This window comes from Lepus europaeus, chromosome 2, assembly GCF_033115175.1.
Source record: "Lepus europaeus isolate LE1 chromosome 2, mLepTim1.pri, whole genome shotgun sequence".
NCBI classification, from domain to species: Eukaryota; Metazoa; Chordata; class Mammalia; order Lagomorpha; family Leporidae; genus Lepus; species Lepus europaeus.
Window position 1 is genome coordinate 93,923,841 of NC_084828.1, and position 134,987 is coordinate 94,058,827.

Below are 134,987 nucleotides of genomic sequence, written 5' to 3' on the forward strand. Positions count from 1 at the left end.
CACCTGTATCCTGTACTGGAGTACTGGCTGAGTCCTGGCTACTCTGCTCCCAGCCCAGCATTCCTGCTGATACCTTCTGGGAGGCAACAGATGATGGCCTAGGTGCCTGCACTCCCGGCATCCACTTGGAAGACCGGGGCCCAGCCATACTTGTAACTGGCATTTGGGGAGTCGCCAGCAGACAGATCTCTGTCTCTTCTCTGTCACTCTACCTTTCAAGCAGATGAAAAACATTTATTTTTAAAAGGCATGATGGTTAAAAGGCCAGACTTGCTTCAGATCTTTACGTTTACAACAGGTTACTAAGGTAGGGAGGAAGCAGGCAGTCATCAGTATGTTTAGATTACAATCCAAAGCACTGGTAGGGGTTGGCTCTAGGACGGCCCCTTAGGGCCTCCAAGATGTGACTGTCTCGGGGCTGTTCATTCTGCCATCATCCTGTGTTTTCATGAGTGATTTTGCCCCTCCCTGAGAGCGACTGATCTGGTCAACACACCTACCCTTAAGTACTTCCCTCGTTAGAATGTTTCAATCCTTTCAGTAACAATCAGTTTCCTTTGTTAAAAATGTCTTTCACTATCTACTCAAAAGGCTGCAAAATTCAAAATGCACGATCCACTCAGGCCCGAGTTTAATGTCAACGTTCTCAGCCCTCGGCTAGCATTTCCCCTGGCACTTAGTATGCGCTCAATAAATGCTTGCCCAAAGTATGAATGAACGAAAGAACTGCCGAACAGAGCCGCCAAGGGGTGTCGGCATGGGAGTTCCAAAGTTCGGGAGGGGACAAGGGGGCGGGCAGAGGCGGTCACGTGACGGGGTGGGGCAAACCCCATGTGCTCCGCTGCGCCGGCGCCCGGCGCGGCTCCGCCCTCCGCGCTGGTCACGTGGTGGCGCCGGCTGCGCCTGCGGAGAAGCGGTGGCCGCCGAGCGGGATCTGTGCGGGGAGCCGGAAATGGTTGTGGACTACGTCTGTGCGGCTGCGTGGGGCTCGGCCGCGCGGACTGAAGGAGACTGAAGGTAAAGCCGCCATGTCCGGGCCCGACCCGGCCCCCCCACCCCCTCCCCCCGCATCCGCCGCCATCCGGGCCGGGACCGGCCACCCTGCACCGCCGCCCCGGCGCCCCGGCCCCGCGGCCCGAGCTCGGGCCCCTGCCCGCCAGGGCTCGATCCCCGGCCCACGTGTGTCCGGCCTGGCTGGGCCTGGCTGCTGGGTGGGGGTGGGGGAGCGCGGGGCCGAACTATGTGGGCCCCGCGGGCTGGGAGGGCGCCGGGTTCGCCGGTCGCGAAATGCCACTCGGGCCCGACCCGGGGAGGCCCGGCGGCCCGCGGGAGCAGCACCGCGGCCCCAGGCCCGCCGCCCCCCCTTCGCGGCCAGGCCGCCGGGAAGTGACACGTTGTTCTTTGGCACTGGCCGGCGCTGCGCAGGGAGGGCGCAGGGGAGGGAGGCGGCGGCGGCGGGCAGGGAGGAGCCCCCGGCCCCGCCCGCCCTCCAGGCCGACCCTCACTTGCTTGAAACCGGCTCGCCGCCGGCCGCCAGCCGCCGCCCGCCTGGCCTTTTAAAGCCCGCCTCCCGCCCTTCCCGGCCTACACTCCTGGGGCGGCGGCAGGCCTCGCCTCTGGCCCTGCCCGGGTTGCCCCCGCGGCAGGCATATCTTCTGCGCCCCTGGGCCAGGCACCGAACCCGGTGTCCCCGGGTGGGGGGGTGGGGACACCACGGCCGAAGCAGCTAGCTCCGTGTGTGATCCGGGAGCCTGGTGCCAGCTTGACCTGGAATTTCCGGTCTGGTTGGTCTCGGGTCCCGCGGAGCCAGGTTGATACCCCTCACCTCCCAACCCCAGGCCCTCGGATGCTCAGAACCTGTAGGCCGCACCGTGGACTTATTCTTAACCGAAGGGGTGAGTGAGGGGGCTCTTTTCAGCAGATCAGGGTGGGTGGATGGAGGTAGTGTGGATTTGACACCGTGTTGGTGGGGTGGGGACACAGCCTGAGTTTTTTCTGCTCCTTCCTCCCCTGGCACCTCCGGCGCTTCGTGTTGGACCCAGCTTCAACCCTTCCCCCACTCTGTTTGCCTTAAGCTTGGGTCCGTTCCCCTTTCCAACCCTCACTCTTTCCCAACAGGTGCTGGGGGGACCCTGATGTGGCACCAAATGAAATGAACAAAGCTCCACAGCCCACAGGCCCCCCGCCCGCCCCATCCCCTGGACTCCCACAGGTAATTAGGGAGGAATTAGCTAGGGTGGGGGTGGGGGAGACCAGGCCGCCGTCAGGAACAGGTTCTAGCCTCTGGATTTTCCCACCCCCATCTGTGTCAGGGCAAAGTGCAGCTGCCTGCTGCCAAATTGAGACAGGTCCCCTGGCTGTCCCCAGGGGCTGTCATGGGGAGGGGGTGTGTGGACTGCCGAGGCTCTTGCTGCAGACCTGCCCCCCTCCCCCCCTGTTTCACCAGCGTGGGTTTCAGCCCCACCCGGGCTTCCCCTCTTGCTGAACTCTGGTCTCCCCCCTTCAGCCAGCGTTTCCCCCGGGGCAGACAGCACCGGTGGTGTTCAGTACGCCACAAGCAACACAAATGAACACGCCTTCTCAGCCCCGCCAGGTGAGGGGCTGTGGGGAGGGGAGTAGGGGGCCTGGGTGGGAGCTGTGGACGGCTTAGGGCAGTGTGGACCTGGGGTGGAAACTGGAGGCTGTGTGCTGGCCTCAGTTTCCTGGCAGTCGGTCTGTGTCCTCTCTTGTGGCTCTGCACTGTGCGCTGTTGGTTACTTATGGTGGCTGGCCCCTGGGGAAGTATGTCGTCGGTGAGGGGGGCTTAACTGGGGTCCTGACGCCTCTGAAAACTGGGGGCAGTGCTTTAGCCCCTGCTGCCCACTTTGCCTCTCCTGGTTCTTTCGCTGAGAGGTTGCCATTGCTCCAGTCCCCTTTCTTGCCTTCTTTTTGGACTATGGCAAGATAAACGCTCTGGCTGGTTTCTTGCCTTCTTCTGTTACCTGAGTTCTCCCTTACTAAGTGGGAGGATTCTTGTCCCACTACTGAGATTTTTTTTTTAACCCCTCATCACCTTGGGGATAATTCTCTTCTTTCCTGTCCCCATGTGCTCTCAGGGAGGATTCAGGTCTCTGCAGGTAATACCCTTTTCCTAATCCTGGACTGTGTCCTGGTCTCACTTTCCCCTCTGCCTTAGGGTCTACAAACAGGGAGTGGGAGGTCTTCAGGGTGGGGACTTTGTGCTGATTGGGTCCTTAGTTTGAGGCTGAGTAGTGCATGTTAGGGGCTAAATCCTGAAGAGTGTATCTGGGAACTAGGAGACTTGCATGTTAGTGGTGAGTTCCTCAGGACCTTAAGTGGAGCAGTGCATGCTGGGGAGGGAGGATGTCCCTGAGAGGGCCTTAGGCATGATACATCTGGGTGTTAGGGAGCCCCTCCAGAGGGCCAGTGTGGTGGAGGTGACATATGTATGCATGGCAGTGAGAATCGGTACACACAAACGCCAAATGTTCGCCTGAGTTTGGAGGCTGTGTGTGAGTCTAAGAGGCCACTTAACCATCAGTTGGTCAAGTGTGTCTTGGAAGGATTGGTCTTTATGCTCTGAACCCCACAGTACTTTCCAGACCATAGAGGCATTGTGGAGGGACTAGTTTGCTGCCCGCTTTCTCTCTCTCAGTGCCGACCTCTTTCCTCCCTCCTGACAGCACTTCTACCCTAGCCGGGCCCAGCCCCCGAGCAGTGCAGCCTCCCGAGTGCAGAGTGCAGCCCCTGCCCGCCCTGGCCCAGCTGCCCATGTCTACCCTGCTGGATCCCAAGTAATGATGATCCCTTCCCAGATCTCATACCCAGCCTCCCAGGGGGCCTACTACATCCCTGGACAGGTGAGGCTGGAGGCTTGGGAGCCATGCACCTTGTGCTGTAACCCTCGCCCCTTCCTGCCCCAACCCTCTTGCCCTGTCTCTTCGTCAGAGATGGGACTTCTGGTCATTGCCCAGAGTTGGCTTGTCCTATCTTGCCCTGCATTCTGTTTGTAGTCTGGTATGGTACTCGTAGCTTCCTCAACTCCTTCTCTTCCCTCTTCTCCCCCCCTCCCCCACCAGGGGCGTTCCACATATGTTGTCCCGACACAGCAGTACCCTGTGCAGCCAGGAGCCCCAGGCTTCTATACGGGTGCAAGCCCTACAGAGTTTGGGACCTATGGTAAGCAAGAGAGGGAGTCAGAGGTGAGAGTGCTTCCCAGGGAACTTCAAAAGTGATCTACTGATTTCTAAAGCCTAAGACCCTTCCCAGGCATGGCTTTGGGGTTAAAAATAATAGGGTTAATAGTTAGTAGGGATTGGTGCTTAATGTTTAACTGGTGTTGGTGGGGGATAAAGACTTGATTTCTGTTGCCAAGGGAGTTGGAGTCCTGCCTGTGTCAGGAACGCAGGCCCAGGCTCCAGCTTGAGGGCCTGGTGGGCTTTCCCGCGACGCTGTTTCTATGGTGGTGGGGAGGTGGGGGCCATGTGACATGGATTTGTGGCTAGCTTTCGTTTGTATTCTAGGAAAGTACTAGTCTGTTCTTTATGGCAGTGGTTTCCAAAACTTTGATCATTGACTATGTACTTTTAAAATGTATATATGTGTGTGTTTGTATATATGTGTGTATAACTTAAACATATAACACTACCCTTGGGGGAAATCAAGTGTAAATCATGTATGAGGTTAAAGAATGCTCCCACTTTGGAGACCATTGCTTTAAGGAATTACTTTTTCTTTCTCTTGGGCCTAGTTCATAATGTTACTTTTTGTTTCCTTGCCCCTCTGCGAAGGGCTGGATACTGGAAGGAGACTAAGGTTGAGTGGAACAGGCTTAGCACATCTTTTTCTCATTCCTAGCCAGAGACTTGAGTTTCTTTCAGATTCAGAGTGACATGTGTGTTGCTGTGGGTGGGGTGTATGCACAGGAGTAGCTTAGAGAGTAGAACAGACCTGCGCCCTCCTGCTAGCAAGCATGTGGTGGGGAAGGAGTGCCTGCTTACAAGGCGTGTGTGTGTCAGTGTCAGGAATTCTTGTAAACGCAGTGTAGACTGGTTCCCCAGCTTCCACAGACACCTAATTCCCTGGGGGAGGAGGGCGGGGCAGGGCAGTGGGCTGGCTGGGAGTGATGAGAGGTTCTGGGGGTGGGAGGTGTTCAAGCATTAGTATATGGTTGGGCCCTGACGCTGCCACCATTCTTCTTTTCTGTCCCCTCCCCCAAGCTGGCGCCTACTACCCAGCCCAAGGTGTGCAGCAGTTTCCCGCTGGTGTGGCCCCTGCGCCGGTTTTGATGAACCAGCCACCCCAGATTGCTCCCAAGAGGGAGCGAAAGACGGTGAGTGGCAGCAGAGGGCTTTGGGGAGGGTCTGGGAAGGGGCGAGTGAAGCTCAGGCACTACTGGGGCATTGTGCTTGAGGGAGCAGGAGGTTGAGGAAGGAGGTCTTTGGCCGGGAACAGGCAGACTTGGGTAGGGTGGAGAGTGGTTTCTGTGGAACACTCGGGTCCTCTTTTTTGCAACGCACTAGCTTTTGGTTTAGAGCATCTCCTAGGAAGACCGACGTGGCTGAGGGTGCAGTTCCTGGGGGTCCTGGGGTGCTGGATATTCTGGTGGCTTGCCTTGGAAGTGGTTTGTTTTCTGTGGCCCCACCCCCCACTCCCAGTCCTGGAAGCTCTTGAGGCCTCCGCCTCTGCTCAGTCCTCAGCCCTGGGCGTGGTGCCCAGAATAGGGTGCCAGGGCTGGGGAAGCCGCTGAGTCACCCTGGCTCCACCCACTGGATCTGGGCCCTGCCCCCAGAGATCAGGCAGACTAGCTACAAGTGAGCCTGGATGGGTGCTTGATGGGGGTTCTGGGGCCCAGGGTGTGCAGGCACTAACTTGGGGATTGCCGGTGGGGCAGGGGTGAGAGAGGGAGGGGCATTGTGATGTACAGGCTGCTCTGTGAGGTCAAAGGTCTCTTGGGGGTGGGGGCTAGGGCAGGGACTACAAGAGCAGCTAGATGGGTTGACAGTAGAACTCATGGGGTTTCTGGCACCCACCCACCTGCTTCCCAGTGGGGGGTGGAGGGTTGACCCAGAGTCTTAGGAGTGGGGCAGGGTGGAGAGGGGGCTCCTCCTGCTTCCCACTCATCCCATAGCTTTCTTTCCTCAGATCCGAATTCGAGATCCAAATCAAGGAGGGAAGGATATCACGGAAGAGATTATGTCAGGGGCCCGCACTGCCTCCACACCCACCCCTCCCCAGGTATTGTCTGCTCTTTGAGTTACACCTTGGCTGGAATGGCTGTGCTTCCCTGCACTCCCAAGTCCCTTCATCTTTTCCTCAACTAAGGGATTGATTTCCCTGCTTTCCTGGCCTTGGCAGAGCTAGAGTAGAAATTGTTCTAGTAAAGAAGGGTTGTGGGAGTCTTCAGTGCAAATTTGGTAACCCTTTGTGTCCTGCAGACTGGAGGTGGTGTGGAGCCTCAGGCTAACGGGGAGACGCCCCAGGTTGCTGTCATCGTCCGGCCAGGTAAGTAGGCAGGGTGAGGCGGAGCTTTCCTGGGGAAATGGAATGTGACAGTTTAGAGTGCCGAGGTGGTGGGGGTGACTTGAGCTGGGTGCTAGATGGTGAGTTAGGCTTCCAGGCAGTGGGATTGTCAGGGTCAGTTGCATTTTAGATGAGAATGGGAAAATAGCCTGGGTGGGGGAAGATTGGGACAAGGGTGTTAAGTGAGGAATACTTTGGCTGAGAGGAGGAATAGTAGTAGCACTGGAGGATTTACCTTTTAGTTACTAATTTTTCCTTTCCGTGGCGTAGATGACCGGTCGCAAGGAGCAATCATCGGGGGCCGACCAGGGCTGCCTGGCCCAGAGCACAGCCCTTCAGAATCCCAGCCTTCATCACCTTCTCCGACCCCATCACCACCCCCGATCTTGGAACCGGGGTCTGAGCCTAATCTTGCGGTCCTCTCTCTTCCTGGGGACACTGTGACATCGGGGATGATACAGATGCCCGTGGAAGAACCACCCCCCATCTCCCGTGAAGCTGGAGAGCCATATTGCCTCTCTCCAGAGCCCACTCCTCTTGCTGAACCCATACTGGAAGTTGAAGTGACACTCAGCAAACCAGTTCCAGTGTCTGAGTTCTCTTCCAGTCCTATCCAGGTTCTCACCCCACTGGCATCTCACAAGATGGAAATTCATGAGCCTAATGGCGTGGTCCCGTCTGAGGATCTGGAACCAGAGGTGGAGTCAAGCCCAGAGCTTGCTCCTCCCCCTCCTCCAGCTTGCCCCTCTGAATCCCCTGTGCCTATCGCTCCAACCGCCCAACCAGAGGAACTGCTCAATGGAGCCCCCTCGCCACCAGCTGTGGACTTAAGCCCAGTCTGTGAGCCTGAGGACCAGGCCAAGGAGGATACAGCGTCTGCAACTCCCCCTGCCGTTCCATCTGCCACTCCAGCTACAGCTCCCCCAGCTACTTCCCCTGCTCAGGAGGAAGAAGGGGAGGAAGAGGAAGAAGAGGAAGAGGGAGAAGCAGGAGAAGCTGAAAGTGAGAAGGGAGGAGAGGACCTACATCCCACAGAGAGCACCCCTGTCCCTGCCCACTTACCCCAGAATGTGGAGGCAGTAGCAGCCACCCAAGGTAAAGTGGATGGTGGAGGTGGGGCTGGCCTGGAGGCGTGGTTGCTCCTCTTGGCTGGTCATCTCCCCCTGTGTGCCATTGTGTCTGGTCATAGAAGCCTGTGATGGAACCTAAGAGCTCCAGGAAGGACTTTGTAAAGCCTGGACAGAGTGATGGAAGGAGGAAATCATGTACTGGGCTGCTTTTTATTTTTCCCTGGGGTTAACAGTAATCCTTAAAAATTATTCCCACCCCTCCTTTTCTTTTTTTCAATTAGTGGCAGTATCTGTGCCAAAGAGGAGACGGAAAATTAAGGAGCTCAACAAAAAGGAGGCTGTGGGAGACCTTCTAGATGCCTTCAAAGAGGTAAGGAAGCAGAAGGTAGGAGAGCGAGCACAGTCTGGGTATGAAACTGGTCATTCTGTGATCCAAACTGGGCTGTGCCCTTGTTCCAGGTGAACCCGGCAGTGCCAGAGGTGGAGAATCAGCCTCCTGCTGGCAGCAATCCAACACCAGAGTCGGAGGGCAGCAGTGGGCCCTCCCGGCCCGAGGAAGCAGATGAGACCTGGGACGCAAAGGAAGACAAAATTCACAATGCTGAGAACATCCAGCCTGGGGAACAGAAGTATGAGTACAAGTCAGGTAGGCTGGAGCGGGAGGGTTGGAAAGGGCTGCAGGTGCTTCCAGGGCATCAGGAGACAAGCATATCAGTGGTTCATCCTCTCTTCTTGCAGATCAGTGGAGGCCTCTAAACCTTGAGGAGAAAAAGCGTTATGACCGTGAGTTCCTGCTTGGCTTTCAGTTCATCTTTGCCAGTATGAAGAAGCCGGAGGGGTTGCCCCATATCAGTGATGTGGTGTTGGACAAGGTTGGTGGTTTGAGGGGGAGGAGGGCAAGTGTGGGTTGGATGGAGTGGGGAGGTGCCTGAGATCCTTAGAAGTAATCAGAAGCCTTAGCCAGCTCTTGAGGCCTTCTGTCTTCTCTTCACAGGCCAATAAGACGCCACTACGGCCGCTGGATCCCTCCAGACTATCAGGCATAAATTGCGGCCCAGACTTCACCCCATCTTTTGCCAACCTTGGCCGACCAGCCCTGAGCAGCCGCGGGCCCCCAAGGGGTGGGCCAGGTGGGGAGCTGCCCCGAGGGCCGGTGAGTGGGGGCTGGCTGAAGACACAGGTGGGCAAGGGGGCAGGATGGGGACACGTCAGCCTTGGTGTCACATGTGCTGAGCAGTTCTGTGTTTTTCCCTTGTCTTCCTCCCTTGCTTAGCAGGCTGGCCTGGGTCCCCGGCGCTCTCAGCCAGGCCCCCGAAAGGAGCCCCGCAAGATCATTGCCTCAGTGATAATGACTGAAGATATAAAACTGAACAAAGCAGAGAAGGCCTGGAAACCCAGCAGCAAGCGGACAGCGGCTGATAAGGATCGAGGGGAAGAGGATGCTGATGGCAGCAAAACCCAGGTACTGGCAAGTCCTGTGTCTGTCTGGTCTCCATTTCTGCTCCACAGAGTACCGTCTGAGCTGACTTTGACCTCTATGGCTGTCTGACCTTATCACTAGCATCTGCCAAAGTCCCTACCCCCCTCTTTTCCTCTCAGCTACCCTACCCCTATTCTTCTGAGGACCTCTCTGGACCCTTTGTGTTTGTCCCCTCTCCCCGCCAGGACCTGTTCCGCAGGGTGCGCTCCATCTTGAATAAGCTGACACCCCAGATGTTCCAGCAGCTGATGAAGCAGGTGACGCAGCTGGCCATCGACACCGAGGAGCGCCTCAAAGGGGTCATTGACCTCATCTTTGAGAAGGCCATTTCGGAACCCAACTTCTCAGTGGCCTATGCCAACATGTGCCGCTGCCTCATGGCGGTTAGTTCCCAGTTTTCTCAGTTTCATGGTCCAGCTTCCCAGCTTTTTGGTTCTCCAGCCTGTGCTGTGGATGGCAGCTTGGGGGTGGGGGCGGCAAAGCTGAGGTCAGAGGTCTTCTTGGGGGAATCTCCTTGCCCTGGGCTAGTTTGAGTGTGACATTCTCTTTGACATACAGCTGAAAGTGCCCACTACAGAAAAGCCAACAGTGACTGTGAACTTCCGAAAACTGTTGTTGAATCGGTGTCAGAAGGAATTTGAGAAGGACAAGGATGATGATGAGGTTTTTGAAAAAAAGCAAAAGGAGATGGATGAAGCTGCTACGGTGAGAAAGCCCACCTGAAGTTTGTAGTCCACTCACTGCCTTCCCTTCCCCCAGCTGCTCCTCGGCTGTAGAACTGCTGAGGCCAAGTCGGGTGGGGACAGTGGTGTGTTGGGAGTTTCTCTGCCTCAGGACATCAGTGCTTACTGCTAGATGGCTATTGAGATAGCAGAGGAGAAAAGTTCTAGTTGAGTAACTGGGCATCTTTGACGCGATCCCTGTCCCATGACTGGCAGGCAGAGGAGCGGGGACGCCTGAAGGAAGAGCTGGAAGAGGCTCGGGACATAGCCCGGCGGCGCTCCTTAGGAAATATCAAGTTTATTGGAGAATTGTTCAAGCTGAAGATGTTAACAGAGGCAATAATGCACGACTGTGTGGTCAAACTACTTAAGAACCATGATGAAGAGTCTCTGGAATGCCTGTGCCGTCTGCTCACCACCATTGGCAAAGACCTGGATTTTGAAAAAGCCAAGGTAAGGATTCGGGGCTGTGGGCAGGGTGGGGCTGAAGCCTACTGTTCCCTGGTGATGGCCTTGTTTGGCTGTTGAGTCTGGGCTGCTGAGGCTCAGTGATGGAGCTAAGGGCCTATAGCTAGGTGTGAGATGTTGAAAGTTCCTGACCTGATTGGTTTTGCTTCTTCCTAGCCCCGAATGGATCAGTATTTCAACCAGATGGAAAAAATCATTAAAGAAAAGAAGACTTCATCCCGCATCCGCTTTATGCTGCAGGATGTACTAGATCTCCGACAGGTGTGTGTCCCCTCCTCCACTTCCCGACGCTGCCTTGTCTGCCCACTTCACCTCCCTCCCCCCGACGATTACAACTGGCTTCCTGTCCCCGCAGAGCAATTGGGTGCCACGGCGAGGGGATCAGGGTCCCAAGACCATTGACCAGATCCACAAGGAGGCTGAAATGGAGGAGCATAGGGAACACATCAAAGTGCAGCAGCTCATGGCCAAGGGCAGTGACAAGCGTCGGGGTGGCCCTCCCGGCCCACCCATCAGTGAGTTTGAGGCTGGGGTTGAGGAGGGGGCAGTGAAGGAACCAAATCGTGCTTTCCTCTGATGACTTCCTGATAGTGCCACGTGTCTGGGCCACTGAGTCCTCATGATGGAACTGAGGATCTGAGGAAGAGAAGTTGGGGATTCCTGAGGGGGTGGGGCTGTTGGAATTTACTTGTGATTCCAATATGCCCCTCTTTGTCCCAGGCCGTGGCCTTCCACTTGTGGACGATGGTGGCTGGAATACAGTCCCCATCAGCAAAGGCAGCCGTCCCATCGACACCTCACGACTCACCAAGATCACGAAGGTAGGGGTGTGCTGGATGGGTGATGCGAGTGAGGCAGAGTATGAAGAGGGATTGAGCAGGTGTTAAGCTTGGGTTTGGATCTTGGTCCCCTTTTCTAAAGTTAGGAAGGTGACAACGTAGTCTTCCCTGTTAAAATAACTGGTTAGAATGCTGGAGCCAGGACTGCGAGCTCTGGGAGATGTATTCCCATTGGTCTGGCCAGGTGCCAGCAAAGTGACAAGCATGCCAGATCTAGCTTATTGCCTGCTTCTGTGCATCCCGTGAGCTGAGAATGGTTTTTATGTTTTAAATGTTGGGGGAAAATCAGAAGATGGCGTGATAATGTGAAAGTAACATAAATCTTAAAATTTTACTGTCTGTAGACACAGTGTATTGGAATGCAGTTATATTCATTCCTTTAAGTATCATCTGTAGCTACAAGCATGCTACAGTGGCAGAAGTGGGTGGTTGCAGTAGGGACTTGGAAGCCTAAATCTTTACTGGCTGGCCTTTTCACAGAAAAGGTTTGCCTAATCATCAGTCTGGGACATTTACTACCTGTGTGACCGTGTGTGGTAGTGCTGATCAGAGGCTTTGGCCAGGCCAGACCCATGGCTCTCTACTCCCTTTCTTTCCTCAGCCTGGCTCTATTGATTCTAACAACCAGCTCTTTGCACCTGGAGGGCGCCTGAGCTGGGGCAAAGGCAGCAGTGGAGGCTCAGGAGCCAAGCCCTCAGACGCAGGTATGGAGGCTGCTGTGTGGAACCGGGTGGTTGCAGGCTGTGCTCCCTTGAAGGCAGAGCCTTACCTAGAGTTTCAAGATCATCCAGAAGATGATGTATGTGATTCCAAAGGTGGCTCCTTTGTCTTGGCCCTGGGACCACATGTCCTAAAAGACAAGTAGGGGAGATAAAGGAAGAATCGGGAAGAGAGCTTAATTAGGGTTTTTGGTCTCCCTAGCATCGGAGGTTTCTCGTCCAGCTACCAGTACCTTGAATCGCTTTTCAGCCCTTCAACAAGCAGTGCCCACAGAAAGCACGGATAACAGACGAGTGGTACAGAGGTGAGATTTCGTACGTGTCATCTTCACACAGAGTGTGGCAGCTGGGTTTCACTTGTTGCTGTAGGATGGGAACTTCTACTTGCAGTACCTGGGTCCCCTGGCTGAGATTGAGGCATATTCCTGATACCACGAATGCATGTTGTCAGTGAGTGCCTGGGCAATATGGGTGAGGAATGGCTTGCCTGTCTTTCTTCCAGGAGTAGCTTGAGTCGGGAACGAGGTGAGAAAGCTGGGGACCGAGGAGACCGCCTAGAGCGGAGTGAACGGGGAGGTGACCGAGGGGACCGGCTGGACCGCGCACGGGCACCGGCCACGAAGCGGAGCTTCAGCAAGGAAGTGGAGGAACGGAGTAGAGAACGGCCCTCCCAGCCCGAGGGACTACGCAAGGCAGCTAGCCTCACAGAGGATCGGGACCGAGGGCGGGACGCTGGTGAGAGGCCAGGAGAGGAGTGGTGGGGGAGGCTGTGGGCTGGTTTGGGACGAGCCGGCCTGCAGATCTCTTGAGAGCTCCAGACTGTGCTAGAGAGCCTGGAAGTGAAGAGTATCTTTGATCTGTGTTTTCAGCAAAGCGGGAAGCCACCCTGCCCCCTGTGAGCTCGCCGAAGGCTGCACTCTCTGAAGAGGAGCTGGAGAAGAAATCTAAGGCCATCATTGAGGAATACCTCCATCTCAACGACATGAAGGTAGGCAGTACAGGGTGGGGAGAGGTCTGCGGGGTTGCTGATTGAGCGGGTAGCCACGTTAGGCATGGAGGTGCTGCCTCCTGACCAGACGGTGACCATGTTCTCTCTCGTGCCCTGTGCTCCTCAGGAGGCAGTGCAGTGTGTCCAGGAACTGGCCTCACCCTCTCTGCTCTTCATCTTTGTGCGACATGGCATAGAGTCCACACTGGAGCGCAGTGCCATTGCTCGTGAGCGTATGGGACAGCTGCTGCACCAGCTGCTCTCTGCTGGCCACCTCTCCACTGCTCAGTACTACCAAGGGTATGGCTGATTTCCATGGCCCTCCTCCATTCACATACCTACAACTTTCCTGTCTCCTATGGGGATCCGACGAACCCTGTATCAGAGTGGAAGCTCCCCAGCATCTTGGTGAACAGTAATTTAGGAGTGGTAAGGGGCAATGAGCCATCTAAGACAAGAAGGTGGTCTTAGCTTGAGATAATTGCCCCATGTCTAAAAAGTGTTCTTGGGGGGCTCTGCAGTTGGTTCTTGGCTATGTTGTTCCTGGCTTGTCTCCCTAGAATGCTGACTTGGAATTACCTTTGCAGGCTGTATGAGATCCTAGAATTGGCTGAGGACATGGAAATTGACATACCCCATGTGTGGCTCTACCTAGCGGAACTAGTAACACCCATTATGCAGGAAGGTGGTGTGCCCATGGGGGAGCTGTTCAGGTAAGATACTGGTAGATACTGGTAGAAAGGGGTTGGGAGAAGGAGCAGCTGGGGATGTCTGGATGTGGAAGCTGGCAACATTGGGTTTTTCTGTTTTCCTAGGGAGATTACGAAGCATTTGAGACCTTTGGGCAAAGCTGCTTCCCTGTTGCTGGAGATCCTGCGACTCCTATGCAAAAGCATGGTGAGTGAGGCCTTTCGGAGGCTGTGTTCAGGACTCCTCAGATGTGGTTCGGCTGCTTGTGGTGGTCATGAAGCCTCCATGTTCCTTTGATGGGATGGAGTAATGGTGACAGCAGGACCATGCTCATACCTGAAAGAGGAAATGTTGGGTGGGCAGTGACCTCAGACACTTCTGCCATGAGTTCTGGCCAAAGCTAGAGAAAGAGTGGCCTGTGACTGACTGATTGATTGTTCTCACGCATTCAGTTAGCATTTCTTTGAATATTTGCCATGTACTAAACACTGGGATACAGCAGGGGATAGGAAACAAGTTGGTAGAGAAAATAAGAAATGGTAGCCTAGGAGTGGGGTAGCCATTTGGCCTAGTGGTTAAAAATGCTTACGTCCCATCCTGAGTGTCTGGACTTGATTCCCAGCTCTATCTCCCGGTTCTAGTTTGTTGCTAATGCAGGCCCCAAGTGGTACTGGTGATGGCTCAGTTAATTCGGTTTACGCCATCCGCTTGGGAAACATGGGTTGTGGTCTCAGCTCTTGATTGGCCTATATCTGGCTCCCGCTGTTTGGGGCATTTGGGGAGTGAACCAGTGGAAGGGAGCGTTCTCTATTTTTCAAGTAAATTTTGTTTTAAAACACCAGTGTGAAGTAAGTTGAAACGGAATGTCTCAAGTACTGTGAGGTTGCTCACCAGCATTTGCAGTGTTCATGCAAGAAGGCTTTCTTTGAAGGGCACTGAAGTTGCTTTATGAAAGTTGATTGGTGAGTGTAAAGGTGGCACTGAAGTTGCTTTATGATAGTTGATTGGTGAGTGTAAAGGTAGCAAGATGGGGAAAGGCTTTTTGGGTGTGGTTGTGAGAAACTGGAACATGCAGTTTCAAAACAGTATACCTCTCTGGTACCTGCAGGAAAGAGACTGGGTTAAAAGGACTTATTCTCTCAGTGTCAGATGGTCCTTTTAGGTAAACATATGTACCAGGGCAGTTTCTGTTCAGAAAATAAGCATATTGTACTCTGTCTGTACCTGTGGTCCTTAATGTATGAGGGTTTCAATTTAGGATTTTTCAACTTTGTGATAGGTTTTTCAAGGTATCGAGTGCATTTTCAGCTTAGGGTATTTTTGACTTAGAATGTTTTTTGTTTTTTCTTTTTTTAAAATGTACTTATTTGAAAGGCAGAGTTACGAGAGGCAGGGAGAGAGAGAAAGGTCTTCCATCCAATGGTTCACTCCCCAGATGGCCACAGTGGCCGGAGCTGGGACGAGCTGAAGCCAGGAGCTTCCTCTGGGTCTCCTACGCAGGTGCAGGGTTCCAAGTACTTGGGCCATCTTCTGCTGCTTTCTCAGGCCATAGCAGAGAGCTGGATTGGAAGTGGAGCAGCCGGGACTCAAACCGGCACCCATATGGGAAACCAGCACTGCAGGCAGTGGCTTTACCTGCTACGCCACAGCGCTGACCCCAGGTTTGTTTTTTTTTTTTTTTTTTTTTTTGAAATGTAGCCCCATTGTAAGTCAAAAAGCATATGTCATTGATCTAAGGTGCTGTGGATTGGAAGATTTATTACCTATGCATCGCTAAGAAAAAAGATTCACAGTCTTATTTTTAAAATGTGGTAGTGTATCAGCTGTGATGTGTCTTTCTTACAGTGTTTAAAATATGAAGAAGTCGGCCGGTGCCGCGGCTCACTAGGCTAATCCTCCGCCTAGCGGCGCTGGCACACCAGGTTCTAGTCCTGGTCGGGGCACCGGATTCTGTCCCAGTTGCCCCTCTTCCAGGCCAGCTCTCTGCTGTGGCCAGGGAGTGCAGTGGAGGATGGCCCAAGTCCTTGGGCCCTGCACCCCATGGGAGACCAGGATAAGCATCTGGCTCCTGCCATCGGATCAGCGCGGTGCACTGGCTGCAGCGCGCCGCCGCGGCGGCCATTGGAGGGTGAACCAACGGCAAAGGAAGACCTTTCTCTCTCTCACTGTCCACTCTGCCTGTCCAAAAAAAAAAAAAAAAAGAAGAAATCATTTAAAATAGAATCATGAAATTTTGTTTTAAATATTTTACTTAATTATTTTAGAGGTAGAGTTACAGACAGTGAGAGGGAGAGACAGAGAGAAAGGTTTTCCTTTCGTTGGTTCACTCCCCAAATGGCCAAAACGGCTGGAGCTGCACCGATCCGAAACCAGGAGCCAGGTGCTTCTTCCCAGTCTCCCATGTGGGTGCAGGGGCCCAAGCACTTGGGCCATCTTATACTGCTTTACCAGGCCACAGCAGAGAGCTAGATTGGAAGAGGAGCAGCTGGGACTAGAATGGGCGCCCATATGGGATGCTGCCGCAACAGGCGGAGGATTAACCTACTGTGCCATGGCGCTGGCTCCATGAAATTGTTAACAGCTGATGTCATCACTCTGCATATTTTTTGTTATAAAAGTGATAGCTGTGGGGTCTCTTGCTGCTTAAAGAAAATGGGCTCAGACTGCTATTTAAGATTTACTTATTTATTTTATTTATTTATTTATTTTTGACATGCAGAGTGGATAGTGAGAGAGAGAGACAGAGAGAAAGGTCTTCCTTTTTGCCGTTGGTTCACCCTCCAATGGCCGCTGCGGCTAGCGCATCGCGCTGATCCGAAGGCAGGAGCCAGGTGCTTCTCCTGGTCTCCCATGCGGGTGCAGGGCCCAAGGACTTGGGCCATCCTCCACTGCCTTCCCGGGCCACAGCAGAGAGCTGGCCTGGAAGAGGGGCAACCGGGATAGAATCCGGCGCCCTGACCGGGACTAGAACCTGGTGTGCCGGCGCCGCAAGGCGGAGGATTAGCCTGTTAAGCCACGGCGCCGGCCCATTTACTTATTTATTTTAAAGAGTTACACACGCACACACGCACATGGAGAGAGAGGGAGGAAAGGAAGGAGGAAGGGAAGGGATCTCTTCATCTGCTGGTTCACTCCCCAAATAGCCACGATAGCCAGGCTAAAGCCGGGAGCCCGTACCTCCATCCTGGTTTCTCACGTGGGTGGCAGAGTCCCAGGTACTTAGACCATCATTCGCTGCTTTTCTAGCCTCATTTGTAGGGAATTGGAAGGGAAGCTGAGTGGCCAGAACTTGAACCAGCGCTCCGGGATGGGATGCCATCATTACAAGCACGGCTTAACCCACAGTGTCACAGGGCCAGCCCTGCATTACTGTTTTTGTGGGAATTTCTGGTTTGTGTTGTGGGGGTGAGGGTGTATCTGCTTTTGAGACTTTCTGGTGACGTTGGAAGACTAGGAGGGAGGAGGGTATTTGCATTTGCTTGTTCACGGTTTTGAGGGCCTTTCCCTCACCCTACTGGCAGTACTGTGGTAGACGAGTTCCTGTTTATCTGTGTGGGTATCTGATGTCTGCCCTGCAGTGGACTTAAAGGCGTGGAAGGATTGTGTCTATGGGGTACCTCTGCCATCCTTAGCTTCTAGCAGGTACCTAGTGGGCTTTCAGTGAGTACCTGCTGGATGATTGTTGTGGAGCTGTTTGGTTCTTGGAGAGACGGGGTGGCTGAACTGGTCTTGTATTTTTCCAGGGCCCCAAAAAAGTGGGCATATTGTGGCGTGAGGCTGGGCTCAGCTGGAAAGAATTTCTGCCTGAAGGCCAGGATGTCGGTGCATTCATCACTGAACAGGTTTGAGGCTGGGGTTAGGTTAATTTTAGCATCTGGGCCTGGCCAGTCTTCTCCCTCTGCCTTCATCTCTCAGGTGGGACCTGTTCATCTCTCAACATGGGACCTGTTGACTGGTTCTTTTTGATTGCAGAAGGTGGAGTATACCCTGGGAGAGGAGTCCGAAGCCCCTGGCCAGAGGGCACTGTCCTCTGAGGAGCTGAGCAGGCAGCTGGAGAAGCTGCTGAAGGAGGGCAGCAGTAACCAGCGGGTGTTCGACTGGATAGAGGTGCGAGATTGGGGGATGAGCGGGAGGGTTTTCTTAGAGTGAAGTTTGGGGGTACAGGAGTGGACCTTGGGCCTAATTTTCAACCTGTGGACCATGTGTCTCTTGTATAGGCCAACCTGAGTGAGCAGCAGATGGCATCCAACACGTTAGTTCGAGCCCTCATGACTGCTGTCTGCTATTCGGCAATTATCTGTAAGAGGAGCCAGGGAGGTGGTGGGAGCAGGGGTGAGGGGTTCAGCCTTTGCCTCCTAGGTCTGAAACAGCTTATGAACTTATTTCACTTGCCCCTGTCTTCTTTCCTGCAGTTGAGACTCCCCTCCGCGTGGATGTTGCAGTGCTGAAAGCACGAGCGAAACTGCTACAGAAATACCTGTGTGATGAGCAGAAGGAGCTGCAAGCACTCTATGCCCTCCAGGCCCTTGTAGTGACCTTAGAACAGCCCGCCAGTAAGAGCCAGGCCTCGGGGATGGGGGTGGGCTGGAGGGACCGCCAGAGAGTAGTCATGGAAGGGTTTCAGTCCGCGAAAGGCTGATAGTCATTGGCACAGTGCCTTGATGCTTTGGTGCCTTCTCCCTAACTTTATTTCTCTGTCTACAAATGGAGGAAGTTGGACTCAACCTTGAAGGTTAATGGACTGACTGCTTTGTGCTTAGTATCTGTTAGATAGCAGCAGTAGAGGTGAGAACATGATAGCATCTGTCAGGGGCTGCCATGTGTCCCAGCTGTCTGGCACAGCGCCGGAGGCTCAGCTTGCCTGCCTCATTTAGTTGTCACCATGGTTGTTTAGGGTAGATGGTGTTACCCCCGTTTTCTGTATTGAGAGGCTGAGTCTTGGTTACATGGGTGAGGTTATGCACTTGAGTAATAGCTGTGTGTTATCAGGGCATTGGGGTGCTCACAGCGACTAGGCCAGCTGCAGGTCTCGTGCTGACGGGGAGTGATGAGGTGGGGGTGCTGTCTGCAAGCACACTATAGTCTCAGGAGTGGTGACTGGGAAATTAGCCAAATGACCAGTGGGAAGCGGGGAGGGAGCTTTTAAGCAAAGGCTCTGTGTGTGAAAGGCCCCAAAGTTGGGTGAATTCAACACAAGGGAAGAGGGCTGTGGCAGGAAGGCAGGCCTGTTGAGGGGGAGCTCAGCGGCCTGTGGTGAGTGAGAGGCAAGATGGGGCTGGAGAGACAGGGCCCGTGTTGTGTAGGACTGGTATGTTGATCATCCTGCCACAGTGAGAAGAAGGGTTTGGGGTGGTGTGAGTGAATGTGGCAGGCTGGTGGCTCAGTAGAGGTGAGGGAGGAGTGGTGAGCAGAGTTAAGTAACTCTGGAAGTGAGGTGAGCAGCTCTTGGTCACACCAACCTGGGGATGGGGCTGTGAGAGACTGGAAGTCATGGAGGACTCTCGGGATGGTTTCAGCAGGGAGACGATGGTGTGGTGCTGGGATCGGGAACACTGGAACAAGTTGTCAGCGGTCTCTGTGTGAGAAGAGCCAAGTGTCAGGTAGCTGGGTGTCAGTCCGTTTGGGAAGAGGAAGAGGTCAGGGCAGGCGGCAGGTCTGAGTTGCTCTTAGAGGAAGGTATGGGGTTGTCTGAGGGAGTGGTGAGGCCTGGGGATAGGATCCTGTGGAGGTGGCACACAAACAGGTAGAGATCAGAGGAAGGCTGAGCCCTGTGAACAAAGTGGCAGTCCCAGATGCTGCCTAGAGTTCATAGGGACATGACTGAAAATTAAGGGGTTCTGGGATCTAAAATCGTGACCACCACAGCAGAAACTATTTGGTGGGGTTGGGGGAGGGCTCTGGATTGGAAAGGATTGAGAAATACTCGAGTAAGACAAGAAGAAAGGAAAACAGCAAGTATAGACAATCTTCTTGAGTGTTACGAGACAGAGTCCTTGTTTGGTTAGAGGGCTGGGTGGACTTTGATTGTATAGGATCCACAAGGTGGTGTGCCTGGGATTGGGAGTGCCACTGTGGGGCAAGTGGAAGATGAGCCATTCTAGTGGGATGAGAGTCTGGGCCGGGGTGGGGCTGGGGGTGAGTTGCGGGGGCCCAGCTGTGTCAGTTCCCTCGTGGAGTGCTGCCTCGGTCAGGGACTTGGCAGGTCTGACTGCAGTTCTGTGCTGTTTCACTTCGCTTACTCTACTGCCCTCTGGTTTTAGGAATGTGCAGTTTGGTTTAGGAAGACTGATGGTTCATAGTGGGACTAGGATAGGTTGTGTTCAGGGGTTATAAGACAGGTGCTTGGGAAAGGCTACCTCGCAGCCAGAGATGGTGAACAGTGAGGCAGAGTGTTCTGGTTGAGTCTTGAAGAATTCCAGGAAGGTGACGAGAGAGGTTGGTCCTGGCAAGGGGGTGTAGCAGCTACAGATGCATCCAGGGCTAGAGAAGGGTATATGGGAACAAAGAATTGGGACCAAGAGTTTTTGTTGAGATGTTTGGGGCTCAGTGAATGTTCTAGATAGATTATACCCTCAACATTTATGACTTGGATTCCCCAAAATCAGGAGCATCAATTCTGCGTATTTTTTCCCCATTAAAGATATTTTGAGTGGAGAAATTAGAAGCTGCCAAGGTGAGGCTAGGCGAGTTCATGTTTTTTTTTCCAATGGCTGAGTGACTCATTCCTGCACACCAGTCTCTTCGACCATGAGATTAACGTCCTGTCAGACCCAGTCACTCTGGACTGGTCAGACACAAATGACAGGCTGGTGGGTGAGGGTCTTGTTTTAACCCTGGAGCTTGGGAGGGACCCTGGGGGCAGGCTGGCGTGGCTGTGACCACGTGACTAACTGCTGTCCTGCCTGCTTTCAGACCTGCTTCGGATGTTCTTTGATGCCCTGTATGACGAAGACGTGGTGAAGGAGGAAGCGTTCTACAGCTGGGAGAGTAGCAAGGACCCTGCTGAGCAGCAGGGCAAGGGCGTGGCCCTTAAATCTGTCACAGCCTTCTTCAAGTGGCTTCGTGAGGCGGAGGAGGAGGAATCCGACCACAACTGAGGGCGGGTGGGGCCGGGGACTTGGAGCCCCATGGACACGCGGATGGCTCTGCCCGCTGCCTGGACTGCAGGGGGGCGGCAGCGGCGGCAGCGGTGGCAGTGGGTACCTGTAGTGCGATGTGTCTGAGCTAATAAAGTGGCTGAAGAGGCAGGATGGCTTGGGGCTGCCTGGGGCCCCCCTCCAGGATGCTGCCAGGTGTCCCTCTCCTCCCCCTGGGGCACAGAGATATATTATATATAAAGTCTTGAAATTTGGTGTGTCTTGGGGGGGGGCCACCACCGCCTGCCCCCTGGGGTCCTTTTTTATTTTCTGAAAATCACTCTTGGGACTGCCGTCCTCGCTGCTGGGGGCATATGCCCCAGCCCCTGCACCACCCCTGCTGCTGCCTGGGCAGGGGGAGGGGGGGCACGGTGCCTGTAATTATTAAACATGAATTCAATTAAGCTCACTGCCTCTCTGCTTTATGGCCTTCTCCCTCTGGAGAAGGGGTATGGATACGTGGGCATCCCCCCCTTTCCAGAGCTGGCACAGTAGCACTGTTCCCTCTAACCTGGCACCCCTCCTCTTCCCCTGTCCATGATTGTGGGGATTTTGGGAGCCACTTTTCTGGAAGGTGGGAACTTGAGGTATGCACCATGGGGTGGCTCCTTGGTGAGGAGCGGAGTTGGCAGACAGCTGTGAAGTAATTGACATTCTTGGAGATGCTTGCCGTCCTACCAGAAGGGCTGATCCAGGACCTTAAGTATCGAAACGGCTCTAGGCTTCAGGCTGGTTCTAGCCAAGAGAAGTCCTTTATGGCTTCGAGATGTCACCTGTGAAATGAGGGGGCTGGATGGAGTTCATTGTCCCGTCCCTGTGTAGAGTGGGCACAAGCCCATTTGAGTTTCCACCTGCTCTGCCTCCCAGATGGCTCCTCAGTGGCCAGGGAGCAGACAGGCATTTTCCAAACTCGGCCCTAGACTTCCTCTGCGTGGCCGTGACGTTAGCCTGGCCCCGCCTGTTCTGGGGTGGTGACGCGGGGCGGCCACGCCCCCGCACTTACGTCACCGGCCCGGTTCCCTCTCCCGGGAGCGGCGGCGGACGCGCGGCTCCCACCCCCTCCCCTCTCAAGGGCTGTCCCCTCCCTGGTGTCGGCCGCGGCCCGACCCTGCAAGGCGATGGCCCGGGCCCCAAGCGCGGGTTAGCGTGTCTGGTTGCCCGGCCATGGGCTGTATCGGCTCTCGGAGCCCCGCGGGTCAGGGTAAGAGGCGGAGGCTGGGCACAGTTGGGGAGTCGCGCTGCGGTCGCCTGGTGCGCGGGCCTTGGGTGGGTGGGGGCCTTGGGGAAGGGGCCGGTGTCGCGAGAGGGAGGAGCCAGTACCGGGGAGGCGGGCCAGGCAACGGGATGGAGTGGGAATGAGAGGGGAGGGGGCTAAGCCGACTCGGGTTCGCTCCCATGGCCTGCCTGCTTCTGGGCTTTGCAGGGCGGTCCCGTGGTCTCACCGCCGTGTTCCTGCTGCTGAGGGTGGCGGGAGACGCACAGCCTGGGGAGGGGCTAGTCAAACTGATGCCGTCCCCCTCCCCCCCAAACCCATGGTGAGCGGCCTTGCATGCCCACATACTCACTCCCCTTTGCCTTGGCTTCTCTTCTCCCGACCTGGGAGTGGCCCTGTGCCGGCAGCCTACCTCTTCACAACTGTGACTCCGTCCTCGTCAGGAGGAGGCCCACAGACACTGGCCAAAGCGCCCAATCCCCATGTCCTCCCAACACTTGGTCCCTCCTCAAGAGCCAGCTGGTTACCAGGGTACTGAGGCCCCATGCAGAGCACCTGTGAGCACCTGCTCACCTCTTCCCTAGCCCTGGCAAGAACAAACCACCCTACCCTGTGGATGGAAGGAGGAGTCCAGAGCGAGGCCAATCAGGGCTTCCTTCCCACAGCTGCTGACCCCTGCTTGGGCCTTGGTTCCCTTGGACGGTGATGCTGGCTGGGGCCTGCACTCAGTCCCAGATTCCTCGGCTCACAGATTTCTCTCAGCCTAAGGCCACGGAGGGATTTGTGATGTCAAAGACTGGGTTTGGAGTGGGTCCTGGACTCTCAGGGCAGGTGGTCAGTCTCAGGCCTTGCTGTGGTTGCTACCTGAGGTTCTTTGGAGCTAAGACTGGTTGAGATTTGTACTTCCTTTGAGGAATTCTGGGATTTGTAGTCCTAAGTAAACCTCGTGGCTTTTGAAGTTGAGAAGCAGCAGGCTGCTCTGATCCCTCTAGCCTGCCAAGGCTTGGAGTTCAGGAAGTCATGCCCTCCTGTAGTCAGGGGAGAGGTTGGTTGACCCCAGGACTGGCCTAAGCAGCTCTGATTACATGGCCTGTAACCTCCTGTGTTCCTTCCGGTTGGTAGCATTTCTGGGGACCACCAGCTGGCTGAGGCTCAGGGACAGAGACGGCCGCTCCAGCTAAAGGTCAGTCTTTTTTTTTTTTTTTTGACAGGGTGGACAGTGAGAGAGACAGAGAGAAAGGTCTTCCTTTGCCGTTGGTTCACCCTCCAATGGCTGCCGCGGCCGGCGTGCTGCGCTGGTCTGAAGGCAGGAGCCAGGTACTTATCCTGGTCTCCCATGGGGTGCAGGGCCCAAGCACTTGGGCCATCCTCCACTGCACTCCCAGGCCACAGCAGAGAGCTGGCCTGGAAGAGGGGCAACCGGGACAGGATCTAGTCCCGACTGGGACTAGAACCCGGTGTGCCGGCACCGCAAGGTGGAGGCTAGCCTATTGAGCCACAGCGCCGGCCCTAAAGGTCAGTCTTGATGTACATTGCCTGTTGGCACTGTCTAGGGGACGGGCCTCAGTTCGCCAAGCTCCAGAGAGCTCTGCTGGGCCCCTGGCACTCCCACCTCCTCAAAGCCATGAGGCAGGAGTGTTCTCCTTATGTGACTAGGCACAAGTTCCAAGTGGGGAGGGGACTGGCTCAGCATCCGGAGCCAAAACAGGAATAGAACTGGGAGCTGAGCCTGGAGCAGTTCTGGGCTTTCGGTTCTCCGCATCAACACAGCCAGCATGCCTATGATTTCTGTGCTGGGCAAAATGTTTCTGTGGCAGCGCGAAGGGCCCGGAGGACGATGGACTTGTCAGACAAGTCGCAGAGGTGAGACCAGGGACCGCAGATGTGATCTGGGAGGTGGCGGGCAGCTGAGAAGTAGGGTGCTCAGGTGGCAAGAGGAAAATTACTCTGGTTCAGATACTAGCCCGCGACAGAGGGGACCAGGCTGGGGCCAGAGAGGGCATCAGGAGAAGACTTTCGGGGACAGGGGTGAAGATCAGAAAGAAGAGTAAGGAACTAGGGACCAGCTAAGGCTGGCAAGAGGGAAGAAGCAACGCCGCAAGCTTGTGAGGGGTCAGGATGGCTGCGGGGGGGGGGGGGGGCAGTCGGTGATGGAAAAATTCAGTGTGCTGTCCACGAGCAACGGGTAGGCTGAAAAGCTAAAGAAGAGTCAGAATTTCATCAACATTGGGGTTTCACCTAGCGTCCTGACGGCAAAATCTTTGTGGCGAAGGAAGATGGCCATTGAGTGGGCTGCCACAAAACGGTCCCCCGCGGTGGCCAGCCCTGGCCAGGGTCGACCTGCCGCAAAGGGGCTTTCGGAGTTGAGGGGCAACAACCAGGTGGTTGCTGTGTTCTGGGAGGTTGGGGAGGAGTGAGGAGAAGCAACCGGGCAGCACTGGATGGAAGCGAGGACCTTGGGCACAGGGGCCCAGCTGAACAGTCTCTCCCCCTACCCCTCAGTGGCCTCGGACCCTGCGTGGGCTGTGGAGTGGATCGAACTTCCTCGGGGCCTCTCTCTCTCCTCCTTGGGATCTGCTCGGACCCTCCGAGGCTGGAGTCGGTCCTCCCGCCCTTCCTCCGTGGACAGCCAGGACTTGCCAGAGGTGCTGGGCCCCCACCCCCACCATGTTGGCGGGGGGGGGGGGGAGGCCACATCTATATGAAGGGGAGCTGTGTCCCCCGCCCCCGCCTTGCCAGCCTGCTCCGGGCTCCCTGTTCCTGCGAGCGGAGGCGCTATCCGGCTGGCGGGGCCACAAGGCCGCCCCCGCGCCGGTCTGCTTCACTCGGCACTGTGCCAGCGGGCGGGCTCGCTCACGCCTTCGGCGCTGACGTCAGCGCATCCCGGGCCGTATCCCGGGAGACCCTGTTGCATGGTGATGGGTTGCCAGGGAGACATACACTTTTTCTCTGGGCCAGAGCCACAGCTGCGCGGAGCTGCTTGGGCACGGATGGCGGCGTCTGGGGGGAGTGTAGGGGGGGAGAGGCAGGGCGAGTCAGGAAACACCCAGCAGGGGCTCCTCCCCCCGGCCTGGCTGGCAGCTACCGGCGCCACCCCGGGGGGGCCTCTGTGGCCAGGTACTGAAGGGGCGGGGCAGAGGGTGGGCCTGGGGTCCCGGGCAGGTGGAGGCTGGCTTTTGAGGGGTGGGGACAGGACAGAGGAAAGCTAGGCAGTGCCTCGGCTTCATTGAGGGAGGGCAGCCTTGGCTGGAGCTGGTCAAGAGGCACTGAGCCAGGTGCAGGGTGGAGCTTTGGGCGGTCCACTGGATCCTGCCATCCTGAGCTCCCTCAGGAGGAATAGATACAAGGGTGATGCCAGGGAGGAGGTGCTAGGGAAGAGAGGGCGACGGTGATCTGAGAGTGAGGATCCCCGGAGCCGGAGCCTGGGGCAGGCCTTGCACGCAGGCAGCGTTTTGGCAGGCAGGGTGGCATTCTTGGCCCAGAGGGAGGCTGAGGGAAGGGAGGTGCAGAGGTGGGGGCAGAGCCAATCAAGAGGGTCCAAGGGAGGCCCGAAGGAGGCAGGGCCCTCACCGAGGGGGGCCTTCCGTGCCTGGGTCAGAAGCCTGTGCCAACCTCAGAGGACAGTGGGGGAGCCCAGGAAAGCTATCTGAAAGCCACGCTGTGGTCAGCTGCACTTCAGGAGAGTTATTGCCGCTGCTTTGCCTCATTTGGCTTATGCATCCGGGGAAATTTCCTCTGTATGAGATGCTGTGCTAAACGCTGGGGTGCAGCAGTGACCACAACACACCAGATGCCTCGGAGAGCTCGAGACCAGTGTGGGATACCAGGCAGGAGCAGGAAACACACAAAAGTGACCGTAGTTGCACACTGAGATTCAGGGCCAGAACGGGGTCCATTCACAGAGACAGAGGGTGGAGCACTGATGGGGCCCCAGAAGCCTCCTCTGAGGGGGAGATGCCTCACCCTTCATTGGAGTGATACGGAAGAGCTAGCCAGCCATGCTGAGAGAGGAAATGCATAGTTGGGGGAGGTTGAGTGCCCACCCCCTGCTGCTCTGGGCAGGGGCACCGAGGGCTGGAGCACTGGCAGTGGTGGTGGGAGCAGTAGCAGAGGCAGTGTGGGGATCACTAAGTGTAGCCACAGATTTGGGCAAGGACAGCTTAGGGGAGAGTGGATGGCGATGCTGAGGCTTGGGGCTGAGCTGGATGTGAGAAGGGTGGGCGATACAAAGTAGGAAGTGGGGAAGCAAGCAGGAGTGGAGTGGGGGGGTTGGGTTTGAGCTTGGTCATGCTCAGTTTGTGGCTCCTGTGGGTGCTCTAGGAACAGCTAGAATGTGGGGCTGGAGACTGAGAGGGGGAGAGAAGCAGATGGAAGGGGCCTTAGGAAATCCTCGGTGGCATGCGTTTCTCCCTTCCTCTGCTCTGCCTTGCCCTCGGGGAGGGGGCTGCTGGAGGCTTGACCGCACTTCTGCCCCTTTGGGCCTTCCTCAGTTTCCCTTGCTCCCTGGTTTGGTGGTTCTAGCTTCTTGCCCTCTTACTGGTTCTAGCAGTCTCTCTAGGACATCTCTGCTGTCCCGGCATCTCTTCCCAGCTCTCATCTGCCCCGACACCCTGGGTGGATTTTGGATGTGGGGGTGGGGGCGCTGTAGAGAAGCGCTGACCTTCTCTCACGGCGTCACCTAAGGTGAATGTTGGAGACACAGTCGCGATGCTGCCCAAGTCCCGGAGAGCCCTCACGATCCAGGAGATTGCTGCGCTGGCCAGATCTTCCCTGCATGGTATGCACCTGCCTCCCGTGCCCCCTGAGGCTGTGCTGGGAGTGCTTGCTGGAGTCTCCCCTTCCCGCCCCTTGTCCCCCACAACTGCCACCCTTTCACTCCCCTGCCCAGGCACGCTCTGGCCCGGGCCCTCACCAGGCTTCTCCTCTCTCACCGCACCTCCAGGCATTTCCCAGGTGGTGAAGGATCACGTGACCAAGCCTACCGCCATGGCCCAGGGCCGAGTGGCTCACCTCATCGAGTGGAAGGGCTGGAGCAAGCCGAGTGACTCACCTGCTGCCCTGGAATCGGCCTTTTCCTCTTACTCGGACCTCAGTGAGGGCGAACAAGAGGCTCGCTTCGCAGCAGGTAGGTGGTGGGAGAAGGGGGCCGACCATACACTCATCCTAGGGCTGCTCTCGCTCGTCTCCTTGGGTCCTGCATGGGGCCCGGAGTCTCCTAGCTCACCCTCTCTGCTCGGGAATCCTGTGTCCCCTGACAGGAGTGGCTGAGCAATTTGCCATCGCAGAAGCCAAGCTCCGGGCATGGTCTTCGGTGGATGGCGAGGACTCCACTGATGACTCCTATGATGAGGATTTTGCTGGGGGAACTGACACAGGTAAGAGACAGCGCATGCTCATGCCGCCACGTAGGCCTTGTGAATCATTCAGAGCCATACCCAGAATGCCTGAAGTCCGTGTCCAGGCCATCTTGGCATCGCCGGGGCTTAGGAGGGCTGTCCACGCTCATGGCCGAGAGCTCAGCAGTTGGCAGTAGAGTGGCTCCTGTGCTACAGTGCTGAGCCTTCTCTGTGTGTGTGGACTTCACAGTCCTCAAGGGGGAAAAAGAAAGCCACCCTGAGATTTCAGCCATCCGTTCTGGGCGGCCACGTCCTTGGAAGGGTCTGCCCTGGCCCTCTCCTCCGAGGGGCGGCCTTCTGGCTGGCTGTGGCGGGACAGATGAGCCGCTGTGCAGCCGCACAGCACCGCGCAGGGCTGCGGCCCCAAGCAAACAGGAAGACATGCTGGGCCTGGAACCACCCACAGGGCCCGGCTGGCTCCAGCTCAGCATCCTTGCATTCCAGTCTGTGGGCCTTTCTGTGGGCCAGCGTTTGCAGAGAGGGCCCCCGCAGGGGCTGTGCGGCTGGGCTCGGCCTCCTTTCATCTCCAAGGCCCTGGACTGCAGGTCCGACTTCCTCTGTCGCTTCTGGGCTCCACCCCTCCCCCTTGAAGATGGCCCCCCAGCAGCTTCCATTCCTCCAGCTAAATAGCCATTTCTCTAACGTGGGGAATACGCGGGGACAGGCCAGAGACTGCTGCTGTGGTCCCGAGGCCAAGATGGAACCCTATACTATGAGCGCTTTTGTTTGATGGAGTTCCAGGCCTGCTCTGACCCCCTGGGAGAAGGAGAATAGCTAACATTTATCCAAGGCCGCTACTAGTGCATGTGGAATCTCTGTGTAAATTCTAAGCAGGCACCTCTCTCCCTGGCCGTGCTGCTTGGTGAGCAGGGAGTGGGCTGGGTTTCAGCCCTCACTCCCTGCTTTGGACAAGGCTCCCCTTGGGGAGTGCAGTGGCCTTGCGGTTGTTGACCGTGGACTGCAGGCCTGCCTTGTTTGCCAAGCAGCTCCATGAGATTATTAGAATCCCCGCTTCACCATTAGGGAAACTAAGCATCAGACAGCTGTGACTTGCCCAGGGCTAACTTGCTCCTGTTCACTGCCCCCAGCGCTCTGGCAGGGATGGAGGGCAGTGGGCTCCAAGGAGGCTGATTGGAGTGGCAGCAGCAGGGCTGTCTTCTTTTCTCTCCCCTTCGCAGACTTGGCTGGGCAGCTGCCCTTCGGGCCCCACCTCCAGGACCTCTTCACCGGCCGCCGATTCTCCCGGCCTGTGCGGCAGGGCTCTGTGGAGCCCGAGAGCGACTGCTCGCAGACCGTGTCCCCAGACACGCTGTGCTCTAGTCTGTGCAGCCTGGAGGACGGCTTGCTGGGCTCCCCGGCCCGGCTGGCCTCCCAGCTGCTGGGCGACGAGCTGCTCCTTGCCAAACTGCCCCCCAGCCGGGAAAGTGCCTTCCGCAGCCTGGGCCCGTTGGAGGCCCAGGACTCGCTCTACAACTCGCCCCTCACGGAGTCCTGCCTTTCTCCCGCCGAGGAGCCAGACCCCTACAAGGACTGCCAGCCGCTCTGCCCCCCGCCGGCGGGCAGCTGGGACCGGCAGCGGCAAGCCTCTGATGTGGCCTCCTCCGGGGTGGTGTCCTTAGAGGAGGACGAGGCAGAGCCGGAGGAACAGTGACCCAAATCGTGCCGGGTGGTGGCCCGGGGCCCCTGGCCACTGCTAGGGGCAGAGCCTCCATGTCCAGCTGTGGGCTCCGGGCTCTCAGCGGCTCTGCAGCCCAGAGAGCTCCTGGGAGCACTCACTTCTCCGTTGTGTGTCTTGCATGAAAGTGTTTGGAGAGGCGGCAAGGGCCAGGCTGGGGGCGCATGTCCTGCCCCCACTACTGGGGTTTGCCGGGGGTTGCCCGGGGCCCCTGGGGCATGGCTACAGCTGTGGCACACAGTGATGTACATGTCCTTAAGTCAAAAACGCCACACACACATTTCCTCCTCGGATGATGTGAACCCCTAAGGGGCTTATTGTGACTGGGCTGTGTGGGGGTGGAGTGGGAGGGAGCCTGGCCACCTCCGCCACTGTCCCTGTGCCTCTCTCTTCTCTGCTTCTCACCTCCGAGTCCATGTGCAGTGCTTGATAGAATCACCCCACCCGGGGGGCTGGCTTCCGCCCTGCCGGAGCAGGGAGCAGGGGCTGAGCCGTCCCCCAGGGCCCCTCGTCCAGCTGGGCTCCCGCCGTGTTTCCCCTCTCCGTCGGCTCTAAACCGTTTTTCCCAGAAGACAGGGTTGTGGGTCTGTTCTTTCCGTGGGATCTTCTCGGGGAGGCGTTGGATTAGGAACGAATGCATGTATCCTCCGCCCTTCTCCCGGCTTCCCCGGTGGGCCTGGGCCCTCTCCCAGTTGCTCCTGGGATGTGTGAGCAGCAGTGTTATCTACAGGGTGGAGCTGGAGGCAGGGGTGGTTCTGGTTGATGCAGAGCTGTGGCTTCCGTGTCCTTCCAGGGAGGGCCACAAGGAGGCCTCAGGGGTGGCCAGGTCATCATTGGCGGATGCCCGTGGGGCTAGAATTGTGCCAGCTGAGTGACTCTCCTCGGGGAGGGAAGGGGGTAGTGCCTTCCTTGGCTTTGGCAAAGGCCAAAGCTACGGTCCTGGGGGCCCCCTCCCCAGCCAAGGTGTTCATGACCAAGCAGTGGCAGATTTGGCCTCCCAAGGACACCGGACTCTGGATTCTTATGGCTGTGGGGAGGGGGCCAGCTGCAGAATTGGGAGCCTTGTAGACACTGGCAGGTAAGAGGGCCCATGGTAAGAACAAGAGCCAGCGGGCACAAGCATTCTCTATATAAGTGGCTCATTAGGTGTTTATTTTGTTCTATTTAAGAATTTGTTTTATTAAATTAATATAAAAATCTTTGTAAATCTCTATATACATCTGGTCATTGGAGGTTCCAGTATAAACCCATCTTAGTTCTATCCCTTTCCCCTCAACGGGGTCGTGGGGGTCAAGTGACCCCATGCTACCAGGGCAGTGCTGATCTTGCCCTTGGGACACCTGCTGCAGGAGGTGCTGGGTGTTTCCAGGTGGGATGAGCTCTGGGAGACATTGGCAGGCTGGGTCTGGACGTGGAGGTGGGGCTGTGGCTGTGGCTGTGTTCTGCTTTCCCAGGGCAGGAGGAGGCGTGGGAGAGCTATACAACCTGGCCTGACAGCCACAGCCCACGCGGGGGCTCACTGGCACTTGTCGTCGCTGTCGGAAGGACTGCCCTCCCGGGGGAGGCCATGGCGGGAGCGGGGTCCCCAAAGCGCGTGCACCTCGGTGGTCTCTGTGTCACTGCTGCTGGTAGCACTGTCTCGGAAGCTGGCGAGGGGCGGCCGGACCTTCACGCCCTGTGCTGTGACAGAGCCCTCAATGGCCTTCCGGAGCTGGAAAGGTGAGAGGGGCAGGTGTCTGGACTCAGGACTCCCAGCTTCCTCCCTGGCACTCTCCTTAGGTGAGCTGAGCATAAGCTCCCCTGCCTTTTTTTGGAAGTGGCTTCTAAGGCCACTGTCCTCTTACCTCCTTTAGTGTAACGATTCCAATGAGCCTGCCGATGCTGGTGACGTACGCGTGGTCCACTCCCAGCAGCGAGAAGATGGTGTGAGTCTGTGGAGGAGGGAGAAAGCACAATGGGCTTGATGTGGCCGGGCAGCGATCCGTCCCAGGGGGCCCAGGACTAGGGGCGCCACAGATGGCAGAGGAGGGGACAGGACTGCTAGAGGGAAAATAATAAAGAATCCTTCTGTGTCCCCAGGCCTCAGAAACTTGATAGAATCCTTATGTTGATGAGACAGAGGAATCTTCCTGGCATGTTAGAAGGATGCAGTTGAGAGCGCTTGCTCAAATATGAAATCTAATGCCTGGCTGGGCTCCGTGCTGTCTCACATTATTCAGTTTCAGCACTGTCTTGAATAGGTACACCATTCTGTATGAACAGCAGCAATAGGTACAGCCATTCTGTATGAACAGCAGCATGAGGCTCAGTGGTGGCTTGCTCTGGGGTTCTGGGTGGGTCGTCAGCTCTGCCCAGGCCTCTCCTGCAGGTGCCCCCTTAGTCATGGAGCAAGTTTCTACCCCCCACCCCCTACCAATGGCCCTCGTGGATGACGCCTGCTTCCATCTGCCCTCTAGCTGGCCACTTCCGCGATCTCCTCTCCTTGGTTGTATGTAACACTGGGCTTGGCTGGCCTGAAGTGCGCTCTCGCTTGCTCTCACTGTTTGCCTCTTCTGGAGTCCCAGCAGCACCCTAGGGCCTGGGTGTGTGTGTGTGTGTGTGTGCACACAGGGCTATAGCATGCAGGCCAGTCAGCCCCCTCGCCCATGTTTTTCTTGCTGTGGGCCCTCTAGCTTTCCAGTGTAATCACCAAAGGTTCAGAAGTTGTCAGCCAGTTCCCCTTGCTCTCAAAGTAGATTTTCTCGGGCCAGATGTCTTGAAAAATACTGTCCTGACTCAGCAGTTCCTGGAATTTTCGGCTGATCATGATCACTCTGCTCTGAGTTTGCTTGTAAGCCTCTCAGCTTAATACGTGAATCAAGATGAGCAGTAATAATCCTGGTTCTTGAGTACCAGTTACTCAAAACTCATTTTAATACTTTGGAATTCTTAGGAAGGGATTTCTAGAACTTTCCTAAGGTTCTCCATCCAAGGCATGAAAGTATTTATAAGAAGGAACAAGAAGTTCAGTTTGAGAATAAGCTGTGTTCCTTCAATATCTGTAACAGCATGACCACGTGGTTAGCCAAGTTGCTCCTCATATGCAGCTTGAATCCTACACGCTACAGCTTAACGTTCATTCCTAGTTTGTCCAACTTCAGGGAGAAATGTCTTTATTATGAGGTTTCCCATTTAAAAAAATCCCTTAGCCTTGCCTCCTGGCAGTCAAATAATCCCTTCCATCTTCTCCCAAGTAGTTCCCTTGGAAATTCTGTTTCTCCACAATCTTAATCATGGTGAGTTTCTGGCAGGCAATTTGCCTTTTAGGTAGTAAACCCCTTGTCCCTAGCAGTCACCGAGCCGTCTCAGGCTATTTCGGAACGTGCGGGCTGTTTTCCTACACTTGCAGCCTCACGGTTCCCCCAGGACAGGGGCTTCAGCCTGTTCTGGAAAACCCCCATCACGTCACCCGTCAGCTGTTCATTATGCCGCCTCCGCGAGTGGCCCTTGGTCCTCTCTCAGGACGCGGGGTGGCCGTCACTCCTGACACCGGCTGGGGGCTGACTGCGTGCCAGGCATGACTCTAAGTGCTTCACGTGTTTCAGGTTCCCTAATCCTCAGAAAATCCCGAGGTGTGATCCCACTGTTGAGATACAGCAGAGGCTAGGACATGTGCCAAGGTTACCTAGCCAGCTGGCATGTGGCAGAGGCAGGGTTTGGGTTCAGCTGCTGTAGCCGTGGCCTCTGCGTGGGTAGCCGCTGGATGGACGAGGCATGGGCTGGTGCACGGGTCCCTGAATGGCGCCCGTACAGCCCGTCTCCTCTCTGAATGGGCTGCTGCTTGGTGATGGCTCAGGCCAGCAAGGACGTTCTGAATTCTAATCTTTCATGTTCTCATCACTTCCAGTTCTCGGTGCTTTCCTTGGTGGGTTCCTTAAAGGCTTCGTCTCCTCCTCTGATTTTTAGGCTTGTAACAAACAGCGACTTTTTTCTTTCTCATCTTAATTTAATTAGACACCAGATTACCCCATTGGAAGGCCAGGGCCTGGGCTTGGGAACAGTGAGCTGACCGGGAAAGGGACAACATGGCTTTCTCAAAGCATCCTGGGAGCGGAGCCAGGAACTCGGGGTTCTGGGCCTGACCGCTATCCTGACTCGGGCAAACGGCGTCCTCACTGCACGCCTCAGTTTCCCCATATGTAAAGTGGTTAAGACCTTTCTGTCTCTCTCTCTCTCTCACTGGCTAACTCTGCCTGTCAAAAAAAAAAAAAGCCCATCATGTGTCGGGGCAGATCATCCAGGCTCCCAGGCCCAGTTTTGCTGGTTACTAGTGGTGTGATCTGGCGCAGCTTCTTAACTTCTTTATCCATTTCCTCATCACCAAGAGCTGGAATATCACAATGTCCATCTTCTCCTCATGCGCTTGTGAGCCTTAAGTCAAACACGTGAGGAGCTTAGCAAAGTGCCCGACACCTCACGAGCATGCACTGCTGCCTTGCGCATCGCCCCGGGGGAGGCTGCAGGATGAAGTGAGACGGTGTGGTGGAAATGCATTTAGCAGTCCTGGGAAGAAGGACTCTAAATACCAGCCCAGCGTGTGCGTCTCCATTTTTCCTGCACCTGCACTGTGGTTCCCTGAGGTCTCCATCTTTGACCTGAGGTCTCCATTGAAGGCCTAGAAAGTCCTTGTCACCTCCTGCTTTTTTATTTCATTTTTGTCCTTCCTGTCTGGGCTTCTGCCTGACTTCACTCTGCCGGCTTGGGCACAGCTCGTGTCAACCCGACGGCTCAGCACCTGGCTTTCAGAGTGTTCACCTGCCTCCTGCCTCCTGGTGCAGGCTTGCACCTTGAGATTGCCCAACATTGAGCTAAGCCCCCCCCCCCCCCCCGGCTTTGCCGGTCCCAGGAGCCATCCTGCCAGCTTGCCGGGCTGTCCCGCATTTGCCGCCTTCCCCTGGAAGCTTGCCTGTGCCTCTGCCCTGGAAGCAGCCCTCCACAGAGAACCCGGCTTCCCTGGTGCCTGCCTCACCACCGCTGGCCTGGCTGGCCTCACTTCCTCTCCCTTCCTGGAGCCCGTTTTGCCCTTCTGCTGAGCTATCTGCCTTTGTTCCTATCAGTTTTTCTTGGGCCCACATGAAGTTGAAACTTTCTGGGGTCTGACATTCCAACCCCCTACTGGGTGTTTCTCATCTTTGTTTATCTCTTCCCTGCAGTCTCCCCACCCTGCCTGCATGTTGGTTAGCTTGTTTATTGGATTTTCCTATCCTGCCCATTTCTCACCCATTTCTTTCAGCGTGGGCAACTCGGACTGGCTGGGCGCTGGCAGCCTCCCGCCTCGCTCTGACCCTGGCCGGGCCTTCTGGCATGCACCCAGCTCCAGCCCTGGCTTTGTTGCTGCTTTGGTCCAGAGTTCCCAGGGGGGCCAGGCTGAGCAGGGGGAAAAAAAAGATGCCTGGCTCCAGCACAGAGCAGGATGAGGCTAAGGGGTCCTGGCTCGCAGCCTCCTAGCCTTCAAAGTACTGTGTCTGAAAAACATCTCTGCAAAGGCAAAGGGCCATTCTCTCGATCTCCTTCCTCCCTTCCCTACTGGCCCGAGTCCAAGCTTGTTGGGGGACCCGGATCCCCGCCCTGTCCTCCTGAGAGCCCAGGCCAGCCACCAGCCACGCTGCTGGCCCTACCTTGTGCAAAGAGGTCCTCTCCACCAGCTGGAAGGGGGCAGGGTCAATCTTGCAGTCACTGAAGTTCACAGGTTCATCTAGCTGCTGCTCCTCCCACTCCAGAATCTGGGGGAAGAGACCACACGTGGGAAGGAGCAGGTGCCCACGGCTGCTACCTTATCCGAAAGCTGGCCTGCCCTTTTTCCTACTCCTGGTCCCTCCCATGGGGACAGCAGCCAAGGTGATGACTGAACACACCCAGGGAGAAGGAGGGTCCAGAGTCCAGCTGTGCCTTACCTCCTCCGGGCTCATTTCACCTTCCAGGTCCGAGTCACTCTAGGACAGAGGGAAGCAAGTGAGCACGCCCCTGACCTGGGGACCCCAGCCTGGACCCTGGGCCTCCCTGTCCACTGCTCCTGAGAGGCAGGAAGGGGCGTGCTTACTGCCAGGGAGATTCGGACCCGCTTCGATTTGCGCTTCTCACTGGATTCTGACTTCTCCGACTTGGGTAGGCCAAAGCGGGGGGTGGGGTGAGGGGTGGGGTGGAGAGAAAGAGAGAGGAGTTGAGGTTGTAGGGAAGGGGTTGGGGGGAAGTGTGGGTGCCGGGGGAGGGCAGAAGGAGGCGGGCGCGAGGAATGGCAGGCCGGGAGGGGGCTCACTCACTTCTGACGTGGCCTCTGGAGGGGGACTGCCACAGAAGAGGCTCCTGAGCGCGATGCCGGCCGACTCCACGTGCCCTGTGTTCCCAAACGCAGGTGGCCCTGGCAGTGACTCCCGGCTGGGAGAGCCACCGCCCCACTTCCACCCCGGGATCTGGCAAGGAGGGGCGAGTGCTCACCTGTGGGACTCTCCCCGAGGTTCATGGGGTTGCTGCACCCCCTTTTGAGAGCAGGCTTTAGGGGCTTGTGAGGCTCCCCCTGGGCGTCCTCGGCCTTCACCTGTGTGCGGGGAGAGGGGCTGGTGAGGCTGCAGGGGCCCCCAGCCACCCTCTGTACGGCCCTCCCCAGGAAGCCCGTGTGGCCCTGGGGCTTCTCCCTCACCTGGAAGCAGACGGAAGTCTCAGGGCTAGGGGGACTCTCCTGACAGGATGGTGGAGAAGTGTGGGCTACCCTGCGCTTCTGCTTGGACTGCCGCCGGCGGGCTGGGCTCAGCTGGGCGGCCAGCAGCGCCACCACCTGCGTGCGCTCAATGGAACCCAGGAGGATCATAGACTCTGCACAGAGCAGGTGGGGAGGACTCAGGGGCTGCGGAGAGGCGCCCACCCCCAAGGGGAACCCTGCCCCGCGAGTGCTGGCCCGTTCCCTTACGGGCCCCGAGCTCCCTGCCCCTTCCTGAGCAGCGATGCTGGGAGATGCCCCTAGCACCTGGGCCCCCTCCTGGCCTCACCAGGAGACTCCACCAGGGCCAGCGTGCGGCCCTTGGTCCTGTGCAGTGCCAGCCGCAGGTCCCGGAAGGTGCAGCTGAGCGCCACATGGGGAACATCCCGCACCATGATGTCTTCCACTCGCACGCGGTACTGCCTGCAGGCAGAGAAGGGCACAGGATCTGTGGTCAGCAAAATGAGAGTGGCCCTGAATACTCCCATCCCAGCACTATAGAAGATCCCAGGACCCAGGGGGGCTGATGCTAAGGGCCGGGGTCAGGGAGTGCTCCCACTCTTTTTCCTGATCGGCTGCAGGCGGTACAAGGAGGCTGCTCGCTCAGCTGCCTTGGCTTGGTGGGGATAGGGGACCCCAGCACGCCTTCTGCCCCTCACTCACACCCCCTCCCCGGCACCCAGCCCTGCATACTGGTGGCGGCCCCAGCCCAGCTCAGGCAGATAGGGGAGCTTCTTGATTCGGATGATGCTGTCGTAGAGGGAGGGCTGCAGGCTCTGTGCAACGGCGTTAGCCAGGATGACAGCGATCATGACGGGCAGGATGTGGGCGATTTGGCCCGTGAGCTCAAACACGATCACGGCCGTGGACACTGTGTGTGTCACTGCTCCCGCCAGTGCAGCCGCCCCTGCGGACAGCCACCTTCAATTACCTCAAGGTGCCCAGGAGGCCCCAAAAGACCCTCCCCACCACAGGCAGACCTAGGGGTGGGGGTGTGGGTCCCTGAGGGCTAGCTAGTACCCTCCTGGGGATGGCGTGGCAGCATCTGCGGTAAGTCTGGCTTTGGCCAGCAGGGGGCACCAGAGGCCCAGCCCTGGTGGCCCAGCCAGGTTGTGCAAGGCAGCGGCAGTTCCAGGCACTCACCCACCACAGCATAGCCCCCGGGCACGATCCTGTAAGTACTGCTGTCTGTGTGAATCCCATCAGGGAACCAGGCAGCCATGCTCTCTCCCACCAGTCGCCCGAATGCTGCTCCTTCAAGGAGGGGGGTGGGAAGAGAAAGAGGTGGTGGAGGGGGAGGGCGGGGGCACTAGGAAGAGAGAGGGTCAGAGGGTGGGGGAGGGGCCGGTGGGTCATTCAGTGCAGGGGACAACCCTAGGGGATGGGGGTTTGGGCTAGGGCTGGACCAAAACCCGCTCCTGGGCAGAGAGGGGGCAGTGGGGGCTGCAAAGTGGGAGTGCAGGCAGCCAAAAACTCACCAATGACGAACACAGGCATGAAGGCCCCACAGGGCACTGGGATGGTGGTGGCCAGCGCAGACATCCAGAACTGCAGGGCAGCACAGGGTCAGCAGGACGCCTCCCGGGGCGCGACCTCGCTGTTGAGGTCCGCACATGCTTCTCAGCTAGCCCAGGACCCTCCCCAGGTGCAGGGTGGTAAGGGACTCGAATCGCATGGCTTGGGTTCAAGTTCTCACTCTGCTGACTAGCTGCGCAATGTTTTTGTGTTTTTATAGATTGTGACATTGTATGCCTTTTTAAAAACAGTGTTAGTTGAGAGGTAAAGAGAGACAGACCTTTAAAATTTTTACTGATTGATTGATAGAGGACAGAGAGAGTTGCCAAATGCCGTCAGGGCCCCTGGCTAGGGCCAAAGCCAGTAACAGGGGCTCAGTCCAGCCACTAAGGCCATCACCCCTGCTTCCCAGGGGGGCTGCATTAGTGGGGACTGGAGGCAGGGGTGGAATCCAGGCACCCTGACATGGGAGGCGGGCATCTGGACCCTAGGCTAAATGCCTGCCCCCAGCCGTGTGATGCTGGGCCAACGACTTAACCTCTACTTGCTTCTGCTTCCCATTTGTTAAAATGGGGATCATAACAGCACCATCCTCACAGCATGGCTGGGAGGCCCGGAGGAGTTAACACAGGGCAAGTGCTGGGAGCAGTGCCTGGCAGCTTACAAGCCTCCGTGGACGCCAGCAACATCAGCGGGGACCTCACCTTCATGAGGATGAAGATGACCAGGGTGAGGAAGACGTTGGCGCGAGGCGGGCTCCAGGCCTGTGAGGTGCTGGGCGGTTCGAGCTCCTCCACCAGGCCCTGGCGGACCCAGGTCCGGTTGTCAAACAGGGTGACCAGTGTTTCCTTCTGTGAGAGCTAAGGTGAGCAGGGTACCTTAGGCTGGGAACAGAGTCGATGTAGAGAAGGGACCCAAAGGAACCCACAGGGAACCAAGCACCCCGCAGTCATGCTGCGGCAGTGTGCGGGCTTTCGAAGGAGAGTGACCCAGGGAACGGGCAAATCCCGTCTCTGCCCGGGGTTACCTGTCCAGCCATGAACTGTCCAAAGCCAGGAGGGAAGGTCAGAGTGGAGATGAGCAGGGTGACCAGGGCTGGGAAGAGCAGGCGTCTGCAGAAGTGGGTGTCACAGCGTCACCCCTGGGTGGCGTGCCTCCCAGGGATGAGCCAGGGGCCCACGCGCGCCTCAGGCCCAGGGTGGGAGCAAGGCCTCGGCACTCACAGGCAAGCACTGGGGCACTGGCAGACGCACAGGCCTTTCTGTGGCCAGCGATCCCGTTAGTGGGCAGTGAGAGCAGAGCTCTGCGTGGCCAGGCCCTGTCCTGCACACCTCTGAGCTGAGACTGCGTCATGGCTCTCAGAAGGCCCAGCTGAGGGGCGCTGTCTGCCTCTCTGTGTGACGCAGGGTGGGGGGAAGCTGGGGTCCCGCATGAAGGTGACCAGAGGTTCGGTTGGCCGCGATGGAAATCAGGTCTCCTAGGGCTGCCAGGTCTCGGCTGTCACTCACTGTCTGCCAGCCTACCGAGGCCCTCGCCTGGACACCAAGCCACCCGGACCCCAAGCCGCCCGGCCTAGAGCCTGGGACCGACTCACTTTCGCATGAGGAAGCGATTGATGGTCTTCTGCTTCCTCATCACCTGCACGATCTTCCGGTTCAGGTAGACAAAGAGGGCTCCTCCGAAGCCACTAGCGATTCTGGGGACAGAAGAAGTGCCAGGGCAAAAGGGGGTCTTCTCACGGGGAGCGCCCTTCTCTGAGGCACCCCCAGCCCCTCGCGGCCCTCACCCAATCACCGCAAAGGCCGGCAGCTCTTGCAGGTCGAAGGGGAAGTCGAGCCGGAATCGGGTTTTGAAGAGTGCGGTGATGGTCTCTGAAGGGGAGAGAAGCAGCGAGGTGTGGGCCGAGCCCCGGGGGCACCGCGTTGGAGCCGTCTTGAGCTCCCATGCTCCCTCAGGAGTTCCCACCTTCGTCCCGGTTCCAGACGGCCAAGACCCTGAAGATGAAGGCGCTGAAGGTGGCGGCGAAAAAGCCGCGCCAGTAGTTGCGCACGGCGAAGAAGGTGGAGGTGACCTCAATGCTGAACAGGACGCCTGCGAGGGGGCCAGGGGACAGTGCCGCTGGAACCCCGGACCAGGAGGCAGGGGCCCAGGGTGGCTGGGGCGGCGCTGCGGGGAGCGCGGGGAGCCCCGCCTACCTCCGATGGGGGCGGCGAAGCAGCAGCCCACGCCCACGGCACAGGCGGCAGCCAGCATCTCTGTGTTCCGCGACTCGTTCTGGCAGGAGCGGGGGCAGCAGGCGGGAGTCAGCCAGAGGCTCAGCAGCGCCCCCCCCCCCCCCGCCCCGCGCCAAACCCCAGTCCCCAGGGGCCTCCCTCACCTCATAGATGCCCCCAAAGAGGGAGAGGAACTTGCTGAGAAGGGCAGCGCACATGCTGGCAATATGCACAAAAGGGCCCTGGGGGTGGGGTGGGGTCGGTGGTGAGTTGGAAAGGGGCCTGCCTTGACCTTGGCCCAGCAGCTTCCTCCTCCCTAACCCACTGGGCAGTCACCTCTTTGCCCAGCGGCATCCCACTGCCCAAGGCACAGGTCAGCCCGATGACCTTGGCTACGAAGGTCTTGAGGGTGAGGTATTCTTTCAGCACCACTCCCCGTAAGATGGTTTTCATCTCGGGGATGCCGGACCCTGAAGAGGGCACAGCCCTGGAAGTCATCTGCTGTGTCCGTGTTGGGAGACCCTGCCTCCGTCCTCCCTGTCTGTCCACCCCTCCTGTCGTACCCACAGCCTGAGGGGCCAGGATCTGTGTGAATCCGGCGGAGAAAGTGATGAGGACGACGGGGTAGGTGACCCAGGCCAGGTACTGGAGCAGGAGGTTGGTGTTCAGGCCCCGGGACATCCACTGCTGAGCTGCGGGAAGAGGACGTGCTGCTGGACCCCCAGTGCACACACCCACCCCTTGCCCGGCCACCAGGACACGCTGATGGGATGACTTGTGCCCAGGGAAGCTGCACAGAGCCTGTGCACAAGGGGCAGGGACGAGGCCTTCATGGGGACAGAGCCCGGGCCAGGGAAGAGGGTCTGTGGGAGAGGGGAGACAGGAGGTTGTGGTCTAGGGGAAGGGGGCGGCGGTGATCATGCCTGAAGATTGGCAGCCAGGCTGGCGGGACAGATTGGATGAGTGCGACCCGGAAGGGGCAGGCGAGTTGTTCCCAGTCCTTTGGCCTCACCCTGCAGACAGGCAGCGATGGCGTAATCCATGGCCCAGCTGACCAGCGCCATGAGGAGCCCCAGCAGGACCAGGAAGATCCAGTCTTCACCAACCCTGGACACCAGGAACTTGTGGCAGCGCACAGAGCACACTGGCAGCAGGAAGGGAAGAGCAATGAGGAGGCTGCACCGCCTCCTCTCTCCCCCGCGGGAGCTCTGAGGGTCTCCGGCCCCCTCAGCGCTGCACAGCCAGGCCCTCTACCCAGCCCTCAGCACTGCACAGCCAGACCCCCTACCCAACCCAGCGCTCACTGCGGCATCGGGCACAGCGGCTCTGTCCATACTCCAGGAGCTCTGGGGGAGTCCGAGGGGAGGGCGGGCTCCTCCAGGGCTCAGGCCCTCCCAGGCGAATGCGAGCGGCTTCCTCTTTGGCAAAGGCCCCGAGGTCCTGGGTGTAACGGCCGTACATCTAGAGCATGGTGGGGGGAGATGGGGGCGTCGGTGGTACAGGCCGAGTGGGGGGGTGCCCTTTCCCCAGGCCACCACGAGATGCCCTCTCCTGAACCCCCAGTTCCCATTCTGGCTTGGGGTGTGGGAACAATGCACATTGCAGTCTGTGGGGGTTGTCCTGGCTGGAGGGATGGGGACAGCCAAGGTACAGGGACACAGCTCTGGGGGTGGCAGAATAATCAGTCTTCTGCTTACAGGCCCAGGGCAGAAGGCCTGGGGAGGAGTGGGAGGGAAGGCCCCAGAGGAGGAAAAGACAGAAAAACCCGGGGCCTGGCGTCCAAGTGGGAGGAGGGAAGGTCAGGGAATAAGGGATGGTCAAGGGCACACAGGCAACAATGAGCCTCGTGCAGCTGGGGGCAGCTGAGCTGGGCCCAGGAGCAGGCACGGCCCCAATCCTTATCACGTTCCCGCTGGGCCTCTGGCCTGCGACCAACTCGGCTGCACCCCTCCTTCCCCCCCAACCCCCCCTCCCTAATCCCCTTGTCCCCATTTTCCACCCCACCCCCATGAGCCTTCCAGCCCAGCCTGGAGTGGAAAGCCTCTCTGGGTGGGTGAAGAGGGCCTGGTGGCCTCAGCTCCTGAGTGCGGCGGCACATTGTGGGACAGCAGAGGCTGCGGATGCTGGGGTGATGGGATGGCTGGCCATGGCCAGACCTGCCAAGCTGGGCGTGTTGGGGGGTGGGGAGGAGTAGATTCCGGCTGCCACCCGCAGAGCTTGGAGACACAAAGGGCTCCTGTTGGGGCTGGGGATGGGGGGGGGGTGAGGGAGGGAAAGATAGAGACAGAGAAAGGGGGTGAGAGATAGAGTGAGGAGAGGGAAGAGCAAAGAGCATAGAGGGAATGAGAGGGAGAAAGGGACAGAGAAGAGAGAGGAGACAGAGGGGAAGAAGTGGGGAGGAGGAAGAGAACCGAGGGCACAGGCAGCTGCAGAGGGAGGGGTGGGAGTAGAGGACAAAGGGATAGGAGAGGCTGGAGCAGAGCACCAGGGAGAGAGGCTGACCCTTCCAAGCCAGGTGCCGGGCTGCCTTCTCCCACCCAAGAGCTTCCTTTGACCCTCACTATCCCCACCCTGCCACCTCTCCCAGGCATTCTGTCCCATCACAAAACTGGGCAACTCCCAGACTCAAGTTACAGCCCAGGCCCTCTCTTCCTTGGGAGGTCCCCTCCCAGCCACCTTCCTGGGCAAATTCCAGCTCAAGCTGCTAAAAAGGAGCCATTAGAGCCTATTCCCTTCCCTAAGGCTTGGGTCCCCCACCCCACTGCCACAAAAAGGGCCAAGTGACTTCTCAAACACCTGGTGGCTGTGAGTCAGCTCACAGCCCAGGACCCCTGCCTTTAATGAGGTCAAGGGACACCCCGGGGCTGGGTGGGGGCTGGATACCCAGAGTCAGCATGGACAAAGGTCCCAATTTCCACACCCATTCCTACTTGCCCTATTCTCCCTAAAGTTCCTGTTCCTCGGGGCCAGGAGCGGGGTAGGAGGTGGCAGGCCACCTGTCCCCACTGCAGTGACCAAAAGCTTCACGTCTGAGTTCGGGTCTGCTCATCTTTCTGCACACTTGATTTCTGTGCCTAGCACCATGCACATGGCAGGGACACAGGCGGGGTCTTGGATGGTGGAGACAGGAGTGCTGAGAAAGTTCAAGGGTGTGAATGGCACTGGGGAGAGAGAACGGGGTGCTGAGGCGCGGGTGCTCAGGGGGTGAGGGGGGACGCAGCAGAGAAGAAGCGTGTGGGAGGGTGAAGGGAAGGACGCCTGGGGCAAGCACCTGGTGTCCTTGTCCTCCGCCAGGAACCAGCATGCAGCCCCCCCCCCCCGGCCTCAGTTTCCCCAGCTCACAAGGCCAGCACAGAGTTTGGGTAGGCCCCCTGGCCCTCACGCTTCCAGGAGCAGCGGCTTCCCAGCGCTCTGCTCAGGGCTGTGCTTGGCTTCACTCACCAGGGTCTGCTCATACTGCAGCGCCCGCGGCTCCATCCCTTCCTCCACCGCCGCGGCCGCTGGGGCCGCCATCTCGGCGCGCTGCCCTCTCGCCTCCCTCTGCGGCTCCGGCTCCGGCCTGGACTCGGCTCTCCGCCCGCGCAGCCAGCGCCGGTCCCCGTCCGGTCCCTGCAGCCCGGGCGGCGGAGAGCAGAGTGCGGCGGGCCCCGGGCGGCCGCCGCTGGCACGGCCTCGCGCTCCCGTCCCCTCCTCGGCGGGCGGGCCGAGGGCGGTGCCCTCTGCGCTGCTCCGCCCGCCAGCCCATCCGGAGGGGCCGGCCTAGCCCGGCTAGGGTCTGCGACGGGGCCGCCTCCCAGGCTCCGGAGAGGCGGCAGGGGGCGCCTGGAACGCACCTGCAGGCAGAGACTGGGGCTGAGAGGGGCGCCCGCGGCCGAGGCGGGGCAGGGCCACTGGCACGTGGAGCCGGTCCACAGCTCTCCGTGCACGGCGGAGAGGGACCGGAGCCGCCGGGCGCTTAGGACTTCGGGCTCGGGGCTGCAGGGCTGCTAATTCGTGAAAGCAGCTGCCTTCTCAACTGAGGACTGGAGGCCCAGGCGGGCCTGGAAAGGCCCCTCTGCGGGGGATTCGGAGGGCCATTCTGGGCTCCTGCCCGTGCTCGGGGCTAGCCTTAGGAGGTGCACCTGCAATACCGGACCCGCCGGATTTTGCGGGCGAGGAGGCTGAGAGGGGACTGGGAAAGAAAGGCCCGAGGGAAGGGAGTTCTAGTGCCTGGAAGGCAGGCGTCGGGGAGCAGAGGTCGCTTCTCCTGGCAGGGCCCAAGGAAAACCCCAGCTGCTGACGTCTCGCCGCCTTGGGGAAACGGCCTGCTGGGGTTTGGCTTTCTCTATCAGGGTCCGGGGAAGGAGAGAACAGAGGGTGGGGTGAGCACTGGGTGCACGGGCAGCGTTCGAGATAGCGAGCGCAGAGCGCGGTGTGCAGGAGGGCGGCAGGAGGCCAAGGAAGGGAGGTTGTGGGAGAAGGGGGCCAGCACCTGGGAGGAAGAGACAGGAAAGTGATCCAAGAGGAGGGCAGTGCTGGGGGAACACGCAGCACACGCTGAGGGGGCACTGCTAACGGGCAGGTCAGTGTGAGGGGGTTCGTGGCAGGCGGAAGGAGCGAGCAAGGCCCAGGGGAAGAGGGCAGTGCTGGGGGGAGGGTGCAGCGCCAGAGGAGGGCAGTGCCAACTTTCCTTTCCCCCGGAGTGATATCGTGGACGGCCCCGGCTCAGGTGACGTCCATCAGGGCCGAGCCAGCCCTCGGGGGCCCTCGGTGCCAGTTGAGGGACTGGGCACTACGTCCTGCTGGGCTAGCGCTCTGGGGGCGGAGTTCTGTTGCACCCGTCCCCGGCACGGACTGTGCCCCCGGGGGACACGAGGACCGGCAGGGTAGGGCTAGGCCCCGGCTTCTCTGGGGCAAAGATCAAGGTCTCGGCCTGGGTTAAGTCTCCAAGCATTCCAGGCTTCAGGGCCCGGACTCTGGAGAGGGCGCAGCGGAGCGCCAGCCGAGCGCGATAACCCGAGCCACCTCCGCTAGAGGTGGTGCCTGGGGCGTTCCCGCCCAGGGCGGAGTCACCTGGCTCGGAGACACGCCCTCAACGCGTGTTCCCTCGCCCCAATCTATCGGGGCGGAAGTTGAGACGCCCCGAGGTGGAGGCGGCGGAAGTGGCTGCCGTACTGCAAGCTGGTGCGCATGCGCTTTCCTGCTGCTCTGCCGCCAGCGCTCAGGCGCTTTTTGCTCTAGTGTCTTCTTTTTCCACGCAAGAGTGGGCTAACTCGTAGTTGTGGTCTCGCTCCTCGCGTTTCCGCTGCTCTCGTGGTCCCCTCACGATGGCGGGCATCCTGTTTGAGGACATTTTCGATGTGAAAGACATTGACCCGGAAGGCAAGAAGTTTGACCGAGGTAGGTAAGGTGTGTGGGGTTTGGCCCAAGAAACTAACTTCCTCGGGACACACCCCTGGGCTCCCGCTCACATGGCCTGCAGGCCCTTACGGCAGGTCCTGATGTGGGGGCCTCTCCCAGGAAACCTTTTATGGATGAGAAAGCCGAGACGCCGAGCTCTCCGTGGCTGCGCACACGCGGTGCCCAGTGCCATGGTGGTGGCAGGCTCCTCGACGTCCCTGCCATCGCCTCTCACACACATTTTGCCTTATTTAGTGTTCTTGAGAGTTCCCAGGAGGTAGGTGGTCCTTCCTCTCGCTGCTCCTGGAGGGTAAGTTTGCCACCCAAGGCTGCACCGTGGGCAGTCTGACTTCTGAGCCTGAATTCTTGTGTGGACTCGAGTCTCCAGCTGATGTCAGACCCTCTGAGTAGAGTTAACTGCGCGGTGCAGGCCTGGCTCCCGAGGTGTTTTTTAGGACAGTCGAGTTATTCAGTGAGATAATCCCCTTAGCATGGGAGAGGGCACCTTTGGTTGAAGAAGTCACTTGCCCAGACCCAGGTTCTAAATCACCCAGGTAGTGCCTAGAACTCTGTCTTTTGCTGCTAGAGGATTTTGATTTTGGGGGAGGATTCCATTCATTTGCCATCGTTTTAAAAAAAAATATTATTATAATTTAAAGATGTATTTTATTTATTTGAAAGAGTTACAGAGAGAGGTAGAGACAGAGAGAGAGAGGTCTTCCATCCACTGATTCACTCCCCAGATGGCCACAACTGCCGGAGCTGCTCTGATCAGAAGGCAGGAGCCAGGAGTCTCCCAGATGGTCTCCCACATGGGTGCAGGGGCCCAAGGACTTCGCCGTCCTCTACTGCTTTTCCAGGCCATAGCAGACAGCTGGATCGGAAGAAGAGCAGCCGGGACTAGAACCGGCGCCCATATGGGATATGCTGGTGCTTCAGGCCAGGGCGTTAACCCACTGCGCTACAGCGCCAGCCCCAATTATTAATTTTTAAAGATTTATTTATTTATATGAAAGGCAGAGAGAGAGAGAGAGAGAGAGAGGTCTTTCATCCGTTGGTTCACTCCCCAGATGGCCACAGTGGCCAGAGCTGCGCTGATCTGAAACCAGGCTCCTGGAGCTTCTTTCAGATCTCCCCCGTGGGTGCAGGGGCCCAAGGACCTGAGCCATCCTCTCTGCTTTCCCAGGCACATTAGCAGAGAGCTGGATAGAAAGTGAAACAGCCGGGACTCGAACCGGTGCCCATGTGGGATGCTGGCACTGCAGGTGACAGCTTTGCCCACTAAGCCACAGCGCTGGCCCATGCCATGGTTTTTGTCCTCCATGCATATCTGGTTCTGAGTGAGCCTGCATCTATCTATCTACCTACCTACTTTCCTTCCTTCCTTCCTCTCTCTCTATTTCTCTCTCTCTTTCTCTCTCCTTTTTTTTTAAAGATTATTTTATTTATTTGAAAGGCAGAGATAGGGAGAGACAGAGAAAGAGGTCTTCCAGGCCAGCGCTGTGGCTCACTAGGCTAATCCTCCACCTGCAGCACCAGTACTCTGGGTTCTAGTCTCGGTTGAGGCGCCAGTTCTGTCCCGGTTGCTCCTCTTCAGTCCAGCTCTCTGTTGTGGCCCGGGAAGGCAGTGGAGGATGGCCCAAGTGCTCCCTGCACCTGCATGGGAGACCAGGAGGAAGCACCTGGCTCCTGGTTTCAGATCAGCGCAGCATGCTGGCCGTAGCGGCCACTTGGGGGTTGAACCAACGGAAGGAAGGCCTTTCTCTCTGTTTTTCTCTGTCTCACTATCTAACTCTGCCTGTTAAAAAAAAAGAAAGAGGTCTTCCATATACTGCTTCACTCCCCAGATGGCCTCAGTGCCTGGGGCTGGGTGAAGCCAAGTGGAGCTGGATCAGAAGCAAAGCAGCCTCCTCCAACTGGTGCTCAAATACAGGATGCCCACATTGCAAACAGCAGCTCTGCCCACTGCACTGCAGTGCTCGTGGTGCCTGCATTTTTTTTTTTTTTTTTTTTAAGATTTACTTTATTATTTGAAAGGCAGAGTTACAGAGAGGCAGAGGCAGAGAGAGAGAGGTCTTCCGTCTGCTGATACACTACCCAAATGGCTGCAATGGCAGGGGCTGGGCTAATCTGAAACCAGGAGCTTCTTGCAGGTCTCCCACATGGGTGCAGGGACCCGAGGACTTGGGCCATCTTCTGCTTTCCCAGGCCATAGCAGCGAGCAGGATCAGAAGTAGAGCAGCTGGGACTCGAACCAGCACCCATGTGGGATGCCAGTGCTGCAGGTGGCGGCTTTACCCAATATGCCCCATGCCTGCACTTCTGTGAGCACAGAAGAGGCCAGTGGATGTAGATCAGGTTAAATTAAATATTCTATTGCATGTAATTCTCAAACTGGGATCTGTCAGATCTGCCTTTGTCCTGGTAGTTACATCGTCCGTCTCTCTGCTTCTCCCCAGTGTCTCGACTGCATTGTGAGAGCGAATCTTTCAAGATGGACCTCATCTTAGATGTAAACATTCAGATTTACCCTGTGGACCTGGGTAAGTATTGAACCTAGAGAATCAGCAAAGGCTTCTTGCCGATTCAGCTATTCTTGACGCCCAGATATTGCTGTTGTTTTCAGGTGACAAGTTCCGGTTGGTCATAGCTAGTACCTTGTATGAAGACGGGACCCTGGATGATGGGGAATACAACCCTACAGATGACAGGCCTTCCCGGTAAGGAGTGGGGATGGGAGTGCCCGGAATACACGCTGAGAACTAAGATCAGTGGTAGAGAAAGACTGTTTAATTCTTGGAATAAGTGATTATCAGCAGAATTGGAGTAATCTTAAATAAATTACTGCACTTTAGAATTCGAACAACTGATGGAGCTGGCATTGTGGTGTAGCAGGTTAAGCTGGCCATATCAGAGTGTTCAGCCCTGATTGCTCTGTTTTTGATCCAGCTTCCTGCTAATGTACCTGGGAAGGCAGCAGGAGGATGACCCAAGTACTTGGGCCCCTGCCACTGGTATAGGAGACTTGGATGGAGTTCCAGGTTCCTAGTTTGGCCTGGCACAGACTTGGCTGTTACGGCCATTTGAGGAGAGACCGGTGGATAAATGATCTCTGTCTCTGTTGCTCTGCCTTTCATATAAATAGATAAATTAAAATGAAAAAACAAGCATTCAAACAAGTGAATATTTGTCAAGAATGTGACGATTAAGGCCTGTGAGTAACAGCTTTTCGTAGGCTGAGGAAGTGACTCCTGAGTCTGTGGCCCCTGTGACTTGGGAGGAAGGTTGCTGTGATGGAAGGCTTGAGAGCCGCACTGAGTTCACATTTCAGCCCCACCGATTGTTTGTGGAATAGCTCTAACCTGTTTCAGCGTCTGTGTCCTCAGTGACAAAATGAAGCTGGTCATGCGTCCCTCACAGGTTGCTGTGAAGACTGAGCAACTTGTCTGTAAGGTGCTTGTTACTGCAGTGCTGGCGTTCGCTTTCCTGTTACCAGCCTTTTTTTTTTTTTTTTTTTTTTTTAGAGATTTATTTATTTATTTGAAAGCACAGTTACAGAGAGGCAGAGAGAGAGAGAGAGAGAGAGAGAGAGAGAGAGAGGTCTTCCATCTGCTGGTTCACTCCCCAGATGGCTGTAATGGCCGGAGCTGGGCTGATCTGAAGCCAGGAGCCAGGAAATTCCTCTGGGTCTCCCTTGCAGATGCAGGGGCCAAGGACTTGGGCCACCTTCTACTGCTTTCCCAGGCCACAACAGAGAGCTGGATCGGAAGTGGAGCAGCCAGGACTCGAACTGGTACCCATATGGGTTGCTGGCACTGCAGGTGGAGGCTTTACTCACTATGCCATAGCACTGGGACCCCTTGTTACCATTCTTAAGGGGTCTGTTATAATGTTTGTTTTTAAAAAAATATTTATTTACTTATTTGAAAGGCAAAGTTAGAGAGAGAGGGGAGAGAGACAGAGAAAGAGCTATCTTCCATCCACTGATTCACTCCCCAAATGACTAAAATGGCCAGGCTGGGCTAGGCTGAAGCCAGGAGCCTAGAACTCCATCTGGGATTCCCACATTGGTGGCAGGGGCCCAGCCATTTGAGTCGTCGTCCACTGCTTTCTTGGGTGCATTAATAGGAAGCTGGATTGGAAGTAAAGCAGCTGGGACTCAAACTGTGAGGTTGGCTTAATCTGCTGCTTAACCACAATGCTGGCCCCAAGATTTTATTATCATTATTAACATATTTATTTAAAAGGCGGAGTTACAGAGAGAGAGGGAGAGAAAGGGTTCTTCCATCTGCTGGTTTACTTTCCCCTTGGCAACAGCCAAGGCTGAGTCAGGCTGAAGCCAAAAGCCTGGAACTCCATTCAGGTCTTCTGTGTGGGTGGATGGGGGCCCAAGTTCCCAGGTGCATTAGCAGAGAGCTGGATTGGAAGTGGAGCAGCCAGGACTAGAACCAGCACTCATATGGGATGCCAGCATTGCCGGCAGCAGTTTAACCTGCTGTGCCACAATGCTGGCCTCTTTTGTTACTAATAAGAATAGCTTTGTATATTATTCTTACAGACAGTAAGTTACTCTTAATAATTTGGCCACTCTCATTCCACAGGGCTGACCAGTTTGAGTATGTAATGTATGGGAAGGTATACAGGATCGAGGGAGACGAAACATCTACAGAAGCAGCCACACGCCTGTAAGTTGATGGTCATGTGAGAGTCCTTTCCCCCCTCACTGATCTGAGAATTTGGGCCACACTCTGCAAGCACTTCAGACCTAAGTGGGACCTGGTCTGCAACAGGGCTGCTCTCCTTGTCCTCTCTTGGGACCTCAAGGCCCAGGGGGCCACAGGAGAAATTGGCTGTGTGAAGAGGTGTAAAGGAGAGTTGCTTCTCCCCGAACCCAGCACAGCATTAAGTGATTAAACAGGCAGCCTTTCTTGTTTTTGTTTATTTGTGTGTGCATGTGTGTTTTGCTGCTCTGTAACCCAATCCCTGGTTCTTGGGTTTCCCTGCCCAAGTATTTTCTCTTTTCTTTAAAATCTTATTAAAACAATATGTGCTCTTTGTAAGAAATTTGAAAAGCAGAGATGTAATATGAAGAAGGAGAAAAAGTCACCTATAATTCTCTACCCAGAGAGAATCTTTCATGTAAACATTTTTGGGTATTCTAGTTTAAAAAAAAAGTCTACTTTTTTTTCCTTTAAGATCATTTTGTATATTTCAGTGTTCTGTTTTTTTTTTTTTTTTTTTGCTTAATGTTTTATAAGAGTTGTTTCCCCCATGTCCGTTTAAAGCTTTTCCTAAACATTTTAATAACCACATAACGTTCCAGTAAACGGTCTGTCTTAATTCATTTTACCATTCCCCTAGTCTGGGGCTTGTAGGTGTTTTCCTCCTTCACTAATACAGAGAAGGTGGCCTTGCACACATGTGGACATCCAGCCGTGTCTGAACTTTGGCTCCTAATGACAAAACAGAAGAGGCTGCCTCTTCTCTTTCCTAGGCTGGGCTGGAGAGCTGCTGAGTGCTGGCTGCTCCAGACCTCAGCCTCACGGGCCTGGGACCTTCTGTTTCAGCTCTGCCTATGTGTCCTATGGGGGCCTTCTCATGAGGCTGCAGGGGGATGCCAACAACCTGCATGGATTCGAAGTGGATTCCAGAGTGTATCTGCTGATGAAGAAGCTGGCCTTCTGAACCTCGTGGGAAGCCAGGCTTGCTGCTCACTCCTGAGGTCGTGGACGGTGTGGACGGTGTGCAAGCCTGCGCAGCCGTGGCTGCTGTCCGCCCGTTCGGGAAGGGCTGGCCCTGTCTACTCTGGGTGCATCTTTAGCTGCTCTGGACTCACTGAGAAACAGCCTTGCCTGTGAAGGACCCGGGGGACAGTGTAACATGAATCAGAAGTTGCTTTGTGTATATTTTTTAATTAAACTACTTTTTCAGAATCTCCCCTCCCCTTTGTTTAAAACAAAATTTCCACTGACTTTAAAATCATTCTTTCAAGTATGTCAGTGTGTATTGTTTCTGCCTCACATCCAGGTGAGCGAGCATTGTCAATATGGGATCCCAGAAGTTGTGACATTTTCACCAGCTAGCTTTTGGCGTCTGGGTTCAGGGTTTTCCCAGTCTTCGGGCTGACTGGTTCCAACAACTGTCTTCCGGTGTGGTTTTCTCTCTTGGGGGGAGGCTGTTGTGCTTTGGCTCCTGAGAGGAGTACCCCAGGCCCAGACGATACCATCTGCTTGGCATAGAAGTTTCAGTTGGCAAGATGGCCTGCTCATTTCCTTCCATCACTGCTAGTCTCTTGGGAAGTCAGCTCACCTTGATGTGGCTGAGTCACTGCGTAGCCTGGAAGTGTTGGTCATTTTTATGGAAGCTTTGGGTTGAGGCTTTTAGACACAGGCACGGGCACAGCTACTGTGATGAGAGTATGAAGAGAGGACTTGGTTATGGCAGCAGGTGGAGGAGCTGGCTCCCTGCTCTCCGGTCTAACGGTGAGCTGGGAGGAGGGTAAGTGCTAGTGATTCTCAGCAGTGATGCCAAGCAGGGATGGCTCACGGGCCAGCGGGTGGATAGAGCAGCAGTACCAATGACGTTGGCTGTCCTGTGCTGCTGCCCAGGACAGTGTGGTAGCTGGACCTCAGTCACTAACTTACAAGTGGGAGGAGAAAGAGTTAAGGAAATAGTGATGACTACAAGGACTCCAGCACCTGAGCTGGCTCTTCACTTTGTCATTAGAGGCCCCCTAGAAAGGACATGGGATTTGGTTTTTGCCCTGGAAATTCAGGGTAACAATCCAGAAAGATCGTCTGTGTATGCAGCAGAGGTCTCTTGATCTGGTTTTGCCACCTGGGTTTGTCCCCTGCTGGGACGCCTGGGACAGTTCCTTCCCCATCATTTTCAGGTCTTTACATGAGGTGTTAGCAATAGTATTTAGGGAAATGGGTTGAAAATGGATGGCCTCAGCAGGGAGGCGGACAAGGGGTGCTGCTTTTACCTTGAGGTGGGTGAGGGTAGGGGTGGGGAATAGGAGATGTATTGGGGGTCAGAATGTGTCTCCATGGAATTCTAGAGCCTTTCCATGAAGTCAGGTTTTTGTTGGGGGATTGGAGAAGGATGGCTTTAGGTTAGAGTGGGAAAACTGAATTGCCAGTAGTGGTTTGGAGGCTATCATATAGAGTGTCCTGGCTGCCCTAGGGGGAAGAGAGAACTTGTGTCAAGTTGAAGAAGGACAGGTGTTCTTTTGTGGTTTTTTTGTGTGTGTGTCACAGGGAAAGGGGATGGAATCAGTCAAACAGTGATTTGGGGATGGGTGAGTCTGAGTAGAGGCAGATTAGATTAGTTTGCGCTGGCAAATCTGGCGTTCGCCTTCTGACATTCCTTCAGTCAGATGCCAGTATCACATCAGATACCCGGAACTCGCTGCACTTGCTTCTTCCCCAGCCTTATCTCATTTGTGCCGAAAACAGAATTCTTTGGTCCCTTTGGCATGTCTTGTCCTGGCTGCTGGCTTTGTCATGTGCCACATGTAGCCTACTTCAGTGTCTCAGTAAATTTCAGTTTTCACTTACCATTCCCTTGACTGCATCCTGGAATTTGTGGCACGGATGAACTAATTCTCTCCCCTGCAGAAACCGACACCGTCTGAGATTTGGACAACATTTTTGAACTTTGTGCATTTGTTGATTCCTTCTCCATGGTAACCGTTCTGTCCCTGAGGGGTGAGGGGGACACCTGGAGATGTCTAAAGTGGTCACCCCCTCCAAGAGCTTCGGCTTTGTACTCAGAAGCTCTCCACTGTTGATGTATTTACTCCCTAAGGACTGGGAAGTCCTCCGCAGTACATGGAAGTACTGAGTGATGCCTTGGACAGCACCGCTCTGGGGAGAGTGGAGTGCAGAGTGAGTCAGATCGGGCTGATTCTTCTTTTCCTGCTCACAGGCTGTGGGACCACTGGGGGTTCACCTAGCTGCTCTGAGCCTCAGTTTTCTCATCTGCAGAACAGAGGTGATAATACCCACCGTAGAGTTGTGGGAGTGTAAAAGAGGTGATGGACTCAAGGTTCCTGGCACATTGGCTCTCCATCCAGTTTTATTACCTGTGGTGACGCTGGGGTTATTTGAAGCAGGGTTTGGAACTCTGGCTCCCTGCCTTCTCTCTCTACAGAGGAGCCTCTCCTCCTTTCCTTTGGTGGGGGAGGGAAAGAGGCGCCACCAGTTTTCATGGCCTGTGCAGGTAGCAGGTTGACCTTTGCAGTGGAGTCTTTGTGCAACGTAAGCCTCGTCCTGCTGAGCACCACGGCAGCACTCACTCACACAGCCCCAGAAGCCTTTGTAGCCTCCCTTTCAGAGTTTACGGTGGTCACACAGGGCTGCCTCCTAGAAGTACTGGCGGGAATTGGGAAATGAGCTTGTACTTGCACTTGTCCCTCCTGCTGTGTGAGCGGCTAGGAGCCTGACTCCTGCCACTTCCTGCATTTCCCCCTGACCTCCACAGGAGGGAGGCAGGAGCCCAGGCCTGGCGAAGCCTCCCGCTGGGTTGCTGAAGCTGTAGCTGTTTGCTCAGCTGTCACATCCAAGGCTCCTCTTTAAGGAACTGTCTGCTCTGCCTACCTGGGGTGTGAGGCTCCCCGGGCTTCCTGCGAGTGTGTGTATGAGAGCAGCCTCTCTCCTTGCCTTTTAGTTAGCTTTTGGGTGCTCTACACGCTCGGTTTTGTCTGCTGCATAGGGACGGCCTTTTGGTCCCTGAAGAGTAAGGATCTCCAGAACAGAGGCTTAAACAATCTCCTGAGGATGCTAATGAAGGAGATGGGGCACCAGAGGGCCTTCATCTTGAAGCCAAGGAAATACCTTTCTCTTTCTTCTGACATAGCATCAGTCTGTACCTCTGTCCAAAGGCCAGAGCCAGTTCAGGCCTTTCCAGAACTGCCGTATGGAAAAGCACATAGAGCGTTGGTGAGGCGCAAATGTGTGCAGAAAACAGACCAAAGATAACTGGCTGCTCTGATGAATATTGTTGATAGCTTAAAAAAATAGAAGCTTCTGAAGTTTTATAACATACAGTGAAAAATGGTTTGCGCCGTGTCCCTCGTTACCAGGGCTTTGGGTTTCAGGTGAAGGCAGGGCACGCGGCCCGGCCTCTCCTGGGGAGGGAATGGGCTGTGTCACCAGTTGAGCACCTCACCCTCCCGGCGACAGATTCTGAGGGTGGGTTGCAACCGGCACAGGACTACCAGGGTTGGCTGTGGTAGCTGGACGGTCAGGACGCAGGGGCTGGAGCTGGACCATGTGGCTGGGCGGGGCTGGGGCAGGAGAGAAGAGTGTGTACCATGGAGGAGGAGGATGGGTTGGGGAAGGAGAGAATCCCGGCTGGAAGCTGGGTGGCAGGGAACCTGCGTCCGAAGTCTCTGGGGGAATGACCGAGGCTCCCAGGGTGCTGGCTGAGGGCCCAGGAGAGAGTCCGTGAGTTCCACCCAGGGGTCCGTGTGTCCTGTTCGGATGTCCAGGGACTCGGTCCAGGGTTTGGTTTAGCAGACCAGGAATCTTGGCCCTGAGTCCCCGCAGCCTGTTCAGAAGTCCAGCGCCAGTAGTTCTGGCTGTGACCCTGGAGCTGGTCTCCAGCGATCCAGAAGTCCTGTTTGGGAGCTTGTTTGGTGTGAGGAATAGAGGGGTGCTGCCTGGGACAGCGGCAGTGGGTGGGGCCCGCCTGACACACAGCGTGGGCCCTGCTACGAGCAGCAGGAAACGCACCTTTCCTCGGAGCAGTTGCTGGAAGCTCACGAAGATGGCATTGGGATCCTTGTGAGCTGTGGTCCTGCTCTGTGGAGGAAGCTGGGCAGAAGATGGGCCTGAGGCCAGAGGCCAGGGCCAGCCCTCAGGTCTCCCTCGTCTACACGGGAAGGAGGGTAGCAGCACCCCGGTGTCCTGTCTGGGAGGGAACGTTCCTTGGTGGATCAACTCTTCTACCCTCAAGGTCTCTGGAGTGCCCTGCTTTCCCTCAGGTCCTCTACGTGAACCGAGTCAAAGGACAGTGTCTATGGGTTCTTCGACTGTGGACTTACCTGGGTTCCAAGTAGGCCCTGCAGGGCCCCAAGGAGGAGGCGGACCTGTCCCGAAAGCTGTCCCAGCAGGGAGGAGAGGCAGGTGGGTTCCAGCTGTCGCCGTGCTGCCATCACTGCCTCCAGCAGAAGGGTCACTGCTCCCAGAATGTCCTGGGCCTTGGTCTGCTCCTGGGAAAGCGACAGATAGAGAAACGTGGACTGCTTCAAAGGGCATTCTAACAGCGGGCGGGGAGCCTGTAGGAGTAGCCAGCAGGATGAGTCATAGGAGCTGAGAACCGGACAGGACCAAGGTCCCACCCAGCGCAGGAATTCCTCAGTCTCCCGACAATTGGCCATCAGCCTTTGCCTCAGTAACTCCAGTGTCCGCTAACCCGGTCTTGTCTTACACTTCCAGTGTACTGAAAAAAGTTCTCTCTTACTTAGCTGAAATCTGCCCCATGACAGCTTTTACCTCTTGGTTCTGGTGCTGCAAATCTACCTGCTATAAAATCGTAGGATCATGGGGTTTGTCACGTAAAGGTGGAGATGAGACTCTATGGCAATGATCCTCAGAACAAAGGGAAGGGGCTTACTAACGAATGGCAGAGCTGGAACCCAAGGGATGCATAGGCACTGCCTTCTTCTCTGGCCCAGCTGCCCAGGAAGAGCTGAGGCAAGGACGGATTCTAGGTACCTTGAGGGTGGAAGAGCTGACTTACCCACAAGGGCTCCGCCTCAGAGGTGTCCTAGTCCCAGGCCGAAGCACTTCCTGCTGGCCCATGAGACTACCACTTTTCTCCAAGCTAATCAGACAGATTTTTGATTTTTTTTTAAAACCACTCCTCCTAACATTTCTCCAACCTCTATCTAACTTGTTCCCTTCTGTACACACATTAGTTTAATGTGGCTCTTCTTTTTTTTCCCCCCAAAGAAATTGTCTATTTAATGAGTACAAATTTCATAAGTACAATGAGAACAAATTTCATAAGTATATAGTGATTCTTGCCATCATACCTGCTCTTCCACACCCACTCCCACCTCACCTCCTCCCCCCTCTCCCATTCCCAGTCCCATTCTCCATTAAGAAAAAACAAACTGTTCCTTGACAGTCAAGACAAGGGCTGTTCAAGTCATTACTTCTCAAAGTGTCAATTTCTATGGTATTTGTCCCTTTGGGACTGGCTAATTTCACTAAGTATGATGTTTTCCAGATTCAATAATTTTGTTGAAAATGGTCAGATTTCATTTTTTTTTAAACTGCTATGTAGTATTCCATAGAGTACATATCCCATAATTTCTTTATCCAGTCTTCAGTTGATGGGCATTTAGGTTGATTCAATGTGGCTCCTCTTAATAAATTAGCATGTGTCTTGAGGGGGACATCTAGTACTTTGGCCAGTACTTATAAGTGCAATCACTTAGGACAGGGCTCTCTAGGAATATGTCCACCATATGGATATTAACAAAATCTACAGCAGGGGCTGGTGTTAAGCTGCTGCCTGTTACATTGGCATCAATGTGTCCCAGATGCTCCCCTTCCAATCCAATTCCCTGCTAGTGCCCCTGGGAAAACAGCAGAGAATGGCTTAGGCTCCTGGCACCCACATAGGAGACCTGGATGAAACTGCTAGCTTGTGACTTGGACCTGGCCCAGCCCTGGCAATTACAGCCTTTTTGGGGAGTAAACCAGCAGATGGAAGATCTATGTCTCTCTCTTTCTGTGTAACTCTGCCTTTCAAATAAATTAATTCTTTAAGAATAAAAATCTACAGCAATCTAGAATTGCTAGCTTCTATTTTTTAAAACCATATTTTAAAATTTTACTTGTTTATTTGGAAGGCAGAGACAGAGACAGACAGAGAGCCTACATCCACTGGATTACTCCCCAGCAGGTCATAACAGCCAGGGTTGGGCCAGGCTGAATGGAGGAGTCAGGAATTCGACCTGGGTTTCCCATGTGGGTGGCAGGGACCCAAGTACTTGAGCCATCACCTGCTGCCTCCTAAGGTGTGCATAAGCAGGAAGGTGGAATTGCAAGAGGAGGTGGGACCTGAACACAGACATCTGATATGGGATGCAGTGCCTCAGAGGCAGCTTAAACACTGTATCAAGTGCTGGCTTCTAGCACTGCTAGCTTTTAAAACAGCTGCGTTATTACTGTGACATGCTGGGCCAGCATTGTGGCATAGCAGGTTAAGCCTCTGCCTGTGACACTGGCATCCCATATGGGCACCGATTTGAGTCCTGACTACTCCACTTCCCATCCAGCTCCCTGATAATGCACCTGGGAAAACAGCAGCAGATGGTCCAGGTCCTTGGGCCCCTGTACCCACATGGGAGACTTGGAAGAAGCTCCTTGCTCCTGGCTTCAGCCTGGCCCAACCCTGGATGTTAACCAGCAGATGGAAGATTCTCTCTCTCTCTCTCTCCTCTCTAATTCTGCCTTTCAAAAAATAATTTTTTTAAAAAAGGTAATTTTTAATTTTTTAAGGAATTATTTTATTTATTTTAAAGACAGAGTTACAGAGAGAAGTAGAGCTAGAGAGAGAGGTCTTCCATTATGCTGGTTCACTCCCCAAATGACCTCAACGGCCAGAGCTGAGCTGCTCCAAAGCCAGGAGCCAGGAGCTTCTTTTGGGTCTCCCATGCGGGTGCAGGGGCCCAAGAACTTGGCCATCTTCTGCTTTCCCAGGCCATAGCAGAGAGCTGGATCGGAAGTCGAGCAGCTGGGACTCGAACTGGTGCCCATATGGGATGCTGGCGTTGCAGGCTGGGGCTTTAACCTGCTGCACCACAGCACTGGCCCCAATTTTTATTTTTAAAGAAACTTATTTGAGAAGCAGAGCCAAATACTTGGAGACAGCTCCCATCACCTGGTTTGCTCCTTAAATGCCAAATGTCGTCAATGGCTGGAGGTAGGCTGGGGCAGAAGCTGGGAGCTGGGAACTCAACCCAGGTCTCCCTAGCCATCTGAACATCACTGCTGCCTCCCAGGGTCTGCACTGGTGGGAAGCTGAGTCAGGAGGCAGAGGAAGGCATTGAAGCCAGGCATTCCAGTGGGGAACATGGACATCTTATGTTAGGCAAAATGCCAGTCCATTTAGCTTGTTTCTCCTTTCAGCCATTCAAATTTTGATTCCTTTTTTGTTGTTGTTGTTATTTTAGTGGTATTTTTCAGCCTTGTATCAATTGTGAAATGACAGATCACTCTTATTTCTTGATGGCAACCTAAGAAGACTGATTGGGAATGGATCAAAAGCCATGAGAGACTTCTGTTGGCTTTTCATGGTGTTCAGCTTTGAATCTATTTAACACTGGGCTCGTAAGCCATCATCTTGTCCATGGACTGTCATCATAGCTGAATGAATGTAGATGGGATTAGGGTGGCCAAGCTGAAGATAAGATATTTTTAGGGAGCTCAAGAATTTTGAAGACTCTAGGAAGGAGCAGGGATGGATAGGACTTAAGGAAGCCAAAGTGAGGGATGCCTTAATTCTTACCGTCTGGGTCTTCCATTCTCCCAAGCTAAAGTCTACAGCAGGCAGCAGGACAGGTGTGGACAAAGGGTTAACGTCTGGGCACTGGCTCTGTTGAGAAAGATTGGTGGGGGGAGAGGGGAGCTGAGATGGGGGGTACGGTGACCCAATGACCAGATGATCACGATAGTCTTCCATGAATCATAAGTCCAGACTAGAATTTTTACAAGAGGGCTCTATGGCAAATCAGGATCCTCAGCAGGGAGCGATGATCTTACCAAAGACAGTACTGGAAGTGGAGCCAGGTAAGGGAGTGAGAGGGAGCCACGGGAGGGAGCAATCTTACCGGTGAAGTAGATAGAGGGGCTAGTGCTTGGGAGTTCTCACCAGTCTGCCGTGGAGGACATGGGCGTCACGAAGCAGTTTATTTAGGAGTCGGGGGTCACAGGCAGGAGGAGCTGGGCTGGACAGAGTGAGTCTTGCAGTTAGCAGAAGCATGACCACGAGGAGCAACTCTTAGATGAGGAGAGGTGAGATTGAAAGGGGTGGATAAGGAAGAAATCATTGTCGGGTGGTGGCTCAGGAATTCCCAGTTAGGACCCAGACCTCTCAGCCCCTCATCCCACTCCCTCTGCAATATGTCTGCTCTCTGTCCACCCGCCCCCCCCCCCCGACCATGCTCTGACCCGACCCCAGCCCCCGACGTGGGCTCTTACCAGTCACCACCATTCTGGCCAGCGGGTCTGGCTGGAGTGGCTCCCTGAGTGGGGCCTCTCCGCTGAGTCCTTCCTGGGGCCATGGAGCCGGCTGGAGCTCTTGCACTTGGGGGCTGAGTGGGGCGGGGCACAGGTAGGCCAGCGGAGAGGATCTGGAATCTATGCTGAAAGTGGCAGGAACCATGATAATTCAATCAAGTTTCCAGGGGAAGTCTGCCAGGCAGGGGCGGGGGAACAGGTGCTGGGCAGGTAGCACTGAACTGTCCAGAACTGGAGCCTAGATTGCTAACACTCTGACGGTTCCCACGTTTGCTGTGGCCTCCTCTTTGTCAGCTCCTCAGTGAGTTTGCCTCTCCCCTAGCTGAGAACAGCAGGACAGGATGTACACACACACACACATCTCTTCATCAACCTCAAGTTCTGAGCAACCTGGGTTGTTAGGTGGGAGAAAATGTGGGGCAGGGAGAGAGCCTGGAAGTCCTGTGGCGCCAGCCTGGAGAAGAGAGTGGCCAGCAGGCTGAAGGGCCAGGAAGGGGACTCAAAAACATGGACAGACGTGACAGAAGCTTCAGCTTTGCGCAGTGGAGTTGAGGAGGGGAACTGGGTGAAAATGTAACTGGGACTGCTAGAGGTCAGGAATTAGGAGGTAGTGTGGGAGAAATTCACCTCTCATTCTTTCCCCTAGTGATCCCCACACGTAGGGCTCCTGGAGTGTCTCTTTGCACACCAGATTCTGAAATACCCCGTTATCTGTGGCCCAGAGATGGGCTAACAGTCCTGGGACTTCCTTCTCGAGGCAAGCAGCCCAGGGACAGGCACCCGCTGAGCAAGGCTATGCCCACCTTCCATGGTCACCTTACACACCTGCCAACATATCTGTCCCATAGCCTGCACCTGCCTCCCCGCCCCCTCTGCAGACCCTTTCTGGTTTCTCTATAGGACCCCCCACAAGGCTTCCTCCTCCTTTCACAAGTTGTGCAAAGAGGCCAGCACCTGATTCAATATTGGGATTTCCTGTAGGTCTGTCAACATGCACCAGCCCTCCTCCCATTCCTCTCTTCTTGTGCCCTGGCTGGCCCGACTCAGCTTCCCTGGCTCCAGGATTCAAAACCTTAAGCCAGTAAGGAATGCCGGGAAGGAAGGGAGACTGGGGCTGTGTCCATCTTGGTACCATGCTCCCCAAGCCCTAAATGCACTTCCTGTCTTACATTCTCCCCAGGCCCAGGTCCCTGTTCTCTAGGGTCAGCCAGGACTGTGTTGTGTTCTACTATGTCTGTGACTAGTCCCTCGGAACCCAGCACCCCACCCCCTACCCCTGCTCTGTCCTGCTCCTCCCATTCTGGGAAGGCTCCACTCTTCTCGACAAAGGTCAGTGCCTGTAGGTTCCAGTTTGCCTGCCCCTCCCCCAGTTGCAAGCCCAGTTCCTCTTTCCTGTCCTTCCTACGCTCACCTAACCCCAAACCCTGCTTGTCACTCACCAGGTGGAGAAGGGCTCAAGGACCCAGGTGCACAGCAGGCAGCGCTCTGGGGAGCCGATGGGTAGGAAGACTTGTGGCACTGGGGCACAGCCTCTCCACGGCAGTGGGGTCACACGCCTGCCCTGGCCACTTCTGCCCAATCAGAGAGCAGGGAGCCACTGGACACTGGCAAAGGCCCCCGGAAGTGACGCCTTCTCCTCCCACCCGCGCTGGACCCGGAGCCCCTGCCTGGCTCATGGTCCACTAGTGGAGCCCAGCTCCTCCACCCACACACACCACGGGAGGATTTGGATAGGGGATTCTGTCTTCTGCTAGCAGATGGGAAGTCTGGGACCTGACAACAGGCAGAGGTGGGAAAGGAGCAGAGGGTTTTTTGTTGTTGTTGGGGGTGGGGGGTGGAGGGAGGAGGATCTGGCAGGACACCTGTGTCCTGGAGGAAGCAGCACAGAGGTCTTGCTTCAGACTGGTGGGTTTTCAGCTCCTGGCTATCTACATTTCTTTTCCCTGGACACCATACCTGCTGCTGAAATCCAATCGGCTCTTGCCTTCTCACTTTCCTATAACCCCCTAGGGAGTCCCGTCTTGTCACTCTCCCTTTCCAGGTGGGGATCTGGGTACGGCCTGTGCTACAGGGGTCCTCTTAGGGGTCATTTGCTGGCAGAGGGCTTTGGCCAGCTGAGGGGATGGGAACGTGAGGAGTGAGTGCTGGGTTGAGCCCAGCCCAGGTCCACTTATCTCGGTGCCCGTGCCCTGCCTTTCTCCCTCTTCCATCTCCTGTCATTCCACATGTGACAAGAGGAATAACCAGGCCCATGTGTCCCTGTCTTAGAAAGACAGCTGCTGGGCCTCCCCCGCAAATACCTCCCTGCTGGCCCCTCTGCCTTTGGCCCTGGCTCTGTTCCTTTGCTTTCCCCTCAGCCCTGGTCTCCCCACAGCCCCTGTCCTCAGGGGCCTCCTGGCCTGACCTTGTTCCCGGCACACCCCCTGCCCGCACCGGTTCCTCCTCAGGCTTTCTCCTGTCTTCCTCCCCAGGATGGGGCTGCCTGCGAGGGAGCATGGCCTAGATCCCGGAATTCTCCAGTTCAGCCAGGAGAGATGCCTCCTGAGATTAGGAAGGAGGGTGCTGGGATGGCTGGGGGGATGGTGGGTGTGTGGGGGTGGGAGGGCATGGGGGGGCAGCCACTACCAGGAAAGGGCGTTTGGGGAGTAGGCTGGAGAGGCAGAGGGGCCCGCGGGAGAGGGCAAGAGATGATGGCTGGGTCCGCCTGGGAGACTGGACAGAAGGAGCACCCTGCCTGTCCTGGGAGCACTGCAATGAGGAGACACCTGGGGGCAGTGAGAGAGAGGGTGGTGCTGTGGGCCTGGGCTCCAGGGGACATCCGCGGATGGACCTCTTCCGCTCCTTGTCATCCTGAAAGGAAAGTCTTCATCCTTAGGGTAGGAGCACGGTCCTCACCCTGGGAACCCCTGAGCCTCAGGCCCAGCGCCCGCCCCTCCCTAGCCGGAGACTCCCGACCTGGGCCTGACACTGACACCTCGGGGGTCCGGCCATCCTGTGGCCGCCAGCAGCGGGGGGCTGCAGGCCCGCCTCTCCTCCCCCTCTACGCGCCCCCTGGTCCTTCCCCTCCCCCTCCCCCCTCCGCTCCCCCTTCCCCTCCAGCCCCTCCCTCCTCCCCTGCCCGGTCCCAGCCCCTCCCTCCCCTCCCCCACTCGCGATCCGGGCCGCTGCCGCTGGGCCGGACCCCCCGGGCTCAGCCCGGCCCCTCGCCGAGCCGCCGCCGCCGCCCCGTTTGCTGAGGAGGAGGCCCCCGGCCGGGGCGTCGGGCGCGGGGCATAAAACGGGCCGGAGCCGGCGCCCGGGGCACTCGAAGCCACATACGGCCCGGGTCAGCGCCCGCCCGGCCGCGCTCTTCCCGGCCGCTCCGCCCGCCCCTCCCGGCCCGGCGCCGACTCCGCGGCCGCCCGACGAGCCCCTCGCCGCACTGCCCCGGCCCTGGCCCCGGCCCCCTCCCGCCGCACCGCCCCCGGCCCGGCCCTCCTCCCTCCTCCCGCGCCCGCGCCCTCCTCCCTCCCGCCTCCCCAGCTGTCCCGTTCGCGTCATGCCGAGCCTCCCGGCCCCGCCGGCCCCGCTGCTGCTCCTCGGGCTGCTGCTGCTCGGCCCCCAGCCGGCCCGCGGCGCCGGCCCCGAGCCCCCCGCGCTGCCCATCCGTCCCGAGAAGGAGCCGCTGCCCGTTCGGGGAGCGGCAGGTAGGTGGGCGCCAGGAGGTGGGGGGGGGGGGGTAGGCGCGGGCGGGGAGTCGGCTCCGGGCAAGTCCGCGCCCGCCCGGAGGGGCCGGCGGGGCGCAGGTGGCTCGCGCGGCGGGCGGCCCGGAGGGGCGGGCGGGGGCTGCAGGGCGCGCGGTGCCAGGGGCCCCCCGGGGCCCGGCGGGCAGCGCCCGGGGCGGGCACCCGGCACGAGCTGGGCAGCGGCCGCCAGCCAAGCCCGTCCCTGCAGGCTGCTCGTTCGGCGGGAAGGTCTATGCCTTGGACGAGACGTGGCACCCGGACCTGGGGGAGCCCTTCGGGGTGATGCGCTGCGTGCTGTGCGCCTGCGAGGCGGTGAGTGGACGCGGCGGCCGCGGCCCGGGCCCTCACGGGTTGGGAAGCGCTGGGCTCCCGAGCCGGCGGCGTGGATTCGGAGCTGGTCCGCACACCCGAGCGTTTGGGGGTGTTGTCCTGGCTGCCCGCCCTGCGGGTCTCAGGTGTTGACTCATTGATCACCCGCCATGCGCGCGGCTCTGCGCCGGCCGCGTCTCCCCTGTCACTCACTTAACTTACAACTCTGCTAGAGGGATCCAGTTCTTTTCCCAGATGGGGAAGGCAAGGCCCAGAGAGGTTAGGTAACTTCGGCAGGGCCACGCAGCCTGGAAGTGCGCGCCGTCCTTGCCGCGCTGCGCCGGCTCGCTCCCCTTGGTCATCAAGAACTGACTTGCTTGTCCCGTTTTCTCGCCGAGCAGCCCCAGTGGGCTCGCCGTGCCAGGGGCCCTGGCAGAGTCAGCTGCAAGAACATCAAGCCCGAGTGCCCAGCCCTGGCCTGCGGGCAGCCGAGGCAGCTGCCGGGACACTGCTGCCAGACCTGCCCCCAGGGTAAGGCCTGCTCCGCAGGGGGCAGCGATCCCAGGTCCTGGGCCACTTGTTTCGGGGCAGCTCGCCCAGCGTCGCGCTGAAGGCGGTGTCCCTTACCCCGGCACAGAACGCAGCGGTCCTGAGCGGCAGCCGCCGGGCCTGTCCTTTGAGTATCCGCGGGACCCCGAACACCGCAGTTACAGCGACCGCGGGGAACCGGGCGCGGAGGATCGGGCGCGCGGTGAAGGCCACACTGGTAGGCGGGGCCCGGGGTGGGGTCGTGAGGAGGCCGTATCGCCAGCGGCAGCTGACAGTGCTCAGGCCATCTTTCCTCCCGGTGCAGACTTTGTGGCGCTGCTGACAGGGACGAGGTCGCAGGCGGTGGCACGTGCCCGGGTCTCACTGCTGCGCTCCAGCCTGCGTTTCTCCATCTCCTACCGGCGGTGAGGGGAGAGGGTGGGGAGGAGGAGGAAGGAGAACCGGAGGGAGGGGGGCTGGGCGACCGGGCTCACCTGCCCTCTCCTCTCCAGACTGGACCGGCCCACCAGGGTGCGCTTCTCGGACCCCACTGGCAGCGTCCTGTTTGAACACCCTGCAGCCCCCACTCAGGACGGCCTGGTGAGATGATGCCACTCATGAGTGCTTGCCTGGTCTGGGTGCTGTGCTGAGAGCAGTGCCCTGCTGCCTCCTCTGGTCCCCACGAGAGCCCAGAGCGGGGAAGATGCCCATTTTATAGACAAGGGATTTGTTCAAGGTCACGCAGTTAGGGAGTGGTAGAGCCAGGACCTGAACCCCAGCGTCGGGTTCCTGGGCCCCTTCCTAAGCTTCTTAGGGGGGCTCTGGGGGCTCCTCTCCACAGACCTTCCTCTCCAGGCTGGGGCCTTGGGGCTGGCCTGCCTGCGTCCTGAGAGTAGGGCCTCTTGTCTCGCTGCTCCAGGTCTGTGGGGTGTGGCGGGCAGTGCCTCGGTTGTCTCTGCGGCTCCTCAGGGCAGAACAGTTGCATGTGGCGCTCGTGACACCCACTCACCCTTCAGGGGAGGTCTGGGGGCCTCTGATCCGGCACCGGGCCCTGGCTGCAGGTAAGGGGAGCCAATGGCCCCTGGGTGTGCAAGTCTGAGTCCCAAGGGGGGGTTGGCCGAGGGGAGGATTTTCTGGTGGCCTCTCATGGCCCTCGCTCCCGCAGAGACCTTCAGCGCCATCCTGACTTTGGAGGGCCTCCAGCAGCCAGGTGTAGGGGGAGTCACTCTGCTCACGCTCAGCGACACAGAAGACTCCTTGCATTTTTTGCTGCTCTTCAGGGGGCTGCTGGACCCCAGGAATGGGGGTAAGCGGGCTGGGGAGGGGAGGGGGAGCAGAGGAGGGGAGCACCTTTCCCAGAGGAAGGGCCACACGTGCGGCTGTTGCAGGGCTGTCCCAGGTTCCCTTGAGGCTCCAGATTCTACACCAGGGGCAGCTGCTGCGAGAGCTCCAGGCCAATGGCTCAGCCCAGGTATGAGAGGTTGTGCCTCGGCTGCCACCAGCTCTGGCTTCTTGCTGGTGCCCACCGTGCCCTGCTCTGTCCCCAGGAGCCGGGCTTCGCCGAGGTGCTGCCCGACCTGACAGCTCAGGAGATGGACTGGCTAGTGCAGGGAGAGCTGCAGATGGCTCTGGCGAGGACAGCTGGGCCGGAGCTGCGCATCAGTGGGCACATTGCTGCCAGGCAGAGCTGCGATGGTGAGGCAGGGTGGGGCTAGCACCCGCAGACATGCCAGGGAAGGGGCCGGGATGGATGTGGGAAAGATCCTGGGGGCCAGGGCTATGAGTGATGGTGCAGCAGCCCTGCCACAACCTGTCTTGCAGTCCTGCAAAGTGTCCTTTGTGGAGCTGATGCCCTGACTCCGGTCCAGACCGGGGCTGCTGGCTCAGCCAGCCTCACACTGCTAGGAAATGGCTCTCTGATCTATCAGGTAACAGTCAGGGGCTGTAGGGGGAGAGGAGGGCAGCAGGGCAGGGCCTGGACCCGCGATGGTTCAGGCCCCAGGCTTTCAGTGCCACTCTACTTAATTTGCCCTCCTCCAACCCTGCCCATCAGGTGCAGGTTGTAGGTACAAGCAGTGAGGTGATGGCCATGACACTGGAGACCAAGCCTCAGCGGAGGAACCAGCGCACTGTGCTGTGCCACATGGCTGTGCTCCGCACGGGGGGACATACGGTGAGGGCCCCAGGGCCCATGTGCAGGGATGCCAGTGTGGGCTGGGGGTGGCAAGGTTGCATGAGCAGGGATGTTCAGTCTCCTTCACTCGCTCAGGGCTTCTCTCCCTGATTCATTTATCCATCTGACACATTTTTGGTGAGCTCTAGACTAGGGGCTGGAGTGCATGGAAAATCAGATGTGGCCCTGTCCTCAGTGAGCTCACCCTCGAGTGGGAGAAAGTAGACAGGAGAGTAGTGCCGTCGCCCAGGTCATGCTAAGTGTGAGGGCACTGGCTGCTTCCGCCTGGGCCTTTCCACATGCCAGCTGCTGTCCTGGTGGCCTGTCCTATGTTTCTGGCCTTCACAGCACCCGTTTAATAGCTGAGGGAGGAAAGGCTCAGAGAGCTGAAACTCTTCAAGGCTGTTACATAGCTAGCAGGTGGCAGAGGAGGCGCTGGAAGGCGGGCCTTGCGAGGTTCTGGTCCCGCGTTCCTGGGGTGTGAAAGCGTGCATGGGTGTAGCGAAGGCTGCAGAACCTTGGGCTGATGGAAAAGCTGAGCGGCCTCATCCTTCCCCATCCCCCAACCTCCCAGACTGCAGGTGTCTGCCCTGGGCTGGGTGCCCGAGGGGCGCACATGCTGCTGCAGAACGAGCTGTTCCTGAACGTGGGCACCAAGGACTTCCCGGACGGCGAGCTGCGGGGGCACGTGGCTACCTTGCCCTACAGTGGGCACAGCGCCCGCCATGAGAGTGAGTGCCCTGGGAGGTCTGCCTGCTCTTTGATGTCCTCTGACCTGTGACTCAAGCATGTGAGAGATGGTGGCAGAGGTCAGACCTGGTGCGTGTTTCTTTGTGCCTGAGCTATCTGGCTTGGCATCTGGAGAAGGTGGGGACTCCGGAAGACTGCCTGTTGCCTGGTGCAGGGTCTAAGGCTTGCTGCTTCCCAGGCCCTGGGCCTGTGGATGGCACCTTCCATCTCATGGAGTCTGTGTTGGGGAAGATGGGGTGTGCTGGGACCAAGGGGCTTCTCTGGGCCGCCTTCTCATCTGTCACTTCTCTGTCTGGACCCAGCACTGCCTGTGCCCCTGGCAGGAGCCCTGGTGTTGCCCCCTGTGCAGAGCCAGGCAGCTGGGCATGCCTGGCTCTCCCTGGATGCTCACTGTCACCTGCACTATGAAGTGCTGCTGGCTGGGCTTGGTGGCTCAGAGCAGGGCACCGTCACTGCCCACCTCCTCGGGCCTCCTGGGATGCCAGGACCCCGGCGGCTGCTGAAGGGATTCTACGGCCCAGAGGTGAGGACGTGATGGTAGCATGAGGCTTGGAAAATTTCTGATTTTGAGCTTGAAGGGCCTGTGGTGGGGGAAGCAGAGAGCGGGGCAGCCTGGGATTGCGGAGCTGGCATGGGCTCAGCACTCAGACAGACCTGGGTATGGACCTGCCTCTGCCTCTGCTTATCCACTCTCCTTTCTATGCCCTCCTCCTGGGGCTCCCTTGGGTACTACGTGCTATTCTGTGGGAGGCTTGCTCTGGACTTGGACCTCAGAGCCCCACACAGTGTGGAGGGGCTGGGCCACCCTAGGGAGAGCTCATTTAATCTCCCTGGGCTGTTTCTTCACTTGCTAATGGTGGTGGTAGGGAGGGAACAGGAGGCGGGCCCTGCCGTATCTTGTTCCATCCCTCCCTCTGCAGGCCCAGGGCGTGGTAAAGGACCTGGAGCCTGAGCTGCTGCGCCACCTGGCTCAGGGCACTGCCTCCCTGCTGATCTCCACCAAGGGGAGTCCCAGAGGGGAGCTTCGGGGGCAGGTAGGTGGGCCGCGTGGGCTGTGGGGATGGCATGTGCCTGGGTCCTGGCAGTGGTGGCTTGCTGCCTCTGAACCCTGGGGGTGGGGGTACCAGCCTCCCTGGCTGCGGGAAGGAACATGCCAGAGAAGGTCCACGGGCGGGCTGCAGCCCACAGCCCTGTCCCTGGTGGCTGGATAGATCTCTGTGGCTAAATACACCCTCCCGGGGCACCATGGGGTTTGGGGGCGGAGCTATGGCCTGGGGGCTGTCTGGCCGCCACTGGTGGAGACTCAAGGGGCGGGGGCCCTGCGCTGCCTCAGTAGACCTCTCCTCCCAGGTGCACATCGCCAATCACTGCGAGGTGGGCGGCCTGCGTCTGGCTGCGGCCGGGGCCGAGGGTGCGCAGACACCTGGGGCTCTGGATGCAGCGGCAGTGGCAGCTGCGTTGCCAGCACCGCCCCCTGTGCCTGGTCCTGAGGTCCCAGCACCCGCCAAACCCGGTGGTCCCGTGCGGCCCCGAGACCCCAACATGTGCTTCTTTGAGGGGCAGCAGCGTCCTCATGGGGCGCGCTGGGCGCCCAACTATGACCCGCTCTGCTCCCTCTGCACCTGCCAGGTAGGAGGCCCTACAAGGTAAACTGGGTCCCAGTGTCTAGGGCAGGGGACCCCCTCAAGCCCCTGCCTCTCTGTGCAGAGACGGACAGTGATCTGTGACCCTGTAGTGTGCCCACCACCCAGCTGCCCCCAGCCGGTACAAGTGCTGGACCAGTGCTGCCCCGTGTGCCCGGGTGAGTTTCCTGCAGGAAAGAAGAGGGTAGTGGAGGGACCAGCCTGGTGGGGGATGGGCCTTCAAGGGAGGACTGGACCGGTGGGGTCACTCTCTGCCTTCACCATTTCTGTGGCTCCACAGAGAAACAAGATGTCAGAGAGCTGCCAGGGCTGCCTAGGAGCCGGGACCCAGGAGAGGGTGAGCTGGAAGGGTGCGTGCAGGAGCGGGAGGAGCCAGAGGAGCCATTAGATTGGAGCAGGAGGGGGACAGTAAGGGGTGGGGCTGACACCTGCAAGCCTCATCAGTGTTACTGATCCATGGGTAGGGTAGGCCCTGGGGTTAGGCTGGCGTGGGTGCCTGAGACTCAAGTCTTGCTTGTGGGCCCAGCTGATGAGCTCAGGACTAATGGCATCTGGGCACTGTCCCCCTCCCAACCTTCCAGGCTGCTATTTTGATGGTGACCGGAGCTGGCGGGCAGCGGGTACCCGGTGGCACCCTGTCGTGCCCCCCTTTGGCTTAATTAAGTGTGCTGTCTGCACCTGCAAGGTATGGCTGCCCAAGCTTTTCTGGTGCCGTAACCCAGCCGGCTCGGCAGAGATGGGGAGGGGGCTGACAGGAGAGGAGAGCCCATGCTTGGCCTGGAAAAAATATGGGCAAAGTCCCCTAGGCTCTGAGAATTGGCTTCCTGTTGGGACAGGGAAACGTTGGCGCTGGGTGTGAGTCCTGCTCTGCCAGCGGAGCAGCCCCATGTGACCCCAGGCATCTTCCGTTCCTCCCCAGAGCAGGCGTGGTGGCACCTGCCAGGCAGGGTTACAGTGGGGACTAAGCTGAGATGGGCAAGGCCGGGCCAGGCCTCTGGGGCGCCTGAGGTGGGGAAAGGAGAGGAGAGAAGCAGGAGGCTCTGAGCTGTCCTCCCTCCTGACACCCCTCACTCCACGGATCCCTACAGGGGGGCACCGGAGAGGTGCACTGTGAGAAGGTGCAGTGTCCCCGGCTGGCCTGTGCCCAGCCTGTTCGCGCCAACCCCACAGACTGCTGTAAACAGTGTCCAGGTGAGAGGGGAGCAAGGAGGCCCGACCTTTGGAGTTGGGGCAGGCCTTGTCCTGTCTGAGGGTGGAGGGAGGGGGCTTCCCAGCCAGTTCAGCCTGTGTTGAGTGCTGCTTTGTGCCTAGCCTGGAGCCAGGGCTCTCCATGCTGCGGAAAGAATGTGGGGTTCTAGTGCCTGCCATATCCATCTCTCTGTCCATCCATCCATCCATCCATCCATCCACCCATCCACCTGTCTTCCCTCCATCCACATGTATCTCCTGCTCAGTGCCAGACACTGCTAGGTGCTGGGGACTCAGAGAAAGAAAACCTGGTTGGTCTCTCGGGCTGACCCCTTCCTGTTTCCTTCTCAACAGTGGGATCAGGGGCCCGCACCCAGTTGGGGGACCCCATGCAGGCCGATGGGCCCCGGGGCTGCCGTTTTGCAGGGCAATGGTTCCCAGAGAGCCAAAGCTGGCACCCATCGGTGCCCCCCTTTGGAGAGATGAGCTGTATCACCTGCAGATGTGGGGTGAGTGGGGAGAGGGTCTGTGTGACACGGGCCCTGGGGCCTGGCCTGGAGTCGGGAGACCTTTCCAGGCAAGCTTCCCTGCAGAGGCCAAAGGCCACCCTCAGTGTCTGCTCTGTCCCACCCCAGGCAGGGGTGCCCCACTGCGAGCGGGATGACTGTTCACTGCCGCTGGCCTGTGGCTCCGGGAAGGAGAGTCGGTGCTGCTCCCACTGCACACCCCGGGGGTGTAAGTGAGGGATTTGGGGGGTGGGGTGAGGGAGCCCCAGGAGCAGTGCAATCTGCTTCCCAAATGCCTCTCCAGCCCACTCTGTCAGCACCTTGTGGAGTTGATATTTAGTTCTTTTTCTTTTCTTTTCTTTTAATGTTTATTTATTTATTTGAAAGGCAATGTTAAAGAGAAGGCGAGACAGAGAGGTTTTCCATCTGCTGGTGCACTCCCCAAATGGCTTCAATGGCCGGAGCTGGGCCAGGCTGAAGCCAGGAGCCAAGAGCTTCATCCGGGTCTCCCATGGGTGCAGGGGCCCCAGTGCTGGGGTCTTCTCCTGCTGCATTCCCAGGCACGTTAGCCAGGAGCTGGATTGGAACCGGCATGCCCATATGGGATGCTGGCACCACAGATGGCAGCAGACTAACCTGCCACGCCACAGTGCCGGCCACAGTGCTGGGCCCAGTTCCTTTTCTTTAAAATGAGATTTCTGAAGCTCAGAAGAATTAGGCAAGACTGAGGTCACACAGCTTAGAAAATTGTGACCTGTCTCGGCCTCGGAGCAGAGGTGCCCTGCTCTGCCCTGCATGTCCGCCTGTTCCCTCTCTCTTCCTCCCACATCCGTTCCCTTCTGTCTCCAGCAGCCCCAGAGACCAGGACTGTTCCAGAACTTGAGAAAGCAGCCGAAGGCTCCTAGGGAATGGCCGGAAGCTGCATGACCAAGAGGACTGGGCCTGAGCTGGGGGAAGGGGCGGCGCCGTGGACCCCGCGTTCTCCTTTGCGGAAACCCAGTGCCTTTGGCTCCTCCGACCTGCCTCTTCTGCCCACCCCACTACCTCTGGGCACCACCTCCACGGGGGGCAAGCAGCCAGGCCAGGCCCAGGCCATCTCCACCCCGACTGCTGGCCTGCCCACCCTGGCCTGTGCCCTGAAGCCCAACCCCTTTCCTTTTGTACATAATGTCACTGGCTTATCGGGAGTTTAATTTATCCTCACTCAGCACCAAGGGTCACCCCCTTCCCCCCCACTCCACTCCTGCTGCCCCTGAGCTGAGCAGAGTCATTGCTAGAGAGTCGTGTATTTATTAAAACATTCTGTTTTTCAGTCTTTGCGCCTGAGGTCGGCTCTGTGTGGCCAGGGTCTGGTGGGAGGGGCGGGCAGCTCTGGCTCCAGGGGCTTCCCCCAGCCCTAGGGGGGTGGAGGAGACCGGATGGGGCACAGTTGGCCCGCTTGCCTGTGTTCTGCACGGGGCTTGGGACTGTGCTGGAGACAGGCTGGGGCCTCGGGCCTCAGGCCACCTGCGGCAGGGTGCAGACTCCAGCGTCATGACCCGCATGGCTGGCATTCTTGCTGACTCCATGTTTGAAGTCGCTCCAGAGAGAGAGAAACAGAAGTGGTGCCAGCCTCTCCGTCTTTGTCCAAACACTTTCCTTTTATTCTTCTTTCCTGGAAACGAGTCGTGTTCTGGACCCGTTCTGGGTCCAGAGAGGCCTGGAGTGAGCTCCTGTGTAGCCCTTGGCTGAGCCTGCCTGGATTTGAAGCAAGCCCTCCTCCCTGTCCCCGCTTCTCCGCCCCTCCCATTCCTGCGGGCTCCATGGGCTCCAGGGGAGTGAGAGAACACAAGGGCAGCTCATGTACCTGCAGACCTGTCGCTTGTGCACTGAGCCTGGGTTCTGGTGATGGCCAGGGCAGGGAAAGTGGCCAAGCCTTGCTTAGCAGGCAGGCGGGATGTGGGGAAGGAGTTACCGGCTCAGGCAGGCGAAGCCCGAGGCCCCCAGCTGTGAGCTAGCTGAGTCCCTGAATTTCTGTGAACCTGTCTCCCCTCTGTGAAACAGACACCAGCTCCCTCTCAGGGCTCAGTCAGAACCTGCGCCTTACGCAGCTCAGGGCCTAGCATGCATTAGTTGGAAATGGTGCTCCAGCTTCTTCTTCTTCTTCTTTTTTTTTTGATAGGCAGAGTTAGACAGTGAGAGAGAGAGAGAAAGTTCTTCCTTTTTCCGTTGGTTCACCCCCCAAAATGGCTGCTGCAGCCGGCGCACCGCGCTGATCCGAAGCCAGGAGCCAGGTGCTTCCTCCTGGTCTCCCATGCGAGTGTAGGGCCCAAGCACTTGGGTCATCCTCCACTGCACTCCTGGGCGACAGCAGAGAGCTGGACTGGAAGAGGAACAACCGGGACAGAATCCGGCGCCCCGACTGGGACTAGAACCTGGGGTGCCGGTGCCGCAGGCGGAGGATTAGCCTAGTGAGCCGTGGCGCTGGGCAGGACCACAAACTTTTAAAAAATTATTTGTTTGAGAGTTAGAGAGACACAGACAGACAGAGGTCTCATCTGCTGGTTCAATCCCCAAATGCCTGCAAGGGTCAGGACTGGACTGGACCAAGAACCAGGAACTCAATCCAGGTCTCCCAAGTGAGTGGTGGGGACCCAACTATTGGAGCCATCCCCTGCTGCCTCGCAGGGTGTGCAGTGGTAGAAAGCTGGAATCAGGAGCCAGAGCTGGGACTCAAACCCAGGCACTCTGAGAACTGCAAGACCAAACACCTGGCCCTGGAGGTGCGCTCTCTGGGACTGGGCTGGAGTGAAAGGTAGGGAGTAATGTGGGGTGGAGCGTGGTGGTGGCTGCTGTTACATTTGGCCTGATCTCCTGGATCTCAGGGGGAATGAGCGGCCAGGCTCAGGGTGAAGGGGATGACTGCCGTGGGCCAGAGCCCTGGCTGTGAGTAGGAGGATGGTGAAGGCCAGATAGGGATGAAAAAGCAGGCGTCAGCCTGGGGCTCAGCACTGGGAACAGAGCACAGCAGCAGGTGCGACGTGATGGAGAATTTGGCTCAGAGATGGGAGCACTGACAGGCTTGTCCTCCCTGGTGCAGGCGCTGCTGGGAAGTCTGCGTCTTAGATTCAACTGTGCTTGTTTCTGATGCTCACAAGACTAGGGGCAGGGAAGAGGTAGCGAGCCGGATGCTGGGCAGTGCCCCACGGGCTGGCTCCGTGGGTCCCGTGGATCCTGAGCCTCAGGCCCCCAGCAGAGTTCAGAGCGGGCCTCCGTGGATGCAGCTGAGCGAGTGCGTGTGCCGCTCACGGAGCTGAGCAGAGCACTGTCTGTCCTCTGCAGATGGGAGTCCTTGAAACACCTTAGCTGTGCTAGCCTGCCTTCCCACCAAAACTGACCAGTCCCCAGGCTCCCCTGAGCGCCAGGGAGGCGGTGCGGTGACCCAGGAAGGCCTGCCTGGGCAGCTGCGGAGGACTGCTTGTGACTTCCTGGAAGCTCTGGCACACAGGGGCCTCCAGAGGGCACCCCATCCATTCCCCGTTAGGTAACTGCACAGCCGACAGAGAGCCCTTTCCAAGCCAAAGCAAGCCAAAAAGAACTAGAACAGCAACCACAAAAGCCAAGGAGGGGCCCGTTTTTCTGGGTAGAGGATTTTGCTGCACCAAACAGTTCCTGGTAGGATCACACACTTGGTCTCTACTGCTGACCACAGTGAGACCTTGCACTGCGGCGTCTTTGACGGGCTCTCCAGGCCTCTCCGGCAGAAACAGCCAGAAGGTCACACACAGAGGCTCTGCTTGGCTGGAGATGGCAAGGAGAAGACTCCTCCACATCCAGCCCTCGTCTTGGCCGTGTTCCACTCCTGGGACCAGTGTGTATGCATTCCCGCGGTGCCCTTTCCCGCTTTTCCTATGCCAAGTCCGGATGCGCTCTGCCAGGTGATGAAAGCCACCTGTTCAGGGCTATGGCATGGTGCACGGCCAGCAGCCCTCAGTGCATTTCTGGCCAAGTCCCAGGAGCGGTGACTGTGCAGGTTTTTGAATATAAGTGACTTATGGCAGGGACTTAAGAACGGTAGTTTTCAAACCCTGGCCATGGACGTGGGAAACGGCCACTGGCCAGAGGGAGAGATGGGGGCTGTGGTGGCTGGACTGACCTGGGGAACCTCCTGCCAGTGGGGAGTCCAGGCCCACACTTGGCGTTTATGACAGCTGCTCAGCTGTATTTCGAAGACGTGATTGCATCTCATCCCTTAATCTTGTATAATAATAATACCCCCCCCCCAACACCATGTTCTGGCTTAATGGGCTAAGCCAATGTGTGCAACTACAGCATCCCATGTGAGCACCAGTTCGAGTTCCGGCTGCTCCACTTCCAATCAGCTCCCTGCTAATGTGCCTGGGGAAGCAGTAGATGGCCCAAGTGTTTGGGCCCCTGCCACCCATGGGACAAACATGTATTGGATCACAGATGATGTGTGCAGGAATAATCTGTGTGCATGGGATACACACATGTGTACTTTAGTCAAGTCACAGGGAAATGGCATGAAAAGATGAGTTTATTTTAGTGCAAGAAAAGGAAACCCATGAATAGATTTTTTTAAAAGATTTATTTATTTACTTGAAAGTCAGAGTTACACAGAGAGAGAAGGAGAGGCAGAAAGAGAGAGAGAGAGAGAGAGAGAGAGAGAGGTCTTCCATCAACTGGTTCACTCCCCAAATGGCCTCAATGGCTGGACCTGCGCCTGTCTGAAGCCAGGAGCCAGGAGCTTCTTCTGGGTCTCCCACGTGGGTGCAGGGGCCCAAGGACTTGAACCATCCTCCACTGCTTTCCCAGGCCACAGCAGAGAGCTGGATCGGAAGTGGAGCAGCTGGGACTAGAACCGGCACCCACATGGGATCCGGCACTGAAGGTGGCAGCTTTACCTGCTACGCCACAGTGCTGGCCCCAGATTCTTCTTTTTTTAATAACATGGTTTCTTTATGGCTCGCTCTCTTTTCTAGGCTATAAAACAGATTTTCAAGAGAGGGGAATAACTAATTCAGTAAACATTTTTGACCATCGATTTTGTGTTAAGGAACATATTCTTCAGTAGATGTCTGGCAAATAATAGTTTATTTCAGTTTGAACAACCAAGATGAAATAAGAAACATGCGTGGTTTTTCATGAATTTGTCTTTTCCATGAACTTTTTGAAGCCCCCTCTGTCAGGGGTGGGAAATGACTGTTGTGCTAGGAGAACGCTGGAGCTCCCGCACCTCTGCACGTGCAGGGGAGGCGGCAGGGCACATCCCAGGGAAATCTGACCTTCCTCCTTGAAAGTGCCTGGGGAGGCACAGGAGCAGAGAATCTGGCCTGCCAATGCGATCGCTGCTCTTCAGCTGGTGGGTTGGGGGTGGGCCTGGAGGTTGTCCAGTCCTCGTGTGGCTGGCAGAGGTCAGCCAGGGGGGCTGTCTCCTGGTGGGCCAGGGCCCCTGCCATTCTTCCGGAGGAGTCATTCACAACTTCTCCTGTCCCCCTGGCACGGCGGGGCTGGCTCGTCGGCTGGGCCATGGCTTCCTGTGATACCCTGGGGCTTCTCACCCTCTGTGAGAGCCCGTCATGCTCTTTTGAGGTCCCTGGTCTACAGCAGGGACAAAGGTTCTCACTCCTTCACCTGGGCAGGGGCACCAGCTGGGGCACAGGAAGAGGGAGCAGGTGCCGGTGGAAGGCGCACAGCCTGATGAGCATCGTTCTTCTCCATGCGGGGGGAGAAAGGCTGCTGCTGGGTGCTGGAAGACAGCTCTGCCGAGTCCACATTCTTCTAGGCCCAGCAGCTGGTGGACCTCATGTGCTCGACACGGCTAGTGAAGCAGCTCATGAGAAGGCAGCAGGTGGCCATGGCCGTGACTTTCCACCCTGGCTGCAGGAACACCCCGGGGGAACGGCGAGCCCAGCGGCTGTCACTGCCGGTCTTCCAGGAAGCCCTGATGCTCTCAGTATGGAGGTCAGGTTGCTGAGCTGCCCCGGCTCTGAGGGCAGGTGAGGGAGGGTGAGAGAGAACCCCGGGCAGGCATCCTCTTCTGCGTGAATATGAAGAAAGGAAAGAGCTTGTTCTGAAACGCAGAGAGCTTCCGCAGTCTTTTCTATCTTTCATGTGGGTGGCGATGCAGACCTTCTTTATGCTGGTCTGGGGAGAAGTGGGGGTCATGGTAGGCAGCAAGATCCGAGGCTGCGGAGAGCAGAGTTCGGGGAGAGGTGTCCATGGAAAAATAGCGGGAGGTCTTTCATTATAAACTACCCACCTTATAAGGAATCAGTCACCTTCAAGTAACCAATGACTGAATGCAAGGGGACAAAATGGGACCTAGGGTATAGTTTGTTCATTTATCCCATCTCATAGGCATCTGGGTCTACTCCCCAAAAAGACCCACTGCTGCCAATTTTTTTGCATATAAGAAAAGCCTTTTGGGGCCAATGCTGTGGTATAGCCGGTTGAGCTGATGTCTGCTGAGCGCCATTTTGAATCTCAGCTGCTCCCTCTACTTCCTATCCAGCTCCCTGCTGAGGCCTGGAAAAGCAGCAGAGGATGGCCCAAGTGCTTGGACCCCTGCACCCATGTGGGAAACCCAGAGGAAGCTCCTGGTTCCCAGCTTATGATCGGTCCAACTCTGTCATTGTGGCCATTCGGGGAGTGAACCAGTGGATGGAAGGCTTCTCTTTGTCATCCCCCCCCACCCCGATAACTCTGCCTTTCAAGTACATAGAAATAATTTTTTAAAGCCCTCCCCTTTTAAAAGATTTATTTATTTATTGAAAGGCAGAGTTATAGAGAGGCAGAGGTAGAGAGAGAGGGCTTCCATCACTGGTTCACTCTCCAAACAGCCGCAACAGCCAGAGCCGAGCTGATCTGAAGCCAGGAACCTCCTCTGGGTCTTCCATGTGTATGCAGGGGTCCAAGCACTTGGGCCATCCTTTGCTACTTTCCCAGTTGCATTATGAGGGAGCTGGATCAGAAGTGGAGCAGCTGGGACTTGAACTGGTGCTCACATGGGCTGCTGACACTGCAGGCAGCAGTATTGCCCGCTACACTGTAGGGCCAGCCCCAATAGAAATAAATTTTTAAAAAATTAAAGATATTTTTATTTGAAAGGCAGACTTATGGGAGGGGGGAGAGAGCATGCTTCCATCCACTGGTTACTCCCCCAGATGTCTGTAAGGGCCAAGGCTGAGCCAGGAGCCAGGAGTCAGGAGCTTCTTCCAGGTCTCCCAACATGGGTGCAGGGCCAAACACTTGAACCATCTTTCATTGCTTTCCCAGGCCATTAGCAGGGAGTTGGATAAGAAGTGGAGCAGGCAGGACTAGAACTGGTGCCCATATGGGATGCCGGAGTGGCAGGCGCTAAGCCACAGTGCTGGCCCCTGTAAGAAAAGCCTTTGAAGAACAGAGTATCTAGGATCCAAGTTTAAGCATTTGCATGGGTGTGGTACAGACTCGTGCTTGGGTCTTGATCCGGAAGGGTCTGGGGTGAGGCCTGAGACTCGGTGATGCTGAGGCTGCTGGGCCAGGGATACCTTGTGAGTCACAAGGGTGTGGACAGCCCCATTACTCCCATTTTCAGCAAAATATGCCAAACCACCAAGGATTTGTGTACATTTATTCATTAAACTAATGTTTACAGAGCACCGTCATTGTGCCAGGCACTGTCCCAGGTTGAAGTCAGGAGCCTGGAACCCTATCAGGGTTTCCTACATGGTGGCAGGAACTCAAGTAGTTGGCCGTCATCTGCTGCCTTCCCAGGTGCATGAGCAGGAAGCTGGGTCTCCAACAGTGGAGCTGGGACCTGAACTGGCACTCTGATATGGGATGTGGGTGTTCCCAGGAGCAGCTTAACCTGCTGTGCCACATGCTTGCCCCATAATGATTTTTTTAAAGATTTATTTATTTATATATTTATTTGAAAATTGGAGTTACACAGAGTGGGAAGAAGAGAGAGAGAGGGAGAGGGAGAGGGAGAGGGAGAGGGAGAGGGAGAGGGAGAGAGAGAGAGAGAGAGAGAAAGAGAAAGAAGTCTTCCGTCCAATGGTTCACTCCCCAGTTGGCCACAATGGCTGGAGCAGCACCGATCTGAAGCCAGGAGCCACAAGCCTCCTCTGGGTCTCCCATGCGGGGGCAGGGGCCCAAGGACTTGGGTCATCTTCTGCTGCTTTCCCAGGCGGTAGCAGAGAGCTGGATCAGAAGTGGAACAGCCGGGACTCAAACCAGCACCCGTATGGGATGCTGACGCTGCAGATGGCGGCTTTACCTGCTATGCCACAGCGCTGGCCCCATCTATAATGATTCCTAAAACATCATGAAAGGAGTTAAGTTCCTTGTCAGGAGAAACGAAGGAAAGAGACTGCTATAATTGTGAGACACATGTGAAATCAACAACCTGGTGGGCATCAGAACTGTGGGTGAGAGAGAATGTTGAGAAGGGGTCCCTTGGGGTGTTAGGGAGAGGACCAGAGCTCCCTAAGAACAGAGGGTGCAGTCTTTTTTTTTTTTTTTTTTTGACAGGCAGAATGGATAGTGAGAGAGAGAGACAGAGAGAAAGGTCTTCCTTTTTGCTGTTGGTTCACTCTCCAATGGCCGCTGCGGCTGGCGCATCTCACTGATCCGAAGCTTGGAGCCAGGTGCTTCTCCTGGTCTCCCATGCGGGTGCAGGGCCCAAGCACTTGGGCCATCCTCCACTGCCTTCCCGGGCCATAGCAGAGAGCTGGCCTGGAAGAGGGGCAACCGGGACAGAATCCAGTGCCCCGACCAGGGCTAGAACCTGGTGTGCCGGCGCCGCTAGGCGGAGGATTAGCCTGTTGAGCCACAGTGCTGGCCGAGTGCAGTCTTGATGTGTTGTGTTGCAGTCTCAGAGACATGGTGTCTCCTACCATGTCTTAGTCATATGCTGTATCAAGATGAAGCATAGGGGCTGGTGCTATGGCGCAGCAGGTTAATGCCCTGGCCTGCAGTGCTGGCATCCCATATGGGCGCCGGTTTGAGTCCCAGCTGCTCCTCTTCCAGTCCAGCTCTCTGCTATGGCCTAGGAAAGCAGTGAAAGATGGCTCAAGTGCTTGGGCCCCTGCACCTGCATGGGAGACCCGGAGGAGGTTCCTGGCTCCTGGCTTCAGATCAGCTCAGCTCCGGATCAGCTCCGCTCCAGCTGTTGCAGCCAATTGAGGAGTGAACCAGCGGATGGAAGACCTCTCTCTCTCTCTCTCTTTCTCTCTCTCTCTCCCTCTCTCTCTCTTTGCCTCCGCTATTCTCTCTGTGTAACTCTGACTTTCAAGTAAATAAATTATTCTTAAAAAAAAAATGAAGCATGACCAGAACGAGAGGGAAAGAAGCAGCGATTGCCTGGTACAATCGGGTCACAGACATTAATGCGACAGATACCACAGGTATCACCCGCCCAGGACAGCGACAAAGAAACCAGGAGGACCTGTCCAAGATTAGGTTTTGTGATCCCACAAAACCTCGACTAAGGAAAAGTTGCAACGTATTTATTTATTGATTTAAAAAATTTTTATTTGTTTAATCTTTGTTAATTTGAAAGGCAGAGAAACAGAGACAGAGACAGAGACAGACAGACAGAAGGAGAGAAATCTCCCATCCACTTGTTCATTCCTCAAATGTCCACATCAGCTGGGGCTGGGCCAGGCTGAACATAATAGCTGGGAACTCAATCCAGGTCTCCCACATGGGTGACGGTGGCCTCCCAGGGTGCACAGTAAGCAGGAAACTGGAATGAAAAGCTGGACTCAAACCCAGGCATTCGGATAAAGGCTGTAGGCATCCCAAGTGGTGTGTTGGCTGCTATGCCAAATGCCTGCCCCAAGAGTTGCGATGGAACTACGTATTTTGTGGTCAGTAATGTCAGAGGCCAAAACGCCCTTTGGAGCATCAAGGGGTTTCCAGGTTGGCAGTCGGGGCAGGCTGCGCTTTGTCAGTCTCACCAAATGCCGCCTAGAGACGCATCATGCCAGCAAACACAAAGAAGCCCTTCCGAGGAGAGAGGTTAATGTGGAAGAAAGGGAGCGGAGGAGAGAGGGCGAAGGGAAATACTTGTAGACCCGTCCTGGAAGGGTGGAGTGCAGACAGGATGAAAGCTGGCTCGTTCTCCCCCTGCAGCTCTGGGAGCTGGAAGCAGGCCAGTTCTCATTTGTCCTCCCAGGGGGGCACCCCTCCTGCTGACCCCACCCTCCACTCCCCAGGGCCCAGGAAGTGGAAATCAGATTCACTTCCAGGCCTCACCCCCTCCTCCCCTTGGCAAAACCATGACTGCACCTGCTGACTGATGCCTGAAATTCCTGTGGTAGATGTTCCTTCTGCCGCCGGAAGACGGGAGTTTCAAAACGCCAATGACTAGTTGCGCTATTAGGCCATCTGCTGAAGGGGGACATCTCTGTCAGCGAGCGTCACGGGTGACTGTGGGGGTCTGTTCCTTTCTGACAAGGGCGAGGGCTAGAGAGAGGGGCTGATGGCTGAAGGCGGGGACCCTTGCAGCGGCTGGGCTGGTCACTTTCCCCGACTGGAGGCGGCTAGCGCTGCGCGGGCAGCAGTTTCTGTCTTGCACATCTGTGCAGTCGCCTGGCTTGGCGGGAACTCCGCCACTCAGACATATGATTCACATCAACTGTGTTTTTCAGGAGCTTTAGAGATTTTTTTTTTTTTAAAGTAAGGCTGACGTCATTAAGAAGGAACTTTTTTCTCATAGGTTCCAGCGGGGCACCACCGGACGAGACCTCCGGGAAGACCTCCAGAACTCACTTCTTCCCCACCTTTGCCCCGGAGACTGGTGGGTGAGGGGACTTCCTGGCAGGGATAAATGAAATCGTGTTTTATTTTTGTCTGCTCTTAAGTGTAATGGTTCTTCATTGGAAAAGCTCTGGAAGACCGAAGAGCATAAAATGAAGCCAATTTATAGTTAATTACCTCAAAAATTAAAACTCCAACTCAAAATGATCTGATTCTCTTTTCCCCTTATTCCTCTCCCCTTCTCAACCTTTTTTCTTGAACATGAATATACAAAATGATTTATTGCAAAAATATAGGCACTATTTTTAATGAACCATGTTCTTTAATCATCAAAAGATTGATTAAAGTAGAAGATATATCAACAAATATACTTGGCAAAAATCTGGCAAATCTGGCAAAAATCTGGCAAAAAAATATCAAAGCGACTCAGGAAAAATTCTTTGCGGTAAACACCAGGTTTTTCAGTGTGTGCTCTTCCGCCTGTGTGGTTTGCTGAGTGTCCCATGTTCAGTGTCCAGGCGCTCTTTCCCCTGCGTGCCCGTGTTGTGGCATGGACCCCAGGCTCCTGCTCCGGGGCGCTGGAGCTGAGCGCATCTGGATGGAGCCAGCCCCGGAGGCTGGAAGGGGAGACCTGGCCCTCAGTCTGGCCAGTCGAGGGTAGAGTGGAGACTTGGCTGCTGCCCCTGCAAGAAGAAATGCTTTTGGATTCTTAAAGTGAGCAGCTGCCATCAGGAGCCGCAGGCGGGGAGCCATCGGGGAGCTGGGAAGGGTTTGTTTTCAAGAGGTGGCTGCAGGGGCCAGCGCTGTGGCGTGGTGGGTGGGGCTACCGTCTGCAGTGCCGCCATCCCATGTGGACGCTGGTTCAGGTCCCGGCTGCTCCACTTCCAGTCCAGCTCTCTGTTATGGCCTGGGAAAGCAATAGGAGACGGCCCAAGTCCTTGTGCTCCTGCACCCGCGTGGGATACCCGGAGGAAGCTCCTGGCTCCTGACTTTGGATCAGCTCGGCCTGGCCATTGCAGCCAAGTGGAGAGTGAGCAAGTGGATGGATAGAGGACCTCTCTCTCTCTCTCTCTCTCTCTCTCTCTCTCTTTCTGCCTCTCCTTCTCTCTCTGGGTAACTCTGAATTTCAAATAAATAAACAAAAGAGGTGGCTGCAGCCAGGGGGAGTCTAGATGTGACTCCTGGGAGGAGGGTTGCCCCTGACATCGTCGACAGCTGATTCCCAGGCTGGGCACTCTCTCCACATAGCTGTAGTTGCCCTAAGAGTTTGCAATGGGGGTGCTCATTTTGGTTGCCAAAAAGACTTAACAGACTGAGTTTGGGCTCAGTAAAATCAGCATTTGTGAGGGGAAGAGAGGCTGCTGGGGGTGGGGAAAACTACTGGTGACCCTTGAGTTTCTTGACCTTGATCATCTCCGTTTAATTATCTGGGGAAACCTCCCGGAAATGTGCGAGTCTTGAACTGGCAGCAGCTTGTTAGCTGTGTGACCTTGGCTAAGTCATCTGCCATATCTGAGCCTCCGTTTTCTGCAAAAGGGTGATAGTAACAGGAACTCGTGTGATGGTTACCAAGACTATGGAAAATACATGTAACTGCTTGGCCTAGGCTGGTTTTTCATAAAGTCAGTAGGAAATGTGTAATATGAAAAAACTAGACATAGATTTCAAGGGTCTTTTTGCATGTTTTCCAATTTTTATACACCAGTGAGAATCAATGTTTCTACTTGATGAAAAGTTACATAACAAGAGAAGGCCCCTGAAGGCTTTTTTTCTCTAAAAATTTATCTTTTTTTTAAAAAAGGTTTTTTTGTTTATTTGAAAGGCAGAGTGAAGAGTGAGTGGGAGAGATGGACAGACAGCAAGATCTTCCATCCACTGGTTCATTCCCCAAATGGCTGAAATTGCCAGAGTTGGGCCAGGCTGTAGCCAAGAGCCTGGAACTCCATCTGGGTCTCCCATGTGGATGCAGGGGCCAAGCACTTGCGCCATCTTTTGGTGCTTTCCCAGGAACATTTGCAGGGAGCTGGCTGGGAAGTGGGGCAGCCAGGACTCCAAGGGGCACACAGGTAGCAGTTGCACCTGCTGTGCTGCAGTGCCCAGCCCCAAAAATTACACTTTAATTCAATTTTCCATAAGCTTTTTGAAGTTCTTTCATGTAGATGGCATCCAATAGCATCACCATGTGTAACTGGATCTGACAGTGGGTGTTGGAATCACGAGGGAGGTGTGAAGAGCTCTGCACATCTACGAAGGGTGAGGTCGTTCTGTGGTGCAGGCAGCCTAAGGGCTCAGGCTTCCATCACGTGATGAGGCAAAAATTATTACTGTGGGCATGGCCACCACCCTTCCACCTCTGGGGGCCTGTCAAAGAGAGCCTCCCCCTGCCAGCCCATCCCTAGCCTCCACCTCCACCCCGAAGGGGAAGCTCTCTTCCTTGCTGGGAGTGAGGCTAAGTCAGCCCACCCAATCAAGTGCCAAGAGGGGCAGGCAGGGTGCTGGGGTAAAGGCTCTGAGGCTGGAGGTGATAGGTGTTGAAATGTGTGCAGAAGCGTATGTGAGGTGAGAGGGAGTGGACGTGACAGCAAAGACTTTCCAACTTGTTGTTGCAGGCTGTTTATGGGTCTCCTTGAATATTTTTCAAGAGCTGAATTAAAAATGGATTCTTTTTTAAAAAACATATTTGATTTTTAAACATTTATTTGAAAGGCAGAGATAGAGATAGAGATAGATAGATTTTCCTTTGGCTGGTTTACTTTCCAAGTGCCTGCAATAGTTAGGGCTGGGCCAGGCTGAAACCAGGGTCCTGGAACTCAATCCTGGTTTCCCACTTGGGTGGCAGGGAACCAACTACTTGAGCTGTAACCTGCTGCATCCCAGGGTGTGCATCAGCAGGAAGCTGGAATTGGAAGCAGAGCTAGGGCTTGAACCTAGGCACTCAGATATGGGATTCAGGCATCCCAAGCAGTGTCTTAATAGCTGAGCCACATGCTGTCCCTGGAATTCTCCTTTTGTATTTATTTATATGTGTGTGTGCATTATACATATATGTGTGTGTATTTATATATGTATGTATATACACATATATATGCATAAACATATGCATGTATGGTTTACCTTTTTAATCTTTTTCTGGTACATAATTCAGTGGCATTAAGTACATTCCCAGTGTTTTACAGCCATCACCACTGCCCATTTCCAGAAATTTTTCATCTTTCAAAGCAGAAATGCTATACCTGTTAAACACCAACTCCCCGCCCCACCCGCCCCTGTGACCTCTGTTCTGTTTTCCATCTCTCTGACTTTGCTTATTCTAGGTTCTAGGCACCTGTGTAAGTAGAATCACACCATACTTGTCTTTGCACTGGGCTTATTTCATGTCATGGGCTTTAGGTCTCTCTGACTTTCAAATAAATAAAAATCAAAAAATAATAAAAAGAATTTCCATTAGCATAATGTTCGCAGGATTCATTTATATGGTGATACATATTATAACATCATTCCTTTAAAAAAAAAAAGATGAGGGAGGGCCGGTGCCAAGGCTCACTTGGTTAGTCCTCTGCCTGCGGCACTGACATCCCATATGGGCACCAGGTTCTAGTCCCAGCTGCTCCTCCTCCAGTCCGGCTCTCTGCTGTGGCCCGGGAAGGGAAGGCAGTGGAGGATGGCCCAAGTGCTTGGGGCCCTGCAACCGCATGGAAGACCAGGCGGAAGCACCTGGCTCCTGGCTTCAGATCAGCGTAGCTCCTGCTGTGGTGGCCATTTGGGGAGTGAACCAACAGAAGGAAGACCTTTCTCTCTGTCTCTCTCTCACTGTCTAACTCTATCTGTCAAACAAATTAAAAAAAAAATAAAATAAAATGAGAGAACTGTTAAGCTGCCACCTGTGATGCTGGCATCCTATATGGGCACGGGTTAGAGGCTCAGCTGCTGCACTTCTGATCCAGCTCTCTGCTAATGTGCCTAGGAAAGCAGTGGAAGATGGCTCAAGTTCGTGGACTCTGCCACTCACCTGAGGTTTTCGGATGAAATTCTGGGTCTGGCCCAGCCTTAAATGTTGTGGCTACCTGGGGAGTGAACCAGTGTATAGAAGTTCTCTTTCTCTCTGTCTCTCCCTCTTTTCTGTAACTCTTCCTCTCATAAATCTCTAAAAAGAAAAACAAAAAGAATGGGGCCAGCATTTTGTTACAGTTCAATTGTGTAATGGCATTGTGTTAAGCCACTACCTGAGATACCAGCATCCCAAGTGAGCACTGGTTCGAGTCCCAGCTGCTCCATTTCTGATCCAGCTTCCTGTTAATAGCCTGGAAAAGCAATATAGAAGGGCCCAAGTGTTTGGGCCCCTGCCACCCATGAGGGAGACCTAGATAAAGCTCCTGGCTTCAGCCTGGCTCAGCGCTGGCCATCTGGGGAATGAACCAGCAGATGGAAGATCGCTCTCTGTCTCTCCCTCTTTCTCTCTGTAATTCTGTCTTTCAAATAAATAAATCTTTAAAAGAAAGTTAAAAAACAGAATAATATCTCCCCACACACATAGGCCACATTTTGTTTATCTGTTCATCTGTTGACCAACAATTGGGTTATTTCCACCTTTTGGCTTTAATGAACAATGCTGCTGTGAACATTGGTGTACAAGCTGTGTCTGTCTGTGCCTTCAGTTCTTTGGATACACGTCTAGTATTGGAATTGCTCCAGGTCTAACTCTGGGATTCTTCTTCAAGTGCCTTTGGCTGTCAAACTGTATCTTTGGCTCTTTTACCGGTTCTCAAGTCCTTTCATTCTGTATGGTCCCTCCCTATCTCTTTATTTTATGCCACTGATTTGTTGGAGAGACTGGATTATTTGGTTTATTTGTCTCTAGAGAATGATCTGCACGCAATCTAGATTTATTTGTTGCCTACTTGTAGGGCCATTTATATTTTACAAATTTGTTTTGATTTTTATTATTTTTAAAAAGGATTTATTAATTTGAAAGGCAGAATGATAGACAAACAGGGAGAGACAGAGAGAACTTCCATCTGCTGATTCACTCCCCAAATGCCCATCACAGGGCAGAAGCCAGGAGCCAGGAGCCAGGAACTTCATCTGGCCTTACGCATGAGTGGGAGGAATCTGGAGGCAGCGGGGAGGGAGGAAGCGATCCCAGAAACTCTGACCTGGGTTGGGGATCCCGAGCCTGGCCCCAACCTGCTGTGCCACAATGCTCCCCTCCGCCCTGGATTCTGATGCAGGCAGACTTAGAGGCACAATAAGGAGATGTGACCTGCTCCTGCTGTGGGCTGAGTCACCATGTGACCTGTGACCTGTGACCGTGGCCTGGAAAGACAGTTCTGTGGCAGGGCTGCATGTCTCAGGGGACTCACTCGGGAGGCTCAGAAAGCTACGCACCTGCGGGTTCCCTGTTTGCCCCCACAGGGTGCTGGGTCGATCGCTACCAACTGACAAAAGGCAAGGACACACAGCATTCATCCCTGTCCTTCTCCGGGTGTCCGGGGGCAAGGATGGCAGTGGAGATGGGGGGTGGGGTGGGTCTGGGACATGGGCTGGGTGTGGGGTTTGGAGATGGGGTGAGTGCGGGTCTCATCTAGTGCAGAGCAGCCCCTGTGCCCTGCTCCACTGTCGCTGTTTCCCAGCTCCCTGCCTTGAACTTGTCTCTGCTGTTGGCTGGTCCGCTCTGACCCACTGGCTTTGGCCAAACAGACTCCTGGTGCTGGCTGCCCACATGGAGGGGACAGCCTGCCTTCACCCTTGGCCTGGGGGCATGGGGCAGCACTCACCGTGCGCCCACACCGGTGCTCCTTGTCCCCTGTCTCCAGATTTCCGGAGCTCCCAGCCCTCCTTTCAGCTTAGTTTTCTGAAGGGGAAGTGGATGTATGCGTCTCGGAGCTGAACTGCTTGAGCTCCCTCAGGCTTGGCCCTCAGTCAGCATCCTCGTGAGTGTGCGTTAACTATCGATCATGGACTGGGCACTGTAAGAGCTCCACTTACCCGGGGTCCTCCCAAGGTCCGTGGGGAGCCATCAGCATCACCACTGCGTCCCTACTGCACAGATGAGGAAAACAAGGGCCGTGGAAGTAATTTTTCCAGGTCAAGAAGCCGCGTAGGTTGCTCACGGCACATGTCTGCCCGCCACCTCTCCAGCCTCAGACCTCGGCTTTCCAGGAAGGAGGTGAGTGTGGAGCACTCAGGAGCAGCCTCACAGGGCACCTTGGTCTCACCACTGCCCTTGGCCTTCACACCGTGCTGTTGAGTCCACGCTGCTTCCCTACCTCTGGTGACTTCTTTTTGAGGTCCCAGGATGCTGCTCGTGCTATGGCCTCTGCTGCACCTCTTTTTCCTCCCCTCTGGTGATCTGTGTGTGTCCGCCTCTGATCCAGTTAGGGTTCGGATTACTTTCCATGGGGGTACAGAATGCTCCTTTTCACGTTTCCAACGCAGGGCGCTGCTGCTCAGCTCCACAGGATCAAAACAGTAACCATGATCCCTGTGTTGGGATTCTCGCCGAAAGACTTCTGTTGTTTAGCTTTGTAGTTTTTGCTACATCAAACACACAGTACTTGCATAAAAAAATAAGATGTAATCCGGGAAAATTTTAAAATATAGAGGCAAGTTAAAATCACTTATCTTTCCGGAAAAGAAAGGTTTATTTTTATTTATTTGAAAGGCAGAGTTACAAAAAGAGAGGAGTTTTCATCCCTCCATCTGCTGGTTCACTCTCCAAATGGCCGCAATGGCTGGGGCTGGGCCAGACCAGAGCCAGGAACCTAGAATTTCATCAGAGTCTCCCACAAGGGTGATTAGGCCTGGAGTACTTGGATCATTATCTACTGCCTTCCCAGGTGCATTACAGGAAGCTGGATCAGAAGTGGAGCAGCCGGGACTCCTATGGGATGCTGATGTTGCAGGAGGCAGTTGAACCAGCTGTGCCGTGATGCCCCATCTATCGTCTTAATACCTAGTACTAACTGTTGGAAATATCTGTTATTTACTATTTAGACTTTCTCCTACATTATAGGAAACACCACATTTAGACTTTCTCCTACATTATAGGAAACACCACATTGGCGTTGTCTTGCTTTTTTGGTCACAAGTAACAGAAATTATTAGTATGATTAGCCAGAAAGGAAATGGAGGGACTGGCACTGTGGAGTAGCAGGTAAAGCCGCTGCCTGTGATGCTGGTATCCCGTATGGGTGCCCGTTGAAGTCCTGGATGCTCCACTTCTGACCCAGTTCCCTGCTAACGAGCCTGAGAAAAGCAGTGGAAGATGCCCAAGTGCTTGGGCCCCTGCACTCACGTGAGAGACCTGGAAGAAGCTCCTGGCTCAATCCCAGCCGTTGTGGCCAGTTGGGGAGTGAACCAGTGGATGGAAGATCTCTCTCTCTCTTTCTCTGTAACTCTGCTTTCCAAACTTTCAAATAAATAAAAAAAATCTTCAAAAAAAAAAAAAAAAAAAGACAAGACAAGACGGAAGTATTTGGAGGGTGGAGGGAATATGTTGGACAGTGGGTGCTAGGCCTTCGAGGCTGGGGCTGGGGGCAGAAAGCTGTCTGGAGCCAGGCCTTGCTGTCTTTGCTCTGAACAGGACAGAGGCGATGTTGACCTCTCTTCATGTTATCCCAGCCCTGCGCCTCTTTCTGGTGCCTCCCAGGAATCCTCTCCCAGGCCATGTGGTCCTGGGGGACACCAGCCACGGAATTTCCCACCCTGATCCCAGAGCCATACGGACGTGCAGGGCGGGCCATGTCGTCAGCTTTCTTTGGGCCACCTGAGGACTCGGCTGGAGTGGGGTGCAGCAGCATCCTCAGAGTCTGCCTGCGACAGGGCCGTGGATGGGCAGGGAGGTGGTCTCATTGCTCTGGGGTCACCGGGAAGCCACAGAGCAGTGGTCTGGCACTTCTACAGGCCTCTGCACTTCGGACGGGGAAGGAACTAGACCTGAGTTGAGTCAAGAGATGGAGAGAGGCGCAGGCTCTGTGGCACAGGGCAATCCTCTCACTTAGCAGCTGGGGAGCCGCAAGCACGCTTTTCTGAACAAGCCCTGACCACTGCCTCATCTGCTGCAGTGCCCTCTTTGAGCCACAGCCCTTGGATGCTTTTCTAAGTATAGGATGCTGTGCCCACAACTTGCGATTTATAGAAACTCGGTTTCATCCATGCTCGGGTAAGCGCCAGCTGCATTGGAGCCTCAAATCCCTGGAGAGGCAATTTGGCCACAGAACGGAATCACACAGGGAAATGATGGCTGCCAGAGACCCACCTCTGCGGGGGTGTGGAGTTACAGATGGAGGAAAGATTGAGAGAGAGAGAGAGAGAGAGAGAGAGAGAGAGAGAGAGAGGACCCTTGTGAGCCAGCAAGCTCCCTAGAGGTTATTTCCTAGGGATCAAAGAACACAAATGCAATGGGCACATTTTTTTCTGTAGGCAGCAATGGATCAGGTGCCACTGATAGCTTGTTTTTTCTTGCCCTGAAGTTGCCAGGACCCATCTTTCACTATGAGCCCCTTACCTTCTGTCTTATTCCAATTATTTGGAATGCAGAGTTAGAGAGAGAGAGAGAGAGAGAGAGAGAGAGAGATCTTCCATCTGAAGGTTCACTTCCCAAATGTCCACAATAGCTAAGGCTGGGCCAAGCTCAAGCCAGGAGCCAGGAACTCCATCTGGGTCTCCCATCTGGGTGACAGGGGCCCAAGCACTTGGGCCATCTTCCTTTGCTTTTCTAGGTGCATGAGCAGGGAGATGGATCAGAAGTGGAGCAGCTGGGACATGAACCTGTGCTCATATGGGATGCCGGCATTGCAGGTGGTGACTTAACCTGCTGTGCTGCCATGCCAGCTCAAATAAATAAATCTTCAAAAAACTTTTTCTCTGTTGTTCAAGACCAGCAAGAGTTGCTTTCTTCAGCAGAAGATGGCCCAAGTTTTGGGCCCTGCACCGATGTGGGAGACCTGGAAGAAGCTTCTGGCTCCTGGCTTCAACCTGGCCCAGCCCTGGCCATTGTTGCCATTGGAGAGTGAACCAGTGGATGGAAGACCTCTCTCTCTCTCTCTCTCTCTCTCTCTCTCTCTCTCTTTCTCTCTCTCTCCCCCTGCTCTGTAACTGCCTTTGAAATAAATAAATAAATCTTAAAAATAAAAAGAGTTGCTTTCCTGGCAGACTCCTGAATCAGGCCCAGGCTCTGCATGGATCCCAGGCCCTGCCACCCTCCTCTGTCTTGTTCTTTGCCCTGTGGGGAAGCAGGTGCCCTGGGGAGCTCTGGAACTCAGGCTGGTGGTGTGGTCCTGGGGTCTCTCTATGAGCTGCCCTTCCAGGAGGGCAGCCTGGTGAGGAGATGGCTCTACTGGCCCAGCACAGCGCCCCTTTAGTGGGATCACATGATTTTGGGTCACCCAAATTTGTCAGTCACAGAAAGAGTTCATCTGTAGCTCTGGGCTATAGATGGTCCACTGTCAATTCTTGGGCTTGGCTGTGTGTGTGTTGTGTCCACGCATCCGCTCTCACCCCCCCGTGCTGCAGCCGTGGTGCTGCCTTGGGTCTACGGTGCCCAGGGGCTGTAGAATGGCATCAAGGCAACCCTGTGTGCCCTCCCCACCCTGCCGATGCGCTAAGGCAGTCCACCCAGCTGCTGGTCTGCATGCCATGTGTCGGGCAGACCTCTGGGGTGGCCCACCTGTCTCCCTCAAGGCCACTTAGCACCTTTCCCATGAGTTACCTTACTCAACTTGACAGCTGTGGTGTCAGGCTCCCCAGCCAACCCTTCCTACTGGGGGTACATGCAAGGCTGGGGTACCGGCCACAGGGAGAGATCGCACCCTAGGGATTCCGTGATTACAGCTCAGACGCTTCTATAGGATGCATGGTTGGCGGACATGATTTTTACTATAAAACTGCCAATGATAGGCTGAACATATCTGAAAACAGCTGCTCCTGCTTTCAGAGTTGCACAGTGAGCACTATCGAGGCGGCACTGTTAGAACGCCCGAGGGCGTCCCTGGCAGTAGGACTTGAGGGCTGCACTGTGGATGATGCAGCGTCACGAGTAACCATGGACCCATCATTGAGGAACTGGGAGCTGCAGAGGCGAGAAGGGTCTGTGTTGTTTGCACATGAACCGGCTCCAGAGAGCCCTGGCACTGTGAGTCGTAAGAGCGTGGATTTGTAAAGCTAGCCAGCAATGGTGAATCTGACCATGAAGAACATGAAGAGGTGGTTCCTAGACCTAACAGGAAGAGATGAGGGCTGTATACCCTGAGAACTGCCTTGTGCCCTGAATGGACAATACATAAATATGTGAATGCCCCTTTATTGATCTGTAGAGCTCACATGGATCCATGAATTTTGTAATATGCTATAAAATTGAATTGTTTACGGGGCTGGCGCTGTGGTGTAGTGGGTAAAGCCACTGCCTGCAGCACTGGCATCCCATACGGGTGCTGGTTTGAGTCCTGGCTGCTCCATTTCTGATCCAGCTCTCTGCCATGGCCTGGGAAAGCAGTAGAAGGTGGCCCGAGTGCTTGGGCCCCTGCACCCACATGGGAGACCTGAAGAAGCTCCTGGCCCCTGGCTTTGGATCTGCCCAGCTCTGGCCGTTGCAGCCATCTGGGGAGTGAACCAGTAGATGGAAAACTTCTCTCTTTCTCTCTCTCTCTGCCTCTGCCTTTCAAATAAATAAATAAAAAAGATTTATTTATTTATTTAAAGTCAGAGTTGCGCAGAGAGAGGAGAGGCAGAGAGAGAGAGAGAGAGAGAGAGAGAGAGATGTAAAACTGGGGAGGAGAGGTCAGAGTCAGGAGAAAAAGGAGATTGATGGGAAGTTATGTGGGTCAGACTCTCCTGAGACCAGGTGAACAGCCCTCATCAGACTCCTGAGTTTATATATATATATATATATGTGTGTGTGTGTGTGTGTATGTGTATGTATATATATGTATTTAAAAGCCAGAGTTACAGAGAGGCAGAGGCAGAGAGAGAGAGAGAGAGAGGCAGAGAGAGAGAAAGTTCATCTCTGCTGGTTCTGGCAGCAATGGCTGGAGCTGGGCCAATCCAAAGCCAGGAGCCAGGAGCTTCTTCCTGGTCTCCCACATGGGTTCAGGGGCCCAAGCCCTCTCTCAGGCCATAAGCAGGGAGCTGGATTACAAGTGGAACAGCCAGGCCTCAAACTGGAGCCTGCTATGCCACAGTGCCGGCCCCATAGACTCCCAAGTCTTAAACCAGGGCACTGCCCTGGGCTCCAGTCCCTCACCCCCACAGTCCATTTGTCACATCCATTCAGTTCTGGTTGCCATGGAGCTTGTTAGTGGTCAGGGTTCTCCAGAGACACAGAATCAACAGCAGAGACATATTTACCCACCCACCCACCTACACTGCACTGTGGGGATTACAGGGGTCAAGAAGTGTCACAGTTAACTGTCTGCAAGGCTGGGGACCCAGCAAAGCCCCCGGTGCACTTCAATCTGAGTCCCGGGGCCTGAGAGCCGGGAGCTGTGCTGAGGGCTGGAGACGTGTCTCAGCTCAGCGAGAGAGAGAGGGAATGTTCCTTTCTTCACCTTTTTGTTCTGTTTGGGACTTCAAGGGATTAGCGATGCCCACCCGCTTTGTAGAGGCCATCGCCTTCTGTCAGTCCCCTGATTCAAATGCTGGTCTTGTCTGGAAACACCTTCAGAGACTCAGAACAGAGAGACAGTGTGTTACCAGTTACCCGGACATCCCTTGGCCCTGTTGCTGTCATGGAAATTAACCACTGGGGCAAGCATTCAGCTTAGCAATTAAGACACTGGGCTGGGACACTGCAACCCACAGCAGAGTGCCCGGGTTCAAGTCCCAGCCACAGTCCGGATTCCAGCTGCTGATGTGCTCCCTGGGATGGCTCACGTACTTGGGTCCCTGCCCCTGACGTGGGAGACCTGGATGGGTCCCGACTCCAGGCTTCCATCAGGGCTCTGTGGACATCTGGGGAGTGAACCAGCAGACTGGACACTATCTGTCTTTCTGTCTCCTCAAATATGTAAAAAAAATGAACCATCAGAGAGCTATTCTTTTATTTCTTTATCTATTTGAAAGAGAGAGAGAGAGAGAGAGAGAGAGAGAGAGAGAGAGAAGGGGAGGAGAGAGAGAGAGAGAGAGGAGAGAGATCTGCCATCTGCTAGTTCACTCCCCAGATGGCTGGTGCTGCGTCACACAGCTATGCCGACTGTCCTCTGCCCCTGCCTCGGCCGGTCCCATCTCCTCCCTCCTGGACCACTGCAGGAGATCCTCTCCAACTCTCGCCTCAGTCAGTGCTCCGTCCTCACGGCTTGCTGTGCCAGTTCCCAGGCCTTATGTTCTCCCTCTCAGAAGGACGTCACCTGCAGTCTGCTGGGCGAGGGGAGGCAGCAGTCCTCTGTGCCCCGTTTCTGGCTCCATGTTCCCTAGCCTCCTCTACCCCCTTGCAGAGGCGCCTCACACCACCACCGCGCCAGCTCCTTGTCAGTTCCGGGCATAATCAAGATTTGTTCTTTACTCCTCGTGGTTCAGGACAAGGTTTTTTTTTTTTTTTTTTAAAAATAATATATATATATTTTTAAATTTTTATTTATTTATTTTTTTGACAGGCAGAGTGGATAGTGAGAGAGAGAGAGACAGAGAGAAAGGTCTTCCTTTTTGCTGTTGGTTCACCCTCCAATGGCCGCTGTGGCTGGCGCATCTCGCTGATCCGAAGCCAGGAGCCAGGTGCTTCTCCTGGTCTCCCATGCGGGTGCAGGGCCCAAGCACTTGGGCCATCCTCCACTGCCTTCCCGGGCCATAGCAGAGAGCTGGCCTGGAAGAGGGGCAACCAGGACAGAATCCGGCGCCCCAACCGGGACTACAACCCAGGGTGCCAGCGCCGCAAGGCAGAGGATTAGCCTGTTAAGCCACGGCGCCGGCCAAGACGAGGTTTTTTGTCATTGTTCTTTATTGGTTCTGCTACTTTGGTTTCCAGCTTCCAAAATGCTGTTGATGATCTCTCTCTGCTCTCTTTTTCCTTATGGATTTTTTTTTTTTTTTTAGAAGTGATTAGTGGGCTGCCGCTGTAGCTCAACAGGCTAATCCTCCTCCTTGTGGCGCAGGCACACCGGGTTCTAGTCCCGGTTGGGGCGCCGGAGTCTATCCCGGTTGCCCCTCTTCCAGGCCAGCTCTCTGCTATGGCCTGGGAAGGCAGTGGAGGATGGCCCAAGTCCTTGGCCCCTGAACCTCCATGGGAGACCAGGAGAAGCACCTGACTCCTGGCTTCGGATCAGCGCGATGCGCCGGCCGCAGTGCGCCGGCCGCAGCGGCCATTGGAGGGTGAACCAACGGCAAAGGAAGACATTTCTCTCTGTTTCTCTCTCTCTCACTATCCACTCTGCCTGTCAAAAAATAAATAAATAAATAAATAAAGAAGTGATTAGTTCGTTAAGTAGGATTACTGCCTCTCTCTCTCTTTTTTTAATTTATTTGAAAGAGTTACAGAGAGAGGTAGAGCGAGAGTGTGAGAGAGAGGTCTTCCCTCCGCTAGTTCACTCCCCAAATGACTCCAATGGCCAGAGCTGGGCTGATCTGAAGCCAGGAGCCAGGAGCCAGGAGCCAGGAGCTTCTTCTGGGTCTCCCACATGGATGCAGGGGCACAAGGACTTGGGCCATCTTCTACTGCTTTCCCAGGCCATAGCAGAGAGCTGGATTGGAACTGGAGCAGCCAGGACTCGAACCGGCGCCCATGTGGGATGCCGGCACTGCAGGCCATGGCTTTCACCCGCTGTGCCACAGCACTGGCTCCCCTCCTTATGGATTTTTAATCTTAAAAAACAAGGGACCGGCATTGTGGCATACTGGGTTAACTTGTTGCCAGGGACACTGGCATCTCATATGGTGCTGGTTCCTGTCTCAGCTGCTTCACTTCTGATCCAGCTCCCTGCTAATGCGCCTGGGAAAACAGCGGAGGGTGGCTCAAGTGGTTGGGCCCCTGCCACCCATGTGGGATACGCAGAAGAAGCTCCTGGCTCCTGACTTGGGCATGGCCTACCCATGGGTGTTGCGGCCATTTGGGGAGTGAACCAGCAGATGGAGGATCTTTCTTTCTCTGTAACTTTGCCTTTCAAATAAATACATACATCTTCAAAAAAAAAAATGCAAGCAAAGATTCAGGAAGTAGTTGGAGATACATGTATGTGCCCACTGTGAAGTTGCCAGAATGGCTGCATTTTTTTTGAAAGATTTATTTTATGTATTTGAAAGACAGAGTTACAGAGAGAGTTAGAGACACAGAGAGAGAGGTCTTCCATCCGCTGGTTCACTCCCCAGATGGCCGCAATGAGCAGAGCTGTGCCAATCTGAAGTCAGGAGCCAGGAGCTTCTTCTGAGTCTCCCATGTGGGTGCAGGGGCCCAAGGACCTAGGCCATCTTCCATTGCTGCCCCAGGCCACAGCAGAGAGCTGGATCAGAAGTGGAGCAGCCAGGACTCGAATTGGCGTCCATATGGGATGCCAGTGCTTCAGGCCAGGGCTTTAACCCCCTGTGCCATAATGCCGGCCCCAGCTGCATATTTAAAAAATTATTTTATTTGAAAGGAAGAGAGAGAGACAGAGACACAGAGAGAAAGAGAGAGCAAGCGAGCAAACAAATGAGCTCTTCTCCCTGCTGGTTCACTCTCCAAATGCCTGCGGACTGGGCCAGGCCAAAGCCAGGAGCTAGGAACGCCATCTATGAGTTTCATGAGGGTGGCAGGAACCCAAGTACTTCAGCCATCACCTGCTGCCTCCCAGGGTCTGCATTACAAAGCTGGAATGGAAGCTGGGACTTGAACCCAGGCACTTTGATATGGGATACAGGCAGCATAACCAGGAGGCCAAACACCCACTTCAGAGTGCCACAGTACCTGGCTGTAATGATGGAGTTTCTTCATCCTTCCAGTAGAGGGTGCACACTTGCTAGTGGCTTTTGTAGCCAATCGCTTCCTGGGTGTTTCACTGGTGGGAATACAGGCCGTATGCTTTGTTGTTGTTAAAGATTTATTTATTTATTTGATAGGGGGAGAGAGAGAGAGAGAGAGAGAGAGAGAGAGAATCTTCCATCTGCTGGTTTATTCCCAAAATAGCCACAATGGCCAGATCTGGGCTGATCTAAAGCTAGGAACCAGGATCCTCCTCTGGGTCTCCCACATGGGTGCAGGGACCCCCACACTTGGGCCATCCTCTGTTGCTATCCCAGGCGCATTATAATGGAGCTGGATCAGAAGTGGAGCAGCTGGGACTTGAACTGGCACCCATATGGGATGGTGGCAGCTTAACCTGCTTTGCCACAGCACCAGCCCCAGGCAGTCTGCTTTGCACCAGGCAGGGTATAGGGACCTCTTTGCTCATCCCCTTTCTCCTTTGGCTGGAGTTTAAGAAGTGAAGCTGGCGACAGGGAGCTCCTGCCTCTATCTCACACTGAAATGTGGCCCCATCTCTCTCCTGTTTGAAAAACTTCCCCGGCTCCCTATTGACACAGGAGAAGAAAGAAAATCTTGAGCCTACAATTTTAGGCTTCGCCCTCAGCCAGAGTTTACTTCCCTTGTGGACGAGACTGTACTTGATGCATTAATTTTAACCAAACAAATTTCAGGACACCTGGAGACAGAAAGAGTCAGGAATTCCCTTTTGTTCTCTGTCCAATGCCAAGGCTAAAGCAGTGCTGAGCTGCCACCTGCAAGGCTGTCAGCCGCGTCTCACTGGATAACTTTCACGGCCAAGTCAGGAGCCCTGAGATGGCTGGGGCGGGGGCTCAGTGATGGTGCACGTGTGTGTGTGTGTGCGTGTGTGTGTGCATGTGTCTTCAGGCCTGCAGGCCCCAGTCTTGAGCCTCGGAGGGAATTTCCGGTGCACACTGCCAGCGACGAGGGGCAGAGTCCTTTCTTTGTATTCTTTCAGGGGCATAAATTGCAGCAAGTGATGAAATCTGTTCAGTTGCATTCACCACTAAATCACTTCGGACCACACAAGTGCTTGGCCAACGCAGCCCTGTTACGGCTAAGCCGAGGGGACAGCCTGCCCCCAGATGGATGAAGGAGCTGCCTGTCCGCGGGGAGCTGGCGGGATTTCCCATAAGGCTGGGGTTGGCGTCTGTTTCCGTCGTAGGGACAGTGGAGTGTGGATTGCTGTGACTGGCAGGCCTTGCTCACAAGGAGGCCCCCTTGCTTCATTGCCACATCAGAGAAAAAGGCCATCGTGCCCCCAGAGAGCTGTGGGCCCCGCGGCGAGCTCGCTAGGAACGGTGGAGAAAGGCGGGGAAGGGTCTTCGCCGCGTGTTTCCTGTGCACTTGTCCTCTTCCCCAGAACAAAGCACATCGGCTTCCTACCGCAACCACGAGGAGCGCCCCTCTCTCGCCAGCAAGGAACTACTTCCTCCCCTACTGTGGCTTCAGGGTGAGTCTGCTCCCTCTGCCCAGAACACCTGCTTTGGCTTCTCTGCTCCAGCGAGGGCCACCTCTTGGCGGTCCCCCTCCTGCAGAGCCTTTGCGTGGGTTGTTCTACCTGCCTGCCGCGTCCTCACCCCTGCTCCATGTCCCACGGCCCTCTTCCCATTCTGGCTCCCCCCCCCCCATCCCACCTCTGGTCATCCCGGTCCGTGCCCTCCACCCAGAGACCCCCAGAAGCCCGCCTGTAGCAGAGCACTTCGGCTTTGTCGCTTGTCGTGGTGACAGGGAGCGCACACCATGGAGCACCGTGGGTGTCTTGGGCTCCGGCTCAGCCACAGCTCGGCCTTGTCTGCAGCTGGTGTTCTGTGAAGTTGTTTATGTTCAACAGGAGAGCAGGAGAGCACGCGGCGAGGGCCAGGCCAGGCCCTGATGGCAGCGGCTGCCCCCGCCCCCTCCCGTTCTCACCGAGTCCCTGGTGCAGGGAACAGGAGCTGGAAGCGAGGGAGGTGGGCGGGTGCAGAGTACAAATGAACCCATGAAGTGTGTCTTCCTGGCAAATTCTTACTCCACATCCACGTGCAGAGGCAGAAGCCCCTCCTCTGGGGGGCCACGCTGACCACGGCAGGCAGCCCTCTGCCCTCCTGCGGCCTGCACACCCCACCGTGCTGTGAGCTCCAGGGAGCGGAGAGTCAGGGCAGACACTGCGAGCCAATGGAACTGAATCCCCACCTCTCTGTTGCTGACCCAGCATCCTGCTAATGCCTCTGGGAGGCAGCAGATGATCACCCCTGGCCCCCACCTGGAGACCTGGATGGAGTTCCAGGCTCTTGACACTGGTCTGGCCCAACTCCCTCCGTTGTGGCCATTTGGGGAGTGAACCCAGCGGATGGAAGACCTCTCTCTCTCTGTCTCTCCCGCTCTTTCTGTAGCTCTGTATTTTCATGTAGCTCAAATAAATTAATCAACACGGGAGAAAAGAGAGACTTCGCGGTGCGCGCACAGAGCCGGTGCCTAAGAACTCAGCACAGCTGACAGAGCCGTGGCAGCTGGGCTGGGCGGAGAGCACCTCTTTGGGCTGCAGAGTCTGGCCACCATCTCGTCTCGGGAGTCTGGGGCCTGCGGCCCGCAGGGTGAGAAAGAGTTAAGCAGGCGAGGGCCAGGCCGGGCAGCCAGAGGGTATGTTTGTGTGGCTGTGGTTGTCAGGTACAACTTCAGGCCCGAGGACTTTGGCCCCCATGCAGAGCCTCTGTGGTGTGGACTCCATCTGGGCTGGCTCCTCCTCAAAAAATCCCTAGTCCCTGCTGCCCGAGGCCCAGAGGAGGCTGGTGGAGGCTGGTGGGTGCCCGGAAGGACATGGGAAAGAGCAGTAAGAGCCCACACAGCTCCGGAGCAGGGGCTATGTTTAGGGGAGACAGGAGATGTCTCTGACTGGGCCTAGTCTTGCAGCAACCCCATTAATTATCACTCCTACTTTATAGATGAAGAAACAGAGGCACAGAGAGGTTAAGTAACTTGCCCAGGGACACACAGCAGCTGAGTGATGGAGGTGGGTTCAGACCTAGATCTATCTCCAGTCCTGGACCCTACACAGACTGTCCTCCCACAGTCCTCTGTGTGGCCTTGAGGGATTCTGTACGTTTGTGTTAAAAGTGCATTCAAAGAATCTCAGGACCAAGTGGCTCCTACCAATATTCTGGTGCTCAGAAAGTCAGGCAGGAGGCGGCTGCAGAGCAGCCAGGGGGGAGCAGTCCACGCTCGGCCCGCGTCAGAGGGGCCTGCGGGCCGCCTGTGCCGGTTCCCCGGGTCCCAGGTCTGCGCTGGTGGGGGCGGGGTGGGGTAGAGGACGTGGAAACTGAACTCCTGGCCTGCACCACAGCTGCTTCTTGTGGCCGCCAGGGGGAGGTGCTCCCCTGGGAACTGCGAGGCGGCGCGCCTCACCCTCTATGCCCCCGGCAGGGCACCTGACGTCCCAGGACTGCTTCCTGCTGCTGCCCCGCCCCCACCTCAGCTGCGCCCAGAGGAGGAGGAGGGGTCGCTGGTGAGCACCTGTGTGCGTGCTTGGCCTCTTCTCACCAGGGGTGTGTGTGAGAGAGAGGGGGAGACTGATTTCACCCTCCACCTCGGTTCTCCCCCAGGAGAACTGTTCCCATGAGAGCCCCTGGCCCTCAGCCTGTGTCCGTAGCAAAGCCTATGTGGAAATGCCTGTTGGGTGTTCAGAAACTGATCTCTCCTCTTTCACATCTAATAATAGAAGGAGACCAGGGACTTCTCTACCCGGTGTGATGACCGCCCATTTCAGTCCTCAACTTCCAGTCAACATGGCATGGGGGGCTGGCGCTGTGGCTTAGCAAGTAAAGCTGCTGCCTGTGGTGCCGGCATCCCATATGGGTGCCGGTTTGAATCCTGGCTGCTCCACTTCCGATCCAGCTCTCTGCGGTGGCCTGGGAAAGCAGTAGAAGATGGCCCAAGTCCTTGGGTCCCTGCACCTGCGTGGGAGACCCAGAGGAAGCTCCTGGCTCCTGCCTTCGGATCGGTACAGCTCCAGCTGTTGTGGCCATTTGGGGAGTGAACCAGTGGATGGACAATCTCTCTCTCTCCCTCTGCCCCTCTGTAACTCTGACTTACAAGTAAATAAATACAATCTTAAAAAAAGAAAAGAAAAGAAAACTGACCTGATAAAACTATGAAAAAAAGAAAAGAAAAGAAAAGAAAAGATGGCACAGGGATTCATGCGGCGCTGACCCTCTGTTCTCCCCAGCAAAAATCTGGAAAACAGAACATAAAGGACTCACAGGAGAGCGGAGCTGGAGCCCGAACCCAGAGAGGAGAGCTCTGTGTGCCAGGAGCAGCCAAGGAGCCCAAGTAGGGGGGTCCAGGACCTGCTGCTCTGGGGTCTGGGACAGCAGGGCTGCCTGCAGCTGACGAACTCTGTGCCAGGCTCCAGGAAACCAGTGGCGAGGGGAGGCTCCCTCTGCTTGTGACGGGAGGAAGGAAAAGGGAAAACAGCTCTCTGTTGTGTACAGCCTGCAGCCTGAGATGTAGGCAGGTGAAAGAAGACAGGCTCTGGACCCGAGCTGAGGCCAGCCCCTCCAGCCACAGGCTTGCATCTGCAGTGTCCTCCTAGAGACAAGAGAGGGAGGCCCCGAAGTGCTGTCACAGGACTTGGTTTTCAGCTGGGCCTCAGGTCCCAGCTCAGGATAAGCAGAGAGAGAAAAACAGATGTAAAAACAAAACAAAGCAAAAAAAAAACGCTCCAACTCACTGTGAGGTTGTAAGCCAAAATCCATGTGAAATGTTTGATGGTAAGAAAAAAAAAGTCAATAAAATCAATATTTGGAATAGGAATTCACTCCAGATTAAATTTACTTTGTGAAAGGCTTCAAAAGAATTTAAAAAAATATAAAGGATGCTTAAAAGGCAAAGGTTTAAAGTCCACTGGAGATGAATAAGGAACAAAATGAGAACAAGGGAATATGGCAAGAACAAATTAGAAAGCTTAGACAAGTTTGATTATTAAAAATGAAAAGCTACAGTATGTAAAATAGACAGAAGACCAATGAGTTAGAAGATGGTATTGAGGAATTCATACTCTCATATTACACAGGGGCAAAGATTGAAAATACAAAGGCATTTATGAGGGAGGGCGTGAACATATGTCCAGGAGGAGCGACAGAGGAACACAGTGAAGGCAATGACAGTGAAACAACACAGGAGCACGAAGAAATACTCAGGAAATCTCCCTGGGAAGTGTCAGAACGTCGAGGTAAAGAGGAAAACAAAACAAAACAACCCTACAGTAGACCAGAGGAAAAGGCATATTATTTAAAAAGTAACTTTTGTTCTCAGCAAAGTCAGGCCAGAGACAACAGAGAATATCTTCCAGGACTTTTATACCCAGCTAACTTACAGCTAAAATTTAAGACCAAAAAAACAAAAAAACAAAAAAACAAAAAATATTTTGAGGTGGAACTCAGGCATTCCTAAAGATATAAAATACAGACTGTCACTGAAAAGGATTATTGTAGGATGTATATATTTTAGGATACACTTTTTTTTTTTTTTTTTTTTAAGGTCAAATAGTTCTCCAAGGCTTCTGTGGTTGCCAGCTTCCTGCAGCGCCACTGGGGGGCGCTCTCCTGGTTCTCGCAGTCTTTGTGCCACTCCCTCCAGTGCATTGCAGAAAGCAATGGGGTGTGACAGCTTCGAGGTCACTCGCTCACTGTTCCTGCAGAGGGCACTCTAGCCTCCCCGGGGAGCCGTGTGCATCACGCTGCGCTCAGCAAGGCTTGCCAGCCCGTTGGCGAGCTGCTCTGAAAGTGGATGCTCCCGCCTCGTGCCAGACCTCAGGTCGTCAAAGCCCTGGGCAGCCTCCGGCCAGTCGCCTCACGAAAGCTCTGAGCTAGAACTCCCCAGCTAAACCGCTCCTGAGTTCCTGACTCTCAGACTCCACGTGAGATAGCAAATCTTGTTGTTACATTAAGCTAAGAAGTTTTGATGGTGGTTTGTTACACAACAGGAGATAATGTTGTTCATCGTGAAAGAAATGGCCGTTCCTCGTCCCACCTTCCCCCACTCCATCCAATCCCTGAAGGCAATCCCTTTCCACGGCCTTCAGCTGTGGTTGTTGTTTTGGCATTGGCCTCCAGGTTTCTATATGGCTTACGTGTGTTTTTCTTGTTTTCATTTTGGGTGTTAAATAGTGACACTTGTTATGGCAAATGGCCTGGTTTTTCTCTAGTGAGTCAGTGCTTACATCAGTATTGCCCCATCAATATTACATAGTGCTAACACGCGCACGGATGTGTGGTCCTTTTTCCTGGCTTGTACAACTTTGTGTTTTTCCTGGTGATAATAACGCTCCATTATTTTCTTTTGCTTGTTTACTTGCATTTTTTTTTTTTTTGGACAGGCAGAGTGGATAGTGAGAGAGAGAGACAGAGAGAAAGGTCTTCCTTTTTGCCATTGGTTCACCCTCCAATGGCCGCTGCAGCCGGCGCATCTCGCTGATCCGAAGCCAGGAGCCAGGTGCTTCTCCAGGTCTCCCATGCGGGTGCAGGGCCCAAGGACTTGGGCCATCCTCCACTGCCTTCCCGGGCCATAGCAGAGAGCTGGCCTGGAAGAGGGGCAACTGGGATAGAATCCGGCACCCCAACCGGGACTAGAACCCAGTGTGCTGGCGCTGCAAGGCGGAGGATTAGCCTGTTAAGCCACGGCGCCGGCCCTACTTGCATTTTTGATCCCACGAGTAATTCATCTCCTCTCTGTGTCTGAACATGCTGGATACATCCTGGTTTTTTTTTTTTTTTTTTTACCTTTCGTTGCTCTGTGCTCCTGTTCCTCTGTTCCTGTCCGGGCTGGAGCTGGGGGTGGAGCTGGGACCGAAACCCCAGCACTGCGCTGCAGGATGCGGTGTCCTGAGCTGCACCCTCCTTGCTGTGCTGACGCCCACCTCTGAATTATTTCCCTCGTACTTTTCTCCTCTCCATCTCCTGTTTGTAGAGTTCCTATTATTTGGATGATGTTGCTGGACTTTCTGGATTGATCATCCAAAGGGTCTCCCTCTTCTTTCCTGTTGTCATTCTCTCTCTCTGTTTTGCTTTCAGGAAAATTCATTGACTTTGCTGCCAAACCTTCTTCTAAGTTATATACATTTCTTCTCCAATTTGTATTATTCACACATCTCGACTTACTGCTCTAAGGATATTGATCACAGATTTTTAGAACTTTTTTGTTCAGAGGCCAATTGTCTTTGTTCCTGAAGATCCACCTCCACCCCAGTTTTGTCTTTTCTCTTTCTTTCTTTCTTTCTTTCTTTCTTTCTTTCTTTCTTTCTTTCTTTCTTTCTTTCTTTCTTTCTTTCTTTCTTTCTTCCAGATTTATTTATTTATTTGAAAGGCCAAATTACAGAGAAGCAGAGGGGTCTTCCATCCGCTGGTTCATTCCTCAAATGGCCACAACAGCCAAAGCTGAGCTGACCTGAAGCCAGGAGCCAGGTGCTTCTCCTGGTCTCCCACACGGGTGCAGGGGCCCAAGCTCTTGGGCCATCCTCCACTGCTTTCCCAGGCCACAGCAGAGAGCTGGATCAAAAGTGGAGCAGCCAGGACTCAAACCACTCCCATGTGGGATGCCAGCACTGTAGGCAGAGGATTAACCTATTGCGCCACAGCACCAGCCCTGGTGTTGGTGTCTTTAACACAGGAAGCTTAAGTACCTGGCAGTCCTCTGTTAATCTCCCTTCGATGCTCACCTCACCCCAAGGTGACCGTACTGGGGTAGAGCCTCTGGGAAGTGGTGATGTCACTGCAGCGGAGCCCTCATGAACGAGATTGGTGGCCTTGTGGGGTACAGGCCTTTGTCTTTCAGTTAAGCTTGTTTCTAACTGACATGATTAAAGCTGTGGTAGAAGCCTCCCCAAGGTCAGAAGGAAAAGGGAGGCATCTGTCCTGGGAATGAAATGTGCTTGTTATCTGCTTGCCTACCAGTGCTTCAACTGTAGTTACTATCTGCTTATATGCAACTATTCCACTGATGTTAACCCTTGCCAGACAGCTTACGGCTTGGTATGTGCGAGGAAAAACACCATCAATAACTATGTACGCATAGGTAGTATTGTATCAATTCCTGTGGCCGCCATGTAACCTTAGAATGTCCAATCAAAGGTATGCATGTAGCCGTATAAGGGAGACTAAAGAGGCTAGAACGTATACAGGGGAAACCCCTTTGTTCTGGGCTTAGGCTTTTGGATAAGAAATTCCACCTGGGCCCTATATTGGAATAAATAATAAAAGACTACTTCCTGCTAAAAGACCTCTGGGTCTTGTCTCTGTGCACGAGTCCTGCTGCATGTATACAAGATGCTCAAGAGAGACCTTGACCTCTCCCCACACATGAGCCAGAAGGCAGGCTTTCCCCCAACACTGCCACCTTGGCCTTGATCTTGGACTGTCCAGCTTCTGGGACTGTGAGAGGTGAGCCAGCTACAATGTGTTGTAACATCCTGAGAGGACTAAGACATCCTGATGCAAAGCTGGCTGGGAGCTCCATGGGCTTTGTCCTGGGTGGGTTCCACTTCAGGTGGTCTGGCTGGACCATTTTCCCAGGGGGCTCAAATGTCAACATAGAGAGGATTCATTTCTGAGGCTGGTCTGCTTCCCTGGGGAGGTGGGGGATCTTCTGAGGGGCTGACCGTGGTGTGCCAGCGCACCTGCTACGTTCTGGGACCCCACAGGGCTAGCCCTTCCCAGACAGACTGTGCACCAACCTCCTGTGCTTAGTTCTGCCCTCAGCCGCACGCTGGTGCCCCCGTCTCTGACTCCTCAGGACTCCGCAGTCTTTTCATTTCTTGCATGAGTGGCTCTGGTGTCAGCTTTTCTGGTATATTGGGACTTTTCTTCCTTGTGCACCTGATTTTCAGTTTCCAGGAATTCTAAGTGTCTTTTGTGGTTGTATGCTTTAATGAATCCTTTTAGATATTTTAAAAATAAGGTTTGGGAGCCAGTTGGAGTGACTGGAAATATATAACTTTTTTCTCTTTTTGCAAAGTAGTAGGTAAAACTGAGACAGTAGGCCTTCCCTGTTCAGTGTGGTAGCTACCAGCTACAGGCGGAGCTGTGCAATGGAAGAGTGGCGGTCAGAGACTGTATCTATTGCACTTACAGCGACACACACACTGGAGTACGAAATGTAAAATATCTCATGAATGTCTTAGCATGTTGATTACATATCGAAGTGATACTACTTTAGATTTGAATTAAATAAAACATATTCTGATTTTAAAAAGCTTTTCAAAACTAGAAAATATAAAAATTATGTCTGTGGATTGGTGCCTATTTCTATAGGCTGGTATGCTGCAGATGACAAAAGATTGAACATTTGTTCAATAATCAGGTCAAGTGTAATAAAAAGAAGGAAAAAAGTGGAAGAGCTTTATGCTTTTTTAGACTAAATTACAATTAAATGTAGAAGTTAAGAATTATGGGTAAGCTGAAGAACCCACACCAAGAGATGGAAAACAGAAGGAAATAGACTTTATGAGTCCAGCAGAAAACAACAAAGATTTTTGTTTCAAAGATAAAATGTTACTAAGCAGAAACAAAAAAATGACCTCATTAACTCAAAATATTTAAGTAACTCTTATTTATATAAATAGATGAAACCAACCAGTTACATCTAGAGATAGCCAGAATGGATAAAAAGATGAATTGATCATGCTGCTTATCACCCACCCATCGAAAGCAGAACCGAGCACAGTGAACAAACACGTACCATGAGCACATCACTCAGCAGTGGGCTGGCCTCACGAGCTTAGCATCAGCCAAAGCCGTGATGACCAGCAGCGACAGGGTAGCAATACAAAGGGTGCTACCAGTAACGAAAGGAAGAAGCCCCTAAGCAGCCACACCAGTCCTGAGAGTCTGTGTCCTACCATCCAGAAACACTCAGAGGATTACCAGGAGGATGAACGAGCCCCATAACTGGAGGGTTTAACGTCTCTCTCTCTCTGACACTGGTAACATTTATTAGGCAAAAATATACCAAGGATGAGATGATTTTCACCACACTGTGACTCAGCTCAGTCTAAACTGTCCAACAACTGCAGCACACATATTGACTTGAAAGTGTGTGGGGGCTGATTATGAATCAAATATAAGAGAAAGAGGACGGAAGTCAGTGTCATGCAAATGATATCCTCTGATGGGAAGCAAGGAAATTAGAAACGAACACTCAAAGAACCTGCAGTTCCCTGCGTGTTTAGAACTGTTAGGAATCACCTCCAAAATAAAAATGAAAGCGGAGCACCATGCATCAGCATCTGAAGGACGAAACAAAAGCGACCTAACGGTCAGGCCATTTATCACGAGCAAGCATTCACTGCAGGGAGTTAGAAAAAGTACAGGGGAAAGAAATTAGTAAGAATATATGAATAAGAATATGAAACTGAAAACAAAAGAAACAAAAACCAAAATGTGGTTTACTGGAAAAAAAAAAAAACTAAAGAAATGGATGAACCTCCAGTGAAACTCATCATGGAAAAGAAAAGAAAAAGTTGCCAATAGGAAATTTTAAAAACAAAAAAGTAAGGGCCGGTGCTGTGGCTCACTTGGTTAATCCTCCGCCTGTGGGGCCGGCATCCCATATGGGCGCTGGGTTCTAGTCCCTGTTGTTCCTCTTCCAGTCCAGCTCTCTGCTGTGGCCTGGGAAGGCAGTGGCTCAAGTGCTTGGGCCCCTGCACCCACATGGGAGACCAAGAGGAAGCACCTGGCTCCTGGCTTTGGATCGACGTAGCACCGGCTGTAGCGGCCATTTGGGGAGTGAACCAATGGAAAGAAGACCTTTCTCTCTGTCTCTCTCTCTGTCTAACCCTGTCAAATAAAAAAAAATTGTTTTATTTATTTGAAAATGAAAATTACAGAGAGAGAGAGAGAGAGAGATCTTCCATCTGCTGGTTCACTCCCCAAATGGCCACAACAGCCAGGGCTGGGCCAGGGAGATGGATCAGAAGTAGAGCAGCCGAGACTTGAACCGGTGCCCATGTGGGATACTAGCACTGCAGACAATAGGTTAATGTGCTACGCCACAGCATCAAGCCCTTCATTTGTTTTTACATGCAGTTGGCTCAGAATGGGTACATTATTCTGGCACTAGGATGGAGCTAAATTCAGACTTAGGTCTGAAGCATATCTCCAGGAAAGAAGCTACAGAGCCACACCTCTGCCCAGTCCAATATGCCCTTCCAGCACTCCCAGCTTCCTCCTGTCACCTCAAACCTTGGCACTCTGGAAGAGGACTTTGCAGGTCTTGCACAACTAGAGACCTGTGGGGAGGTTCCCCAGGACAGAGAGAGGCCAGTCTCCTATACATAGAGCTGTTCTACTGTGGCCTGGGAAAGCAGTGGAGGATGGCCCAAGTGCTTGGGCCGCTGCACCTGCATGGGAGACCCGGAAGAAGCTGTTGGCTCCTGACTTTGGCTTGGTGCAACTCCTGCTATTGTGGCCAATCGGAGAGTGAACCAGCATATGGAAGATCTCTCTTGGTCTCTCCCTCTCTCTCTCTGTAACTGACTTTCAAATAAATAAATAAATCTTTAAAAACAAAGAGGTAGTTATTAAACCTGCATGGGCGACCAGGAGGAGGCACCTGGCTCCTGGCTTCGGATCGGTGCAGCACAGGCTGTGACGGCCATTTGGGGGGTGAACCAATGGAAGGAAGACCTTTCTCTCTGTCTCTCTCACTGTCTCTAACTCTATCTGTCAAATAATAAAAAAAAAAAAGAAAACCTAGATGAAACAGAAAACTTTTCTAGAAAATACATATTATCACACTTGACAAAGAAGATGTAGAAAATGTAAATTAACCAATAATAATTGTGTAAGTAATCAAACAACTCTTGTTTCAAAATCTACAATTTTAACAGGAAAGTTTTACTGAACCTTCAAAGAATGCCTCAGAATATTGAAAAGCAGGGGAATTAATTTTTGAGGCTAGTGTATTCTTTCTTCTTCTTCTTTTTTTTAATGACTTATTTGGGGCCAGCATTGTGGCATAGCAGGTTAAGCCACTGTATGCAACACTAGCATCCCATTTGGGCACCAGTTTGAGTCTCAGATTTTCCACCTCCAATTCAGCTCCTTGCTAATGCACCTGAGAAAGCAGTAGAAGATGGCCTGAGTCCTTGGCTGTACCCATGTGGGAGACCTGGACAGGGTTCTAGGCTCCTAGCTTCGACCTGGCTCAGCCCCGGCTGTTGTAGCCATTTAGGGAGTGAATCACTGGGTCTCTCCCTGGGTCACTCTGCCTTTCAAATAAATAAACACATCTTTTTTTTTTTAAGTGACTTATTTACTTAAAAGACCAAGTGACAGAGAGAGAGAGAGAGAGAGAGAGAGAGAGAGAGAGAGAGAGAAAAGAAAGAAAGAAAGGAAGGAAGGAAGGAAGGAAGGAAGGAAGGAAGGAAGGAAGGAAGAATTTTCTCCCTGTTAGTTCACTTCTCAAATGACTGTAACACCCAGGGCTGGGCAGATTGAAACTAGGAGCCAGGAACTCCATCCAGGTCTCCTATTTGGGTGGCAGGGAACCAGGTACTTGGGCCATCATCTGCTGCTTCCCAGGAGCATTAGCAGGAAGCTGGATTAGAAGTGGAGAAGCCAGGACTTGAACTGGCATTCTGCTATGGGCTAGCCATGTCCCAGGTGGCAGCTGAATGCCCTGCACCACAGCACCTGCCCTCACGAGGCTGGTGTATTCTTGATGCTAACCCAACTGTCAGTTCAAGAAAAGAAAATGATGAGCACGTGTCACGGTGGTAGCCAGCCTCCAAAATGGCCCCACTGACCCTCCTCTCTGGATCGACACACACTTTTGTGTTTCTAGCTTTCTTCTATGCAGGATCCTGGCTTTTCTGTGTGCACACTAGTACACGATAGAAGTAGCAGTAGTAGTGGTTCATAAAAGACATTGCAGTTTCTGCTATACCTGTTTGGATACCTGGTTCCGGAAGAAGCAGCTGACTTGTCATGGACAAACTCTGGCAACCCAAGAAAGGAGGCCACATGCTGAGAAACTGAGCCTTTTGCCAAGAGTCCCCACAATTTGCCAGTCATGTGAGTGAGTCACTTTGGAAGCACCAGTTCCGGCCACAGTTAAGCTGTTAGCTGAATCAGCATCAGCTAACTACTTAACTGCGACCTTGTGAGAAACTCCCAGACACAACCACTCAGCTATGTCGCTACCGTATTTCTTTTAAAAATTATCTACTTCTTTTTTTAAAAAAGATTCATTTATTTATTTGAAATAAATACGCACACAGAGAGAGAGAGAGAGAGAGAGAGAGAGAGAGAGATCTTCCATCTATTGGTTCACTCCCCAATTGGCCGCAATGGCCAGAGCTGTGCCAATCCAAAGCCAGGAGCCAGGAGCCAGGAGCTTCTTCTGGGTCTCCTATGTGGGTGCAGGGGCCCAAGGCCTTAGGCCATCTTCTACTGCTTTCCCAGGCCACAACAGAGAAATGGATGGGAAGTGGGGCAGCCAGGTCTTGAACAGGTGCTCATGTGGGATGCAGGTGGCAGCTTTATCTGCTACGTCACAGCACCCCCCCCCCCTTACTTATTTTCATGTACATGGAGAGAAAGAGAGAGAGAAAAGAGAGAGAGAGAGAGAGAGAGAGAGAGATATCTTCCATCCACTGGTTCACTCTCCAAATACCTGCAACAGCCTGGGATGAGCAGGCAGAAGCCAGTAACCTAGTTCTCCCAGGGCCTCATGTACTTGATCTTGAATTACTTGCTTTCTTCCAGGGTGTGCATTAGTAGGCAGCTGGAATGGGAAATGGAACCGGGACTTGAGCTAAGGCCTCTGCTATGGGATGTGGGCATCCCAAGTGGCCTCCTAATTGCTGTGCTGAACACTCACCCCACAGAAACTGGGAGATCATGTGTTTACTTACAGCATGCAGAAGCCATAAGTAAAATGCTAGCAAGTGAATAAAACAGGCTGCAATTAGAACTACTGCAGAATGTTATTTATCACATCATAAAATAAAGGAAAAATATATAATCATCATAATCACCATGGAAAAAGCATTTTACAAAATTTTACTCTCCATTCACGATCAAACTTAACAAATTGGGAACAGAAGGAGACTTTTTGAACATGATAAAATCTATCCACCAATAATCACAAGCAAACATATTCACATGGCATAATTTCAGAAGCATTATTGTAATTATTATTTTATTTGAAAGGCAGTGTTATGGAGAGAGAGACAGAGGGAGAGACAGAGAGATCATCCATCTATTTGTTCACTCTTCAAATGGCTGCAATGACTGGAGCTGGGCCAATCTGAAGCCAGGAGCTTCTTCCATGTCTCTCACTTGGATGCAGGGGCCAAAGTACATGGGCCATCTTCTGCTGGTTTCCCAGATGCATTAGGAGGGAGCTGGGTTGGAAGTGGAGCACTGGGGACTCAAACCAGCACCCATAAGGGATGCTAGTGGCTTTACCTGCTATGCTGGTCCTTGGAAGGATTATTTTAAACTCAGAAGTCATATGGGATTGCACAGGGTGGAGAACCAACCTTGTGCAATAATATAAGGAAAAATTTAAGAGGAGATGTAGAAATTGGATAGGAAGCGAACCAAGTGTTCTCATTTTTAGAGTATAATTGTCTATGTGATTAATTTAAATGAATTTATCAATAAACTAAAAAAGTTATTAAATGAGTTTAGTAATATTATTGAAATCAAAGTCAACACAGAAAGATTGCACTAATCTTCATATTCATCAATAATAAACAGAAAAATGTAATAATAAAAAGTTTCCACTCATACAGGCAAGATAAAATATGAGATTCCTAGCGACCAATCTAATAGAAGACATAAACATTTTGAAGCTTTAATTAATTAATTTATTTGAAAGAGAGAGAGTGAGAGATATCTTCTACCTGCTGGTTCACTCCCCAAGTACCTGCAATAGCTAGGGCTGGGCCAGGCCACAGACAGGAGCCAGGAGCTTCATCCAGGTCTCCCAGGTGGGTGGCAGGGACTCAGGTGTTTAGGTCATCATCTGCTGCCTCCCAGGCGCGTTAGCAGGAGACTGGATGAGAGGCAGCGGTGGGACCTGATGCCAGGCTCTCTGATGTGGGATGCAAATGTCCCAAGCAGCAGATTTTTTTTTTTTTTTTTTTTTGACAGGCAGAGTGGACAGTGAGAGAGAGACAGAGAGAAAGGTCTTCCTTTGCCGTTGGTTCACCCTCCAATGACTGCCGCGGCCGGCGCGCTGCGGCCAGCGCACCGCGCTGATCCGATGGCAGGAGCCAGGTGCTTCTCCTGGTCTCCCATGCGGGTGTAGGGCCCAAGCACTTGGGCCATCCTCCACTGCACTCCCTGGCCACAGCAGAGAGCTGGCCTGGAAGAGGGGCAACCGGGATAGAATCCGGTGCCCCGACCGGGACTAGAACCCGGTGTGCCAGCGCCGCAAGGCGGAGGATTAGCCTAGTGAGCCACGGCGCCGGCCTCAACAGCAGCTTAACTCTTCAACCACCACACCCTGCCATGAACATTTTTATGGAGAAAATGCTAAAGCAATGTCAAGTGAATAAAAAGAAGACCTGAAAAATAAGTGAAGAAACATATATTCATGGATCAGAGAACGCAATATTCTAAATATGCTAATTTCTCCCAAATAATCCATACATTTCATCAAATTTGAATCAAAATCCCAATAAAGATCTTTTTGGACTAGCTGATCTTAAAATTCATCTGGAGGATCAAGAGCTAGATAATTTTGGAAAAGCACACAAGGCAGTGGGGTGGAAAGTCGACTTAATCTCCAAGAGAAGCCAGAGTGGTATTATCAAGGAATAGCAATCAGAGAGCACCGCGCCCAGGAAGAGACCCACGCACAGATGGAAAAGACACACAGCAGCTGGTGTTTCAAACCAGTGGGAGAAAGAGATGACTTTTAAAAATAAGCGATGTTTGGAAAATTGGTTATCCACATGGAAAAACATAAAATTAGTTTCTGACTCCCATACCTCCGAGCACAGCACCAAAAAGCTGATCTTGGAAATTTTTGCAAGAGGCAGGCATTTGGCCTAGTGGTTAAGATGCAGGTTGGGAGATCCAGGCCCTTCCTGTTGTGGGCATTTGGGGAGTGAACCAGAGGATGGGAGCTCTGTTTCTTTCTCTTTCTTTTCCTTCCTTCCTTCCTTCCTTCCTTCCTTCCCCTCTCTCTTTCTCTTTCTCCTTCTTTCATTTTTTTAAGTTTATTTATTTATTTGAAAAGCAGAGTTATAAGAGAGGCAGAGAGAGAGAGAGAGAGAGAGAGAGAGAGGTCTTCCATCCACAGGTTCACTCCCCCAGAAGGCCACAATGGCTGGAGTCGGGCTGATCTGAAGCCAGGAGCTTCTTCCGGGTCTCCCACATGGGTGCAGGGGCCCAAGGACTTGGGCCATCTTATACTGCTTTCTCAGGAGCATTAGCAGGGAGCTGGATTGGACATGGAGCAGCCAGGACTTGAACTGGCACCCATATGGGATGCTGGTCCTGCAGGCGGCAGCTTTACTCGCTACGCCACAGTGCTGGGCCCATAATGATTTCTCAAGCGGGACACAAAAACAAATCTTAAAAGGTATGAATAGTATTTTGCCTGCTTTCAATGAACAGCTTCTGGTCACAAAGACATGCTAAACAAAATCAAAGACAAGACTGAGACTGGGGGAAGGTATTTGCCCTGCAGAGAATGGATGAGAGATTTGTGTATAATTTGGAAGGAAACCCTGTAAGTGGAGTAGGAAAGGGATACACAGTGTAGTAGAGAGACATGTGAAGGTATGGAAGGGCGGACCAGAGAAAGGGAGAGATGAGCAGCAGCTTCTATAATACCTGAGGAAATAAGCTGGAGAGGCCCCATCTCACAGCGCTCAGGTGGCGCCAGCTAAGAACAGACGCTGCTGAGCCCTCTCAAGGCGGCAACCCCAGCAGTGTGCCCTTGAATTTGGCCCATGAGGGTCATGAGTGGTCCCTGCTGGAAGAATTTCACCAGGAGGCGAGAGCAGAGCAGGTGGGGTGTGTCCAAACGCTGATGAGCTGCAGGGAAGCAAACATGAAGAGGGAAATCCAGAGTTCACCCTGCAGTTCACAGAGAGGCCGATAGGATTGTGGTGGTGGCTGTGGGCATTTGAGGGATGAGAGGGAGTTTATTTAACAGCTAAGAGAAGGCATATGAAGAGAGAGGGGCTTAAAATGTGTGTGTGTGTGGGGGGGGGCAGATACTTGGTGAATCCAAGTTTTGGAAGAAGCGGCATGAACTAATACTAGCAGTACTGGTTAGACGACTAGAGCTGGGCCAGTCTGAAGCCAGCAGCCAGGAGGTTCATCCAGGTCTCCCACATGGGTACAGGGGCCCAAGCATCTTCTGCTGCTTTTCCAGGTGGGTTAGCACAGAGCTGGATCAGAAGCAGGCCAGGATTTGAACCAGCACCCATATGGGATGCTGGCATTGCAGGCGGTGACTTTACCCACTATGCCACAGGGCTGACCCCATAGAGGCCTTGTTAAACTTGTTAAACCCAGAACTTTCCAATCACCACTGCTCTCCATTGTAGGTCCTGAGGCCTGAATGAATGAAAGCCTGAAACTCTGCTGTGCTTTCTAAAATGTTTTAACTTGCTGAGTTATTGAGAACTTCTATTTTAAGTATTTTTGCTGTCTAGATGTAATTCTCTGAAAATATTTGTAATTACATTTATGGAGCTATGTCTTTTAACAAAAACATGGTTAGTTCTGTACTTAAATGTTTTATCTTCTAGGCTTAAAGATGCTGAGGTCGGGGCCTGCATCATGGCGTAGTAGGTTAGCCCTCCACATTCGGTGCTGACATCTCATATGGACGCTGATTCTAGTACCGCTGCTCCTCCTCCAATCCAGCTCTCTGCTATGGCTTGGGGAAGCAGTATAAGATGGCCCAAGTGCTTGGGCCCCTGCTCCCAAATGGGAGACCTGGAAGAAGCTCCTGGCTCCTGGCTTCAGATCAGCCCAGCTCTGGCTGTTGTAGCCACTTGGGGAGTGAACCAATGGAAGGAAGACCTTTCTCTCTGTCTCTCTCTCTCTCTCATTGTCTATAACTCTACCTCTCAAAGAAATAAATAAAATCTTAAAAAAATTTAAAAAATAAAAAAGATGCTGATGCCATGTACTAATCCTTTTAATCAAGGTTTTTCTGTGCTGCGGTAACTGACCTAAATAATGTGAATTTTATGCATCTTGGGAAAGATTTTGTGTGTTTCTGTTGCTGTTATTGAGCCTTGATTATTGGGAAAATTGAATTTTTTTTAAAGATTTATTTATTTACTTGAAAGAGTTACACAGAGAGAGAAGGAGGGGCTGAGAGAGAGAGAGAGAGAGAGAGAGAGAGGTCTTCTATCTGCTGGTTCATATCCTAATTGGCCCCAACTGCAGGAGCTGCGCTGATCCGAAGCCAGGAGCCAGGAGCTCCTTCCGGGTCTCCCATGTGGGTGCAGGGGCCCAAGGACTTGGGCCATCCTCCACTGCCCTCCCAGGCCACAGCAGAGAGCTGGATCAGAAGTGGAGCAGCCCGGACACAAACCGGTGCCCATATGGGATGCCAGCACTGCAGGTGGCAGCTTTACCTGCTAAGCCGCAGCACCAGCCCCAAGAACTGAATCTTAAATGAGTTACCATTATTTACCTATTTTTGATGATTGAGTGGTTACTTTAATTCTGATTAGATCCGGCTCACTGCTTTGATTAAAGTGCTCAGGTTAGCTGTACGTTATCAACCTATTTTTACTTTGAACAAACATTTAGAGCCTCTGACAATGCTTTAGACTTAGAATTACAAACCGAGCCTTTTGACTTTGGAGCTTCCAGTTGGATCCCTGGAACTCTCAAAGAATGGCATGCTCAACTTGGCGAGGTAACAGCTGTCTGGGTTAACTTAAATTATGCAAAATACTTTGCAAGGTTATAAAATGATGGCAAACTGATGTTGTGCTTATTTTTTTAAACAATTTTTATTTATTTATTTGAAAGAGTTACACACACAGAGAGAGAAGAGGCAGAGAGAGAGAGAGAGAGAGAGAGAGAGAGAGAGAGAAAGGTCTTCCATCTGCTGGTTCACTCCCCAATTGGTTGCAACAGCCAGAGCTGGGCCAATCTGAAGCCAGGAGCCAGGAGCTTCTTCCGGGTCTCTCACATGGGTACAGGGACTCAAGGACTTGGGCCATCTTCTACTGTTTTCCCAGGCCATAGCAGAGAGCTGTATATGAAGTGGAGCAGCCAGGACTTGAACCGGAGCCCATATGGGATGGCAGCACCTCAGGTGGTGGCCTTACCCGCTACGCCACAGTGCTGGCCCCATATATAAAGTGTTTTACGTGCTGGAGTTGTCACTATTAATAGGACACAGTCTCAGAGTTGATTCTGTTTTTACCTGACACAACGTGTCCTGTGCACTGTTGGTTGCGTGTTGGTGAGGGTAATACGATGCCTGCTCTCTCCCCCATTCCCAGCGTCTGACAAGGGCCCTGGCTAGTGCTGAGACAGGAAGCTGGCTGCTCTTCCCCACAGCACTCCCCTGCTTGCTGGCAACCCTGCTCGTCCCTTCCAGGCATCTAGAAGCCCCGGGTCTGCGGTCAGGGCAGTGCACCCCCTGGGGGCCTCTACCCCGAGCGGGACAGCCACAGCCACAGCCACAGCCACAGCCACATTTTGGTTGGGGAGTTACCTGGCAGGAGCGCCTTCCTTGCATGAGCACGGGGCCACAGCCAGCTGAAAGAAGGAAAATTAACAGGAGGGGACTTGGGGTTCTCCCAAGCCAGGGGGCTTGCTGGTGAGGTTTCTCTAAGGGCAGATTGACAGGCTAGCACTGAATAGCCAGATGGTGCCAGGTCAGAATATGGATCAAGCGGGGGTGGGGGGGGAGGGTCCAGCCAAAAGGCAGAAGGAAATAACCAGAGAAGACCAGTCTCGTTCAAAAGGGAGAAAGAAATAACCAGAAGAGACCATCCCCGCTGGGGCAACGGACTTCCCACCCACGAGCCCCTCCTCTTATGGGGGCCTTTGTCGCTTATCTCATATATGCTCACTTTTGCTCTTGCACTCTCTTGGACTCTTCTCTTTGTTTCTACCCTGAGCAACGAGTCCACGGGCCAGTGCCAGGAGCTCCACAACCAGGACGCTTGGGAATGACAGGACCCGCAGGGATCGGTGGAGCCGGGCGTGCAGCCTGCACTTTCCCCTCTCAGTCCAGTTCTCCAAAAGCACGGGTTCAAGCAAGAACACTGCTCTTATAGCGACAGGATCCTGCCAGGTCCAGTCTTCCCTTAAGCGCGTATTGTAGACACAGCGGCCTCTCAACATACAGTGCTGGGTGAGCCCATGCTAAGCTGAAAATACTATACACGGAACTGTGTTGGATCCTCCTGCCTCCTGCATGTCACAGTGGAGCAACAGCGGCCGCTGCACCTGCGCGGTGGTTTCGCCTCGTGCCCTCAGGTCTGCCTCTGCACCACTCTGCACATCTCCAGCCTGGGAAGAGACCAAAATTCAAGCTTCCACCTATGGTTTCCATGGACGGCGTATTGCTTGCACACCACCGTCCAGTTGAAAAACCATCAGCTGGTGACTGTCCGTGGCTTTCTGTATCTGCAAGCGGTCACTGTCGTGGCATCGTGAAGTGCACGTGGGCCGTGGTTTACCTACCAGCTCCTCATGCTGGAAGTACACACCAGACCACACCCTCTCGGAGACAAAATCTGCCCATCCTGGTGCTGACTGCTGTCATGGCCTTCCTCCTGTTGTTAGGACAAGCTAAGACAGTTCCTCCTGCTCCCACCTCTCACCACACCCCCCCCGTGGGGCTCTGGACGACTTGCTGAAGCCCCAGCATGCCCTGCTCCCGAGCACACAGAAGCTGTGAAGGAAAGGTGGCCCACACGCACTGAGAAAACCCCAGGACACCGGCAGGGCTGGGATTCCAGCGCCGGATCCTCATCCCCCCTGCAGTTTCAGTCTCTCGGCGGAGCAGAGCCCAGTCCTCCGTGTTTGGCTTGGACGCCGGGCCAGGTGAGTCAGGCATCCTGGCACCCTCCCGAGAGCCGAAAGTCACATCCAGATGCAGCCGCTGCCAGATCAGTGGGGTCATCGGTCTCTCCCACAAGTCCTCGGAGAGGGTGTGGGCAGGGCCAAGCCCTAGGAACTGGCATAGATCAGCTCTAGAGCAGCGTGGGGCCTCTGTGGCAACCTGGGACCTGACTCCTTACAGAAGGAAATAGCTCCCTCTCTGCCTCCACTTCCTTGGGCTCTGGGCCAGCGAGCACCTGTCTCCCAGGTAAGGCCACGTGGACTTGGTGGGAAACCCAGCTCCATCCCCGACTGGTTGGGTGAAAATGGCCTCACCTCTCTGAGCCCGAGGAGAGTTTCGTTCCCTTTACAGTGGAAAGTCCCATCTGTGCTCATGAAGATAGAAAAGGTCAATCCGCACAAGTGCAGCAGTTGCCTTCGAGCTAAAATTTCCACGGGCCACCAGCAGGTTTCAGGGCTGTGGAGATGCAGAGCGAGATGCCGAGTCACCGTATGGAGCGTTTTCAAAGGAAATGCCAAAAATCTGTTCCAAGACTTTCAAAACCACTTGCCCGCTTGGAGACTTGAGAAAGTCGACAGCAAGGAGACGGGAGGATTCTGCGGGAAGGAAGCCCTGGATGTAAATCAAGCTGCTGTTCCTGCCTCCCACCTCCAGTGCAGCCCTGTGGCTGGGGCGTGGTGGCCTGGGGTCTGGGAGGTGGGAGGAGGGCTCACTGGTTGCTCTGGAGTAGGGGGCCTGCTGCAACCTCATCAGGACCAGGCTGCCTGGTACGCACGGCCAAAGACGCTTTGGGACGAGGAAAGGGTGTGCGTGTCCTCTTGGACACGTGTGAGCCCTGCAGTAGACAGAGCCTACAATCCCCGCCTGTCTCGGGTCCCGTGTAGGGCAACTCCAGGAGCAAAATGTTAGCTATGGCTTGGGAACGCTGGCAGAAGAAATATTTAGGAGGCAAAGCATTCAGCCTGCCACACGGCTACTTGTAGCCACTTATATAAGCTGTGAGAGGGCAAAGACTACTTAAAGATGGGATTTCTTATCCAAAGGAAGCCAAGTGGAAAGATTTGGGAAACTCTCAGCAAGGTAGAGAATGAAATAATTGTGAGGCGTGAAAGCCAAGGGTGTGGCTGAGCAACCATTTCTACAAGAGATCAGAGGGAAGGAGAGAAAGACTTGGAAGGCAGTGCAGGGAGCTTGCTGCCACTCCCGATACGGGCCCAGAACTCCAGCAGGAAGGAATGGTTCTGGGGGACACGTCTGGGGTGCTCTCCAAGGGCTCACTGCTCCAGAGGGGGCAAACTAGAGACCTTGGCCATATCCACTTGGTGTTAATTCTGCAGATGTACAGTGTGCAAGAGCTGTGAAGTGTGGAGGCCACCACATCAATTTCATTAAAAATTTTTTTTTTTTTGAAAGACAGAAGTTAGAGAGACAGAAATAGAGACATACAGACATAGAGCTCTTCCATCTGCTTGTTCACTCCCCAAATGCCTGCAACAGCTAGGATTGAGCCAGGCTGAATCCAGGAGCCTAGAACTTGATCTAAGTCTCCCATGTGGGTGGCAAGGACCCAAGTACTTGAGCCATTACCCGTCGCTTCCCAGGGTTTGCATGAACAGGTTTGCATAACAGGAAGCAGAACTCTGTTATGAGAATGGGTGTCCTAAGCCAAATGCCCACCCCTCAGTTTTTATTAAATTAAAACATTTTTTCACTTGAGAGGCAGAGAGGACAGAGAGTAAGCTATCATTCTCTGGCGCATGCTCCAATGTCCACAAAGGCCAGCACTGACAGGTTGAGTCACTAATCAGAGACTCAGGTCTTTCTTGGGGCGCCACTGCTATCTCCCAGGGACCGCATTAACAGAAAGCTAGAGCCAGGAGCAGAGATGGGAATTGGACCCAGGAACTCCGGTTTGGCATGTGGGCCTCTTAACCACTGGGCCAGACGCCTGCTTCACCCCCAGATTTCAGAGGATGTCTTGGACAGAGTGGGGGCCCAGGCAGAGCCTGGGCAGAGCCATAACAGCCCCAAGTAGGGCAATGCTTAGTAAGGATGGGGGTTGGAGCTGTGGCAGGGAGTGCCCACTGGGGCAGCGCCTAGTGGAGCCACCGCCGAGACGCAGAACTGTAGAGCTCACAGTGCATAACAGCAGCCTGGGAGAGCCCAGGTGCCCGACTCCAGCCGTGAGAGCAGCCCTGTGGCCGGGGAGCAGCAAAGTCACGAGCAGGCACCCCCTGCCCCGTCTCCAGTGTGTCCAGGAAGGGTACAAAGAAAGAGAGACTATCCTGGAGTGCTAAGGTTCAGCGCCTGCCCTGCTGGGTTCTGAACTTACATGGGGGCTGTTACTCCTTTCTTTTTGCCTGTTTTCCTCTTTTGGAGGAGGGAGGCTCCTCCTATGCCTATCTGCCATTGTGTCTTGGAAGTGGGTACATTATTTTTGAGTTCACCGGCTCACAGCTGGAAGGAGTTTACCTTGAGTCTCAGAAGCAATTCTGACTTTTGAGTTGATGCCAGCATGAGCTCAGACTTTTGGGACTGTTGGGATGGAACGATTGATTTTTGAGAAAGATAGGAGTTTTGGGAGCCATGTGGTGTGCAGGGGCTGAGGGTGGTAACACCTAGGATCGCCCAGAGTGAGACTGGACTGGACCTCAAATACCTCCCCAGGTGAGAGGGAACTTCGAGGGAAGGATGCTGAGCTGGGACCCTTGGGGGAGGCATAAAAGCAATGAGAGAGAGAGAGAGAGAGAGAGAGAGAGAGAGAGAGAGAGAGAGAGAGAAATTCACCATCCTTCCAGCAAGAAACCCAAAGACAACTGACAGCTGTGGCTCCCCCTTCGCCCACTTGATCTGCCGGAGGCTAACTGGCCAGGGGAGGCTGAGTGGAGAACACGAGGACATGCCGACCTTCCACACGGTCCCCACCGGAGGCTCCCAGCTGGGAAGAGAGGAGGATTTAAGGTAAAACTAAGTTCAGAGTTTTGATGAATTAATACCTTGCATTAACATTCAGATTTCTGAGTAGAGATGGTGTTTGCAACTAAAGGTAACCATGGACTATTCTAAGCATGGACAGAAAAATGCCAGGCCTGCTGGAGTGGTCACCCAGGCTGGGGACGGTTTCTCTCCCTGAGTGTCTATGGTGCCAGGCAGGGGCACAGCCGTGACTCGAGGCTTGGGGCACAGTGCTGAGCAGCCGGCACATGCACAGCTGTGCCCTTTTTCTCTGCTGCACACACCTGATGGTATCAGGCTTACGTCTACTCTTGCCCCGACACGCTTTTCTCCAGCTCACTTTTACGCCTCAAGCATGTTGTCTGTCTGAATGCCAAGGTCAAGCTGTCTAAGCGAAAATCATTTCTTGGCACTGGTTGTCTTGAGCCTGATCATCTTGAAAATCAGATGACCTCTGTGGCAGGCACTGTCTTGCTGGGAGAGAGGATACTTTGTGTTTTATTTCTGCCAGGACACCTCACAAAGTTTGTGAAAAAATGGAATTAAAAGAAAAGTTTATTTTAGTGCCAAAAAAAAAAAAATCTCTTTGAAAACCATGCATATGAAGGGTCTTCAGAAAGTTCACGGAAAATCTGTGTTATGAAAAACTGCATGGATTTCAAAACTTTTTCCACTAAAGTAGACTTTTCTTTTTTAAACTATTTGAGAGACAGAACAAGAAAGAGAGGGAGGCCGGCGCCGTGCCTTAACAGGCTAATCCTCCGCCTTGCGGCGCCGGCACACCGGGTTCTAGTCCTGGTCGGGGCGCCGGATTCTATCCCGGTTGCCCCTCTTCCAGGCCAGCTCTCTGCTATGGCCCGGGAAGGCAGTGGAGGATGGCCCAAGTGCTTGGGCCCTGCACCCGCATGGGAGACCAGGAGAAGCACCTGGCTCCTGGCTTCGGATCAGCGAGATGTGCTGGCCGCGGCGGCCATTGGAGGGTGAACCAACGGCAAAAAGGAAGACCTTTCTCTCTGTCTCTCTCTCTCACTATCCACTCTGCCTGTCCAAAAAAAAAAAAAAAAAAAAAAAGGGAGAGAGAGTGAGTGAGCCCACTTTCTGGTTCACTCCTGAAAAGCCTACAAGATGTAAATTAAAATTATAATAAGGTGTATTTTCTCCCACCAGATTGGCAAAATTAAAAAGTCTGAAAATATCAAGTGTTGGTGAGAACGAAGGAAAATGGGGTCAGTCAACACTGCTTGTTGGAGCATAAATTTTGCAGAATCAAGTGAAATTGGGAATGTGTGTATTCTGCCATCCTATTTCTAGCTACATACTTGTAGAAATCACTACCCACGTGCATAAGGCAATGTGTACTAGCATTTTATTGTTCCAGGAGAGTAAAAATTTGGAACTACTGCATAAGTCTACCTATAAATAAAGTATTATATAACAATGTGGTATAGTTAGTCATACAATGAGATATTTTAGAGTTCTGGAGTACTTGTCTGGCCCTCTCTCCGTTAATGTGGAGAGCTAAGATTTTATTTCATTTTATTTATTTTTGAGAGCTAAGATTTTGACTGTTGATTAAAAATAGCTAGCTGCAGAACCTGACGTACAGTACATTGTTACTTAAGTGTAATTTAAAACCACATACGAAAGCATCACACGTCATAATATTCACTGCCCATTGTGGTGATGGGCACATACACACAGTTATGACAGTGGTTGCTTCCCTAAGGGCAAGGGAGGACACTGTAGTCAGCAGGATTATTTGCTTTATCTGTAATGGTTTTATTAAAAAAGATTTATTTATTTATTTGAAAGCAGGAGTTAGAGAAAGAGAGAGAGAGAGAGAGAGATAGCTCTTCCACGTCTTAGCTCACTCCCCAAATGGCTATAATATCTAGAGCTGGGCCAGTCTGAAGCCAGGAGACAGGAGCTTCTTCCAGGTCTCCCATATGGGTGGCAGGACCAAGCACTTGGGCCATCTCCCGATGCTTTCCCAGGTGCATTATCAGGGAGCTAGATCAGAAGTGGAGCAGCAGGGACTTGAACCAGTGCACATATGGGATGCCAGAGTCACAGGTGGCAGCTTTACCTGCTATGCCACAGAGCCGGTCCCTTATCTATAATGCTTTGCTCCTTTAAAAAATTACTTGAACCACATCTGGTAAACATAAATCGTCAGGGGTGGGTGTTTGGCACAGCAGTTAAGGCACAGCTTGGGATGCCTGCATCTCAGATCAGAGTGCTTGATTTAGTTCTGGCTTCTCTGCTTCTGATCCAGTTTCCCACTAATGTACATTTGGGGAGGCAGCAGATGATGGTTCAAGTACTTGGGTCTCTGTTACCCACGTGGGAGACCCAGATTGAATTCCTGGCTTCTGGCTTTGGCCTGGCTCAGCCCTGGTTGATGCAGGTATTTGAGGGGTGAATCAGTGGATGGAAGATCTCTCTCTGTCTCTATGTCTTTCAAATGAAATTAAAATAAATAAAATTTTTAAAAAATTTAAAAATCTAATTTGTCAATATTGATTGATGAATAATATATTATTTACTGTTCTATCATAGTTTTTTAAAAAAATACTTATTTTACTTATTTGAAAGGAGAGTGACAAGAGGGAGTTAGGGGGCAGAGAGAGAGAGAAAGAGAGAAAGTTTCCATCTTCTGGTTCATTCCCCAAATGATTGTGATGGCCAGGGCTAGGCCAGGATGAAACCAGGAGCCTGGAACTCCAATCTGGTCTCCCGTATAGGTGACAGGGGCCCCAAGTACTTGGGCCAGCTTCTGCTGCTTTCCCAGGCACATTGGCAGGGAGCTGGATAGGAAGTGGAGCAACCGGGTATTGAACTGGTGCCCATATGGGATTCCAGTGTCGCTGGTGGCAGCTTAACCTGTTTACCACGATGCTGATCCCTATTTTGTAGTTTTAACATTTCTTTAAAAATTCTGTCCTGTTTGCTGCTTCTGGAACAGCTATTAGAAAGGCTGTTGGAACTTCAGAATCTATTTTCATATTTCTTAAATATATTAATTCATATTTTCCTTCTCTTGTACTGAATTCTAGTAAGAATGTCTCAGCTCAATTTTCCAGTTCAGCAGTTCTTTTAAAAATTGTTTTGTTGGGACTGGCATTGTGGCATAGTGGGTTAAGCTGCCACCTGCAATGCCGTCACCTGATATGGGCTCTAGTTTGAATCTTGGCTGCTCCATTTTCTTTTCTTTCTTTCTTTCTTTCTTTTTTTTTTTTTTTTTACAGGCAGAGTGGACAGTGAGAGAGAGACAGAGAGAAAGGTCTTCCTTTGCCGTTGGTTCACCCTCCAATGGCCGCCGTGGTCATTGCGCTGCGGCCGGCGCACTGCGCTGATTCGAAGGCAGGAGCCAGGTGCTTCTCCTGGTCTCCCATGTGGGTGCAGGGCCCAACACTTGGGCCATCCTCCACTGCCTTCCCGGGCCATGGCAGAGAGCTGGCCTGGAAGAGGGGCAACCGGAACAGAATCCGGCACCCCGACCAGGACTAGAACCCGGTGTGCCGGCGCCGTTAGGCAGAGGATTAGCCTATTGAGCCGTGGCGCCGGCCGGCTGCTCCATTTTCAATCCAGCTCCCTGCTAATGCACCTGGGAAAGCAGTGGAAGATGATCCAAGTCCTTGAGCCCCTGCACGCACCTGGGACAACTGGATGAAGCTCCTGGCTGGCTCCTGGCTTCGGTCTGGCCCAATCTGGCTCTTACAGCCATCTGGGGAGTGAACCAGCAGATGCAAGATCTCTCTCTCTCTCTCTCTCTCTCTCTCTCTCCTCCTCTCTCTTACTCTGCCTCTCAAATAAATAAAATAAATCTTAAAACAATTGTTTTCTTTGTTGTGGTAACATTTAGCGTGAAATCTGCCTTGGTAGCAGATTTTGAAGTGTGCTATCCACAGCTGTTGAGTGCAGAGACAATGCTGCTCAGATCGCTAGCGTTCGTCTGTGTTGCTCCATTGAGGCTTTGTGCCCACTCATCACTGACTTTCCCCAGCCCTGAGTGATCATCACTCCACTCTTAGAGTCCATGAATTTTATTTTATTTTTATTTGCTTTTAAAAGACTTATTTACTTATTTTTATTTTATTTTTTTAAAGATTTATTTATTTATTTGAAAGGCAGAATTACAGAGAGGCAAAGGCAGAGAAAGAGAGAAAGAGAAATCTTCCATCCGATGGTTCACTCCCCAGTTGACTGCAACAGCTCAACTGGGCTGATCTGAAGCCAGGAGCCAGGAGCTTCTTCTGTGTCTCCCACATGGGTGCAGGGGCACAAGGACTTGGGCCATCTTCCACTGCTTTCCCAGGCCATAGATAACAGCTGGATCGGAAGTGGAGCAGCTGGGACTCGGACCAGCGCCCATATGGGATGCCGGCACTGCTGGCAGCAGCTTTATCCACTTTGCACAGCGCCGGCCCCAGCAGTCTCTTTACAAGCTCAGCATTCAGCTAGCACATGATTCGGCCATTCCATTCACAGGAGTTCCCCAGGAGAAGGGACGCGCGTGTCCTTGAGGTGATCTGTGCACAAATGTTCATCACAACTTTGTAATGGGCCAAGACTGGAAATTGCCCAGATGTTCATCAATAGATGGAAGAATAAATAAAATGTAGTATATCTGGCCGGCGCCACGGCTCAATATGCTAATCCTCCGCCTGTGGCACTGGCACACCGGGTTCTAGTTCCGGTCGGGGCCCCAGATTCTGTCCTGGTTGCTCCTCTTCCAGGCCAGCTCTCTGCTGTGGCCCGGGAGTGCAGTGGAGGATGGCCCGAGTGCTTGGGCCCTGCACCCGCATGGGAGACCAGGAGAAGCACCTGGCTCCTGGCTTTGGATAAGCGCGATGCGCCAGTCGCGTGGCCATTAGAGGGTGAACTAACGGCAAAGGAAGACCTTTCTCTCTCTCTCTCTCTCTCTCACTGTCTAACTCTGCCTGTCAAAAAAAAAAAAAAAAAAAAAAAAAAAGTAGTATATCTACATAAAGGGATACTGTTCTCTGATAAAATGAATGAACTATTGACACATACAACAATGTCGATGAATGTCAAAATAACAGTGTTGAGTGACAAAAATCGTGTAAAATGGTACAATTTTAGGAAATGAGAGCTTCTCAATTATGACAGAAAGCAGAGTAGAAAGGAGAAATCACCATGGAGCACAAGGAGACACGGGGTGATGGATGCACTGATCATCTTCATAGTGTGGTGGTGCAGACATTTCTCAACTTCGTCAATCGTGCACTTTAAATATGAGGCATATTGCACATCACCTATACCTCAACAAAAGTTCTTAGAAAAAAGAACCCCAAATATCAACTCTACCACTCCCTCTCTCTTCTTTGGGGACCCTGTGTTTAGTGCTTCATTTTAAATTTCCCCATTTCTCACCCTGGGCGTCTCACCTGCAATTTCACAACTTGGCTAAATTGGGCTCAATTCTCTCTGAGCTGGACAGTGATGTCACCTTCCAGGGCAATGACAAGAGAGTGCCAGGACTCAGCCAATCCAAGTGCAGTTGCAGGGTTGCTACACTTCTTGCTTCTTTTCCCACCGCCTAGCTGGAGACCCTTCTCCTTTGGGGCCTATGCCAGAGACCTGAGTTCTTTGCTAGTCTGAGCACACGCGGACTCAGAGCTGGGGTGACTTTCCTGGTGACAGAGTAAACACGGGGAGTGTGGCTAACTCCGAACCCAGGACAGAAGCTTTGGCTGCATCTTTTATCAATTTCCACACGGCAGACGATGACACCTTACTGCACATTCCTTGCAACATTCAAGGACAGAATGAGTAAAAGCTCCTTATGTATGCAAAGAAAACTAAAGGGCCAGCATGGTGGCTCAGCAGGTTAAACCACCATGCACAATGCCAGCATCTCATATGTGCACTGGTTTGAGTGCCTCTACTCCACTTCCAATCCAGCTCCCTGCTAGTATGCCTGGGGAAGCAGCGGAGGATGGCCAAGTCTTTGAGCCCCTTTGAGACCTGGATGAAGCTTTTGGCTCTTGTCTTCAGCCTGGCCTTGCCCTGGCCATTGTGGCCATTTGGAGAGTGAACCAGCAGATGGAAGGTACCTCTCTTTCTCTCCTCCCTCGCTTCTTTGTCTCTCCCTCCGTCTCTAGCTATAATTCTGACTTTCAAGTAAATAAATAAATAATCATTTTTTAAAAAGAAAGAAAAGAAAACTAAAAAGCAAGCCAAGATGTCTCCTAAACAAAGACAGACTTACAACAGGAATTTTCACTGAGTGCACATATTTCTAAAATAATCCTTGCTATATAAATTACAGATATTGGGGTGGGCACTGTAGCCCAGCAGATTAAGCTGCCATTGGGAGACATCCATGTCCCACACAGAAGTGCTGGTTGCAGTCCCAGCTGCTCTGCTGCCAATCCAGCTTCCTGCTAATGCATCCTGGGAGGCAGCAGATGATGAATCAAGTATCTAGGCTCTTGCCGCCTACGTGGGAGACCTGGTTGGAGTCCCTGGCTCCTGGTCTCAGCCTGGCCAAGACCTGACTATTGTAGGCATCTGGAGAGTAAACAATAGGATGGAAGATACCTCTCCCTCCATCTCTTTCTCTCTCTGCCTTTCAATTAGATGAAAATGAATAAATATTTTCAATAAATAATAAGAAATCACAAATATAAATAATGATCAAGTCTGTTAATTCCTTCTTCCTATAAAAAGGAAAAATTCCTTCTGAATGGGTGTAAGGAGACCTCATGTTAGTGGGGGAATTTGTCTAAGGATCTTCCAGAAAGCCCTCCTGGCTGGTTTTACACCTTTGAGTGTTCCCCCGCTACACCTCCCCCTCCCAGGGCTGTGCTAACTGCCTGCCTCTGCATCTTCATCTCTCACCCTTTAACTCAGGTCCACCTGGGCTTGGCCTCACCCCACCAGTGAGGTGCTCTCAGGAGCTGCCCTCACGGCCTTTGCTCAGAGCTGACCCAGCACCTGCCTGCAGCCCTACCCTTCCTCTCTGCACTTCTCTAAGGCCCTGGCCACCTCTCAGTTCCTCCTCCCATTGGCTCCTCGTTGTATCCCAAGCCCTTAAAAATGGATAATGTCCTAAATTTTGCCTTTGGCTAGATTTTCCTCTCTGTGTATACAGACTCTGAATATCTTTTATCCTCCCATGCTTCAAGTTGCATTTACTATTCAAATGACTCCCAAATCTCTGTGTTTAGCCCTAAGTTCCCTCTGCAGGCTTCAGATTCACAGATGGTGGCCTATAAATACAATGCGTGTTTTAAGATCTGCAACTCAAAGTCCTGAAGGGTCCCTCAGCCGACCAGAAACGATGGAGAATGCTTACAGGTGAAGTGAGGATGAGACTGAATTGAAGAAAGAAAGCAGAGTGCCCCACGCCTGAGGAGAGAACTGAGGACAGAGGGACCCAGGAGCACCCAAACTGACAACCGTCAGGAGGAGAGGCCCTGGGTTTGGTCTCCATAAACCACCCCCTGCCCACATATACACAAACACCCAGCCCCCCGAGGCAGCTGGGCCTCTCCCAGCAGATAGCACAGTGGAAGGCAGCCATGGCTTGGAGAGAAAAAGCAGTAACCCATGCATAGCAACCCAAGAAACAAGTGGAGGCAGTTGTGATGAGATCTTGAGAATTTTTAGAAATACAATTATGGAAGCAAAAATTTCAGTGGATGAGCTGATAACAAAATAACTGCAGCTTAAAAGAGCTACTGAGCTGGGCCAAGGGTTTTGCTCAGCAGTTAAGTCTGCCTGGGATGCCCACATCGCAAATGAGTGCTTGCGTTCAAGTCCTAGCTCCTCTGCTTCGTGTCCAGCTTCCTGTGAATGAATACCCTGGGAGGCGGCAGATGATGGCCCAAGTACCTGGGTCCATGCCACCCATGCAAGAGATCCAGTAAGAGTTCTGGGCTCCTGGGCTTTAGCCTGGCCCAGCCCTTCTTGCTGTCTGGGGGAGTGAACCAGCCAACAGATCTCTCTTCATTCATATTCTCTCTCTCTCTCTCTTTCCCCTCTTCCTCTTTTTCCTCCTCCTTTCAAATAAAATAAAAGAAGGGCCAGTGCTGTGACATAGCGAGTAAAGCTGCCACCTGCAGTGCCGACATCCCATATGGGTGTTGGTTCAAGTCTCAGCTGCTCCACTTCCCATCCAGCTCTCTGCTATGGCCTGTGAAAGCAGTAGAAGATGGCCCAAGTCCTTGTGCCCCTGCACCCACATGGGAGACGCAGAAGAAGCTCCTGGCTCCTGGCTTCAGATCGGTCTAGTTCAGCTGTTGCGCCCATTTGGGGAGTGAACCACTGGTAGGAAGACTTCTCTCTCTCTCTCTCTGCCTCTCTGTAACTCTGCCTTTCAAATAAATAAATAAATCTTTAAAAATAAATAAAGAGAAAGAAAGTAAATAACTTATTTTTAAATAATTTGTTATTTTTAAAAAGGATATTTTAGGTAAGTCCCAAGGTAACCACAAAAAACAAACTATAGAAGTTACACACAAAAAAATAGAGAAACGAATCAAAGCATATCAATATGAAAAATCAACAAAACATGAAAAGAAAAGAACAAGAAAGGAAAAGACAGACAAAGTACCCACAAGATTAACAGAAAACAGTGCGCACGATGATGAGAGCCCAGCGCTGTGGTGCAGCAGGTGAGCTGCCAGTTCTTGTCTCAGCTGCTCTGCCTCCAGGCCAGTTTTCTGCTAACGCACCTGGGAAGACAGAAGAAGATGGCCAAGTACTTGTGGCCCTGCCACCCAATGGGGTTCTTGGCTCCTGGCTTCTCTCTGGCCCAGATCTGAATGTCGAGGCCATTTGTGCAGTGAACCAGCAGATGAAGATTCTCTCTCTCTCTCTCTCGCTCTGCCTTTCAAATAAACAAAGATTTATTTTTTAAGTTGGTGCCGCGGCTCACTAGGCTAATCCTCCGCCTGTGGCGCCGGCACCCCAGGTTCTAGTCCCTGTCGGGGTGCTGGATTCTGTCCCAGTTTCTCCTCTTCCAGTCCAGCTCTCTGCTGTGGCCCGGGAGTGCAGTGGAGGATGGCCCAAGTGCTTGGGCCCTGCACCCGCATGGGAGGCCAGGAGAAACACCTGGCTCCTGGCTTTGGATCGGAGCAGCGCGCTGGCCGTAGCGGCCATTTTGGGGGGTGAACCAACGGAAGGAAGACCTTTCTCTCTGTCTCTCTCTCTCACTGTCTAACTCTGCCTGTCAAAAAAAAAAAAAAAAAAAAAAGATTTTTTTTAAATAGAGTGAACAAAATGAAAATAGTAAATTCTTTCCTACCAATCAATAATTACTTTAAACGGACATAGATTAAGCTCTCCACTCAAAAGGTATAGAGTGGGGGCAGGTATATGACATCTCTTGGAACGCCCACATCCCGTACCAGAGTGCCTGGCTGGGGCCTCGCTGGGCTTCTTACTCCAGCTTCCTGCTAATGCATGCCCTGAGAAGCGTTAGTTGATGGCTCAAGTACCTGGGTCCCTGCTACTCACATGGAAGACCTGGTCCAGCTCTCGACCTTGGCCTGCCCTGTCCCAGCATCAGCTGTTGCAGGCATTTAGGGAATGAATACCTCTCACTCGCTCGCTCGCTCCCTCTCTCCTTCCCTCCCTTTCTTCCTCCCTCACTTCTTCCCTCCCTCTCTCTGTGTCTCTCTGCCTCTCAAATAAAATGGAAATAAATAAAAAAAAATTGCAAATTGGCTGAATGAACTAAAACAAGAAAACAAGACCCAACCATGTGTCATCCCTGAGAAACTCAATTTGATGTAAGGACACGTGTGGGCTGAAAGTTATACCAGGTGTCTTTTTCTGACCATGAAGGAATAAAACTAGAAATCAATAACAGGAAGAAAACTGAAAAATTCACACAGAGGAAATTAAACATCACACTCTTAAATAACCATTGGCTAAAAGAAGAAACCAAAAAGAAAATGAGAAAAAGGTTTGAATCAAATGAAAACAAAAAATTCACCAAAGGAAAACTTCTGGAGTACAGCAAAAGCCTTCTTAAGGGGAAGCTTTGCAATGACAAATGCCTACACTTAAAAAATGAAGACAGATCTCAAATCAACAATCTAACTTTATACCTCAAATAACTAGAAAGAGCTAACCACAAAGTTAGGAGAAGAAAGGAAATTTAAAAAATGTTGGGCCAGTGCTGTAGCAAAGAGGATAAAGCCTCTGCCTGCAGTGCTGGCATCCCATATGGGCACTGGTTCAAGTCCCAGCTGCTCCACTTCTGATCCAGCTTTCTGCTATGGTCTGAGAAAGCAGTGGAAGATGGCCCAAGTCCTTGGGCCCCTGAATCCATGTGGGAGACCTGGAGGAAGCTCCTGGCTCCTGGCTCCTGGCTTTGAATTGGCGCAGCTCCGCCCGTTGTGGCCAATTGGGGAATGAACAAGCGGATGAAAGTCTCTCTCTCTCTCTTTCTCTCTCTCTGCCTCTCTCTCTCTGCCTCTCCTCTCTGTGTAACTCTGACTTTCAAATAAAGAAATAAATAAATCTTAAAAAAAAAAAAGAAAAGAAAGAGACTGCTGAGTTTTGTATCCAAACTCCCTCTAGGAAGCTGGGTATGGTTTATTGGTTGTGACAAATACATTATACTAATATGAGGTGCTAATAATAGGGTGTGGTTTCTGGATTGCCACAGTATGCTAATAAACAATGTCAGTAACAGAGGGAGCTGGGTGCCGGGCAGATGGGGACTCTGCACCACTTCACAAATTTGTTTTGTAAATTTAAAGCTATTCTGAAATAAAAAGTTACAAAGAGATGACTGAGCGACTGAGCCGTTTTTCCCGAGTGGCTTTTGTGTTTCACATCCTCAGCAGGAACGTGAGAGGTGCACTTGCTCCACCCTCCTCAGCACTTGGCAGAGTTGGCCTCCTTAATTTTAGATATTCCGGCAGGTGCATAGTGGCATCTCATTGTGGCTGTAATTTGCATTTCAGTTTAAATTTAGGACCTCATAAATATAACAAGCAAATGAGCTGAGAATTATTCCGCCTATACAATTGCCCTAAGAATAACTGGTTAAAAATAATTAGGTACCTCATGTAGTACAAATAATAAGTGAGCACTGACATTTTCTTTTTTAAAAAGATTTATTTATTTATTTTAAACATTTATTTTATTTATTTGAAAGACAGAGTTACAGAAAGAGGCAGAGAGAGAGAGATCTACTGGTTCTCTCCCCAAATGGCTGTAGCCACTGGAGCTGAGCCTATTCGAAGCCAGGAGCCAGGAGCTTCTTCTGGGTCTCCCACGTGGGTGCAGGGGCCCAAGGGCTTGAGGCATCTTCTGCTGCTTTCTCAGGCACATTAGCAGGGAGCTGGATCGGAAGTGGAGCAGCCAGGACTTGAACCAGTGGCTATATGGGATGCCGACACTGCGGGCCAGGGCTTTAATCCATGCCCCACAGCGCCGGCCCCTGCGCTGACATTTTCAACCTTCTTCTCGAGCCTCCCCTCGGATCTGAAGCTGGATGAGGCCCAGAGAAGCAAATCTGCTTGGTCACAAGTTCAGTTAGGGGTTTCCGTCCTCACCCTGCCGTGGTGGCCGCTGCTCTTCTTGTACGCTCCCTTTCCTACAGCACGTAGGAAATCATGGCAAGCATCACGCCGCGTCAAGATTCTTAAAGCCCTAAACAGAATTCAGCTTTTGCTCAATATTTACCATAAAGGACGACTACCACGAACTGATTTTGTTTTCTGCTAGGCAATGGGCTGTAACCTCTTTGGGGGCAGGAATTTGCTTGATTATCTGACAAAAATGGCGGTGCAGAGAGAGAGGACAGGTGGACAAGGGACAGAGGAGTGAGGACCAAGCGCTGGCTGGTGCTGTTGGGCAGATCTGTGCCATCCTGGACCACTAGGAAGTTCATGGAACACTAGGGGTTCTCTCTTCTCTCTCTTCTCTCTCTCTCCCCGCCCTTCCTTCCCTCCCTCCTGTTCTGTTTAAGATGTGGGTACCAGGATCTGCCTTGAGATGTCACAAGGAGTGCTGGCCAGCTGAGTGAGAGCCTTTGGACAGAGGTGATGTGGGCTGAGCTTTGTAACCAGGAGCTGAACCCCCCAACAGGTGCGAGAGGCAGTCACAGGGCAGACCCGGCCAGGGGAAGTGAGGGGAGACCTGGAGAGGGAGGGGCCTCTGCCTCACGGACTGAAGGGTGTGGTGAGTGCTGGGACCACCGCTCCCACCTCCGCCCTACTGCCCTCAGTTGTCTCTCCACCCCAGAGGTGAAGACTTGTCACCATTGCCCGTCCTGTTCCCGAGGGTGCTGTGCTCTGTGGGAGCAGGGTGGACCACGGACTTTCCCCGAGTGACAGGAACTGGGGCCTGCTCACCGACTCCTGCTGGGGAAGCCGGGCCCCATGGCGCTGGGGACATTCCAGCTTCTCCCTTTCCAGTTAGGCAGGATGACTCTCCCCATCTCATCCCGACTGCCCACAGGGCTTGGCTCTGGTTCTGCGGTGCACAATGTGACAGAAGGGCCAGTGGAGGTCCACGCCCCTCTCGCAACTCAGCCACCTGGTCTTCCAGCAGGTGTCACTCTGCTGGTCCTCGGAGGCGAAGTCCCTTCCGCTCTGCCTTCCTTCTCCTTGGTCATCTCCCCCTAAGATGCCCCAGATCTTCGGAGGGTTCTCTGTAACCTAACCCCTTGATGTGTCCTTTGAGGGCCCCAGGCTCTGTCCTTGTGGTGGTTCCCAAACCAAGGGTTGTCCTGGAGCTGCGTGGTACTAAGAGTGGAGGGAGGAAGGCCTAGGGCAGGAAAGGGGGCGGAGCGTCCAGGGCAGGAAAGGGGGCGGAGCGTCCTGGGCAGGAGGACCAGCGTGAGCAAAGGCCTGGAAACAAGAGTGTGGTGCATTTGGGTCCGGGCAGGTGGTCCTGCCATCTCAACTCTGGGACTGAGTGTGAGTTTGCCGAGGGAGCTGAGGCAGTGAGATGGAGGGGACAGGAAGCCCGAGACGGTTTTCCAGGGGTGCCCTCATCTAAGGTGACGAGCAGAGCGGAATGGCGGAAGGCAGGGAGCAACCTGACCTCACGGATGCTCCCGGGCCTGCGCTGAGGGAAGAGGCTGGCCCCGGAGCCGCTTAGGAGACTAGCTCTGTCCAGGCAGGTGGTGTTGAGGGGCTGTGTAGGGGATGGTAGAGGGGTGGTTGCCACGTTGCAGAATGTGAGGGCTGGGGAGAGGCAAGGGTATGCTGGCGTTTCTACAGAGAACGGAGCGGCCCCTGGCTCCCTGTCCTTGAAGCCCCTGATCTCCAGGCGAGTGACTCATTCGGTCCCCCAGTGCTAAGGCCACACGTCAGGCACCTGCTGGCCACTCAGGGACCCTGCACCCTGTCTTGCCCTCATGAAGACCCCACGATGCTCTACTCAATGCCAGGGCACCAGCAGGCATCTCCCAGCACACCAGGCACCACCCCTGCAAAGCTCTCACACCAGCTCTGTTTGTGTGAGGCTTAAGAAAAGGGGCCAGTAGGTTCACTCAGATACCCGGATTTATGACTTCCCTTAGGAGAAATCAGAAGCTCTGCATCCAAGCCTTGTGTTCCAGCCAGAGAAGGAGCAGCCTGTGTTTTCCGGCCGGTCTGATTCCCGCCACTGCCGGCTTCTTTCATTTATGTCACCCAAGCCGCCTGAAGGCATCTGAGTCTGTGACCTCTGTCTTGAGTTGAAAGGTTTTCAATGCTGAGAAAGATCTGCTTCTGTTTCCAACACAGAGTTTTCGCAGTCTCAGGACAATGGCTACCATTTATTGAGCACTTACTCTGTGCTGGGCGCTTTACATGCAGTCTGCCTCTTGATCCTCACACCCTGACGGGTGCAAAAGGCAGGGCTCAGAAAGAAGGAGTAATTTGCCTACTAACACCCAGCTAGAAAATAGTAAGACCTTGTAGGAGTGTGGGCAAAGATTATTGAAAGTTCCAGACCATCTGGAATTGGTGGCATCTGCAAGACCCCAGCCAGACTCTGAGCAGGCCCCTGACACCGTTGACCAGCCCCACCTGCCTTTCACAGGCTCCAAGCCGGTTCCTAGGGGATGGTAGTTGTGCTGCACGGATCCGGCTTAGGAAACTCCCTAATGACCTGATTGGGTGGGGCTGAGAGTGAGAACAGGTGGGTAAATTTCCCATTGTGTTCTAAGGAGGGTAAGAAGCTGAAAGGAGGAGCCCAGCCCTGGGGAGAGGGTGGAGTGGGGCTGTGCTGTGAGAGGGTAGGAGGGCAGCAGCCCGTGTCTCCTGCATTTGCATCCTCCTGCAGGCTGGTCAGCGGGTCTCCGATTCCCCTCCCCCCGCATCCCCCCTCCCCCCCGCCCCCTAACAGGTCCTCTCTCTGCTCTGCTGGCGGCTTCAGCTCCCTTCGGCTCTGACAGCAGGTGGCCTGCCCATCCCAGGCTTGACTTCTGGGCATGTGGGACTCCAGCTTGTCTCAAGCTCTCCGAGCCACAGGTTGAGTGGGAGTCCCGTCTCTTTCCATACAGGGTGACCCCCAGGCAGCCAGAGAGGCAGGGCAACGGGGTTCCAAGAAGCCTTTTCCCATGTGGGAGGGGAGCGGGGTGGGCGTTGGCGCTTTCTCTCCCCCATCTCTGAGAAGCCTGGGGGGTATGTTTGGATAGAGGATTAAAGAAAGGAAGGTGGGGTCCAGTGGGCAAGCACCCACCGACCCACCTGAAAGAGTTACCCTATGGCAACACTGTCCTGGGAGGTGTATCATTCTATGATTCCCTTCTGGATTTTTTACAATGCCTTTTTTTTTTTTTTAACAGTGAACAGGTATTCTTTTTCTTTTTCTTTTTTTCTTTTCTTTCTTTCTTTTTTTTTTTTTTTTTTTGACAGGCAGAGTGGATAGTGAGAGAGAAACAGAGAGAAAGGTCTTCCTTTTTGCTGTTGGTTCACCCTCCAATGGCCGCTGCGGCCGGCGCATCTCGCCGATCCGAAGCCAGGAGCCAGGTGCTTCTCCTGGTCTCCCATGTGGGTGCAGGGCCCAAGCACTTGGGCCATCCTCCACTGCCTTCCCGGGCCATAGCAGAGAGCTGGCCTGGAAGAGGGGCAACCGGGACAGAATCCGGCGCCCCAACCGGGACTATAAACCGGTGTGCCGGCGCCGCAAGGTGGAGGATTAGCCTATTAAGCCACGGCGCCAGCTCAGGTATTCTTTTTCTAAGAAAATGTAGTTATTGAAAAGTAAAGTCTTGGGGCCAGCACCGTGGCTTAACAGGCTAATCCTCTGCCTTGCGGTGCCGGCACACCAGGTTCTAGTCCCGGTTGGGGTGCCGGATTTTATCCCGGTTGCCCCTCTTCCAGGCCAGCTCTCTGCTATGGCCCGGGAAGGCAGTGGAGGATGGGCCCAAGTCCTTGGGCCCTGCACCCGCATGGGAGACCAGGAGAAGCACCTGGCTCCTGGCTTTGGATCAGCGCGATGAGCCGGCCGCAGCGGCCATTGGAGGGTGAA

The 134,987-nt window shown here is 54.1% G+C and overlaps 6 protein-coding genes, 1 long non-coding RNA gene and 1 other non-coding gene across 25 annotated transcripts; 6 read left to right on the forward strand and 2 right to left on the reverse strand.

The window, feature by feature from the left end:
* Positions 1-902: 902 nt before the first annotated feature.
* On the forward strand, positions 903-21,038 carry EIF4G1 (eukaryotic translation initiation factor 4 gamma 1). Of its 6 annotated transcripts, none has more exons than XM_062210626.1 (33): positions 903-1,017; positions 1,811-1,895; positions 2,119-2,212; positions 2,507-2,593; positions 3,684-3,860; positions 4,080-4,179; positions 5,220-5,332; positions 6,145-6,237; positions 6,438-6,504; positions 6,793-7,617; positions 7,874-7,962; positions 8,052-8,238; positions 8,331-8,464; positions 8,587-8,745; positions 8,866-9,054; positions 9,258-9,455; positions 9,631-9,777; positions 10,011-10,247; positions 10,419-10,523; positions 10,618-10,777; positions 10,983-11,083; positions 11,703-11,805; positions 12,023-12,125; positions 12,323-12,555; positions 12,690-12,808; positions 12,936-13,108; positions 13,396-13,521; positions 13,624-13,705; positions 17,242-17,340; positions 17,471-17,605; positions 17,716-17,797; positions 17,911-18,051; positions 20,411-21,038. In XM_062210626.1, the coding sequence occupies exons 3-33, from the start codon at positions 2,153-2,155 to the stop codon at positions 20,593-20,595; spliced, it is 4,809 nt and encodes a 1,602-aa protein (XP_062066610.1). In that variant the 5' UTR covers positions 903-1,017; positions 1,811-1,895; positions 2,119-2,152; the 3' UTR covers positions 20,596-21,038. The 6 variants fall into 6 exon arrangements, with proteins under 6 accessions (XP_062066610.1, XP_062066601.1, XP_062066626.1 ...); XM_062210617.1 differs by having other exon boundaries at positions 1,839-1,895; XM_062210642.1 differs by having other exon boundaries at positions 1,839-1,895; positions 8,869-9,054.
* LOC133753016 (small nucleolar RNA SNORD66) lies at positions 10,831-10,906 on the forward strand. The gene has a single exon (XR_009865016.1). It is a non-coding gene; the product is annotated as a small nucleolar RNA SNORD66 (small nucleolar RNA).
* A 618-nt stretch (positions 21,039-21,656) lies between the features above and the next one.
* FAM131A (family with sequence similarity 131 member A) lies at positions 21,657-30,075 on the forward strand. Of its 5 annotated transcripts, XM_062210750.1 has the most exons (7): positions 21,659-21,835; positions 22,970-23,030; positions 24,350-24,492; positions 26,531-26,624; positions 26,790-26,972; positions 27,106-27,222; positions 28,422-30,074. In XM_062210750.1, exons 4-7 carry the CDS (start codon positions 26,555-26,557, stop codon positions 28,892-28,894), a joined length of 843 nt encoding a protein of 280 aa, XP_062066734.1. In that variant the 5' UTR covers positions 21,659-21,835; positions 22,970-23,030; positions 24,350-24,492; positions 26,531-26,554; the 3' UTR covers positions 28,895-30,074. The 5 variants fall into 5 exon arrangements, with proteins under 5 accessions (XP_062066742.1, XP_062066716.1, XP_062066734.1 ...); XM_062210758.1 differs by lacking the exon at positions 24,350-24,492 and having other exon boundaries at positions 21,657-21,835; XM_062210744.1 differs by lacking the exon at positions 22,970-23,030.
* Positions 30,069-43,017, reverse strand: CLCN2 (chloride voltage-gated channel 2). Its single transcript, XM_062210669.1, has 24 exons — positions 42,821-43,017; positions 40,684-40,840; positions 40,392-40,523; positions 39,943-40,071; positions 39,716-39,849; positions 39,544-39,621; positions 39,362-39,440; positions 39,132-39,257; positions 38,953-39,037; positions 38,761-38,862; positions 38,194-38,278; positions 37,871-38,026; positions 37,130-37,199; positions 36,795-36,905; positions 36,345-36,558; positions 35,941-36,074; positions 35,595-35,767; positions 35,393-35,492; positions 35,218-35,291; positions 34,998-35,057; positions 34,852-34,890; positions 34,576-34,680; positions 30,763-30,849; positions 30,069-30,629 (listed from the first exon to the last, which is right to left on the reverse strand). The coding sequence occupies exons 1-24, from the start codon at positions 42,890-42,892 to the stop codon at positions 30,435-30,437; spliced, it is 2,697 nt and encodes an 898-aa protein (XP_062066653.1). The 5' UTR covers positions 42,893-43,017; the 3' UTR covers positions 30,069-30,434.
* A 1,511-nt stretch (positions 43,018-44,528) lies between these two features.
* On the forward strand, positions 44,529-50,752 carry POLR2H (RNA polymerase II, I and III subunit H). Of its 2 annotated transcripts, none has more exons than XM_062210767.1 (5): positions 44,529-44,758; positions 47,218-47,301; positions 47,385-47,478; positions 49,360-49,443; positions 50,253-50,752. In XM_062210767.1, exons 1-5 carry the CDS (start codon positions 44,686-44,688, stop codon positions 50,614-50,616), a joined length of 699 nt encoding a protein of 232 aa, XP_062066751.1. In that variant the 5' UTR covers positions 44,529-44,685; the 3' UTR covers positions 50,617-50,752. The 2 variants fall into 2 exon arrangements, with proteins under 2 accessions (XP_062066751.1, XP_062066747.1); XM_062210763.1 differs by having other exon boundaries at positions 44,535-44,758; positions 50,326-50,752.
* A 2,856-nt stretch (positions 50,753-53,608) lies between these two features.
* On the reverse strand, positions 53,609-61,509 carry THPO (thrombopoietin). Of its 4 annotated transcripts, none has more exons than XM_062210779.1 (7): positions 60,456-61,509; positions 58,978-59,141; positions 58,649-58,724; positions 58,286-58,372; positions 54,807-54,974; positions 54,496-54,576; positions 53,609-54,379 (listed from the first exon to the last, which is right to left on the reverse strand). In XM_062210779.1, exons 2-7 carry the CDS (start codon positions 59,058-59,060, stop codon positions 54,005-54,007), a joined length of 870 nt encoding a protein of 289 aa, XP_062066763.1. In that variant the 5' UTR covers positions 59,061-59,141; positions 60,456-61,509; the 3' UTR covers positions 53,609-54,004. The 4 variants fall into 4 exon arrangements, with proteins under 4 accessions (XP_062066763.1, XP_062066768.1, XP_062066757.1 ...); XM_062210784.1 differs by having other exon boundaries at positions 58,649-58,776; XM_062210773.1 differs by having other exon boundaries at positions 53,609-54,576.
* A 964-nt stretch (positions 61,510-62,473) lies between these two features.
* CHRD (chordin) lies at positions 62,474-71,155 on the forward strand. Of its 3 annotated transcripts, none has more exons than XM_062210790.1 (23): positions 62,474-62,702; positions 62,950-63,053; positions 63,452-63,581; positions 63,688-63,816; positions 63,904-64,003; positions 64,091-64,178; positions 64,498-64,639; positions 64,744-64,884; positions 64,967-65,049; positions 65,126-65,273; positions 65,400-65,506; positions 65,632-65,751; positions 66,326-66,482; positions 66,804-67,024; positions 67,422-67,535; positions 67,852-68,130; positions 68,209-68,302; positions 68,425-68,481; positions 68,726-68,829; positions 69,233-69,335; positions 69,687-69,841; positions 69,968-70,067; positions 70,688-71,155. In XM_062210790.1, exons 1-23 carry the CDS (start codon positions 62,555-62,557, stop codon positions 70,741-70,743), a joined length of 2,880 nt encoding a protein of 959 aa, XP_062066774.1. In that variant the 5' UTR covers positions 62,474-62,554; the 3' UTR covers positions 70,744-71,155. The 3 variants fall into 3 exon arrangements, with proteins under 3 accessions (XP_062066774.1, XP_062066780.1, XP_062066784.1); XM_062210796.1 differs by having other exon boundaries at positions 70,691-71,155; XM_062210800.1 differs by lacking the exons at positions 69,233-69,335; positions 69,687-69,841; positions 69,968-70,067; positions 70,688-71,155 and having other exon boundaries at positions 68,425-68,494; positions 68,726-68,822.
* Positions 71,156-96,522: 25,367 nt separating this feature from the next.
* LOC133748709 (uncharacterized) lies at positions 96,523-100,890 on the forward strand. 3 transcript variants are annotated; one of them, XR_009864489.1, is made up of 5 exons: positions 96,523-96,689; positions 96,892-96,981; positions 98,453-98,520; positions 98,931-99,012; positions 99,226-100,890. It is a non-coding gene; the product is annotated as an uncharacterized LOC133748709 (long non-coding RNA). The 3 variants fall into 3 exon arrangements; XR_009864487.1 differs by lacking the exon at positions 98,453-98,520; XR_009864488.1 differs by lacking the exons at positions 98,453-98,520; positions 98,931-99,012.
* Positions 100,891-134,987: the final 34,097 nt, after the last annotated feature.

Excerpts from the sequence above, each read along its gene's own strand:
- EIF4G1 (XM_062210626.1), top strand. The coding sequence starts at position 2,153 with ATGAACAAAGCTCCACAGCCCACAGGCCCCCCGCCCGCCCCATCCCCT. Across the intron at positions 5,333-6,144 it reads CCAAGAGGGAGCGAAAGACG|ATCCGAATTCGAGATCCAAA; the intron begins GTGAGTGGCAGC and ends TTCTTTCCTCAG. Across the intron at positions 18,052-20,410 it reads GACCTTAGAACAGCCCGCCA|ACCTGCTTCGGATGTTCTTT; the intron begins GTAAGAGCCAGG and ends GCCTGCTTTCAG.
- FAM131A (XM_062210737.1), top strand. The coding sequence starts at position 23,623 with ATGCCTATGATTTCTGTGCTGGGCAAAATGTTTCTGTGGCAGCGCGAA. Across the intron at positions 26,625-26,789 it reads GGCCAGATCTTCCCTGCATG|GCATTTCCCAGGTGGTGAAG; the intron begins GTATGCACCTGC and ends CCGCACCTCCAG. Across the intron at positions 27,223-28,421 it reads TGCTGGGGGAACTGACACAG|ACTTGGCTGGGCAGCTGCCC; the intron begins GTAAGAGACAGC and ends TCCCCTTCGCAG.
- CLCN2 (XM_062210669.1), bottom strand. The coding sequence starts at position 42,892 with ATGGCGGCCCCAGCGGCCGCGGCGGTGGAGGAAGGGATGGAGCCGCGG. Across the intron at positions 39,850-39,942 it reads CCTGGCCCCTCAGGCTGTGG|GGTCCGGCATCCCCGAGATG; the intron begins GTACGACAGGAG and ends TGCCCTCTTCAG. Across the intron at positions 35,768-35,940 it reads GGCCCTGGTGGAGTCTCCTG|AGTCTATGATCCTCCTGGGT; the intron begins GTGAGGCCAGGA and ends TGCTCTGTGCAG.
- POLR2H (XM_062210767.1), top strand. The coding sequence starts at position 44,686 with ATGGCGGGCATCCTGTTTGAGGACATTTTCGATGTGAAAGACATTGAC. Across the intron at positions 47,302-47,384 it reads GATTTACCCTGTGGACCTGG|GTGACAAGTTCCGGTTGGTC; the intron begins GTAAGTATTGAA and ends TGTTGTTTTCAG. Across the intron at positions 47,479-49,359 it reads ACAGATGACAGGCCTTCCCG|GGCTGACCAGTTTGAGTATG; the intron begins GTAAGGAGTGGG and ends CTCATTCCACAG.
- THPO (XM_062210773.1), bottom strand. The coding sequence starts at position 59,060 with ATGGCCCCAGGAAGGACTCAGCGGAGAGGCCCCACTCAGGGAGCCACT. Across the intron at positions 58,725-58,977 it reads GGCCAGAATGGTGGTGACTG|CCCAGCTCCTCCTGCCTGTG; the intron begins GTAAGAGCCCAC and ends CACTCTGTCCAG. Across the intron at positions 54,577-54,806 it reads AGGGCCTACTTGGAACCCAG|CTTCCTCCACAGAGCAGGAC; the intron begins GTAAGTCCACAG and ends TCTTCTGCCCAG.
- CHRD (XM_062210790.1), top strand. The coding sequence starts at position 62,555 with ATGCCGAGCCTCCCGGCCCCGCCGGCCCCGCTGCTGCTCCTCGGGCTG. Across the intron at positions 64,640-64,743 it reads GCACCGGGCCCTGGCTGCAG|AGACCTTCAGCGCCATCCTG; the intron begins GTAAGGGGAGCC and ends TCGCTCCCGCAG. Across the intron at positions 69,842-69,967 it reads GTATCACCTGCAGATGTGGG|GCAGGGGTGCCCCACTGCGA; the intron begins GTGAGTGGGGAG and ends GTCCCACCCCAG.